This window comes from Eriocheir sinensis, chromosome 57 (assembly GCF_024679095.1).
Source record: "Eriocheir sinensis breed Jianghai 21 chromosome 57, ASM2467909v1, whole genome shotgun sequence".
NCBI lineage: Eukaryota > Metazoa > Arthropoda > Malacostraca > Decapoda > Varunidae > Eriocheir > Eriocheir sinensis.
Window position 1 is genome coordinate 5,788,799 of NC_066565.1, and position 124,262 is coordinate 5,913,060.

Below are 124,262 nucleotides of genomic sequence, written 5' to 3' on the forward strand. Positions count from 1 at the left end.
TGGCCCACTGATTGACTGACTGACTGGATGATTAACTGGCCTACTGATTGACTGACTGGCTGGATGATTAACTGGCCTACTGACTGAAGGAAGGGATTAAATGAGTGGGTACGGTAGATCCTCAGCAACACAGAACACCACAGCACCATGACACAGCTATATAGTTTGGAACATAACAAAACAATAACGGGTAAATTGAGCCCTAAAAAGAGTCTGATTTATCTGATATCTGTAACACTGAGGTCTGATTTATAAAGGGTTTACTGTACACACAACACTCAGTCAGGGCCCACCAGGTACAGCTTGCATAGGAGGAAAACAACAATATAAACAGAAGAAGGGTCAAACCACCACCAGGGTCACAAAACTACCCCTGGAAATGCCCAACACTCTTATGAAAGTCTTGAGATATGTGAGCTTGGGCGCCGAAATGTTAAAAAATATGGGTTTAATTAATCCTTTCCATCCGTGACGCAGACATCGGCGTCACAGTATGGAAAGGGTCAAGAGGAAATGGAAGAGGATTAATCCTCTTCTAAACCTCTCAATCCTCCTCTAAATTCCTCTTAATCCTCTTCTAAACCTCTCGCTCCTCCTCTAAATTCCTCTTAATCCTCTTCCATTTCCTCTTAAGAGGTTTACAAGAGGATTAAGAGGAAATGGAAGAGGATTAAGTGGTTTAGAAGAGGATTAAGAGGAAATGGAAGAGGATTAAGTGGTTTAGAAGAGGATTAAGAGGAAATGGAAGAGGATTAAGAAGTTTAGAAGAGGACCAACGGTGATGCCGTCGGACGCCCGTCGGATGCCAACGTCGGCATCACCGGAGTGAAAGGGTTAAGACTCACCAAGTACAGCTTGCGTAGGAGGATCCCCCATTCTCTCAGGACCGATGTGACCTCTTGCACGATGAACGGCTGCCTTGGGGTCACCTCCTCCGACAGGCCGTTCTTCTCCACCACACAGTCTCGGATCTATGGCGGAGAGTGATGGACTTTAGGATCTCTTTGGGTGGTGATGGTTGTGATGGTGAGGTGGTGTGGGATTGCCTTAGGAACTCGTGGTAAGACTTCAGATCTCTTGGGTGGTGAGGGGATGGTAGTGATGATGATAAGGGTGGTGATGGTGATGGTGGTGAGGTAGGATTGACATAGGAACTTTTGGTGATTTTTTTTTTTTTTTTTTTTACAGAAAAGGAGACAGTTCAAGGGCATGAAAAATAAATAAATAAATAATGAAAATAAAAAGCCTGCAACTTAATGCTCCTGAATAGAGTACAGAGGAGAAGTGACTGCAAAGACTTACTCCACTATGCACGTTGAACTTAACTAAAATGGATGTGATGGTGGTGATGGTGGTGGTGATGATGGTGGTGGTGGTGATGATGGTGGTGGTGGTGATGATGGTGGTGGTGAAACAATAAGAGGTGAGCGCAGGTTTCTGATGATGATTAAGAAAGAAAAAAAAAACACTAAAAAAGACCAAAATAAGCAAATAAATAAAATACAATTGCATACACACACAAACACATACATTTTTTTTTTTTTTTTTTTTTTACAGCAAAGGAGTCGGTTCAAGGGCATAAAAAAAAGGAAACATATGAAGAAGAAAAAAAAAGCCCGCTAGTCACTGCTCCGAAAAAGAGTTAGAGGAGTGGCCAAAAGATAGGTCAGTTTCGGGAGGAGAGGTGTCCTGATGGTACATGAAGAAAGGCAGGAAGGAAGGAAGATAAGAAAGATATACCGTACTCTCTCCTCCCTTATCTTCATCCTTCTCATATCCTCCTCCACACACCGTCTCAGGTCTTGTTCCATCTTCCGGCCGGTCTCCTCTCCCTCCCTTTTATTTACAGCAAGGGAGACAGCTCAAGGACAAAAAAACAAAAAACACAAAAAAACCTTGACCACTCCTCCGGCAAAAGAAAAAAGAACAAGAGGTCAATTTCCACCTCTGCAGCTCTTGAAAATACAGTCGTCCTCAAATAGTACGGTTTCCAATAATTCGGTTTTGGTTTTATACGGATTGTCATAGATCTTTTAAGGATTTTTAAATTTCCTGCTCGTTGGGAAATTTAAAAATCCTAAAAAAATCTATGAAAATCCACATTAAACTGAAACCAAACTATTTGAGGGACAACTGTAATGATAACGTCCAATAACAACAATAACACCCACATGTATGAAGGATTTGGGGAAGATGCCTCGCAGGGCCCTGTTCTGGAAGCTGTAGCCGAAGAACCATCCCTCTGTCTCCTCCTGGATGTGCACCGTGTCCCCAACGTAGAGCTTGATGCACAGCTCCCCCTCGCCGGAGTAGTTGCTGATGGCTGTGGGGAGCAGGAGAGGTGGTGGATAAGTGTGGGGGGGATGTGTAAGGTGTGGCATAACTATCATCATCAACAGCTATTACTAGTCTACTATATGAGGAAGGAGCTCACCAATGCTCTCCACCTGGTTCTCTGTCTAGTGTTCATGTATTTCACGGATTTTCACCCCCACTATCATTACCATTATCAGCGTCATTTATTACTAGTCTGCTACTCTATTACTACAAGACACTCTTCCCAATGCTCTCTACCTGGTTCTCCATCTGGTGTTAGTAAATTCCCTCACTGTCTTCATCATTAGTTTCATCCATTTCTAGCTCACTATAAGATGGAGTTTACCATGTCCTACGCCTGGTCCTCTGTCTGGTGTTAGTGTACTTCATCCTGCTCTGGCAAATGTTTTAACTTCATCTCTCTGCCTGGTTCTCTTACTGGTGTTAGTGTACTTCATCCTGCTCTGGCAAATGTTTTAACTTCATCTCTCCACCTGGTCCTGACTTCTACAATTCCCTACAATTTCTGGGCTGCCACTCTGTTACTTTGGTTGTTCATCTGTTATCCGTTCTATGCATAATATGACCTGCCCAAGTCCATGTCTTGTTCTTAGACTAAATCTATGACTTAATAAAGTCTGGTGGTTGTGCTTGTAAAAATGATACGAGGTTTAGTGAGGATCAGCCATGGTCTGAGGTGTGTGGTAGGTCCCTAAGCTGGGTCCAGACGTGTCAAGAATATCATTGAGGTTTGATATAAAAAAATATTGAGACTGTTGCAAACAGCTGTATTTTTAATCTATAAGATCGTTGAGTCTCATTATTAAACAGCCTTGGCGCTGTCCTCCACCAAGAAAAGTCATAGGCTGTAGATAAACAAAACAGCTGTCTGCAACAGTCCTAATATCTTTTTGACTCCTGATACTAATGACTGTTTCCTATGTGTAGGCTAGGTATCAAATATCATCCACGAACTCAGACATACTGAGACAGCAGGTTGCCAGAGAGCAATAATGCACACCTCAAACTTGGGCAACATGAATTAAGTTGCTGCACTGCACTCAGAGATATAAAATACAACACATGTCAATATTAACCTCGTGTGGTGGCTACCCTTATTTTCATATCAGCTTAATAACCAATAAATACCACCATTTCAGCAATCAAGAGCTATTTATTAACTAACAAAACCAAAACTTAACAGTTGTAACTGATCACAGCTAATATTGTAACCTAATGGAGCAAAAATTGCAACCAATCACAATATAATAACCTGCTACTTCATAGTTAAGATATATTCAAAACTAACAAAATATCACCTTAACCTAACAGTTATAATAACCTATCACAACTAAGGAGAGTATAAACTCATTGCTACTAAAATACTAGGAGCATAATAATTGGAAAACTGATGTGGCTCCCAATGAGTTATAACTATGATAAAAAAAAAGTATATATATTAGAAAAAGCCTCACATGTAACTAAAAGATAAAGTGTTTCTGAACTATATCGCTCAGGTCAACTAAAAATACCCCAGCCATGTTAAGTTCTCCTCAACTAAACACACCTATTAGCTTCCTTTCCGTGCCTGGCTATACCATCCCCTCCCGCAGCCTCACCCACTACCCACCAACACCATGGATGATTCAGGATTAACTAGCCAAAGAATCATCATTACTCATCACAATCTCCTCCTGGGGTGCAAGTCTATATAAATGAGTCACCCCTGTAAGCTGCCCTTCCCTGCCTGCCTGTGTCATCCACTCCCCTGACCACACCCACCAACCACCAACAGAATAGATAATACAAGACTATCAAGATCAAGGAATCATCATCATACTCATTATTTGTCATTTCACTCTAGGGTGCAAATCTATATAATTGTCACCCCTGATAGCTGCCCCTCCATGCCTGTCTGTGTCATCCACTCCCCCGGCCACATCCGTCACCCACCGTCACCCACCCAACAACATTATGGGTGAACCAGAGCAAACAAGGCAAAGAATCATCACAACTCGTCACTTAATCTCGTCCTGGGGTGCAAGAGTTTATAAATGTCATCCCTGTAAACTGCCCTTCCCTGCCTGTCATCCACCCACCCACCACCACCTTGGATGATACAGAGCAAACGGGGCAAGAAATCATCATTACTCATCATATAATCTTGTCCTGGGGTGCAAGAGTTTATAAATGAGTCACTCTTGTAAGCTGCCCTTCCCTGCCTGTCACCCACTTCCCCCGGCCACACCCACCCACCCACCAACACCATGGATAATACAGAGCAAATGGGTCAAGAAATCATCATTACTCATCATATAATCTTGTCCTGGGGTGCAAGAGTTTATAAATGAGTCACTCTTGTAAGCTGCCCTTCCCTCCCTGTCACCCATTTCCCCCGGCCACACCCACCCACCCACCAACACCATGGATGACACAAGGCAAGCAGGGCAAAGAATCATCACTACTGGTCACATAATCTCGTCCTCGGGTGCAAGTGTTTATAATTGGGCGTCATTTAATCCCTCCCGAGGCACTGAGACTTGAAACTCTACCCCGCGCGGCTGTCAGTTAGGAGGAAGACCACCCTATAGTCAATTCTCATCCTTATTTGCCCACATTTAAGCCCGTGATCATGAATAAAGACTGACAATAAGGTAAAATGAGCCTGTATCCATTAACATAACACCCATTGAGGAGCTACGGGAGTGCCACAAGGGAGAGTGCCAAAGGTGACGTCCGGTATCTTTTTAAGAGTGCCAGTTTCCATCTATTTCTCCTCCTCCTTCTCCTCTTATTTATTTCCTTTATTTCTCCACCTTTTCCATACTCATTGACGCCATAGCAAGTGACGATCTCCGGGAGTGCCACAAGGGAGAGTGCCAAAGGTGACGTCCGGTTGACTTTTTTGAGTGCCACTTCCCTCCCTGTCCTCTCCTCCACTTTATCTCCACCTCGAACACTTCCCTCCACTTCTCCTTTACTCACCGACGCCATATTTCTCCTTGTCCCTCGCCGGTTTCCAGGTCATGGCGGCGTCCAGGTCATTATCTAGCACAAATAAGCAGTTTCCGGGGCCCCAGCAGCATCCCGTGTTTGTAAATACTTCCTCCTCTTCTTCTTCTTCTTCCAATAGACGCTACAACATGGCACTCTAGGAGGATCGAACCCGCGTAGGAAAGCCCACCACCGCGAACAAAAGCCAATCGCCGTGAACTTTAATGGAGGTTAGAGTGCTTGGGTATAGACTCTCGGATCTCTCTAAAAGTTCCCGCTATCTCGGTTTCGGACTCTATTACAGGAGGGTCAGCTGGCTATCTTGTCATGCCGGAAATAAAGAATAATAGGGGGAATGCTGCGGGGTTGGGTCGTTTTGCGAGGGTGTGGGTGCTAAATGGGTGCGCTGGGAGGGAATGACGTGGTGCTAGGTCACGGGAGGTCAAGAGAGGTCAACAGGTGGCGGGTGTGCCGTTTATGGGGGGTCATTAATGAGGTTTTATCTCCCCAGGTTTCTTTTTGACACTTTGTGGGGGAATGACCTCATATTTTTATTTATTTTCCCCTCTCAAAGTTCAGTAATAATAATAGCAATAGTAGTAGTAGTAGTAGTAGTAGTAGTAGTAGTATAGAAATGAGAAAGGAAAAGAGTATATCGTATTTTTTTCCTCTCTATACATGCTAGTTTTCCTTATTTAGATAATACGGTAGCTACTATCAGACGCAGGGAAGCACGTTTTTCAATATTATTAGCACAGTATACTGATAAGAAAGCCACGTACAGCAATAATAATGATAAACTCCCATTCCTAATCTTCGCTGGATAGACTAAGACTTAACGAAACTGATAAAATAAAATAGTAAGGTCTTGCATAATGTGAGTGGTACTGTAAGCTACGTGGGTGATGGTTCAAATAAAATTAGATAATATATAAAGGTATGCTAGCTATGTTCTATCAAGGCATTTTATTAAGTAAAGGAAGCAACTCAATGGCAGAAATTAAGACAAAAAAAAAAAAAAAAAAAGCCAGCTAGCACTACTGTAAACGAAGATAGAGAAAAGATACTAAGACAGAGGTTAGTTTCAGATGTAGGAGTGTATTGATAATTGATATATAGTTTATTTAAGGCCTACAAGCTCCCCACTTTCGGCGTCCAAGTATGCACATATTTGACAAGGCTTTCGTAGGCGTTTCGGGTATTTCCAGGGGTAGTTTAAGACCCTGGTGGTAGTTTGATCATTCTTCTGTACCGTGAACCTAAAAGAACACTCATTAGAACCCAATCAAGGTCCTTTTCGGCCTCTGGAGATGGTTGATGTCAGAGGGGCAGCGGGGCGGGGCGGCAGGGCGGGGTGAAGGGCCGGAAGTAACCTCGCCCCCCGGACACTGCCAGGGAGGTTAATTGTGTGTTCCGGGCTGTGTGTCGCCCTGCCTCGGTGCTCGCCCTCACCAATACAATTTAGACATCATTACAAGTATTTTCCAGTGGATTATCGGTATTGTCGAGTACCGATCGAGACCGCCCGTATTCTTATATATCGGCGCCTCGGTTTGCCCAGATAAACTAGACCGTGGGTTCGCCCGTGTTAAAAGCCTCTCGTGGAAGTTGCCGGGGTTTTCACTGACTATTTTGTGATGCTACTGATAATTTTACACGACTTCTGCGCCTTGAACGGGAAAAAAAACGTGAAATCCCCGGTTAATCTTCTGTGGCCTTGCAAAATAGCCGCAATGGGATCGAGGCTCGGAAGCCCGATATATAGTACGTTTACAAATATAAGCACGAGTCCTCGGCTTCCAGTGGCGTTTTTTTTTTTTATGAATATGTTGCAGAGAAGTCTGGCACAATGGAACAATAATCATAATCTAAATTTTGGCAGATCTTTTAGGGGGGCTAGAGCGAGACCACCGAGACTCCAGGCCCCACACATCCCTCGTGACGTCATCAGGACTGGTGTTCAGATATCCCGCGCGCCTATTATGCTGTCTGCTCGCCTCCCCCTTCCTCTCTCTCTCTCTCTCTCTCTCTCTCTCTCTCTCAATTTTTTTTATATTTTTAATCAGAGAGAGAGAGAGTGAGAGAGAGAGAGAGAGAGAGAGAGAGAGAGAGAGAGAGAGAGAAAAAAAAATGGGCGGGAATCTCTCTCTCTCAATTTTATTATATATTTTTCCATCAGAGAGAGAGAGAGAGAGAGAGAGAGAGAGAGAGAGAGAGAGAGAGAATAACACGAAATGTATGGGAATCAATCTCTCTCTCTCTCTCTCTCTCTCTCTCTCTCTCTCTCTCTCTCTCAAAACGCGGCTCGACAAGGTGCTACCTGGATTGTAGATTTTATCTCACCTGGGCATGTCTTTCCAACTTATGTGTCTCACAGTACTCCCTTGTACGGGTCATAAAGCCTTCTGGAGTACTTATCTTCCTTGCAACTCTAACTCTCTCTCTCTCTCTCTCTCTCTCTCTCTCTCTCTCTGTTCACACACACACACGGAAACAAACAGAGAATTATTTGACCCCTTAGGGCTAGTTTATTGGACACCCTGATCACCATCCTGAGTCGGCAGAGTAATAATTAAAAAAAAAAAAAGTGGCAGGCATCCAAAAGGAAATGCCTCTTTCTTCCTTTGGCAATAGCTGTATAAGAAATTATTCCTTTTGTATCAATTATATATATATATATATATATATATATATATATATATATATATATATATATATATATATATATATATATATATATATATATATATATATATATATATAAACTTTATCATCTTTTATTGCATGAAACTGAAAGCTTAAATGTATCTCATTGATAATAGTTATAAACACATTTGCTATCCTGTTTACTTTTTTAAGAGATTAGTATGAAAGGAAGGAAAGAAAAGGCGGGCAGTCAAGATGATACATTATGTTTATAAGAGTTAGAAATAGTGTTGCATTACTAAAAATATATTTTGCAAGAGGTTGTACGGGAAAAGGGATGATTAGTATGGTTAGATGACATCAAACGTGGAAATCTGATCTGATGTATGAAAATCATTATAACTAATGATTAATCGGGGAAGTGCTGTGAGAGAGAGAGAGAGAGAGAGAGAGAGAGAGAGAGAGAGAGAGAGAGAGAGAGAGAGAGAGAGAGAGAGAGAGAGAGAGAGAGAGTGTCATTACCTATATCACCTTTAATAGTGAGTATAATTTTGGTCATGAGGATATCTAATTCTAACAGATACTGTTTCCAAGGTATAAAATCCTATTTCATGAGAACAAACAAAATATATTGCCTTTGGCATGAGCATTTAGAATGAAGCTTAGCTGTAAAATTTACAACACTGAGTATTTCCATCCTATCCCATGTTAATTTGCACTACTTTATGAGAACAAACATAATATATTACCTTTGGCATAAGCATTTAGAATGAAGCTTAGCTGTAATATTTACAACACTGAGTATTTCCATCCTATTCCATGTTAATTTGCACTACTGTACTTTATGAGAACAAACATAATATATTACCCTTGGCATAAGCATTTAGAATGAAGCTTAGCTGTAATATTTACAACACTGAGTATTTCCATCCTATTCCATGTTAATTTGCACTACTGTACTTTATGAGAACAAACATAATATATTACCCTTGGCATGAGCATTTAGAATGAAGCTTAGCTGTAATATTTACAACACTGAGTATTTCCATCCTATTCCATGTTAATTTGCACTACTGTACTTTATGAGAACAAACATAATATATTACCTTTGGCATGAGCATTTAGAATGAAGCTTAGCTGTAATATTTACAACACTGAGTATTTCCATCCTATTCCATGTTAATTTGCACTACTGTACTTTATGAGAACAAACATAATATATTACCCTTGGCATAAGCATTTAGAATGAAGCTTAGCTGTAATATTTACAACACTGAGTATTTCCATCCTATTCCATGTTAATTTGCACTACTGTACTTTATGAGAACAAACATAATATATTACCCTTGGCATGAGCATTTAGAATGAAGCTTAGCTGTAATATTTACAACACTGAGTATTTCCATCCTATTCCATGTTAATTTGCACTACTGTACTTTATGAGAACAAACATAATATATTACCTTTGGCATGAGCATTTAGAATGAAGCTTAGCTGTAATATTTACAACACTGAGTATTTCCATCCTATTCCATGTTAATTTGCACTACTGTACTTTATGAGAACAAACATAATATATTACCTTTGGCATAAGCATTTAGAATGAAGCTTAGCTGTAATATTTACAACACTGAGTATTTCCATCCTATTCCATGTTAATTTGCACTACTGTACTTTATGAGAACAAACATAATATATTACCTTTGGCATGAGCATTTAGAATGAAGCTTAGCTGTAATATTTACTACACTGAGTATTTCCATCCTATTCCATGTTAATTTGCACTACTGTACTTTATGAGAACAAACATAATATATTACCCTTGGCATGAGCATTTAGAATGAAGCTTAGCTGTAATATTTACTACACTGAGTTTTTCCATCTTATTCCATGTTCATTTCCCTCTACATACTACTTCATTAATGTCTTTAGTTTTCGATTCTTTTGCACATCCTTATTAGCTACAATACTGTTATTTTCTCTAGCACAGAAATTGTTTAGTAGTGCATTGGTAGATGCCCAGATTATCATCTTTCTACTTTTTCTGTACTATGGCCACCGCCACAGACATCACTGTGAAAAGAGCATCATCCTCTGCTAAAGCATTTAGGGTAAGCTCTGTTGCCAGATTGCGTTGGTTCATCGAGTGTATAAATAAAGGGTTCTTTGCTAGTTTGTTAATGATTATATAATTGTACATTACAATGTTTGTTGTGATATCATCTGGATATAAGAGAGAGCCTCTACTAAGTCCTTGAATGTAGCTATGGTTTTCAGGCAGTGTGTCAGCTAAATCAGTACAAGTTACTATATCTTTGCAGAAAAGGCATTTCATTTTTTGCAGACAGCATAACAGCAGTATCCAGCTAAGTATGTTATGACAGCAAGGACATCTTTACATTTTCAGTGTCTTCCCTTGTCACGTCTAAAAGCCCTAAGTCTTCTACACGCAGATTATCTTGATTTTCTAAGCCTTCCCAATTAGTTTCACCCAAATTCTTTAAATTAATGCTGCCTTGGTGTAAGACTGACATCATTCTTAATTTTTTCACATTCAAACATTTGTCTTACTGAAATATTATACTGTGCACCTGCAAGTTGACGGTATTTACCAAATCTGGCCTCCAAATTATCAGTTTGAAACTTGCCAGGTAAAAACATATTTCAATTTCAATTCATTTATACAGTAACTTGTTAGTTCCACCATTGCATGTGTAGTATGTTTTAAGGCTGCAAATGTTTCTTTTGTTAACTTGCCGTGGAGTTCTTCATACTATCCCACATTTCAAGCCAGTCACAGAAACTGTTCAGAAACACATACTTTTCATCATCAGCAGCATCAGTTAGGGGAGTGGCATATTCTTTCTTAAGTCTACAGCCTTTAAATGGGGTTTTAACATTCATGATGTCCCACCACTTGCAAAAGATTTTATATTCTGCAACATCATCAACTAAGGGTAAGCACTTTGTTTTACCAAATGTTATCAGTGCTTCAATAATATATTCATTAAATATTTGTAAAACTAAGTTTACATTTTGTCTTTCAAGGTTGGATGGAGACAAGGCTTTCAGTGTTAATTTATATGAATGCTTAAGAAGTGACTCAGCTTCAAGGGTGTAAAGTTTCTGCAAGGTGGCAAAGGGAGCATTGAGTATTTTTATTACACTTTTGCTATTGCTGAGGTTAAACTGTGGGAATGTCATACATCTGTCTGCATTTTTTATTTAACCAGTTATTCCTGATGCATTTCAATATATGTACAGAGTCAAATAAGAAAACAGAGGCCTTGAACTCTGTGCAGGATGTGGATATACTATGGATACAGTTGGTGGTGAGGCAAAAAATGATAAAGCTTTCTTGTTGATGGCATTGTTGTCTGTCACTACACATATTACTTTGAACCCAATCTCTTCTAAGCCAATGATCACTTGCTTTAAAAGAGAATGCAGTGTTTCTGCCTTTATCAGCTTTGTAGGAATGATGTGGACTACCTCCTTAAAGGTTGAACAAATGCTATTTATCATAAAGACAAATGCACTGGTTGCAGCTTCAGTACTGTTAAATGCTGATCCCACAACATTACCCCCTTTGTAATCAAAGTAAGGCTTCAAATGAATTTCATCCAACATCAGAGTTACAGTTTTGTCAAGTGTAGATAATAACTTAAATTTTTGTTTAATATACATAAGGAAATGGCTCTCATTTTGTTCTAGTGCAGGATTCAAGTGAACTGATAAAGTTAGCTTTCTGAGTGAGGTGTAGTTAGGTAAAATAAGTGTTCCTGTGTCCCTCAATAGCCTGTACCCTTGAGGAGAGCAGTGGTACAAGAGTGAAGCAAAAACCATGAGCTCAGATGAATAATTCAACTTTGTCAGAGTCATTAGGTATAACTGTTCACATACAAATTTTAGAGCACGGATGTGCTTGAAAGACTGATCTTGCAGAAGGGACAGAAATGACAGTACTAGTTGTATCACAGTAATTGCTGACGGTGGATTATCTTTTTGTTCACCAGTGTCAAGAGTACGCAATTTTCCCAGTAAGTGCTCAAGAACATTAATATCAGTAACAGATGAAGGAACTGCATAATCTCCTATCTTTTGAATTTGTACATCACCAGTAAATGCATGCACTTTGCAATCAGCTTTGACCAAGAGTGACTGTATAAGTTTAGGATGTGGAGCATATATGATGTGACAGATCAGAAGGTTTTCCTCTTGTTTGATCACTGACCAATAGCTTCTATCCAAAGAGTCTAACTTTCCAAGGAGTTCATCAATGGTACTAAATTTTTTTTCTTCCCAGTAGTTTTCATGATCTGCTGCACTTTGTGCAAATGCAGCCTGAAGTGCAGACTCCTCAATTCGTTTCCTTTTGGAGTCTGGGGACTCTCTTGACCGAGTTGTTTTAGACAAATATGATGGGCAGCCTGGTAAGAGTGAAGGAACTGCTCCATCATGAAGATAAGGCTTTTCCAACCTAACTGAAACCTTTCTACCAGTGTTCTGATCAAAGTAAGAAGTTTCCCACCTAATGTCCTCTGGCTTGAAATGTAACTCACAGACCTGCAAGGGTGATATTAGTGCATGAACGTTTTGCAAAGTGACAAGAAATTCCCAGAAAACACAGCACAGAGCAGGACAGAAAACTGCATCTCACAATTTTAAATGTAAGGCCAAACACACATTGAGACACAAAGCGGACACATATTGCAACACAGATAAATCAGGTGACACAGCACAGAGCATGACAGAAAACAGCATCTTGCATTTTTAAATGTAAGGCTGGATACACATTGTAACAACAGGTGACACAGCACAGAGCATGACAGAAAACAGCATCTTACAATTTCAAATGTAAGGCCAGACACACTGCAACACAGGTGACACAGCAGAGCAGGGCAGAACACTGTATCCATTGTATCTCACAATTTTAAATGTAAGGACAGACAGCAGACATACATTGTAACAGCACAGAGCAAGTCAGAAAACTGCATCCTACAATTTTAAGTGTAACGCAAGACACATTGCAACACAGGTGACACAGAACAGAGCAGGACGGAAAGCAGCATCTTACAATTTAAATGCAAGGCCGGACACTCATTGTGACACATTAAAGAGCAGGGAAAAAATGGTATCTCACAGTTTTAAATGTAAAGCCAGACACACATTGTAACACAGTGCAGAGCAGAACAGGAAAATGCATGATACAGTATGAATATAAGACAGGGCACACATTTAGAATAAAAAAAATCTATATAATTGGGATACTATGCCTTTATGTATGTAGAATACCTATAATTAATTTACAAAGCCTTGAAGACTCATAAGCATAAATGTATAGTGAGTTGTCAGCATAAGCAGCATAAGAAATGGTAGTTATTGATGATGTTTCAAAATCAGTAAGAAAATCTGACATGTCACTACCTAACAATACTGGGTAAAAACCAATATGAAGTACCTACCTACATACAAACACAGTAGGTAAGAATAATAAGTCGATAGGTTATGTAGAGATTAGGTGTGATAGTTCAGATACGTTAACCCCATGGGGTCGAGGCAAGCCCCTGTTAGTTGTTAGGTTATGTAGAGATTAGGTGTGATAGTTCAGATATGTTATTTAACCAAAAATGCCTTCAAGTGACTACATTTAGTGATGAGGATTTTTTGCAAAGACTGGGGGTGATCAAGGGAGTCTTTTTTAATGGTTTGCCCAGGAAAAGTCTCCAAAATGAAAACCACCTGTTTAAAGGAAAATTAATTATGGTCTGTCCAGAAAAACAGTGGCAGTCATGCACGGAAGTTTTACCTCATACAGAATTTGACATAATGCCGAGTTAAGCTTGTTTTGAAATGCTGGAACAAGTACTTACGGTAGGTAGGTAATATTGCTGATGAGGGCACACACCCTGTCTGCCAACTCATACATACAATTAATAAATTCACCAATAGCAAGAAATTTTATACAAGGGACCATCTCAAAACCAATTACCTTGCTATATTTGCTGGGAAAGAAGTTTTCCCTCCGAATAGCTCGTATCCACTTCTCTTTACAGTCACTGTCTGTTGGAAACCCAAACACATGCACTTTAGGACCTTTCTTATAGTTTCCCTTGCACCTTGGGACAACACAAGCACTGGGCATATTGAATATCCATGCACAAATAGACTGGCCGCCGCCGGAGTCGCTGGTCGCTGTGTTTGAACTTGGTATGTTTGCTGCGCTGCAACGGGGACTGAACACCAGTCCTGATGACGTCACGCCCCGGCTGGCGGGGATGTGTGGGGCCTGGAGTCTCGGTGGTATCGGCTAGAGGGCATCACAGGTTCATGGGGAGGAGCGCTAGGGTGGCGAGCGAAGCTAGCATGCGCAGGTGGGTGAATTTTTTGAAAAAAATAATTGACATATAGAAAACATTGGGGACCTGGGGGGCTATTACCTCCCAAGTCCCCGCAGAAATCACGGCCCCGGCCTGTCTAATCGAGTGCGCGCTTGCGCGCCCTCCTGGTGTAGCGGTTAGCTCGAATACACGTGCTCGCGGTCAATCTCACCGTGGGCTTATATGAACAGATGGCACATCACTGTAGCGGACACTAGTCGGTGCTACTTTAGCATGTGGTCTACTTACTGCTAGCTGCAGTACCCGTGTTCGACGCTAAGGACTGACTTGACCTGCACCGAGTCCGAGACCCCTCATGAGGTAGTCGAGTGGCTATAGCGAGCGGGTGTGGTGAGCCCGTCGACCTAGCGTGGTGGACTGTGTTCGAGTACCACCGAAACACGCTGATTTTTCAAACCATCGCCGAGTAGCGGAAGATTACCCACATTCTGCCGAGATCTTCTATCAACCCTAACTTCAGGGACTTCGGTCAAGAGGAGCACTGGGGGGCAGCATGGGCTGAGCAAGTCACATATCACGACAGCCTTAAATAAAATTCGCCTGCGCCGCTAACGGGCTGAGGTCCCCCAAGACAGCCTATCGACGCTCCAGGCAGCACCTTAAAAAAAAAAAAAAAAAAGTCAACTTTAATATCCTTTAGAGCCGAGCTATATGTGCTCCTGCCTGTCTATAAATGGGCCTACTTTTTTTACCCTTTTGACCTGAGTGCCTCCTTTTATTTAAGTTTGAACTTTTTGACAGGTGTCTTAATTAGAACTCTAGGATTGTTGGGGCGTTTGGATTATCCGTGTTGAAATAATTGGATTTTTACTGTATTCGCTCCTCTTATGGCTCCTTAGATCTTCACTCAACCTTCTGCTGCTGAGAATGATTCGGGTACATATTCTCAGATGCTTTTGACACACAATTATTTCCAAAGGCCACAAAGTAGCTTGGTCAGGTTCTCATGAGTGTTTTGCACATTCATGGAGCAGAAGCTTTATCAAACTATCAGTTGGCTCATAAAACAAACCATGGACATACCCACAAGCTCTGCAAAAGCCTTATCAAGTGTGGGTGTGTAAGCCCCGAAGTGTTTGAGAGTGTGGGCCTCGTTCAGTCTTTCAGGAGTCAGTATATGTACACTTTTCCTAGTAGTACTTATGGCTCCGAGGCTTGCTGAACTAAATTTGTCAATTTTTCCATTTTTTTTATGATGTATATTATCTACTTCAGAATTGTCATATAATTTTATTTGCTTTATCTCTGTATCTTTTTATGACTGAAATATACGTTGGAGCAGTGGTGGGCACCGCCAACTGAAAAGTTAGCTTCACTTACTGGTAATCCACTAAATAAAAAGTTAACTTCGCTAAACCGCTAAACTGATAAAAAAAAAAAAAAAAAAAAAAAGGTGAAAGCTAATGCTAACTGCCGACTTTTTATATGGATTTAGCCTCGGTTTAGTATTTTGGCTCTAAAACCCTTAGAAACACACCTGATTGATTGATTGATAGTTTATTGTTGCAAGTAAAACAACAAAGGAGAAGGTAGGAGCATGCCATCCCAACCCCCAGGCAGTACAGAGTGTGATTATACAACTAAGGATACATGTGTAAGTAGCACCAGGAAACTAAAAAGATGCAATGGTGGGGGACAAGTGCTAAAAAAAAATAAAGGCCTTGATTTAGTCAAGGGAGCAGACATAAGGGACTGTACATATGGACTACAATCTAGAGGCAAATGCAGGATACTCACTAAGCACAGCTGAAAGAACACACCTAGTGACATGAAATTGCAATATGTTGTAGCTTAGACATAGAGCTTTCCAGAAAGGTATAGCATGCCAAAATCAGATGAAGATAAGGTGTACACATATAAACAAATTAAATTCAACATACACTTTATTTATGCCTTTATATGAACTTGCAATAGCAGTGCAGAAAGAGAAGAACAAACTTGTATGAATTTTTTAGTGGACTTCACTAGCGGAGGAGGAACTACATTTAGCGGAAGCTAATTGGTCCGCTAGCTGTTTCTAACGCTAGGGAGAACGCTAATCAGCGGACGAAAAAGTCAGCTTTGCTAATTAGTGTTAGCGGATTAACGGAACCATGCCCACCACTGCACTGGAGTGCATCTTTGGTGTGTTTATCATTAATCCCTGTGTGTGTGTGTGTGTGTGTGTGTGTGTGTGTGTGTGTGTGTGTGTGTGTGTGTGAAAATAAATCATAATATAATATGGTAAGTAACAAAGAACTAAAATATACATAAATTCCTACAAGTGATAATAAGTACAAATAAATGAAAAAGTACCTTTTCAATGAAGAAACTTATTCCTTACATAAGCAAGGGAAAAGCGTCAATGACAACAACAACAATATAATAATAATAATAAAAATAATAATACCTAATAACAAAATAAAAAAATAATAAAACAGCAAGAACAATAAGCATCTTCCTTACGTCACAGTCCGTCACATCCCTGGTGTTGCCTCGTCACCTGCCGTGGCTGCCAGGTGAAGGTTGCAACCCCTTGCACAGCCTCACATCACCTTCTTGAGCTTGGTGAGGCAGGACACACACCTCACAGTCTGTCATATCCCCTGGTGCTCCCTCGTCACTTGGCGTGGCTGCCAGGTGAAGGCTGTCGCCCGGCCTGCACAGCCTCACATCACCTTCTTGAACTTGGTGAGGCAGGACACACACCTCACAGTCCATCACATCCCAGGTTTTGCCACGTCACTTGCCATGGCTGCCGCCCCTTGCACAGCTCATGTAACCTTCTTGAGCTTGGTGAGGCAGGACACACCACTTCCTGGCTGGCTAGAGATGACACGCAAACACCCGCTCACACCAGATTCAAATCTGACGGACAGGACCCATGGACACACTGTGAGAACAGTCCCACACAGCCCTATGTTCAGCAGCTTGCAGCAAGGACAACACATGAGACAGAGGTCTTTCATTTGAGGGCTACTCACCTGATGCTTTCACAGACAGCTGCAGGCAGTGTGGGGGGTGCCAGGGGCAGCACCTCTGCTGGTCGGCACTGCTTAACGTGTTCTACGATGGCCTCATTGTCCTCCACCTGTGTGGGCAGGTAGGTGAGGAGTAGAGGTGTAAGAGGAGGAGGAGGAGGAGGAGGAGAGAAATAAAAATAGATGAGAGAGAGAGAGAGAGAGAGAGAGAGAGAGAGAGAGAGAGAGAGAGAGAGAGAGAGAGAGAGAGAGAGAGAGAGAGAGAGAGAGAGAGAGAGAGAGAGAGAGAGAGAGAGAGAGAGAGAGAGAGAGAGAGAGAGAGAGAGAGAGAGAGAGAGAGAGAGAGATTTACATAGATTTACATAGAAAATCAGACCACACAGACCCCATGGTCCAGACTTGGTGGTCTGTCCTTAAACCTAAGTGATTTTACATTAATCAGAAGACTCCAAAACGTTGCATTTCTACTCTAGTTGATATTAAGTTGAAGGAAGTGACGGTCGAGCTTATTTTTGAAGGAGTCAATCGTGTTACACTGGACCACTGACGGTGGAAGCTTATTCCATTCTCGCACTACAACGTTGGTGAAGAAAAATTTGGTGCAGTCTGAATTTACTTGTCTACATCTGAGTTTACGCCATTGTTCCTCGTCGCAAAGTGTCATCGATCATAAACAATGTTGATCTGTCTACATTCGTGAAACCATTCAGTATTTTAAAACATTCGATCAGTTGTCCTCGGAGGCGACGTTTCTCAAGAGAACATGTTAAGGGTAGAAAGCCTTTCTTCGTAGGATTTGTTGCGCAAGGAAGGGATCATTTTCGTTGCCCGACGCTGAACACCTTCTAATTTAGCAATATCCTTTGCATGGTGGGGAGACCAAAACTGTACCGCATATTCCAAGTGGGGTCTGACTAAACTGTTGTAGAGCGGAGTATTACATCTTTATTCTTGAATACAAAGTTTCTTTAATGAAGCCCAACATTCTGTTCGCTTTATTTGCTGCATCGATGCATTGCTGAGAATTTGAGGTTTGACGCGATTTTGACCCCCAAGTCTTTGACGCATTGAACGCTTTTGAGTTTAACGCCGCGCATTTCGTATTCGAACTTCTTATTCCTCGTTACAACTTGAAGGACCTGGCACTTGTCTACGTTAAAGGGCATCTCCCATCTATCCGACCAAGCTGAAATTTTGTGCAAATCCTCTTGGAGGCTTTGCCTGTCTTCGTCAGTGAGAACCGAGTTGCCAATCTTTGTGTCGTCTGCAAATTTACTAATGCGGTTATTGAGTCCAACATCCACGTCGTTGATGTAAATAATGAAGAGCACTGGGCCAAGGACCGAGCCCTGATGGACGCCACTAGAGACAGGAGCACACTCTGAGTTAAATCCGTCAATCACTACTCTTTGTTGTCTGTTGCTCAACCAATTCGCGATCCATTGGTTTACTTGACCGTCAATACCTATTTGCTTTAATTTGTAAAGTAATTTATGATGCGGGACTTTATCAAACGCTTTCTGGAAATCAAGATAGACTACGTCCAGTGATTTGGTTACGTCATAAACAGTGAAGAGGTCGTTATAAAAGGTTAATAGGTTTGATAGGCAGGATCTTTTGTTTCGGAAGCCATGTTGTGAGTCCCCAATCAATGAGTGGCTTTCAAGGTAATTCACAATTTTGTCTCTAATTATGCCCTCAAGTAGCTTACCTACAACCGAAGTTAGACTAATGGGCCTGTAATTACCTGGTACTTTTTTGTCTCCTTTCTTGAAAATCGGTGTCACGTTAGAGAGAGAGAGAGAGAGAGGAAAAAACAAAACTAAGACGAATCACACCACCCACCCTGCCAGAAGCTGTGAGGTAGACCAGCACACCGCCAGGCCTCAGAGCATCCAGACCAGCCACTAAACATTGCTGAAGGAACCACACATGGCTGCCGGGAGTCACACCACCACAACCATCACGATCGTCACTTCCACCACAGGGAGCGTTGACGAGAACATGAGTGAAGGTGTCTCGTAGAACCTATGGGAAGAAAAAACTTTTATTATTAGTAGTATTGTTAGTATTATTATTAGTAGTAGTAGAGGTATGAGATTAAGCAGATAGAGGGAAGACTGCAAACACTATATGGCCTTTCTGTTCAGCTGATCCCAAACTCCTGAGATGCCAAGAAAGAAAAGATGAAAGATAAGTGATGAGAATGGGAAAGAGGACTAGATTATACAGAAGATGGCAGTTATCCTCCGTTCAGACTACCTAGGCAAATAAGCCCCTCCCCCTTCCTCATCAGTGCATATCATTGGCTGACTCATAACCACAGTAAGCCCTTCCTCCCTTCCTTCCTAACGCAGCGTACGAGAAGTGTAACTAGGGTGTGCGAAAGGTTGCGTCTCAGTGGTTGATGGGCTGATGGGGCTGAAGCTTGTTTGTGAGACCTGATAGAGTATAAGAATGGAAAGGCTGTACAATGAATGGGGGGGGATGGGGAGGAGAGAGAGAGAGAGAGAGAGAGAGAGAGAGAGAGAGAGAGAGAGAGAGAGAGAGAGAGAGAGAGAGAGAGAGAGAGAGAGAAATTAAACATGATAAAAACGAAGAAAATTATGAGAAAGGGAGTTGGAGAAAGAAGATGAGGAGGAGGAAAAGCAGACGACTAGACAAAAAGGAGGAAGAGGAGGAAAAGCGCAGATGAAGAAATGAAGAAAGAAACAGGAGGAGGAGAAGCACACACACACACACACACACACACACACACACACACACACACACACACACATACACACACACACACACACACACACACACACACACACACACACACACACACACCTGGGGCAGACGTAGGAGGTGCAGCCTGGTGACGAGCACACAGGTAAGGCCACACGTGCTAATGACCTCCTGCACACCTGGGAGACTTTGGCAGGTGAGGAGATTGCTCACTACCAACCCTCTGTCCTTCATGTGGAGTGCTGAGGGTGAGAGGCAAAGAGAAGGTGAGTAAGTGAGTGGGTGAGTGAGTGAGTGATTGACTGGCTGACTAACTGATCGAGTGAGTGACTGACTGACTTACTGATTGACTTACTGACTGACTGACTGATCGACTGGCTGACTTGAGCGAGTGAGTGAGTGACTGACTGACTGGCTGACTAACTGATTGAGTGATTGACTGACTAACTAATTGACTTACTGACTGACTGACTGATCGACTGGCTGACTTGAGCGAGTGAGTGAGTGACTGACTGACTGGCTGACTAACTGATTGAGTGATTGAGTGATTGACTGACTAACTAATTGACTTACTGACTGATTGACTTACTTACTGACTGACTGACCGACTGATTGGCTGCCTGACTGATTAACTAACTGACTGACTAACTGACCAACTAATAGACATACTGACTTACTGATTAACTGACTGACTGACTGATTGACTACTGATGCCTTACTGGTGAAGTCATGGCCCTGAAACACCAATGGAGATGGAGCGCTCAAAAGGTATATAAAAAAAAAGTCTTCCACATAACTTCAGTGACCTCTGGATCTCGAATGGCCTAGATGTGGAGAGATTGTTCAGCCCAAACCCTTATACGAATTTAAAGTTTGACCTATCGACACACTGTACATCATAACTAGGTAAAAACACACACACACACACACACACATTTTTACACACACCTGCCAGCAATGTATGATGTCCATTGGCAGCACACAAGTCCAGCAATGCATCCCCTGGGCCTAAGGAAAGGGACATCACAGCAAGGACACTGGCAACACCCTGAGAGAGAGAGAGAGAGAGAGAGAGAGAGAGAGAGAGAGAGAGAGAGAGAGAGAGAGAGAGAGAGAGAGAGAGAGAGAGAGAGAGAGAGAGAGAGAGAGAGAGAGAGAGAGAGAGCACACAGTGACAAAGAAACATGAGAAAATAAAGAAAAATATGAGAAAGGGAGTTAGAGAAGGAAGATGAGGAGGAGGCGGATGAGCAGATGAGTAGATAAAGAAAGGAGGAGGAAGAAAAGAGAGAGAAAAAAAGTATGAGTAAACAAAGTAAATCATACCAACACATTTTCAAGCATTATCGTCAACAACAACAACAAAAATAATATATGAACTACGGCAAGACGAAACTCAACATACAGCCGACCGAGTCCTTACCATTGAACCATAGGAGAGGAAGGGCTCGGTAGTGGGGGCCAACACTCCTGACGGTGGTGCTGACTTCGACACCAAGAATCCTGTCCACGGTGGTATTCTAGGGTCACTGTGCCTCTCTAGGTATTGGACGTACTTTTTCTGCTGGTGCCAAGCAAGCATCTCTCGCCACCTGCTGTTTGGCACTCCCTTATCCTGGTTCTTTTCTTCCTCTTTGTCGTCTTCTTCTACCTCCTCCTCCTCCTCCTCTTCCTCCTTCTCTGTTTCGTTCTTAGTTTCATCTTCATTTTGTCCCTTTTTGAACTCCTCCTCCTCGTTTTCCTGTTCTTTCTCTCCCTCCGTTTTCCTCTCTTTTTCTTTCTCTTCCTCTTTGTTGTCTTGTTCTGCCTCCTCCTCCTTCTCTTGTTTAGTTTCTTCTTTCTCTGTTTCATTCTTAGTTTCATCTTCATTTTGTCCCTTTTTGAACTTCTTATTTTGCTGTTCTTTCTCTCCCTCTGTTTTCCTCTCTCCTTCTTTCTCTTCCTTTTTGTTGTCTTGTTCTGCCTCCTCCTCCTCCTCCTTCTTCTCTTGTTTAGGTTCTTCTTTCTCCTTCTGGTCTGTAGTTTCATTCTCATTTTGTTCCTTTTTAAATTCTTTTGTCTCATGTTCCTGTTCTTTTTCTCCCTCTTGTTCAGCTTCCTCTATCTTCCTCTCTTCTTTCTCTTCAATTTCCTTATTTTCTTTTCCTTTCTCAGTTTTCTCCTCTTCCTCTTGTTCAGCTTTCTCTATTTCCTTCTCATTTTCTTTCTTTTCCTCATTCTTCTCATCAAGTTGTTTCTCTCCCTCTATTTTCTCATGTTCTTTCTCTTCTTCAGTTTTCTCCTCCTCTTCGTGTTCTTTCTCATCCTCTTCTTCAGCCTGCCCTTTTTTCTTCAGCTCCTCTTCCTTCTCCTCTCTCTCTTGCTCGGTACATCTCACAGGTCCATCATCATCGCCACTACTGGTACTTGGCTTTCTCGAGGGCAAGGCATTACTCTTAAACTTGGCGTGAAGAAAGGGTAGGAGATGAGGTATGTCTGATGAAGGTACTGGTGAGGACTTGGTGATGGTTTGCCTTGGTGTTGCTTGGTCCTGATGGTAGTGGTGATCCTGTTGCTTGAGGTTCGTTATGTTGGTGGCAATTACCTGACTTCTATCAAGCTGGTCTTTTTGTATATTTGGTAGTTTGATTCTGGTTGTTCTCCTTTGCCATGTTCCTGTAGCCGTATTTTCATTCTTGTTTGGTTTGGTGAGCAGTCGTGGTGCTTGAGTTACTGTTATTCCTTCATCAACCTCATCTAAGTCTACCTGTTTGGCAAGTCCCTTTATCTTTTGTGATTTTGCCTTGATCTCACTTTCCTTCATTACCTGTGCTTTGGTGAACAGTCCCGGTGCTTGCCTTGATCCTATTCCATCACTAAACTCTTGTGGGTCTTGCTGGCTGGTGGTTCTCCCTATCTTGGTATTCCTTCCTTTCACCAGGTTTTCATTATCTTCCTTTACTTGTTTACCTAACCCAGTGATATCCTTTGGTGTGACTAATCTTCCCTCACCAAGGTCATCACCCTCTTTCTTGTTTGACATCACTGACTTTTCATCACCAAACTCTCCCTTCCTGTCCGGCGTAATGTCTTCCACAATCTTCTCACTTCCATTTTCAATCACAGCACTCCCATATGTCTTCCTCCTCTTCTTGGTGGCCTGGAGAGGTGAGTGGTGTGTGAGGAGTGCCTCCTGCTCCTTCTCTGGCACCAAGCAGTCCACCACCTCACTCACCAGCAGTCCGCACAGTGATGTTTTCTGCCAGTGAGGGTGATGGGGTTAAGGACTGAGGCTCGGTAATATTTTTCAAACATCGCCTATGCGTGTTAGGTCTTACCAAGTACTCATAGTTACCAATAAGGTAGAATAAAACAAAACCAAAATAATAAATCAACAAGAAGTAAATTGCAATCACCAGAAGAAAATTTAATTAAGCATCCATCAATTTACCACAGGAAACAGGCGTCCATGCCAAGCACGACACAAATCTTCTATAGCGCAGCTGTCTGGCGGTGGTGGTGGTGGTTGGGGCGGCGTGGCGTGGTGTGTGTGTGGCAGGCAGCGAGGAGTCAGCATCATCACACACCTGCACCAAGGGATGTCCTCAACACACACAAGTGAAGGAGAACCACCACCACCCAGCCACTCACACATCTGCTGCTTGTTTACCTGTGTGTTAGAGCAGAGATGGTTAACCTGGTAGCAGCAACAGGCCAAATTGGTGGCTTTACCATGTAGCAGCAATGGGCCAAATTTGTGGCTTTACCATGTAGCAACAACAGGCCAAATTTGCGGCTTTACCATGTAGCAGCGACGGGCCAAATTTGTGGCTTTACCGTGTAGCAGCGACGAGCCAAATTGGTGGCTTTACCATGTAGCAGCAACGTGCCAAATTTGTGGCTTTGCCATGTAGCAGCAACGGGCCAAATTTGTGGCTTTACCATGCAGCAGCGATGGGCCAAATTTGTGGCTTTATCGTGTAGCAGCGATGGGCCAAATTTGTGGCTTTGCCGTGTAGCAGCGACGGGCCAAATTGGTGGCTTTACCATGCAGCAGCGACGGGCCAAATTTGTGGCTTTACTGTGTAGCAGCGACGGGTCAAATTTGAGGCTTTACCGTGCAGCAGCGACGGGCCAAATTTGTGGCTTTACCATGTAGAAGCGAGGGGCCAAATTTGTCATGATAGAAACCACCCAAAATAGATGATACATAAACTGATCACAAATGCTTTGATATATATTATGAAATGGTTTGTGTGAGGGGTGATTTTTTTCTCATTTTTCTCGCTTAGAGGGACCATTAAGAAACATGATCCCCGCTGCTACCGGGTTAAACTTATCTTTATTACTATTACTCCTCATCATGTACAGATGATGTGCCATAACAGGTGTACAGGGCAGGATACGATAGGATGTATCTAAAAGAGGTAATATGTTTGTGTAAGCAAAGAAACAGAAGACAACAGCAATGCTAGAGAAGAATAATAAATAGTATTCAGTAGAGCACGAGGCATCAAGTGATAAGCACCAATTAAGCTGAGAACACTCAAGTTTGTGAGTAACTTCCCTCCCTGCTGGCTTTATGGGATGTTGATGCTCAAGGTGATAAAACCCATTTCATCTGCTTTCAGTTCTTCCAGAAGTAAACCATCATAAAGTTTTCCTTTTTTTAAATGATTCTTACCCCAATTTTTTTTTCCCTTCTTTTGCTTTTCACAGTTAATTTTTAACTAAAATGCAGACTGATACAGTAGCCTTGCCACCTACAACATCCTGAACATTACTGAGGGATCAACAAGAAATTGTTTGTTTGGTGAAAAGATTCCCAAATAAATTTTGTAGACTGTATGTGGATTGCAAATAATTAAATCTCCTGGTGTGGACTGCCATGTAGGCACAGGCTGTGTGTAAGCATACTTCAAGCACAAAGGATTAATACTGACGGGCAAAGGCAAGAGATTTTGACCAGGACGGAAGCACAGTTTTTAATAATAAGAGGACATCAGGTCCAAAAGCCCTCTAAGGATTTTGGCCAGAGAATGCAACACACAGAGAAGCAAACACACACACACACACACACACCACAGACATCCTCATCAAACATACCAAGACAATCACCTAAACACTTAATATACAACAAAACCCACCTTTAGAGTATTAATGATAACTGCGGTATATTCCTTAACCTTCTTTTCCCTTTCCTTCTCCTCCTCTTCCTTCTCTGCAGGATCATGCTGAGGACTGTACTGCTGAGGAGGTGAAGGTGGTGAGGGGAGTGGTGAAGGTGATGAGTGGGGCTGAGGCTTGATGTTCCTTATGGGAGATTCTAACACTGACCACCAACTCCCACAGTCTCCCACCCAGTCAGCCCAGTCCCTTTCCAATGCTCCTCCTCCTCTTATGGTATGTTCTTCTTCCATGGTGTGCATATCTGTGTTGCTGTAGAGTAGAATAGAGCACAGAGGTGACAAAGAATGAGTGAGTGTGATGGGGTCACAGTTTCTTTGGGCAAGTGTATCTGATACCCACATTCTTAAATATTCTGAGGCTTACACACCCAATATTTTTTTCACAGCAGAGGCAGAAAAAAAAAAGCCTAATAGGAGCTGCTTCAACAAAAGAAAAAAAAAATGGGAGGCCAGAAGAGGTCAATTTCAGGACTCTATAATTGATACTCTCCTAATGAGAGTTCAAGTTGAAGGTATATATAAAGACTTTAAATGAATCTAGAAAGATCAATGGGATGAAAATCAGACTGCCTATATGCTTCTGGAGGATAGTTTCCTTGAAGCAGAATATAGTCCAAAACATGAGAAACAAGTGTTAAATTTAAGTTAGAGCTTAATAAATACCTTGAAAATATAAACCTAAGCTACATAAATCTCAACCAACAACTACTAATCCTGAGGCTCAAAAACTGAAACTTGAGTTACCCGCAAGCCAGTGAGCCATACTGACTGGGTCTTCAGCCGTGCTGTTCAAAGAACATTATTATGGGACCAATAATACCAAAGATATCATAAAATTTATTTCACTTGTCAAGAAATACAAGGCTTAATGAACGCTTGTAAACATATGCAGAGATCTAATACTAAACCCTTTCAAAAAGAAGTAAAGGACAATAATCAAAAGGGGCAAACCAGTGTAAAAGTGAAATCAAAGGGTGGCCACACTGAAAACCCAAAGATAGGAAACATAGGTCCTCCTATATTGCTGCAAAATCCTCTAGGACAAATAAACTAATTCAGCCAAGGCAAATCAGTCTGATCCTCAAGTAAGACCCTAAGAGGTTTCCTAACAAATAAAGCCCACTCATTCAATGTAGCCTACTACAGACCCCTCATCCAACTGGGGACGTACAGTCGCGGATAGAAGTGAAGACAGATTTCAGTAACTTTCGTTCACAGGCACTATCTATAGTTTTCCTTTTTAATTTGATGCACAAGCACATGTAGGTACATGTAATACATCAAGTCAAAAGATAAGTGAGAAATGCCTTCTACCCAGCCCCACGAGTCCCTGGCCTCGACTGCACCCACATTTCCAGAACCATAAATTATCATTCTAGGAATGTGAGGTTCGGCCCGAGTACTACTCGGTTCTTGGATTTGAGTGAGTACTCTCAATTTACTCGGTTCTTGCACTTCATTTCTTTGATTGTTTCAATCCCGCCAAAATATGGGAGATTTAATTAATCAATCGATCAATGATGGACTAATAAAGCAAGGATGATAAACTTGGCAAGTCACATTATAGCTTGGGAAATGAAACTTATAACTGCAGTTATATATATATATATCTATATCTATCTATCTATATATATATATATATATATATATATATATATATATATATATATATATATATATATATATATATATATATATATATATATATATATATATATATATATATATATATATGATGTGTATCAGTGTAAGTAGTTTCACAATTATATTTAGATTATATCATAAAGGAATGAATGTACGTTAAAATAAGCTGACATAAGTAACGTGGCAAAGCTGTACAGTGTACTCCAGCTTTCTCCTCATAGGGCACAGACACAGCCGCACTTTATGATGTGGATTAGGAAGGGGGATGCGCGAACGCAATCCCCTGCTATCAAAAATTTCGCACTCGAGTTAACCACATTTGGGTTAATCGCAGGGGTCAGCACCACCGGAGTGCAATGGCGGGCCTCGCCCTGGGAAAACCGCCTTCATGATCACGGTATCTCCTGTGCCAGGTAAGTATGCTTACTGCAGTTAGTTAGTTAAAGGTTTATTGCACATAAATCACATACATAACATAAAAAAAAAAAATAATAATAAAATAAAAAAAACATATACAATATTATATGCAAAGCGGGCACCAGCCCGCCGGTGAGGGAATCAGAGTGTCGATGTGGACGCTGTGCTGCTCACAGACTTCTTCCTGTGGTGGTGAGCGTGTTGCGGACAGGTCAGGTCAGCGGGGCAGGGGTGCCGCCCTGAGCACCCGCAGCATCACCTCCCTGGGCATGTGGCGGACGAGATAGGCCGCCCTGGCCTCGTGTCTGCTAAGGAGGACGCCGCCCGCAGGCTGGGCGAGTGCTGGCGACTGTGTTCTGAGGGCGGCGGTGGCCGGGCAGGACAGGAGGTAGTGCAGCAGAGGCTGCCGGCTGTTTCTCCCGCAGTGGTCGCACTCCTGCCCCTGGAAGCCGTCGTGCAGCTCCTCCCTGACCCAGAAACCCAGCCTGACGCGCTGCAGAAGCACACAGCACACAGGCTCCACACGCGCGCTCCACAAAATCTTCCTTATGAAAAAGTAAGTTATTCTTCAATCACTAAGCCGCACGCTACTACCCTCCGAATAATAGCAAAATTCAGATTTGTATAACTGTCAAAAACTTTAAAAAGCTCTGCAAGTGAGTACATGAATCAAGAATGTAAAAAGAGTTCCACGGGCCAAGTGAGGCCCGCTGCCTGCCTGCACGACCTCTACCGCCAGAACAAACCAACACAGGTTTATCATTCAGACATTTAATTCGCGTCTCAAACAAGATTCCCGAGAATATACTCCTTAAACAACCATCAAGTGAAACTGTTAATTGGAAAAGCATATATTTAAGTCTAAACTTACCATAGGCCAACTTTACTCGTGATGAAAAATATCAAAACATTTAGTTGAGAACACCATCAAGTTCATGACGTGACAAAACGTGTGGTATGTCTACACATACGTCTTCGCGGTGAAGTGAAGCTACTGCATATATATATATATATATATATATATATATATATATATATATATATATATATATATATATATATATATATATACACATATAAATATATATATATATATATATATATATATATATATATATATATATATATATGTATATATATATATATATATATATATATATATATATATATATATTCTCTCTTCCTCCTTTCTCTCATCTCCCTCTCTCTTCATCCCTCGCTCCTACCTGTTCCTCCTCGTCTTCCTCCTTCCTCTCTTGCTAATCCCCAGGTCAGACACAGGTGTTCACTCGCGGTCTACCGCGCGGTCGACCGGCGACATTTTTCGACACCACCGGTCGACCGGGAGCATCGCCAATATCTTTGAAAAATTTAAAGTTGACCGGCGGTGGTCGGCCGCATCTACGGACCCTCAGGGTCGACCGGCGGTAGACCGGCGGTCTGCCGCCGACAATCTCCGATCTTACAGCCGGTCGACCGGCGACCGGCTTATCGGGAGTCGTCGGGGACGGTCGCGACAGGGACCGGGAATGTGTGAGAGCCCTTAACTCATGAAGAAAAGAGAACAAAACATTTTATTTGAGCATACCCTGAAGTTACTGATGGGACAAAACTATTGAGGAGTGTCTTAGACATGTTAGCATTTCCAAAGGTATTTCTTGATCAAGAAAAGATGACACTTGAAAAATGAAGCTAAATATAAGGTGACGAATCAGTATGAACACCGAAAACACTTGTGGTATGAGCGAAGCGCAGGGAAGGAATCAGCACTTAAAGAAAAAAATACCAGCTAGATGTTCTGTCTCTAAACACTCACACCCACACATCTAGCGATACCCAGATTAACTATGCTGAGTTTGCTCTAATCGGGAGGGTGGTAGCGACAAGTCCAGCTCGTGATCAGGCCGTGGTGAACAACACACGATGGACAAATACCCATATTCATCTTGTTTCTTCCACCCCTGGGGAAGTGAAAATGATCCCGGAGTTGCGAGACGACCGGGCTGATTCGTGACAAAGGTGAAGCAACCCCACAGCCTCGATGGCCCTCATCTTAGCATAATATATGTCATGTTTCTGGCTACCCCAGAGACACGAAATTACAGAGCTGATCCGTGCAAAGCAAAGCCCAAGCACTAACGCATGAATCATGCCTCCTTCATTCACCTTATAACATTATCATGAGTTTATTCCTCCCGTGGGGAAGTGGACCGATCCCGGAGGTACTGCAATACCGGTCCGATCCGCAGGAAAGGTAAAGCAAGCCCCTAGCACTTCGCCAGTCCAACAATCAGATTAATATCGTAGATCCCACCAACCGCGGCGCCGCCAGCTACACACACGCTTACCACGAAATACTCCTCATGCTCTAATCTGACTGTTACACTGCCGACACCAGGCCGTGCGCTGCCACCCTCCGCCTTAAGTCAAAATTCAGATTTGGGTTAAGCCCCGCACGAGTGCTTGAAAGTCGAAACAACCAAATCCGTCTAGAGATGGCTCGGGGGACCGTAGATATTAGGTATTATTTCCTCCCATGCGGGAGGAGTATCAACATGTATTTAGTTTCATTTTTCAAAGGTTAGCGGAGTACTAAAAAAATGAATGACTGACAGGCTGTATGCCTCTAATCTAACTAGCTACCGGCACAAGGGAGATTTGGGGAATACACATAATGCTTAGCTCTGGTTGCTGGAGGAGGAGAAGCATTATGTGTATTCCCCAAATCTCCCTTGTGCCGGTAGCTAGTTAGATTAGAGGCATACAGCCTGTCAGCCATTCATTTTTTTAGTACTCCGCTAACCTTTGAAAAATGAAACTAAATACATGTTTATATACAACCTTACTGTGAGTGTTATCATTTGGAGCCTGTTTTGCTGCTCATTTGAGATTACTGAACCCTTACATACACATCCCCCCCCCATAGTACATTATCACCATCCAGTTTCTTAACGCTGTCTCAAAAGTGGTTCACACGGAAATCCTCCCACCTTCCATAATTAATCACACAAGTAACGCCATTCTGGTCACAAACCTTGGAACGAGTGTTCACTTGTCCAGAGGCCTTACCATCCGGGACCAGCGCTCGGGAATGTAGACGACTACCACGCTACCACATACCATCACAACCATAGTGGTCTCAAAAAAGGGATGTAGCGACACCACCCCCGCTACATACGGTGGCAGCGGTGGGATTCGAACCCACGCCTCCGAAGAGACTGGTGCCTCAAATCTAACTAGCTACCGGCAAAAGGGAGATTTGGGGAATACACATAATGCTAAGCTCTGGTTGCTGGAGGAGGAGAAGCAGGAGCTGGCCTGGTTGTCACCAATAGTTCTGGTCAGTAAACCGTCCGGTGAGAAAAGAATGCGCCTAGATTACCGCAAGGTTAACACTCATTTAGCAGAGGACATACACCCCCTACCAAAACTTGAGGAACTAGTAGAGAGAGTGTCGGGACAGCAATACTATGCCACCTTAGATATAAAAGATGCATACTATCAAGTGCTTTTAGATGAACCAAGCCGGGATTTAACCACATTTACTGAGGGGATTAATCTATACCGCTTTAAAAGGTTACCCTTTGGCTTGTCTTGTTCCCCAGCTATTTTTAGTAGACAGTTACAAACCGCCCTTGCACCCCTCTTAAAGGCGGAATGGATAAAGACTTACTTAGACAACGTGATCATAAGTGCACCTGACTTTAATACCCTTCTCAGTAGACTCCATGAGACCTTCGAGCACATGGGAGGGGTAGGAATCAAGTTGAACCTATCAAAATGTAACACTGGGCAAAAGGAAGTCAAATTCTTAGGACATGTAGTCTCTCGGGAAGGATATCGACCGGACCCTAAAAACATCGAAGCAATTGAGAAAATGAAAGCCCCAACAACCGTTAAAGAAACCCGCAGATTCCTGGGAATGTGTTCATTTTACAGACGACACATTGGGCAATTCTCGAAACTAGCCGCCCCCTTAACTAACTTAACCCAAAAGGGATTACAATTCGAATGGTCAACAGAGTGTCTGCAGGCTTTCGAGACCCTCAAAGGGAAATTAATAGCAGCCCCCATCCTAGGACGGGCAGATATGTCAAGAAGCTTCATCCTAGAAACAGATGCCAGCCTCACCCATGTGGGTGCTGTGCTAATGCAAATCGATGATAATAATTTACCCAGGGTCATCGGTTATTTTTCCAAAAAACTTCGTCCGGCAGAAATGAGGTATTCAACCACCGACAGGGAAGCTTTAGCTATAGTATTGGCATGTCGCCAGTTTCACCATTTCCTGTGGGGCACGAAAGTATTTGTGCGGACAGATCACCAACCGCTAGTCTCCATCTTTAGGCAAAAAACTAAATCACCCCGCATGAATCGGTGGATTTTAGAAATGAGGGATTACCATTTTTCAATTGATTACAAATCAGGGAAAAAGAACGTGGTGGCTGACCAATTAAGTCGCCCAGTAAGACCCATAAGACCTTGGGGCGGCCAAAGTGAGTTATTTCTGGGGAAAACAAGAGAAGAGTTTAGCCAGCTGCAAATGCAGGAACCAAGGTGGAGGGAGATGAGACAGTATTTAGAGGGAGGATGTATCCCACGCTCAAAATACCCTAGGGCAACCCTCGCACAATTTAACATCGAGGATGAAATATTATACTCCACTCGCAGGAAGAAAGACAACAACATATTGTACACCCTGGTAATACCAAATGAATTAAGGCGGCAAGCTCTAAGTTTTGCACATGAGAGAGAGTCGGGTCATTTAGGTTTTCTCAAATCTGCCCTCAAGGCAGAAGACTATTTTTACTGGCCCAACTTGAGAGCAGATATGAGAAAACATATTAAAGAATGTATAACTTGTCAGCAACTCAAAACTGCTAGGGGCCTTCAAATGCAATGGCAAGAGCTTCCACCATGTAATAAACCCCTTGAGAGAATTAGTATGGACATCACAGATATGCACACGAGCAACAGCGGACATCGACATGTCCTGACGCTTATAGATCACTACTCTAGGTATGTAAAATTTATAAAGATGAGATCAAGGTTAGCGGAGGAGGTAGTGAAGGGTTTGCAAACGTACATGGGAGATTTTGGGGCACCGAAAGTGCTCTTAACGGACAATGCACGCGAGTTCCACGCAACCATTGTCAAAGACCTATGTACCAGAATGGGCACCCAGTTGGTATTCAGCACTCCTTACCATCCCCAAGGCAACTCTATCTCAGAACGGATGCACAGAACAATGAAATCAGTCCTAGCTACGTTGTGGGGAGGACACCCCCACCGGTGGCCAAATTATCTCGGGCAGTGCCAGACAGTCTTAAACGCGGCAGTGCACGAAACCACCGGGGAGCAACCGTTCTACCTAATGTTCTCTCGTTACGCGCCACGAAGTGTAAGTGCGCCCTTACCACAAGAGGATGATGACGCGGACATAAAAATCGCGCATGAGGTGGTTAAAGAAACTAATAGGGAGAGAGCACAAAAGTGGCGAGACAAGGCTAATCGAGGGAGAACTAATCAGAGGGTAGAACTTAACAGTTTGGTGTGGGTGAAAAAGGAACAAGGTGAGTCCTCGGTACAGCGGAAGTTGGGAGTGATGTGGTTAGGTCCGCACAAAGTTAAAGAAATACTTAGGGATGGAAGTGCATATGTGCTAGAGAATGTTTTCAATGGAACACAAATACAACGTGCGGCCGAAAAAATCAAACCATACGTAGGAAAAGAACAAATGCTCATCGAACAGGAGGAAGTACTCGTACCACCGGTGGACGATAGTGATGAGGACGAAGTTGAACAACGTCCCACGAGGGAAAGAAGGTCGCCCCGAAGGCTAATAGAGGAAGTTTAGGTAGGCTCCTGGGACAGAGTTGTGCGGTGCAGGACAGTAATGAACCCTCTTTGTTGCAGTGCAGAGCGGCACTGGGAAATCTCTCCCGCATCCAGGGTCAGCGAAACCCGAGGAAGCATGGGGACCCAGAAGAACCTCGTCAACCCCACCAGGAATATCTGGGACGACCTGGGCTCCCTGCAGGTGTGGAGAAGGGGCTGGAAAGGCCCTACCACGCAACCCCGGATGCCAGGAGGAGGTGGGAGGTACACACCTGACAGCCTACCAGGATGCCGGGTCCTGATGAGACCCCAAGGCACTCGTGCCTATATTATGGAATAATGTAGTACTATATGGTTGGCCGCGATTGAAAACAATTTTTTTGTGACCCTTAAATAATCTAGTAATGTATTTTTTTTTATGTTTAGTAGGATGTTTTATATATGATGTAACAATGTTTTATTTGGAGTGAGTAGAAATGTGATTGTTTTTAGACATGTTACCCATGGGTTTAAAACTTTGAGAAAGGGATTTCGATCTCAGGAAGGAGGGAGCCGTGTAACGGTCCGAATGTGAGTGAACGAGAATGTGAGTAAGTCAGTGAGTAACAGAGTGAGTAAGTGTAAGCGAGTGCATGAATGAACGAGAGAATGTGAGTAAGTCGGTGAGTGACAGAGTGAGTAAGTGTGAGCGAGTGGGAGCGTGAATGAGTGAGAGTGAATGAGTGAAAGAGTGAATGGGTGGCTGAGGAATGTAAGTGCGTAAAAGGTTATGAGAAGATAACACGGCGAGCGAATGAGCGAATATATGAACGCGAGTTACTGAAATCCCTCATCTCAAAGCCTCGAACCCCTCCAAGAAACCAATAACTAGTTAGTTAGATAGGTAGGGGTTTGATTGTAAAAGAATGTTCCGGAAGGGAGAGAGAGTCAGTAATGCGGGGTTAAAAGATCACGTGATGGAGGGGAGAAGCTGATGAGTAAGCGAGGAGGAGGAGGGAAGAGCAGGAGAGCGGCACAAGCTTGGGAGACGCGAGGAGACGAACACCCCTACAGCAAGGCAGCAGCGAAAACAGAGAAGCAGGCTGGTCAGAGGTGTCCATCTCCACTCAGCCCCGACCTCGAAGAGAAGGACATCCGTGTACTGCCCGTATTGTAGGTCAGGGGCTGAGTGGAAGATGGACACCTCCTGACACAGTATGACCAACCATTGTTATGCACTACGTTACCAAGGTAAATGAGACTTTTGGTGAACTCAATGTCCTCACCATATGCATGGACAGACGGAACTGTGTCATCCATAGCGGAGAAATCCACCAGGGGGTGGGGGGGAGGGGTGAAGTTTGATTAACTTAGCAGGGAATATGGAGATGAGCGCAGCCTTCTCTGCCACTATTGGACACGGAAATGCGCGAAGCGTATGACAAATAAAACAAAACTAAATCTAACCTAATATTCCCTAACTATAACTTACCTAAAACAATCTGGCCTGATCACCCCCTGCCAAAATACAATGTGATAGACTGCACTCAAACTTTATACATCAATATTTTGAGATTTGTATTGTGGAAGGCATGTGTTACTGCACTGCATTCAGAGAAAAAACAACAACAATGCATATTGTCAGTATTTCTTGTATGCTTCTGGGAGGCTCCTAGCTGACAGCTGCCTCACCAGGGGCTGCATGGCCACTTCACCTTGTAGCTAGACGAGTCCTTCCCTCACCTTCAATGATCACCGTGTCACCATCGAGTAGTCTGGTCTGTTAGGGGGATTTTAAGGACGGATTGTGCAAAGTCTTCTACAAGCATGGAATTCGGCACACATGTAGTTTTTGACATGCTGAATTCAAATCTGCCGGGAGCCAAAGCCAATTCTCAATAGGGTCGCCATATTGGACAATTCAAAATGGCGGGCACTCAAAAACTGACTTTTCCGTTACTAGCCAACCAAAAGTCACATAATTACAATTAAAGGCACTTTCCTGGGGTTTTAGACCTCGCTGATTCTAAAGCTGATGTCTGTTTGGCGGTAGCATTGACAGGAGACGCTTTCCAATATAGCCGCCGCTAAAAAAAAAATTTTTTGCATAACTTTGACACTTTTAGCCATAGAACCACAAGTAAAACCTATTTTGATAGCTTATGAATGTCTGTATTTCACTCTCTTTTCAACACATAAGCCTTATATCCGAGATCAAGGTATCATTTACTGATCAACAAAATCGGCTAATAACCATCAAGACAAACACTATCCAATCAATAAGGAAGTAAATTAAATCAATCAACCAACCAGTTTATCAATCAGACCACTTCCTGTGACTGTATAACACCGATTCATGAATCCTCATTGTTCACACATCCACCTTCGTATTTGCAGACCTGTGCAACGAACCCCAGCTCTGCAGCATTTGCAGTTCCCTGTGCATGACTTCGCACAGCCACACTGCAAAAGGATGGAACAGGCCTTACTGCTGTCCTCAAGGGTTGTCCAGAAGGGCAACCATCCACCACGCTGTCCTTGTGCCACCCCAGTCATGGAAGTCAGGAATGTCCTGGTGGACAGACGTTGCCTGAATCCAAAAGAAGCTGGGCTGCAGCATTGCTCTGCGGATGTGTTAATACAAAGCAGCTTGTCTTGGTGGTAAGGCCTAGTGTCTTTTTCCCACTTGTGAAGAGTCGAAGCCTAGCCTCATTGACTCGTTCCATACCACAGCTCTTGCTGTACATGACTACAACGAAGCGCTCTAGAGTGCGCATGTGCCGAGACTGTGGGCTGAGCTCTTGGAGTTCGCTGGTGAGGGCAACAAGGGTGTCCGTCAGTCCTGGTGTGCTCTGCCAGTGCCAGGCTGACCAGGCTGACTTCTTGCCACATCCCAGAAAGTGTGACACGGTGTCACAGCCAGTGACCGCGTGGAATAGTGGCAGTGCCAGGCACCTTGATGGTCCCAGCTGGGCAGAGATAATGTGGGTAGGAATGTCACGCTTCTTTTTCCCACTGCCGAAACACACCCACAACTCGGACAGCCCAAGTGATGAAAAGAAGTGAATGGCCAGGATGACCACATCACTGTCGACTGTGCGAACCAAGACAACCTGGTGGGGCTGCTGTGCTGCATGGGCGAGATGGAGCAGTATCCTGGTATCAGCCTCGGTGTGGTTACATGGCTGGAGATCAGACACGTCATGTTGTTTGTTCGATGGGAAACTCTCCTTGTTGGTGCTGAGGAGAAGCCTTCCACCCAGATCCTGCTTCACAAGCTGTGTACTCCATGCAGCTTCAAACAGCCAAAAACTAGCGCTACGAAATTATTCACGTGGAACAAGCATCAACGAAGAAAGAAGAACGCCAAGAAGTAACGCTACGAAATTATTCAAATCCGTGGCTGAGTAACAAGACAATACATCCTAATAAGTTATCCAAATGCAGACACTAAGTACTTGAATGTCCATGGGGAACCTAGATGTAGCTAAGAGGCTCTACTAATAGCGCAGGAGATTCACCACAAATCGTGTTCTGAATGAAACTCAAAATCGTATCAGCAAAATACAATAATTTATTTTTTCCAAACGAACATTTGATTATTAGAGGAAAAATATAATTTAGCTTGCGAAATGCACTCTCCTTATATCAAAACTGGCATATTTCAATATCAAAGGACAATTAGACAAGAGTTTGTAAAATGCAAGGCCACTTAAAGCAAAACTATCACATTTAAACATCAAAGGAAAACTTGACAAGTGTTTCTTATCGCTGTACACCTATATTCCTACCTAGTATATAACTGATGTGGATTAGGAAGGGGGATGCGCGAACGCAATTCCCCGCTATCAAAAATATCGCACTTGAGTTAACCACATTTGGGTTAATCGCAGGGGTCAGCACCGCCGGAGTGCAATGGCGGGCCTCGCCCTGGGAAAACCGCCTTCATGATCACGGTATCTCCTGTGCCAGGTAAGTATGCTTTCCGCATTTTTTTTTTTTTTTTTTTTTTTTTTTTTTTTTGTAGAGGATGAATCAATAATGTAAAAAGTTCCATGGGCCAAGTGTGGCCCGCTGCCTGCCTGCACGTCCTCTACCGCCAGAACAAACCAACACAGGTTTATCATCCCGACATTTAATTCGCGTCTCAAACAAGATTCCCGAGAATCTACTATCATAAAATAACAAAACATTCAGTTGAGAACACCATCAAGTTCATGACTTGACAGAAAACGGTTGAGAAGAGACTTAACTACAGGTAAATATTTCCAAAGAAACTTGCTGATAAAGAAAAAATCATATTTGAAAATTTGAGCTAAATGCAATGTACGTGAGCCAGTGTGAACACCGAAATCACTCTTGTGTACGGTATGATTGAAACGCACGGAGGAATTACCACTCGAAAGAGGACACCCATTTTTTTTTTTTTTTTTATGCACTGTTTGCTGGTTGGTGTATGTAATAAGTTCGCAGACTGGCAGCACAGCGTCTGACTCGCTGAGTTGCCACAGATAGTCCAGATTGATACAGGCTTTACAGATTTTTTTCTCTACTATCCTATTGCAAATGGGATTTTATGAGTACAGTGGTGCGACGTCTTCCGGAGTCATCAAGGTATTTTTCAATGAAAAGTGTTCATGAATACTTTCAAGAAGTATTCGTATTTCTATATGATTTAAAACCTTTTCAGTGTATTAGAATTCGATTCGTATTCGTTGGAATTTGAAGTATTCGAATACACAATTTTGTATTCACTCCACCCTTGATTACACGAGCCGTGATTGATTAAAGAGCCGATTCGTGCAAGGCGAAGACACTCACACGGATCATATACCTACCCGATCCACAGTATAGCATTGCAACGAGTGTTTATTCTTCCCCTGGGGGTGGGGACCGACCTTGAAGGTACTGTAATACCGGGGCGATCCCCGGCAAAGGTGAACTGATCCACGGCAGATGGAGCATGGACCCAACTTTAAGGCAAGGGTAATCAATACCGGGCCGATCTTCGGCAAACTTTCTTCTTTATTTTACATCTTGCATAGTGCAAATAATTTACAATTATGTTGATGAGCGGGCAGTGGCCCGCCGCTGGGGGAGTGTCAGGGGGCCACCCTAGTGTCCGGTCAGGTCACACCACACGCTCCGCTCCCTGCAGAAGGGTGTGCTGCAGCGTGTGGTCAGCAATAAGGAGGAGCGGTCTGCATCATCTTCAGGAGCCGTGACATGGCCTTCTGAGCCCGCCAGAGCACGAGGGCGGTACCTAAGAACATAGCCTTAGGCAACTATCATGATCGAGTTTATTCCTCCCCTGGGGGAGTGGACCGATCCCGGAGGTACTGCAATACCGGGCCGATCCGCGGCAAAGGTGGAGCAAGCCCCTAGCACTTCGCCATAGTCCAAAAATCAGATTAATATCGTAGATCCCACATGGGGATCGTATCAGATATTAAGCTGATAAGAACAGATACTACACTTTGATCTTAGCCAAAAGGCCGAGAAGCGATGCCGCCCACCAACCAAACGGCCCCTTTAGCGCCGCCAGCTACACACGCTCACCACAAAATATTCCTCATGCTCTAGACTGTTACACTGCAGACACCGGCCTGAGCGCTGCTACCCTACGCTTAGACTCGAAATTCAGATTTGGGGTATTGTCAGAAAAATTTAAACAAACCCCGCATGAGTGCTCAAGACACCCAAAACCATCTAAAGACGGCTCCGTCGGCCACCAGAGACCTGTCACCAACAAGCACGCCCTTTACGCCCCAGAAGCGGCAAACACAGGCTTGCACCTCCTACACAAAGATAGCAGCTCAAACAAGAATTTATCGGGAATCTACCCATTACTCGAGAACTACATAGCACAATCAATAGGTAAATAATATACATGTTTGTGAGTAATACCCACTTAAATCATGACGAAAAATGAAGAAAACTTTTTAGTTGAGAATACCATAAAGTTATTTAATAAACAGAAAACTTTTGAAAGAGTAACTGAACATTTAGGGGGATTAAATCGATCGATCGACGATGGTGTACGTAATAAAGCAAGAGTAATTAATTTGGTAAGTCACATTGTAGTTCTGAAGTCTACGTAAATGTTATCTGTTCTCAGACGAATATGAACAATTTTAATCTCTGGCAACACTCTAACCCCCTCCCCCCCTCTCCCTCGAGATCTAGCCAGGTGATATGACTGCGCCATCCCTCTTCTATTTACAAGGACCCGTCTTAGATCACTGATCTGGCTGGAGAACCCGCGTTCTATTCACCATCGAGATCTGGATCCTCGTGATCTGGGTGATTGTTGATATCCTAGTTATATACATAAATGCTCATCATTTGCTTTTATAATAAAATAAATAAACTTGGGTGGGATACATCTCGACAAGCAGTCGACGACAGACACGGTACTGTGTCGAAATTCATGTATGTATTCAGGATGGGATGTCTCACGGTACCCAGATGTCTCATATGACACCACACCGGGCCAGTGATCTATATAGAGAGCTGATCAGTGTTCTAAATAGAAGACGCTTAATTAGCTTGTCGACAGAGCAAAGTAATCATTCAGTACTCGGTTTTGAAGAGTAATCACACCCGAAGTACTCGATTTGCAGGAAGTACTCGGTTCCCCCTTCCCTACCACAGACTATTTAGTATTTGACTGCAGACTATTTGAAACTGGGAAGGATATCAGAAATTATTAGACTTTGGAACCTAGTACACTAAATCTCTACAAAAAGACTAATTAACACGTACGATCGAGGCTATACAAGGGATACAATTTACAGTCTGGCATCTTCCAATTGTGTGTTGAAGAATTAAACCTCACACGGACAGGGTTGGCATTGTTTTATATACTATTGATAAATAAGGTCCATATATGTGCATGAAATAAAAAAAAGTAAAATCCATAAAGACCTTCCAAAAAAAATATAAATAACATTAGTTTTTTTCTTCATCTTATTTGCTTGTGTTCTAGTTTTTGCTTTGACACACCTGACACATCATCACACAACCACCACGCTACGACACGGTTTAACCAAGCCAAACCAAACTCGGATACTCCACACAACACCCAGCCATATCACACAGACGCACCACAAATCACACTTAAAATTAAGGCCATCTGACTGTCTTACATCGTGACTATACATCGCCGCTATAGTAAATCGTTTCGCACAACACATCTTCGTACACATGAAAAACTAGTGTTTTCTATTTCATCAACCTTTCCATTAAGAATAAGTCAGAGCTAAATCTTATACTTGCCAATGCCACACAGTTTGCGATAATCATGTTACTGAAATCGACACAGCATTCCGAAATTAATATATCAGTAAAGACAATTAATAGCCACAAAGGGACCAACCTGCCAAAATGCAGCAACACCAATCTCCAGTTCACCGTTTACGACTGTCAAGTGGTGCGTGCCCGACCACACCTCGCACCTCTCTCCCCGTCCAGTACGCGTACCTACAGTACAAGTCGGTGTGCGGCCAGGCCTCTAACCCTAGCGACCCATGGGGAGAGCATACCCCCTGACAGACCCTTGGCGTACCCCAGGTCGAAAACCCCTGGTCTAAATGATAACACACACACACACAGGGAACAACACTATTTTTCTTTTCTCTGACTCACAACTATAATTTGTACTAAATATATATTAGGGTAACTACTAACCACACCAGGGTGCCCCGCTAAGCACAACAATTAAACAGTGTGATCCTCTCACTCACGACAAAGAGAAACTGAGGAACTGCGGAGTGCTGAGTGACGGATAGTCAAGCCTCACCCATTCGTTTCCTGTACAAGTTAACAACCTGTATCAACAGCACCTAAACAAGTGTCTATCCTTTAGATCAGGGGTGCTCAACCAAGGCTCAACCTACTGTTTGAGGGCCGCATGCGACCCTCAATAAAGTTTAATGCGGCCCTCGGCAAGTAACCAAAAAATAACCTACTTATCACTATCATAATACGTATACTATTAGTTCATTTAATTTTAATGATACGCAGCAGTAGAAACTATATTATAATTGATATTAATGAATATCCTATTATATGTGAACTTTATAATGTTAAAGTATTATAATGATAAAAAGGCTATTGCTCATCTGGCAGCCTGAATGCTGGCTAGCCTCCCTGATTTTGTTGACTGAGTCCAGCGTTGCCACTCCTTGGCATTTTTTACTAGATCTTGGCTTTTGGGCTGGGACCTTCGGCCGTAGTATTAATCTTCCCCATTCCCTTTCCGTCCCCATCCCCATACGCGGGTCTGGGGTATGTGTAAACCGCCCCATCCCCTCCCCGTCCCCGGCGGGCCAGACAAGACCAACCCGCAGGTCATAATAATGTTGGCGGCACTTTCAAACCAATAATTACAGAAAACGAGATAAATAATGCATTTTTCACACACCATTGTATTCATATACATTATATATCATAAAACAAAACAATAGGGTAATTGATCTACATGTAAATAACAGGTAACGCGGGTAAGTTAATTTATGAGACAGGTTGGTATCCATGAATGGTCACACACCCGGCCAGCCATGGGGCAGCCACATAGGGGTTGTCAGGTCGTGTCATTGGTGGCATTTTTGTCTAAAATCAATGGTCACCAAGAAATGCTCTTTTTTATAGTATATGTTAAGTATTCCCATAATAATGCCATATTTAGTCATCTATCTGCCGTCTTTTGCCATTTTTGGGGCAATTATAAAGGAATCTTCAGGAATAACTGTATGTTTACAATCAAATGGAAACACAAGAGTCTTTACAAACTAAAAGAAATATATTAACTTCAGCAAAGTTTGCGATACAATATCAGTCATAGAAATATTCTGATACTTTTCAATATATTTTCTTCTATAACAACAAACAGAACACTATTTATTCGTGAAATATACGAAGGGGAACCTAAAGATGTCCTGCCTCGCACCCCGCGGAGTCAACACTTTTTCCACCCCACCCGCTCTCCCTCCAGGTAGTGTTAATCAACCCCAACCGCCCGGGGACGCTTAAACTGCGGGTCACAGCCAAGGAAAAGGGATGGGATGGGAACGGGAATGGGGGAGATTAATACTACGGCCCCTTGGCTTTTTCCCCATGAAAACAGGCGAATATGGGCTTTTTTTGAAAATTCCCTCCTGCTTGGCTATTCCCTTCGCTCATGTCCCTGCCCTCTCATCCTCTCGATCAGTCTGGTCTCTGGCTTCGTACCCCTCTCCTGCTCAACCACTCCCTTCCGGGCCTTTCCCACCATTACCCATCCACTCTTACAGCCCTCTCCCCTTACCCGTCGTCTACCACACCACCTCCCCTGGACCCCTACCCAATAAAGTTCCCCCAACCTCCCTGCACACGGGTATAGTTTCGACTCCACAGCGATAGGCAGGTCTGAGTGTGAAAGGGATTTGGGAGCGTTAGTGAACTCTGACCTAAAACTAAGGAAGCAATGTATTAGTGCGAGGAGTAGGGCTAACAGGGTATTAGGCTTTATTAACAGGACGGTAACCAACAGGAGTGCAGACGTTTTTTTTTTTTTTTTGTAGAGGTTTATTGTGCAACTATACAATATATGTGATGCCCGTGATTTGCATCCATTACATGCACATGCTCGGATACATAATAGATACACGTAAACAATATTATATAGTTGGACAAAGCGGGCATCGGCCCGCCGCTGTCGGGGGTCTTCGGCATCCTCAGACTCTATTTAGCGTTAGTTACGACACACTTAGATTATGTTGTCCAGTTTTGGTGCCCACACTACAGAATGGACATCAGCTTGCTAGAATCAGTTCAGAGGAGGATGACCAAGATGATGCAGGGGCTGAGGAACCTCCCATATCAAAATAGTCTGAAACATCTAAACTTACATGCACTAAAAAGACGAAGCGTGCGGGGAGATCTGGTAGAAGTATTCAAATGGGTCAAGGGTTACAACAAAGGCGATATAAGTAAAGTACTGAGAATTAGCCAGCAGGATAGAACTCGCAGTAATGGATTTAAATTAGAAAAGTAGAGATTTAGGAGAGATATAGGCAAGCATTGGTTTAGTAATAGGGTGGTGGGGGAATGGAATAGACTCAGCAATCACATAGTGCAGGGACGATAGCTTGTTTTAAAGAGTAGACTGGATAGCTACATGGACGAGGACGACAGGTGGCAGTGAGGTGTGGGTGCAGTAAGGTGACAGGGTACTGGTGCGTGCATAGTACCGCCTGTAAAACGAGGATCAAGCCTCTACCTGTAACCCCTGAAACTACACCTCACCCATCGTGAGTAGTGGGGGGGATTCTGGAGCAGCCCTGTGTAGGCCACCCGGCCTCTTGCAGTTTCCCCATGTTCTTATGTTCACACCGCAGCCGCTCCCCGTTTCCCCTCTCCCTGCCCAACAGCAAAATGTTGTCGCTCGTATATAGGTCTTCACTTTATTGTAGCTTATAATAGCCCATTTCCCCATGACCTGCAATTTATATGAAAAGTGTTTTGATTACGACCGTATCAGGCAAGTTACAATATGTACACAACATAATCAGTGTTATAAGTGTGTAAAATATATCAATTACTATGCGTATTCACATTGCAGGCAATATAAGGCCCTTATCACACGTTGCCCATCTAATGTGGCCCTGCCACCCAAAAAGGTTGAGCACCACTGCTTTAGATAACACTTCAAACCTTTTATTTTACCCTTGGCTACTTTTCAATTGTTTATTTAAATTGATTTACATATAAATACGAAGAATAAACAAAAAATAATAAAACCTCAAAAATTACCCCCCCCCCCAAAAAAAAAAGGGGGGGTTGGGTGAAAAAAGTTTTTTTTCCAACCCTGCACACGGAGGATAATTCGTATATAATCATGGCGTAATATTAGGCCCACAAGGTGGGCCAAGAAAAAATTATGTAAGACTCATTGAGTTGTTCCCCTCCACGGAAATCTTTAGTAAAAGGCGAAAGATTTATGCGTTTTGAAGGGAAACCAGAGTTGCCACAACGCAGCAGAATCTCCGCCAAACTGTCTCGCGCTGAACACCAACAGCCGGGTCACATCCGAGCTAGAAGGCCGCGGCGCCTACTGCACATGCTGGCCTGTTGTCCAGGGGCGCCCTGTCCCCTTGGCAGGCTGCTGCTTAACGCGGCGCATAGTGGCACTGTTTACTGTTGGACGTCATTTCCCGACACACTGACGGAAGCGGCTAATTCGTCATCAAGACAACAGGGGCGCCCTTCATGCCCGCAAACCCGCCGCCACTCCAGCCGCCCGCTGCTATACACAACTACGGTCTCAACATGCAGGCCATACTTCGGGTGGAGGGTTTTATTGTTGTTGTTTCATTAGTAGTTATCTATTATAAGACGGTCTATCAGAAAAAAATAATAATACACGAGACTGGGGGTTCCAGAGAAAATTAGACACTCGTACTATCAAGAACATATAATTAAATCTGGATCTGGATCTGGATAATAATGCGCAGGGCACCTGTATGGTGCATAACACGCATATTTGTTGGCTGTTGGGGGGACGGGGGAGCCGAGTGTGCAGGGGAGGGAAGTGAATCAAGTGTAATTGTTAGTGTTGGTGTGTTGTGGTGACAAGTGAGTATGTATTTGTTTTTTGAATGAGTCTATTGTATCGCAGTCTAAAATCTGTTGAGGGAGGCTGTTCCAGTCACGTATGGTGCGTGGAAAGTATGAGTGCTTGTATGCGTCAGTGTTAGTATGATATGTTTGGTATTTATGGTTGTGTGTGTTACGAGTACGTTGACTGTTTGCCTTGTGTAGGTATGTTTGTGGGTCAATGTCAATGTGAGTGTTTGTGATCTTGTACATAAGTGTAAGTTTGTGTGCTTGTCTGCGTATGTGAAGAGGGTCCATGTTTATCTGTTGTTTGATCCGTGTTGTGATTCCAGGCGTTCGAGTGTAATTGTTTGTAATGAACCTAGCCGCCTTGGTGTTGATTTGTTCTAACCTATCAATGTTTCTGTGTGTGTAAGGATCCCACACCGTGGAGCAGTATTCCAGTGTTGGTCTCACAAGTGTGTCATAAACTATGGGTTTAATGTCAGGTGTGCAGTTATGTAAATTCCTCCTCAGGAACCCCAGTGTTCTGTTGGCTGTGGCACTGATATGGTCTATGTGAGTGTTGAAAATCACAACTACATCCTGAAGCTCATCCCCCAAAATGATATAAGCGCTCCGTGAAACTACTGAGCTTCGTGTAGCAAAACATGCCGGTTGAATCCAAGAAGCCGTAAATAAGAAAACGATATTGATTGCCATAATGAGATGATTGACATAATGAGAGACTGTTGGTGGAGACTGTCGCGAGGCAAATTCAATTTGTGCGTGCGCTCATCGACATGATTGTACATGTACTATGTAAGATGAAAAAAAAAAATAATAATAATAATAATGTGTGTGTGTTAAACTTTCTGAAATTGTCTTTGGCGAACCATTTCAATAGTAATTCTCTATTTCTTCCTATCTTACTCTCTTCCTCTTTTTATTTCTTCTTTCCTTTCTCTTTCTCCTTTTTCTCTTTCAATCTTCTTCTCTTTCTCCTTCATTCGTGTTTCTTTTTCTTTCTTTTTTCTTCCTCTTTTTTTCTTTTTATCTTTCTTTCTCTCTCTTTACTTTCTTTGTTTCTTTCTCCCTTTTCTCTTTCTTTCATTCTTCTTCCTTCTTTCTCTCTTTCATTCTTCTTCTATCTTTCAACCTTTTCTCTCTTTCATTTTTACTTTTTCTTCCTTTCTCTTTCTTTTCTCTATTTCTCCTTTATTTATTTATTTATCTTTCATTTTTTCTTTATCTTTCTTTCTCTCTTTATTTTGCTTTCTTTATTTCCGTTTTCTTCCCTCTTTCTTCCTTTCTTTCTCGCATTCTTCTTCTCTTTTTTCTTTTTCTCTTTCTCCTTCCTTCTCTCTTTGTTTGTTTCTTTCTCTCTTTATGTCATTCTTGACATCCCTTTTCTTTCTCTTTCATTCTTCTTCTCTTTATTTCCTTATTTCTTGCTTTTTCCCTTTCTCCTTTCTTTCTTCCTTTCATTCTTCACATACGCAGGATATTTTGAGGAGGGAGGGAGGAGAGGAGGATGGGGATAGATGGGGGAGGAGGAGGGGAGATCATAAGGAAAGGAACGCGCTCTCTCCCAACATTCTGCCAAATCAACCTTCGTACATGCGTCTCTCTCTTATTTCCCATCCATGTGCTATTTGAAAGTGATATTTTATATATTCTGTATATAGTAAAGGAAGCTACATAGTACAATGAGTGTCGATGTTTAGGATTATATATAACAACGATTTGTATAAATTCTGACATGTGGCAGCGAATTTTTCCCATGTTGCCAAGTTGTGGTGGCTGTGAGACATCGACTCGGTGACTTCAATAAGCGCGACGATGCTGTTGGAACTAGACAAGGGGATAAGAATAAATTTACTACTACTACCCCAACTTTACCCTGCTTTCTGACATGGTGGCATGATACATCAGTAGGTTCAGGCGAATTTATCCTATTATCTCCTGGAGATGCTGAGTAGACTGCATCTGCCCGCCGACATATGCTTCCATACAACGTATCATCATGGGGTTATTAGGGGGATGCGCGAACGCAATCCCCCGCTATCAAAAATTTCGCACTCGAGTTAACCACATTTGGGTTAATCGCAGGGGTCAGCACCGCCGGAGTGCAATGGCGGGCCTCGCCCTGGGAAAACCGCCTTTATGATCACGGTATCTCCTGTGCCAGGTAAGTATGCTTTCCGCAGCAACCCCGCCACCCACATCACCACAGGCTCCACACGCGCGCTCCACAAACTCTTTCTTATGAACAAGTAAGTTATTTTTTAATCACTAAGCCGCACGCTAATATCCTTAGAATAATAGCAAAATTCAGATTTTTATAACTTTCACAAACATTAAAAACCTCTGCAAGTGAGTACATGAATTAATAATGTAAAAAGAGTTCCAAGGGCCAAGTGAGGCCCGCTGCCTGCCTGCACGCCCTCTACCGCCAGAACAAACCAACACAAGTTTATCATCCCGACATTTAATTCGCGTCTCAAACAAGATTCCCGATAATATACTCCTTAAACGACCATCAAGTGAAACTGTTAATTGGAAAATCATATATATGAGTAAATCTACCATAGGCGAACTTTACTCGTGATGAAAAATAACAAAGCATTTAGTTGAGAATACCATGAAGTTCATGACAGGACAGAAAACCTTTGAGGAGAGACTTAACTACTGGTAAATATTTCCAAAGGAACTTAACTGCTGATAAAGAAAAGATCATATCTGAACATTTGAGCTAAATGTAGTATGATGGGAGTCAGTGTGAACACCGAAATCATTCTTGTATCCAGTATGAGTGAAACAGACGGAGGAATCACCACTCGAAAAAGGAAAAGCCCTTTTTCTTTTTTTTATGCACTGTTTGTTGGTTGGTGTAACAAGTTCGCAGACTGGCATCGCAGCGTCTGACTCACAAAGTTACCACAGGCCAGCGTGGACGGTGACTGATAGTCCAGATTGATACATGCTTATTGTAGAATTTTTCTCTACCATCCTAGCTATTGCCCACAGGATATAAAGAGTGCAGTGGTGAGGCGTCTTTCGGAGTCATGAAAGTATTTTTCATCAATCAATGAAAAGTATTCATGAATACTTTTGAAGTAATCAAAATCGAATTACTCGGTTTGCAGAAAGTATACTCGGTTCCCCCATCCCTACTAGTCATATCACACAACACGCTATAGCTCCCTGCAGAAGGGTGTGTTGCGGCATGTGGTCAGTGTGGAGGAGGAGCGGTCTGCATCACCTCCAGGAGCCGTGACGGAGCCTTCAGAGCCCGTCAGAGCACGATGGCGGCCGATACCCAAGAACACTGCCTCACAGTATAGCAACTATCATGAGAGTTTATTCCTCCCCTGAGGGAGTGGACCGATCCCGGAGGTACTGCAATACCGGGCCGATCCGCGGCAAAGGTGGAGCAAGCCCCTAGCACTTCGCCATAGTCCAAAAATCAGATTAATATCGTAGATCCCACATGGGGATCGTATCAGATATTAAGCTGATAAGAACAGATACTACACTTTGATCTTAGCCAAAAGGCCGAGAAGCGATGCCACCCACCAACCGAACGCCCCCTTTACCGCCGCCAGCTACACACACGCTCACCACAAAATATTCCTCATGTTCTAGACTGATACATTGCAGCCTGAGCGCTGCTACCCTACGCCTAAAATCAAAATTCATATTTGGGGTATTGTCAGAAAAAGTTAAACAAACCCCACATGAGTGCTTAAGACACCCAATACCGTCTAAAGACCCGTTACACGAGCACTACATAGCACAATCGATAGACAAATAATATATATGTTTGTGAGTAAAACCCGCTTTAATCGTGACGAAAAATGAAGAAAACTTTTATGTTGAGAAAACCATTGAGTTACTTATTAGACAGAAATTTTTTGAAAGAGTAACTGAACATTTAGGGGGATTCAGTCGATCGATCGACGATGGTCTAATAGAGCAGGAGTATTTAATTTGGTAAGTCACATTATAGTTCATCAGTCCGCGAAAAGAAACTCGTCACAGTTGAAAACCATGAATTCTGTGCAACACTGCATGGTGGAGCGGAATATATTTATGTGTATTCTATAGCTAGCTGCCTCGATCATGTACGTACCAGCAAATGTCTTATCATCTGTGAACCTTGCCCCTTCTGCTTTATCTCGAGCAGGTACTATGGCTATTAGAAAATAAGAAAAATATGAATTTCATAAATTCACATGGCATGAACAATTTTCAACTCTGGCAACATCAAATGAAAACTTGACAGGTGTTTCTTAACACTACATCTAATCTATGTTCCTACCTACTATGAAAATCAGAGCCAGCGTTACACTGTTTTTCGTTAATATTTTTGTTAACAAAGCGTCGCATGGAGATGACGTTTTACCAGGGTATGTTTTATACACCTACCTAATTATTGCCAATATGCTTTTGTACTGAATGTTGATCATTCAGGTCGATTATTCATAGGTGTAAAATAAGTAGGCGATTCCACAGCCGCTACACTAACCGTGATGGGTACCAGGGTTGTTTTGATTTAAATCAAGCGATTTAAATCGATTTTAATCAGAGTATAAAAAAAATCATGATTTAAATCAAAATTAAATATACCGTATTTAAAATGATTTAAATGTTATATCAAGAGTAATATATTTAATGATTTAAATTATATCTAAATATGTGCTCCCTGCCTTATTGTATTGCTGAGACATGGACACACAGTGACTTTCAAGAAGCGCGACGATGCTTTTAGCATTATACACCCCTGAGTGAAGGAGACCAAGGGGATAAAAATAAATTTACTACGACTACCCCAACTTTACCTTGCTTTCTGGCATGATACTTCGGTAGGTTCCAGTCCGGTTTAACCTTTTATCTCCTGGAGGGATGCTGAGTACACTGTACCCACCCACCCATACTACCTATAATAATGTAACATAATGAGGTTATTAGGGGGATACGCGAACGCAATCCCCCGCTATCAAAAATTTCGCACTGGAGTTTTAACCACATTTGGGTTAATCACAGGGGTCAGCACCCCCGGAGTGCAATGGTCAAAATTTAATGAAGAGATTTTCTATTCTCTTTTTCTATTACTCTCTCTTGGTCCCACACGTCCTCTGGGTGTATCGAAACACACGAGAAATTAATCACAACAAGGAGAGGGTATTCCCCGGATTCCTGGGATTGAATCCGCGACCAGCATGACGGGAGAGCCACTCCTTACCGAGTCGGCCAAAGAGGTACCCCATTCGCTGAATGGGTTATGGGAGGCTCGCTCATCAAGCCGTCGCCGCACTACAAAAAAACATTGAAAAAGCTCCGCAGGAGTGCCTACGGGACCCAATACCTGTCTGCACACCCTCTACCGCCAGAGCCAACCAACAAAGGTATATTTATATAATTCGCCTCTTAAACAAGATTTCCCAGAGTCTACTCGCTAAACGAGCATTAAGTGGGGCTGTAAAAAGAATATATTTGTGTCTGAACCAACAATATTTTAACTTTACTCATGAAGAAATAAAAACAAAACATTTTAGTTGAGCATACACTGAAGTTGCTGATGGAACAAAACTTTTGAGGAGTATCTTAGACATGTGAACATTTCCAAAGGTATTACTTGAACAAGAAAAGATGGCACTTGAAAAATGAAGCTAAATATAAAGTGATGAATCAGTAGGAACACGAAGAACACTTGTAGTATGAGCGAAGCGCAGGGAAGGAATCAGCACTTAAAGAAAAAAAATCCGTGATGCAGCTTCAAGGTTACTCTGTCTCTAGACACTCACACCTACACATCTAGCAATACCCAGAGATTAACTATACTGAGTTTGCTCTAATCGGTCAGAGACACGCCAGTCCTCGTCGACAGACCAACTTGGACGGCTAGATTTCGATCGCCGATAGAGTCGGTCTGTCGGCACCCTTGCCTTTGGCAATGGCCCGTGCAAGGGCCTGTTTCCCCTAGTGATAATAAGGGTAAATCTTTGAAGATGCTCTAATCGGGAGGGTGATAGCGATAAGTCTAGTTCGTGATCAGGCCGTGGTGAAAAACACACTATGGACTAATACCCGTATTGATCTTGTTTCTTCCACCCCTGGGGAAGTGAAAATGATCCCGGATTGCGAGAAGATCGGGCTGATTCCTGACAAAGGTGAAGCAACCTCACAGCATATGGCCCTCATCTTAGCATAATATATGTCAAGTTTCTGGCTACTCCAGAGACACGAAATTACAGAGCTGATCCGTGAAAGGCAAAGCTCAAGCACTAACGCATGAATCATGCCTCCTTCACCCACCTTATAACATTATCATTATCGTTTATTGATTCCTCCCCTGGGGGAGTAGACCGATCCCGGAGTTACTGCAATACCGGGCCGATCCGCGGCAAAGGTAGAGCAGGCCCTTAGTCCAAAAATCAGATTAATATCGTAGATCCTACATGGGTATCGTATCAGATATTAAGCTGATAAGAACTTTTACTACACTTTGATCTTAGCCAAAAGGCCGAGAAGCGCTGTGCCCGCCAACCGAACGCCTCCCTTACCGACGCCAGCTCATAACACCCAAATCGGGAAGTCGCAGATATTAGGTATTATTTCCTCCCAAACGGGAGGAGTATCAAAAAAAGGAAGATCCTCTATAGTCCTCCACCACTCAGCCTGTGCTCGGCCCGCCACGCCCCGCGAACGGGTGGTGGACGGTCCTCAAGCCCCTGGCCAGGCCACGGGGCAGCTTCCCGCTCAGGGCCGGACACTTAGCCTCGTCATCGTGGCGTGAGGTCACTCCAAGTTTCAGTCAGGGAACTTGGCTGTCATACTATAGAAGTGATCCTATGAAGTATGATCATACCTTCCCCGGGCCGCGGCGGCCCCCAATACGCTACGGCGCAACAGGTGGCAGGTGAAAATAATTACCTGTGTGCATTATAACCCCAAGCCGGTGTTGAAGCGGACTTGTGGGGATAAATTATGGAACTAAAGTGGACTTGCTGTATTATCATAAGCAAATTTTGGAATCTTGAGAATCTTGAGCACTGATTTGCAAATAAATCAATATTTTTCGCAAAACATATTATTTAAAAGACTTAGTTACCCTGAGAAGCGCAGGTTTTCTGCCATGGTTGTTCGCTACAACAAAGAACTTTCCACCGCAGTCTGTGCTGTTGTGCAGGTCCGCCGTTCTCAACGCCTAAATCATGAATAACTTTCAATCTGAATTGTATAATGTATTTCTATTGGTTAAAATTATGATATAACAAGTGTGTATGTGTGTGCTGACGCCGCCAGCTCCACACACGCTCATCACAAAATATTCCTCATTCTCCTGACATTCACTTTTCATTCAACGGGTCGCGCGGCGCAACTAGCCGCCAGAGATATAATTCGGCTCAGTGTGTCTGAGAGGAAAAGGTAAAGAAGCCCAGCAGGAGTGTTCGCAGCATCCCAAAGCTCCGGAAGGACGGCTCCACGGGCCAGCCGAGAGCCTTTGCGCCCGCTGTATACGCGCTGAGACGAGGATGACTTTTCACCCCAACCTTCCTTGTCACTCAAAGAAAGTTTTCATAGGAACCTACTCGCTGAACGCTGAACTCGCTGAACTGAGGTACAGGGAACACCTCTTTTTGCTTATCTGCATAATTGTATTTGTTTGTTTGCACTATGTAAGTTGAAAAGAAATTTACTACTTTTGTAAATGCAGTAAATAAATTCACTACTACTACCTACCCAAACCTGGAAAATATAGTCTCAACCAGCCTAACCTGCCCTGGCCACGCTGGCCTATACCCAATGATTAGTATACCAAAATCTCCCTGGGTGAATATAAATACCAGAGCTGGGCACTTCCGTACCTCTGTCAGCACCTCCGCTCCTCCGGACCTGCGGACCTTTAAACGAGGTGCGGAGGTCCGAAGTGCGGAAAGTTTTTCAAAAGTGCGGAAGTAACAGGTGCGGAACGGCAGTATTTTAAGTCCGTACCTCCGCACCTGAGGTTTTCAAGGATAAAAAAAATGAAAACGACAAACAGTCCGCGCTCTGCAGTAATACTTCCGGTCGTTTACGCGGTCTGTGCTGCAGGGCATGTTTTCCCGCCACTTGAGTGACGTCACTCTTTCAGATTTACGGCCCGGTTCAAAATATACCGTTTGTCGTCCGTCTTAAAGGAAGTGCGTCATCAATGACAACACCACGTGCACGGATAGCAAGAACCCAAGGTGTTGGTTTCCTTACGTCGAGACACACGTGTCCTGTTACCATATTGTACAAAACTGGGAATGAAAGAAACGGTCACATTATTAAAACAATGTCGCTTAGATTACCACTTTTAATTACTGCGTATCATTTGTGAAAGATACATATAGTAAACTGAATCAGCAACATATCTTTCCTTATTCCCATATCTTCTCTTCCTCTTTTGAATGATATTAACCGGAATTTTCTGTGTTGCATGTGTACTGAGGTATGATAATTATGATGAGTGTAAAAGTAGTTACTTTACTTCAGGTGGTGGAGATTCTATGCGTTAAAATGACAATAATGATAACAAAAATAATGGTAATAATAATAATAATAATAATAATAATAATGCTGCAGTATTGCCTTGTATTTCTTTTTTTTAAGGTACGGACTAGATTTTTCAGGCGCGCTTTAATAGTTTTGGGTACGGTACCGGAGGTGCGGAGGTGCGGTACCGGAACGAGTGAAAATTTTTTAGGCGCGGAAGTACAGGTACGGACTATATGTGTTTCGAGGTGCGGAGGAGCGGTACCGGACTACCCGATATCCAGTAACGCGCCCAGCTCTGATAAATACATACAATTGATATAATAAGAGAATGGTATTAAAGCTTACAGGAAACTAATACTGATTATTTTTTTTTTAAAGTGTCTGCTTCCTACACTGTAGTATTTAGTGTTCTATAATTATTTTAATAATTTTTTTCCTTTATTCCTGTCTCCATTTTTCTTTCCTTCCTTTTACTATTTCTTTCTTCCCTCCTCTTCATTTATCTTTCCTTATTACCTTTTTCTTCTCTATTCCTCTCTTCCTTTATCCTTCCTTCTATCAATTCCTCCTTCCTTCCTTCCTTCCTCTATATTTATCTTTTCTTACCATCTTTATTTTCCATTATTCCTTTTTTTTCTTCCTTCCTCTTCATTTATCTTTTTCTCTATTCCTCTCTTCCTTTATCCTTCGTCTCTCCCTTCGTTTATCCTTATTTATATTATTTCTTCCTTCTCTTAATTCCTTCCTCTTCATTTATTTCCTTACTATCAAGGTTAACTTATGCATTTCTCACACAGAGTCCACCTTACGTCACTCTCCCTTCCATAGCGTTTCACCTACAATTACAAAACCCAGGGAAACCAAACACCCACGTGCCTCGTCTGGTATGGCTTCGAGTATACCAAGTCATAAGCATACCAAATACTTTAATAGCCTATACATACGAGATAATACAATTCCTATAGGTACGGAAAACAGTCTGCCTTGCCCTTATAAAAAAAAAAAACACCTCCGTTGACTTAGTGTGTGTAAAGATGTCTATATAGTTCTCTAGCATGGGGTTGAGGTTCCATTTCCTATACGATTCTTGAGCCACCTTATAAGCTGCCTATATATGGATTATTATCATTATTATTCCTATTATTATCCTTATGAGAGAGAGAGAGAGAGAGAGAGAGAGAGAGAGAGAGAGAGAGAGAGAGAGAGAGAGAGAGAGAGAGAGAGAGAGAGAGAGAGTTTTAATGAAATTGACAAAGAAAAGCAAATTTTTATGGACCATATGAGAGAGAGAGAGAGAGAGAGAGAGAGAGTAATTCATATCTATATACATGTGCACCATATTTTTTTTTTTTAAGATTTTTTCGATCTGCTATATGAACACGCACGCATTCACTTCTGTCTGGAAACGGACACACACACACACACACACATACACACACAATGCGCTCACACGAGGTATTGTCACTTTTATATTGCTATGTTAAGAAATACTTTACATATATATATTGTACCTTTCACTTAGGACAGATGTCTCACACACACCACACACCACACACACACACACACACAGACATGCACACACACAGATAGACAGACAGAATCGTAACGCAGGTAATTACGACAAGACGGACACATTTATCTATGTTTTTTTTATCTTCGGCGATATATTTTACGCACACAGAACTCGACAACAACATTGAAAGGTATCAAACTGTTTATTACGAAGCTTACACGCGTACGTCAATAAAAGAGTGAATGCTTACGTACTTAATTCCGCTACACAGACTCGACTACTGATGAAATTTCCTTGTTTTTGAGCATCAGCGTTCCCAAGGATATATTTTTTTATACGTTTTATGTGTTGAAGTATTTACAGTGAACATTATATTACGCGCCCTCTTCGTTCTGGGTTTTCCGTCTCCATTCTGGCGCATTACGTACCCAAAACAACCTCCTTCGGCATATGGCTACGCAGGGAGGCTCTTGAACAACCGAAAACCGGCTCATTGGGGGAACATTCACAGCGACCTTTCGTAAATCAGCTCTTAAGGGGACATTCACAGCGACCAATCGTAAATCAGCTCTTGAGGGGACATTCACAGCGACCAATCGTAGACCAGCTCTTAAGAGGACATTCACAGCGACCAATCGTAGACCAGCTCTTGAGGGGACATTCACAGCGACCAATCGTAAACCAGCTCTTAAGAGGACATTCACAGCGACCAATTGTAAACCAGCTCTTAAGAGGACATTCACAGCGACCAATCGTAAACCTGCTCTTGAGGGGACATTCACAGCGACCAATCGTAAACCAGCTCTTAAGAGGACATTCACAGCGACCAATCGTAAACCTGCTCTTGAGGGGACATTCACAGCGACCAATCGTAAACCAGCTCTTGAGGGGACATTCACAGCGACCAATCGTAAGCCAGCTCTTAAGAGGACATTCACAGCGACCAATCGTAAACCAGCTCTTAAGAGGACATTCACAGCGACCAATCGTAAACCAGCTCTTAAGGGGACATTCACAGCGACCAATCGTAAACCAGCTCGAGGGGACATTCACAGCGACCAATCGTAAACCAGCTTGAGGGGACATTCACAGCGACCAATCGTAAACCAGCTCGAGGGGACATTCACAGCGACCAATCGTAAACCAGCTTGAGGGGACATTCACAGCGACCAATCGTAAACCAGCTCTTAAGAGGACATTCACAGCGACCAATCGTAAACCAGCTCTTAAGGGGACATTCACAGCGACCAATCGTAAACCAGCTCGAGGGGACATTCACAGCGACCAATCGTAGACCAGCTCGAGGGGACATTCACAGCGACCAATCGTAGACCAGCTCGAGGGGACATTCACAGTGACCAATCGTAAACCAGCTCGAGGGGACATTCACAGCGACCAATCGTAGACCAGCTCGAGGGGACATTCACAGCGACCAATCGTAAACCAGCTCGAGGGGACATTCACAGCGACCAATCGTAAACCAGCTTGAGGGGACATTCAAAGCGACCAATCGTAAACCAGCTTGAGGGGACATTCACAGCGACCAATCGTAAACCAGCTTGAGGGGACATTCACAGCGACCAATCGTAAACCAGCTTGAGGGGACATTCACAGCGACCAATCGTAAACCAGCTCGAGGGGACATTCACAGCGACCAATCGTAAACCAGCTTGAGGGGACATTCACAGCGACCAATCGTAAACCAGCTCTTAAGAGGACATTCACAGCGACCTATCATACACCAGCTCTTAAGGGGACATTCACAGCTTGTCTTTTTGGTTAACTTAGCGTCTCACACACACACACACACACACACACACACACACACACACACACACATAAAAAAACAGACAAAGATTGAAGAATGGAAGAATGAATGACAAGTAAGAGAGATCGAAAGACAAAGGCTGGGACAAAAGAATGGATGAATGAAGTAGAGAGACAGAGATAAAAAGCAAAGACAATGATAGAAGAATGGATGAATGAATGATGTAGTAAGAGAGATCGAAAGACAAGGACAACACAAGGACAACAAAACCAGGACAACACAAGACAGCCAGCACAACAATCCCTCAAGTGGTAGCAGCGGCATAAACATCACATCACTGCAGGCACTCTCCTCAAACAGTGTCTCAACTCAAAGGAGGCCAGAAGGGTGCCCAGAGCAGACCCAGGGTGAGCCAGAGCCATAAGGGGGTGGGGCGGGTCTGGGCGGGGCGGGGCTGTAGTAGGAGAAAACGGGGCAGTTTGGACATTGGTATGACCCGCAGATGCGTTAGCCTGGTGGAGGAGATGGAGGAGGAGGTGCAGATGGGTTAGGCTGGTGGAGAAGACTGGTGGAGGAGGTAAGGGTGGGTTGACTGGTGGCGGTGTGAGGAGAAGATGATGATGAAGAAGAAGAAGAAGAAGAAGAAGAAGAAGAAGAAGAAGAAGAAGAAAAGAAAAGTATTAGTAGAGGAAGAACAGGTACAAGAAAAAGAAGACGAAGAAGATGATGATGAAGAAAAGGAAAAAGAAGAAGAAAAAAGAAGAATGTATACCGAACAGTCGTCTGGAGGTTAGAACACTTCCTTGGCCTTCCGTACAAGAGCCACACCACCAAAGAAAAGAAGATGAGGAAAAAGAAGATGAAGAAAACGAAAAAGAAAAAGGAGAAGAAAGAAGTAGAATTTATCGCTAACAGTCATCTGGAGGTTACAACACTTGCTTGGTCTTCAGTACAGGAGCCACACCACAAAAAAAAAGGAAGAAGATGAAGGAGAAGAAAGAAGTGTATAGCTAACAGTCGTCTGGAGGTTACAACACTTACTTGGTCTTCAGTACAGGAGCCACACCATCAAAGAAAAAAGGAAGAAGATGAAGGAGAAGAAAGAAGTGTATAGCTAACAGTCGTCTGGAGGTTACAACACTTACTTGGCCTTCAGTACAGGAGCCACACCAAAAAAAAAAAGATGAGGGAGAAGAAAGAAGTTTATAGCTAACAGTCGTCTGGCGGTTACAACACTTGCTTGGCCTTCAGTACAGGAGCCACACCACCAAAGAAAAAAAGAAAGAAGATGAAGAAGGAGAAGAAAGAAGTGTATAGCTAACAGTCGTCTGGTGGTTACAACACTTGCTTGGCCTTCAGTACAGGAGCCACACCACCAAAGAAAAATAAGAAGAAAAAGAAAAGGAATTTGAAGAAAAGGAAAAAGTAAAAGGAGAAAGAATAATAATTTATAGCAAGCAGTCGTCTGGAGGTTAGAATACTTGCTTGGCCTTTAGTACAGGAGCCACACCACCAAAGAAAAAGAAAAAAAAAATTTGAGGAAAAGGAAATAGGAAAAGGAGAAAGAATAATAATTTATAGCAAGCAGTCGTCTGGAGGTCAGAATACTTGCTTGGCCTTCCATACAAGAGCCACAACACCAAGAGAGAGGAAGACACACCCAACGAGGCTCACCTGGGGAGTAGTATTCCGACTGTATTCGTACACCTTGACGGGTTGGCGGCGGGGAACCAGCGCTCCACCGAGAACTCCACACACGTCTTGCTGCCAGTCAGCTGTGGAGGTGGCAGAGGGGAAACATTGAATGATTATTTGTGGAGGAGAACCTATTCTTTTTAACAGCAAAGTAAACAAAAAAGGAGCTTGAGTCATTACTGGAGGAAATGAAAGAAAATGGGGAATAAAAAAAATAAAAAAAAAGCCTCAAACACACTATAAAATCAGAGAATTATGAAAAAAATTATCAGCAAAGGAGTGCCCTGTAATGCAGTCTTTGAAATACGAGAAATAAAGAATAAGAAGCAGACAAGACTGGCAAAGTGATCCTCCACATACGCATATGCTTTTCAACTGAAAAATTGAAGAAGGAAAAATAAATAAATAAATAAATAAAAAAATAATGGGCCTCACACACTACTAGAAATCAGAAGTGGGGAATAAAAACCAGCAACATTAGTAGGCCAATCACACTTTGCAGTCAGGAAAAATAAGAAAAAAAAAAAAAACTAATGGCCTAAACACACTAACTGAGATTGGTGAGTAAATACAAACACACATACTTTTCCTACAAGATTGGTTGATTGAAAGTTTATTGTTGCAGGTACACAACAAGGGCGAAGGGAGGAACATGCCATCCCAACCCCCAGGCAGGGCAGAATGTGATTATACAACTAGTAATACATGTGTAGGTAGCACCTTGAAACTAAAAAGATACAATGGTAGGAATGAATGCACAACAAGGGAAGGGGGCGGTACCTGCCGGCCTCCCCCTAGACAATAAGAAAATAAACTGTGGGGACGGAGAAATACATTGCCCAAGCACTAAATGGGAATGAATACAGAGCTGGAGTAAATAGGCCTTAAAGTAGAATACATATGCCAATACCAAAACCAAGGCACACAACAAGATCTTTTATCCTCTTCTTTATTTCATCCTGACCACATGCTCTTCCTGGTAAAAAAAAAAAAAAAAAAAAAAAGGAAAGGAAAAAATGCGGTCAGTTCTTCCCTCCCTCAAACTCCACCTTTTCAAAGAACGTAATCCTCCGCTCCGTTAAGTCCGCCCGGCGCAGGTTCGGCGCTTTCCCCTCCACCACCAGCCTCCGCAGCGCCTCCGCCGGCGTGCCGTAGCCCGTGGGCACCGTCACCTCCAGCACCGCCACCCCAGAGTTGTCGCCGCCCTCCCGGAACATCAACCACACACAGGTCGCGAAGGTCACGGTCGAGCCGTTGTGTCCATGCCAGGTTGCTCGGTTCATGAGGCGGAAGGCGGGCATTGGCGGTGAGGTCAGATGATGGAGGTCACGTCACCTACGTGGTACTTGGAGGTCAGGTGGAGGACTGCCGACCCGCGACTTTTGCCCTGAACGCGGACGCTGCCCCAGTGCCTATCCACCAAAGGGAGTGTTGGGGTCAGGGTGTGCTGGAGTCGTTTTATTCATTAGTTTTTTTATGTCACGAGAAAGGGAAGAACAAGGAATGAATGACTATATATTAAGGAAGGCTAGGTCAAGGTGTGCAACTGTCATCTTATTCATCTATTCTTTATTTTTTGTGATACGAAAAGGCAAAGAATGAAAATGAATAGCTATATATTTAACCCCTTGACTGCGGATTTCCTACAAGACGACATCACCAAGCTACAGGAGCGGAACAAAAAGTGGCTACTACAAGTCAATGAAGAAAAGTGTAAAGTCCTGCACCTTGAGAGGGGAGAAGGCAAAAAGAACGAGGAATAAATGACTACATTTAAGGAAGGCTAGGTCAGAATGTGCTACTGTTCTTTTTAACATGGTAGCTGCGGGGATCATGCTTTTTAAAGGTCCCTCTAAGCGAAAATAATGAGAAAAAATCATCACTCACGCAAACCATTTCATAATATATATCAACGCATTTGTGATCAGTTTATGTATCATCTATTTTGGGGGGTTTGTATCATGGCAAAAATTTCACCCGTCGCTGCTACACGGTAAAGCCACAAATTTGGCCCGTCGCTGCTACACGGTAAAGCCACAAATTTGGCCCGTCGCTGGTACACGGTAAAGCCACAAATCTGGCCCGTCGCTGGTACACGGTACACGGAGAGAGAGAGAGAGAGAGAGAGAGAGAGAGAGAGAGAGAGAGAGAGAGAGAGAGAGAGAGAGAGAGAGAGAGAGAGAGAGAGAGAGAGAGAGAGAGAGAGAGAGAGAGAGAGGAGGAAATGAAGGGAGGCTAATGGTGGTCCAATGAACACCTTGACTCAATCCCACAACTGGAGACAGAGATACAGGATGGTACGGAAGGAGACCCCCGCAGAACCCCCCAAATCCGACAGTTTCTCCTGGATTGACTATATGAGCCCCTACCCATAGCAAAGGAAATTCACAACAAATCGTGTTCTGAATGAAAGTCAAAATCATAGCTTGCGAAATACACTCCCCTTTTATCAAAACTAGCATATTTGAATATCAAAGGAAAATTAGACATTAGCTTGTGAAATACATTCCCGTTTTATCAAAACTGGCTTGTTTGAATATCAAAGGAAAATTAGACATTACCAAGTGATATGCAAACCCTCTTTATATCACAACTGTAACATTAAAACACCAAAGACAAACGTGACAGGTGTTGCATATAACCGTACACCTATACTCCTACCTAGTATATAATTGTGGTGTGTATTAGGAAGGGGGATGCGCGAACGCAATCCCCCGCTATCAAAAATTTCGCACTCGAGTTAACCACATTTGGGTTAATCGCAGGGGTCAGCACCGCCGGAGTGCAATGGCGGGCCTCGCCCTGGGAAAACCGCCTTCATGATCACGGTATCTCCTGTGCCAGGTAAGTATGCTTTCCGCAGCAACCCGGCCACCCACATCTCTGCAGGCTCCACACGCGCACTCCAAAAAATTATCCTTATGTACAAATAAGTTATTCTTCAATCACTAGGCCGCACGCTACTGCCCTTAGAATAATAGCAAAATTCAGATTTTTATTACTCTCAAAATCATCATAAAGCTCTGCAAGTGAGTACATGAATCAATAATGTAAAAAGTTCCACGGGCCAAGTGAGGCCCGCTGCCTGCCTGCACGCCCTCTACCGCCAGAACAAACCAACACAGGTTTATCATCCCGACATTTAATTCGCGTCTCAAACAAGATTCCCGAGAATATACTCCTTAAACGACCATCAAGTGAAACTGTTAATTGGAAAAGCATATATTTGAGTCTAAACCTACCATAGGCGAACTTTACTCGTGATGAAAAATACCAAAGCATTTAGTTGAGGACACAATGAAGTACATGACAGGACAGAAAACTTTTGAGGAGAGACTTAACTACAGGTAAATATTTCCCAAGTAACTTGCTGATAAAGAAAAGTTCGTTTTTGTTTTTTTTAATTTGAGCTAAATGTTATGTGATGGGAGTCAATGTGAACACCGAAATCACTCTTGTATCCAGTATGAGTGAAACGTACGGAGGAATCACCACTCGAAAAAGGAAAAGCCCCTTTTCTTTTTTTTATGCAACGTATGCCGTATGTGTGAAGGGAGGTTGACGAGACAGTAGAACATATGCTACTAGAGTGTCCTAGGTATGATAGGGATAGGCAGAGTTTGGTAGAAATAATGACACAGGAATTAGGAACATAAGTATGCAATAGGATGCTAGAGGGGAATGTAGAAAGGGTGATAGAATTCTTGCTAGGTCTGAGTACACTGCAGACTCCTGTAGATGTCCCCATCTGTGCCTCTATACGGGCTCTTTCAAATGGTTATATTTTATTTTTGGATTTTCAGGGTATTGGCCCTGAGGGAGTAAGCCGTTACAAAGGCTGTAGTTGGATCCGAAAGGGAAAATTACCTCCCGAACCAAGAACAAGACTAAGTTTGCTGAAATGGAGGTGAAGTGAAGAGGGAAAGAAAGAAACGGAGGTTGAGGAATATCAGATGGGAAGATTTCCAGGTAGACCCGAGGGAATTAGACTGGATAAATGGGAGTGTGCATGACGTGGGTGGAGCCAATAGTGAGTTTGTAGGAAATGTAAGGAGAGCCGCAACTCGATGGATTGGGTATGTGAGTACGAATGGAAGGAAGAGAAAGTACAAGCCGTGGTGGAATGGGGAGATCAGGGATGCTAGGAAGGAGACTGAGGAAAGAGAGACATGAAAACATTGAGGCAGAGAATGAATATCAGAAAACATGGTCAGAGTATGTAAGGCAACAGAGGGTCACTAAACGAAAGATTAGGGAGGCCAAGGTCAGGTGTGAGAGGAGTGTGATTGAGGCTCTGAAAGAAAAAAGCCTAGAAGGTGGGCGTGAATGGTATAAATTCTTGAGGGGTGAGAGTGTGACTGATAGTGAAACCGTGGAATGCCTGAAAGTAAATGGTAAGGATATCAGGGACACATATAGGATGAACGAGTGTGTAAAAGGTTTCTGGGAAGAGATTAGAGGGTTGGGTGAAGTTTTTGAGGTGAGAGAGGGATGTGTAACGCTTGAGAGGAAGGATGCGGATGAGCTGAATGAGAGAATTAGCAGAGAGGAAGTCGAGGTATGTTTGAAGAAGCAGAAGAACTGCAAGGCAGCAGGGCTGGATGAGATCCCGTATGAATTGTATAAGAATGGAGGTGAGGTGGTAATAGACAGGATGACTGAGTTATTCAACTGTGTATGGGAGAATGAGAGGGTGCCTCGGGAATGGAACGAATGCAGAGTGACTCTGATACACAAGGGAGGACATAAGAGTAAGAAAGAGCTGAAGAATTATAGGCCGATAGCCCTGGCGAATACAGTGGGAAAGATTTTCTGTGCTGTGTTGAATGAAACGCTGTGTAAGTGGATTGAAAGAGAGAGTGCTGGGTGAGGAGCAGAATGGTTTTCGCACAGACAGGAGGGCAGAGGACAATATGTATGTGGTAAATGATATGATAGAGAGGAAAAAGAGGAATGGAAGTCCGTTGTATCTTGGGTTTCTTGATATTGAGAGAGCGTATGATAGAGTAAACAGGGAGGTGATGTGCAAGGTATTGGAGAAAGTAGGTTTGAGTGATAAGATAGTGCGAATCATTAGGAGTATGTATGTGGATACGAGAGCCAGGTATAGGTTAGGAGCATTAGAGACAGAGTGGGTGAGGAGTGAAAGAGGTGTTAGGCAGGGCTGCATCCTGTCTCCAACTCTCTTCAGTCTGTATACTGAGGAGTTGGCAGCCAGGATGAGGAGAAAGAATGCAGGAGTAAAAGTGGGAGAAGACAGGGTAAGTGTGCTTCTGTATGCAGATGATGTGGTAGTCATGAGTGAGTCAGCGGAGGAACTGCAGGAACTATTAGATGTGGTGAATGAGTATGAGAGAGATTTTGGAGTAAAATATAGTAGTGAAAAAAGTCAGATAATGGTTGTGAACGGGGCAGAAGATGAGAGAAATAGGACCTGGAGGCTAGGAGACACAGAGCTAGGGCAAACAGATGCATACAAGTACCTGGGTGTATGGATGAGTCCGAGCGGATGTGAAAGGACAAAGAATGAGAAGATTAGCCTAGTAGTCTGGGAAGTGCGGCAAAAATGAAAGCATGTAAGTATGATGTGCTGAGAGAGGTGTGGAAGAGTGTAGCAGTGCCGAGTATGATGTGTGGGATGGAGGTGATTACAAGGAGTTAATTGGAAATGGATAAATTGGAAGTAGGGCAAAATAGGATCGGTAGGTTAGCTTTGAATGCACCAAGGTATGCAGCGGTGGAAGCTTTGAGGGGTGATATGGGGTGGAGTACCTTTAGGGAAAGATTTAGGAAGGCTACCCTTAGATACAAAGTCAGATTGGAACGAATGGATGACGCGAGACTGGCACGGAAGGTTTACTTGTGGAGTGTGCATGAGGGCAAATGGATTAAGAACTGCATGAGAATGATTGGTGACAGTGGTATGCGAGTCAGGTGGGTGAGCAGAGAGAAAGGGAGGCGTTTCTTTGAATGGAAGGTGACTGACAGGAATAGTGAAGGTCTAGAATGGGATGTGAGAAAGTGAAAGAGAGAGATAGACAGTGCAGTGAAAGGTGACGGTCTGAGGAGGTGGAAGCATGCGATGGAACGAATGACTACTTTGGAGTGGTACAAGGAAAAGGAAGCCCCGCATTGTGTCAGCTGGTATGATGGAGGCCTGGGTGATGATCTTCTCTTCTAAGCTCGAGCGCAGTGTATGAATGTGAATGCAAGAAATTACAGGTGGTCTGAGTCCCGCAGCAAAGTGTGTCAGATGTGTGACAGGGGTATGGATGAAACTGTTGTGCATGTGATACTGGTGTGTGGGAGGTACCGGAGAGAAAGGACGGAGATGATGAGGGTGGCACTGAGTGAGATGGGCTGGGATGTGAATGGGAGGATTGCAGGAGCAGAGAGGGAATGGATGCTGCTGCTGCTGGGACTGAGTACTGAAGCAAATGATAGAATTATAGAAGCCATGAAGAGTTTTCTGGAAAAGATGTGGTGTGCAAGAAATAGGGAATTGGAAGATTTGTAATGGATACTGCTTGTTTTGTTTTTATTTTTACAGGTTGTGCCGACGCGAAGGCCTGACTCTCCAACGGGTCACCTGTACAGCAAGAGCAAGAGCTGGTTGATGTAACAAGTTCGCAGACTGGCATCGCAGCGTCTGGAGTCTGACTCATAAAGTTGCCACTGGCCAGCGTGGACGGTGACTGATAGTCCAGATTGATACATGCTTATTGTAGATTTTTTCTCTACCATCCTAGCTATTGCCCACGGGATATAAAGAGTAGAGTGGTGGGCCGTCTTTCGGAGTCATGAAGGTATTTTTTAATGAAAAGTATTCATGAATACTTTTGAAGAGTAATCAAAACCGAATTACTCCGTTTGCAGAAGTTTACTTGGCATGCGATCAGTGTGGAGGAGCGGTCTGCATCACCTCCAGGAGCCGTAACGGACCCTTCAGAGCATGATGGCGGCAGATACCCAAGAACACTGCCTCACTGCGTTAGACAGCATAGCAACTATCATGAGAGTTTACTCCTCCCCTGAGGGAGTGGACTGATCCCGGAGGTACTGCAATACCGGGCCGATCCGCGGCAAAGGTGGAGCAAGCCCCTAGCACTTCGCCATAGTCCAAAAATCAGATTAATATCGTAGATCCCACATGCGGATCGTATCAGATATTAAGCTGATAAGAACAGATACTACACTTTGATCTTAGCCAAAAGGCCGAGAAGCGATGCCGCCCACCTTCCTTTAAGATTAACCCCTAAGAAGGGGAACGGGCCTTTGTCGACTACGACGGCCCGTCGCAGTCATGGCTGGGGCTATATATGTGCATACACGGCACGCCGCGCGCACGTGTGCAGGTACAGAAATACATACACACGCGCACACACACGCCAATGTACGCACATATATAGATTGTTAAACACCCCTTCCCACTAAGTGGGTTGGGGCACAGGCGCACCAGGCGTCCTGTAGCTGACTTAAAAATTCATTCACGCACATACTCACACACAAACACCCACACATACATACACGCACTAACACGCCCATATATACAGAACAGAGAGCCTACCTGGGCGGCTCATATGCCCGCACTAGGGCAGTAAGCGCCCTGTCGTCCAAGGCCCCCACCAAGGCTGGCGCTGAGAGCCCCTCCCGGTTTGGAAGCAGGTTGCGCGTCGCACCGCACTCGAGGAGGTAGTGGAGGAGCGGCTGGAGGACCTCCTCCTCGCAGTACGGGCACTCGACAGGGACAGGGTCATCCGGGTGAAGGACCGACGCACATTTGTAGCCGAGACGGAGGCGGCGGATGTTGGATGCCTCCCGTCTCGGCAGATTTGGCGGCAGCTGGCGGGCGCCGGTGTTAGTGGCCGCCGAGTACCAAAACGCGGACGGCGAGCCCGCAGCCAGGGCCTCCTCCAGCTGTACATCTAATCTATGTTCCTACTTACTATGAAAATCAGAGCCAGCGTAACACTGTTTTTTGTTAATAACTTTTTAACAAAGCGTCGCATGGAAATGACGTTTAACCAGGGTATGTTTTATACACCTACCTAATTACTGCCAATATGCTTTTGTGCTGAATGTTGATCATTCAGGTCGATTATATATATATATATATATATATATATATATATATATATATATATATATATATATATATATATATATATATGTGTGTGTGTGTGTGTGTGCTCCCTACCTTATTGTATTGCCGAGACATGGACACACAGTGACTTCAAGAAGCGCGACGATGCTTTTAGCATTATACACCCCTGAGTGAAGGAGACCAAGGGGATAAAAATAAATTTACTACGACTACCCCAACTTTACCTTGCTTTCTGGCATGGTGGCATGATACTTCGGTAGGTTCCAGTCCGGTTTAACCTTTTATCTCCTGGAGGGATGCTGAGTACACTGTACCCACCCACCCATACTACCTAATAATGTAACATCATAAGGTTATTAGGGGGATGCGCGAACTCAATCCCCCGTTATCAAAAAATTCGCACTGGAGTTAACCACATTTGGGTTAATCACAGGGGTCAGCACCGCCGGAGTGCAATGGTCAAAAAACATTGAAAAAGCTCTGCAGGAGTGCCTACGGGCCCCAATAAGGTCAAAAGGTGGTTTCATGGGGCAAGTGAGGCCCATTACCTGTCTGGACACCCTCTACCGCCAGAGGCAACCAACAAAAGTATATTTATATAATTCGCCTCTTAAACAAGATTTCCCAGAATCTACTCGCTAAACGAGCATTAAGTGGGGCTGTAAAAAGGATATATTTGTGTCTGAACCTACAGTATTTTAACTTTACTCATGAAGAAATAAAAACAAAACATTTTAGTTGAGCATACCCTGAAGTTGCTGATGGGACAAAACTTTTGAGGAGTATCTTAGACATGTGAACATTTCCAAAGGTATTACTTGAACAAGAAAAGATGGCACTTGAAAAATGAAGCTAAATATAAAGTGATGAGTCAGTAGGAACACAAAGAACACTTGTAGTATGAGCGAAGCGCAGGGAAGGAATCAGCACTTAAAGAAAAAAAATCCGTGATGCAGCTTCAAGGTTACTCTGTCTCTAGACACTCACACCTACACATCTAGCAATACCCAGAGATTAACTATACTGAGTTTGCTCTAATCGGTCAGAGACACGCCAGTCCTCGTCGACAGACCAACTTGGACGGCTAGATTTCGATCGCCGATAGAGTCGGTCGGTCGGCACCCTTGCCTTTGGCAATGGCCCGTGCAAGGGCCTGTTTCCCCTAGTGATACTAGGGGTAAATCTTTGAAGATGCTCTAATCGGGAGGGTGATAGCGAAAAGTCTAGTTCGTGATCAGGCCGTGGTGAGCAACACACGATGGTCTAATACCCGTATTCATCTTGTTTTTTTTTCCACCCCCGGGGAAGTAAAAATGATCCCGGAATTGCAGGACCGGGCTGATTCGTGACAGAGGTTAAGCAACCCCACAGGAAATGGCCCTCATCGTAGTATATGTCAAGTTTATGGCTACTCCAGAGACACGAAATTACAGAGCTGATCCGTACAAAGCAAAGCCCAAGCATTAACGCATGAATCATGTCTCCTTCATCCACCTTATAACATTATCATTATCGTTTACTGATTCCTCCCCTGGGGGAGTAGACCGATCCCGGAGTTACTGCAATACCGGGCCGATCCGCGGCAAAGGTGGAGCAAGCCCTTAGTCCAAAAATCAGATTAATATCGTAGATCCTACATGGGTATCGTATCAGATATTAAGCTGATAAGAACTTTTACTACACTTTGAACTTAGCCAAAAGGCCGAGAAGCCCTGTGCCCGCCAACCGAACGCCTCCCTTACCGCCGCCAGCCCAACACAGCCTCACCACAAAATATTCTTCATGCTCGAGTGCTCATAACACCCAAATTGGGAAGTCGCAGATATTAGGTATTATTTCCTCCCAAACGGAAGGAGTATCAAAAAAAGGAAGATCCTCTATAGTCCTCCACCACTCAGCCTGTGCTCGGCCCGCCACGCCCCGCGAACGGGTGGTGGACGGTCCTCAAGCCCCTGGCCAGGCCACGGGGCAGCTTCCCGCTCAGGGCCGGACACTTAGCCTCGTCATCGTGGCGTGAGGTCACTCCAAGTTTCGGTCAGGGAACTTGGCTGTCATACTATAGAAGTGATCCTATGAAGTATGATCATACCTTCCCCGGGCCGCGGCGGCCCCCAATACGCTACGGCGCAACAGGTGGCAGGTGAAAATAATTACCTGTGTGCATTATAACCCCAAGCCGGTGTTGAAGCGGACTTGTGGGGATAAATTATGGAACTTAAGTGGACTTGCTGTATTATCATAAGCAAATTTTGGAATCTTGAGCACTGATTTGCAAACAAATCAATATTTTTCGCAAAACATCTTATTTAAAAGGCTTAGTTACCCTGAGAAGCGCAGGTTTTCTGCCATGGTTGTTAGCTACAACAAAGAACTTTCCACCGCAGTCTCTGCTGTTGTGCAGGTCCGCCGTTCTCAACGCCTAAATCATGAATAACTTTCAATCTGAATTGTATAATGTATTTCTATTGCTGTTAAAATTATGATATAACAAGTGTGTATGTGTGTGCTGACGCCGCCAGCTCCACACACGCTCATCACAAAATATTCCTCATTCTCCTGACATTCACTCTTCATTCAACGGGTCGCGCGGCGTAACCAGCCGCCAGAGATATAATTCGGCTCAGTGTCTCTGAGAGGAAAAGGTAAAGAAGCCCAGCAGGAGTGTTCGCAGCATCCCAAAGATCCGGAAGGACGGCTCCACGGGCCAGCCAAGCCTCTGCGCCCGTTGTACACGCGTTGAGACGAGGATGACTTTTCACCCCAACCTCGCTTGTCACTCAAAGAAAGTTTTCATAGGAACCTACTCGCTGAACGCTGAACTCGCTGAACTGAGGTACAGGGAACACCTCTTTTTGCTCATCTGCATAATTGTATTTGTTTGTTTGCACTATGTAAGTTGAAAAGAAATTTACTACTTTTGTAAATGCAGTAAATAAATTCACTACTACTACCTACCCAAACCTGGAAAATAGTCTCAACCAGCCTAACCTGCCCTGGCCACGCTGGCCTATACCCAATGATTAGTATACCAAAATCTCCCTGGGTGAATATAAATACATACAACTGATATAATAGAGAATGGAATTAAAGCTTAAAGGAAACTAATACTGATTATTCTTTTTTTAAAGTGTCTGCTTCCTACACTGTAGTATTTAGTGTTCTATAATTATTAGTCTTTAAATTATGATTTTATTTGTCATTATTAGTGAATAATCTTTGCTAAATATATAGCACAATGTATATTTTGCAGAATGCAATATTGAATGCTACCTTCCCTGTAAATAGAAAACCAATTGTTGTAACAATACTAAATAAATCAAACAAATCAACATTCCTTAATGAACTAAACAAAAAACAAAAAAAAAAAAAAATCCAATGAAAGGTAGGTTAAGTTGGCCTAAGTGTTCATCTCTGTCACACTGGCCTTTGACCCTGTAACTAACTAACTAACAAGGAGCATATGCCAGGCTGCGCGCTGTTTCACTCACCCTCCGGCTGCTGCTTTCACTCCCGACAGTCCCTCTGAGTGGGCCTCCAAGCAACACTAACCCTTCAGTTAAAACCCCCACTTGGCAGGATCGATCAACTTGTCGAACCATGAGCTATGTGGGCCCCAGACCCTTGGTTTCCTCCACTCAGTGTTGTCTTGTACGTACAAAAACTACCTTACTGGAAAGAATGACGTCCTGGAAGTGTGCCACATGCCCATAATGCCGGACTAAACAGTGAGAGGCCTTGATTCAGTTTCATCAAATAGTCTCTGGTTCGGCATATCATTTTAGAGGTACCCCATGATCCTGTGAAGGCACTTCATACCATCAACACACCTCTTCACGTCATAATTCGCAGTGCTCATGTCTCACAGCGATAAAGAAAGAGGGGGAGCACAAGCGACTTGAAAATTCGGATTTTTGTCCTATATACTTGTGTTGAGTGATTCCACAACACTGTGGGCCAGGTCAATCCATGGAGTGACTCCCTGGTAAGACCAACTATTGTTATGCACTATGTTACCAAGGTAAGTGAAACTTTTGGTGAACTCAATGTCCTCACCACATGCATGGACAGACTGAACTGTGTCATCCATAGCAGAGAAATCCACCAGGGGGGGAGGGGTGAAGTTTGACTAACTTAACAGGGAATATGGAGATGAGCGCAGCCTTCTCTGCCACAACTGGATACGGAAATGCGCGAAGCGTATGACAAACCTAACAAAACTAAATCTAACCTAATATTCCCTAACTATAACTAACCAAAAACAATCTGGCCTGATCACCCCCTGCCAAAATACAATGTGATAGACTGCACTCAAACTTTATACATCAATATTTTGAGATTTGTATTGTGGAAGGCATGTGTTACTGCACTGCATTCAGAGAAAAAACAACAACAATGCATATTGTCAGTATTTCTTGTAAGCTTCTGGGAGGCTCCTAGCTGACAGCTGCCTCATCAGGGGCTGCATGGCCACTTCACCTTGTAGCTAGACGAGTCCTTCCCTCACCTTCAATGATCACCGTGTCACCATCGAGTAGTCTAGTCTGGTCTGTTAGGGGGATTTTAAGGACGGATTGTGAAAATTCTTCTACAAGCATGAAATTCGGCACACTTGTAGTTTTTGACATGCTGAATTCAAATCTGCCGGGAGTCAAAGCCAATTCTCAACAGGGTCGCCATATTCGACAATTCAAAATGGCGGGCACTCAAAAACTGACTTTTTCGTTACTAGCCAACCAAAAGTCACATAATTACTATTAAAGGCACTTTTCTGGGGTTTTAGACCTCGCTGATTCAAAATCTGATGTCTATTTGGCGATAGCATTGACAAGGGACGCTTTCCAATAGGGCGGCCGCTAAAAAAAAAAAAAAAAATCCATAACTTTGACACTTTTAGCCATAGAACCACAAGTAAAACCTATTTTCATAGCTTATGTTTGTATTTCATTCTCTTTTCAACACATAAGCCTTATATCCGAGATCAAGGTATCATTTACTGATCAACAAAATCGGCTAATAACCATCAAGACAAACATTATCCAATCAATAAGGCAGTAAATTAAATTAATCAACCAACCAGTGTATCAATCAGACCACTTCCTGTGACTGTATGACACCGATTCATGAATCCTCATTGTTCACACATCCACATTCGCATTTACACAGACCTGTGCAACGAACGCCAGCTCTGCAGCATTTGCAGTTCCCTGTACATGACTTTGCACAGCCACACTGCAAAAGGATGGAACAGGCCTTACTGCTGTCCTCAAGGGTTGTCCAAAAGGGCAACCATCCACCACTGCTGTCCTTGTGCCACCCCAGTCATGGAAGTCAGGAATGTCCTGGTGGACAGACGTTGCCTGAATCCAAAAGAAGCTGGGCTGCAGCATTGCTTTGCGGATGTGTTAATACAAAGCAGCTTGTCTTGGTGGTAAGGCCTCTAATGTCTTTTTCCCACTTGTGAAGAGTCGAAGCCTAGCCTCACTGACTCGTTCCATACCACAGCTCTTGCTGTACATGACTACAACGAAGCGCTCTAGAGTGCGCATGTGCCGAGACTGTGGGCTGAGCTCTTGGGGTTCACTGGTGAGGGCAACAAGGGTGTCCGTCAGTCCTGGTGTGCTCTGCCAGTGCCAGGCTGACTTCTTGCCACATCCCAGAAACTGTGACACGGTGTCACAGCCAGTGACCGCGTGGAATAGTGGCAGTGCCAGGCACCTTGATGGTCCCAGCTGGGCAGAGATAATGTGGATAGGAATGTCACGCATCTTTTTCCCACTGCCGAAACACACCCACAACTCGGACAGCCCAAGTGATGAAAAGAAGTGAATGGCCAGGATGACCACATCACTGTCGACTGTGCGAACCAAGACAACCTGGTGGCGCTGCTGTGCTGCATGGGCGAGATGGAGCAGTATCCTAGTATCAGCCTCGGTGTGGTTACATGGCTGAAGATCAGACACGTCATGTTGTTTGTTCGAGAGGAAACTCTCCTTGTTGGTGCTGAGGAGAAGTCTTACACCCAGATCCTGCTTCACAAGCTGTACCCATGCAAACTAGCCAAAAACTAGCGCTACGAAATTATTCACGTGGAACAAGCATCAACGAAGAAAGAACACCAAAATGTAACGCTACGAAATTATTCAAATCCGTGGCTGAGTAACAAGACAATAAGTTATCCAAATGCAGACACTAAGTACCTGAATGTCCATGGGGAACCTAGATGTAGCTAAGAGGCTCTACTAATAGCGCAGGAGATTCACCACAAATCGTGTTCTGAATGAAACTCAAAATCGTATCAGCAAAATACAATAATTTATTTTTCCAAACGAACATTTGATTATCAGAGGAAAAATATAATTTAGCTTGCGAAATGCATTCTCCTTATATCAAAACTGGCATATTTCAATATCAAAGGACAATTAGACAAGAGCTTGTAAAATGCAAAGCCACTTAAAGCAAAACTATCACATTTAAACATCAAAGGAAAACTTGACAAGTGTTTCTTATCGCTGTACACCTATATTCCTACCTACTATGCATTTCAGCGGTGGACAAACGGTGTTTTTTGCAGATATCTCCTAAACGAATCGTTGGATGAGTATGATATTTCAACACACTACCTTGAACATCCGTTCGTAATTTTTGGTTAACATACCACATTGCTATATGTGTTATGTGAGGAGTTTACTCGTGAAAAATAACACAAAGCCGACGAGTCATGTTCACGCATTCGAATGAAAGTGTGCCCCCCCCCACACACCCACCCAAACCATTCCTAACCACTACTACGTCTCCCCCGTCTCGGAAGTCCCCCGCCTCTTTATCCCTCCCCTCCTCTCTTCCTTGCTTCGCCTCCCTCACTCCTGTGCCCCTCCCTACTTCTCCCACTACTGTATTTATACATTATAATGTTCTGTAAGTGTGTATGTATAGATATGATTATTTCCTAAGAGTATGGTACAATTTCATGAAGGCAAGAAGTGGTTCACGTTGATAATTACTGTACAACAGCACGTTTACGTAGTATATAGGAGAGCCATGTTTGCAGTCGTTATGGTCAACCACGTGAACATGATGTGCTGGAATTACCTGTGACTTGGACCTTCTACTGTTAGGAAAAGTTGATACTCTTATTGCGTACTGTCTGCCTATTGATCATAAAAAGTGGTCCAGTTTATATATAATATTATTTTGTTGACTTGTTTGTTGTATATTCATGTTATCAAAAAATTATAAACTGCATATATTTTTCTTAATCTATACATATGTGTATAATGCGTAAAAGTCAGAGAGAGAGAGAGAGAGAGAGAGAGATTAACAGCGGAATTAGCTATTGCTTTAACGGTCGTTTGACCCAGTCTGGTTTTCATGTCCACATATACCAGCAATTGTATTAGATAATATTATTAATGTATGATATGTATGTACATACTGACGTATGTAACTATTATACCTATACGTATGTAATTACAATAGGGAAAAAAATCACAGGTGGAAGGCTGATGGTGTGAGTAGGGGGAAGAGGGTCATGATACTGGGGTAGAGAAGGAGTGGTCTGGGGGTTCTTCAGGGTGGTGGTGGTGGTGGTGGAGGGGTTAGACGAGTACCCCACACTCGTCCGATTCTGTGTAACACCTTTGATATGATGACTGGATTAGGCGTAATATCACTCAGTAAACTCCTCACATAACACATATAGCAATATGGTATGTTAACCAAAAATTACGAACGGATGTTCAAGATAGTGTGCTGAAATATCATACTCATCCAACGATTAGTTTAGGAGATATCTGCAAAAAACACTGTTTGTCTGCCGCTGAAATGCATAGTAGTATATAACTAATGTGGATTAGGAAGGGGGATGCGCGAACGCAATTCCCCGCTATCAAAAATATCGCACTCGAGTTAACCACATTTGGGTTAATCGCAGGGGTCAGCACCGCCGGAGTGCAATGGCGGGCCTCGCCCTGGGAAAACCGCCTTCATGATCACGGTATCTCCTGTGCCAGGTAAGTATGCTTTCCGCAGCAACCCGGCCACCCACATCTCTGCAGGCTCCACACGCGCACTCCACAAAATTATCCTTATGAACAAATAAGTTATTCCTCAATCACTAGGCCGCACGCTACTACCCTTCGAATAATAGCAAAGTTCAGAGTTTTATTACTGTCAAAATCATCATAAAGCTCTGCAGGTGAGTACATGAATCAATAATGTAAAAAGTTCCACGGGCCAAGTGTGGCCCGCTGCCTGCCTGTACGACCTCTACCGCCAGAACAAACCAACACAGGTTTATCATCCCGACATTTAATTCGCGTCTCAAACAAGATTCCCGAGAATATACTCCTTACACGACCATCAAGTGAAACTGTTAATTGGAAAAGCATATATTTGAGTCGAAACCTACCATAGGGGAACTTTACTCGTGATGGAAAATAACAAAACATTTAGTTGAGAACGCCATCAAGTTCATGACTTGACAGAAAACGATTGAGGAGAGACTTAACTACAAGTAAATATTTCCAAAGAAACTTGCTGATAAAGTTCGTTTTTTTTTTTTTTTTATTTGAGCTAAATGTAATGTGATGGGAGCAGGGTTGGCAATGATTAAATCAAATTGATTTAATCAAATGATTAAATCATTGATTTTTTTACTAAAAAAATCATGATTTTTTTTATTTTTTTTTATTTTTTTACTAAAAAGTATTCCATAAGTTAAATGATGTGCTCCAAGGATGGTAAAAATCAGCCTCCTTTAGTCTTTACTAACTTGGGATTCAATGTATCATAATAATAACCAAGGTTAGCAACCAAACCGTAACAGAATAAAATTCGATATTCTTCTGTGTGGTAATAATATAAAATGCTGTCATGAAAATAACTTCAGGCAACTCTGTCTGTCCTAAACCTGGTCCTGTACCAACTACAAACAAGTATTGAACACGTATGTATCAGGATCCTTGACTGTGCTCACACTTACACGCCCTAAACTCAAACTTAAAGTAACCTATGGAGATTTTCAAATCACTCAGTAGGATATATATATATATATATATATATATATATATATATATATATATATATATATATATATATATATATATATATATATTTTTTTTTTTTTATAAAAATAAATAAAATAAAAAAAATCAAATAAATCAAATAAATCAAAAAAATCAATGATTTTTTGATTTTTTTGATTTTTTTAAAAAAATCAAAAAAATCACCAACCCTGGATGGGAGTCAGTGTGAACACCGAAATCACTCTTGTATCCAGTATGAGTGAAACGCACGGAGGAATTACCACTCGAAAGAGTAAACGCATTTTTCTCTTTTTTTTTATGCACTGTTTGCTGGTTGGTGTGTAATGCCCCGCGAGCTTATTTTTCCATCCTTCCTATTTCCCAACACGGCCTCTGCGTGTATCGAAATAACACGAGAAATTAATCACAACAAGGAGAGGGTATTCCCCGGCTGCCTGGGATTGAACCCGCGACCAGCGTGACGGAAGAGCCACTCCTTACCGAGTCGGCCAAAGAGGTACCCCACTGGCTAAGTGGGTTATGGGAGGCTCGTTCATCAGGCCGTCGCCGCACTACACGGCTTTCCCCCCTATGTAGATTAATTTCTGTGTGTTGACAATGTCCCTTTGAGACATAACTCCACAATGTCCCTTTGAGACATACCTCCAACTCTTCCCATTTTCTATTACCCTCGGAGCATGGGCCATCCTACCTGTTACCCCTTCGGGGAAACTCAACAGAACTGCAGAAGAGGATGCCCACCGCTATGCCACCACTGTAATGCCCCGCGAGCTTATTTTTCCATCCTTCCTATTTCCCAACACGGCCTCTGCGTGTATCGAAATAACACGAGAAATTAATCACAACAAGGAGAGGGTATTCCCCGGCTGCTTGGGATTGAACTCGCGACGGGAGAGCCACTCCTTACCGAGTCGGCCAGAGGTACCCCACTGGCTAAGTGGGTTATGGGAGGCTCGTTCATCAGGCCGTCGCCGCACTACAGGTGTATGTAATAAGTTCGCAGACTGGCAGCACAGCGTCTGGAGTCTGACTCGCTGAGTTGCCACTGATAGTCCAGATTGATACAGGCTTTGTGGATTTTTGTCTCTACTATCCTATTGCTTATGGGATATTGTGAGTACAGTGGTGCGGCGTCTTCTGGAGTCATAAAGGTATTTTTCAGTAAAAAGTATTCATGAATACTTTCAAGAAGTATTTGTATTTCTATTTGATTTAAAACCTTTTCAGTGTATTAGAATTCAATTCGTATTCGTTGGAATTTGAAGTATTAGAATACATACCTTTGTATTCACTCCACCCTTGATTACACGAGCCGTGATTGTTTATAGAGCCGATTCGTGCAAGACGAAGACACTCACACGAATCATATACCTACCCGATCCACAGTATAGCATTGCAACAAGTGTTTATTCTTCCCCTGTAGTCCATCTTCCAAGGGGTCTGTTGGTATACATTCGGGTGGCAAATTCTCATATGAATTTTTAGTAACTTTAGAGTCCATAGATGAAAAAAAATTATGATAACAGTGCGGCTCAGGTAGCTTTTTGTGTGTTATCACGTGACCTTTTATACTGTGTGCGAAGACGATAAATTTAGGGGGTAGGGAAGATAAGGTGCACAGTGTAGCTTAAGTATCAGCAATAACTCATAAATCTTTCATTGTAGTTTTAGCTGGAGACCTGTCTGCCTTCTGGATGACCTACGTGGACATCGTTCAAGATGTTCTCCTTGGGCTGATAAGGGCTGCTCGTGAGGGAAACTGGGACCTTCACCTTCACGCTATTCGCCAGATGATCCCTTGGTGCTTTGCATATGACAGACTTAACTATGCAAGGCACCTTCCAGCGTATTACGCTCAAATGACCAATCTTGCTGTTGATTACCCAGAGATCTACCAAGCATTCCAAGATGGAAACTTTGCTGTTCAACTCACTGACCAAAATCCTTTTGGGCGCATTCCCGTGGACCAGACCACTGAGGTAACTGTGAACAGAGATACACAAACAGTTGGTGGCACCACCAAGTTCAGCCTGAAACCTGGAGCTGTGAGCCGGTACTACCTTACGGCCGAACAAAGGAGTGGCTTTCTGACAAAGCTCAGGAACATTGTACAACTGAACAAACATGGCTCAGACCATCCTGATCTCCTGGACTCAAGGCGGCAAAAGACGAAGAGTCTGTAGCAGCAGTGGAAGAAACCCTTGAGAGCTGGACCAATCCCTTTGAAGAGAACCTTGAGTTGATGAGCATATCAACAGGGACTGCTGCACCAAAGGATGTTGCTCAGGATATCAAAATTGCGCAGACAAAAGGAGAAAATGTATATGCGGCATTCAAGACTGAGAGACTGGCAACAGATCCACCTGCAAAGAAGTTTCATGACCCTTTGAAAAAAAGCTCTTTGAAGACTTTTGGATCAGCTGCAAAGAAGCAGCAGACAAAATGTGGGGATGGCAGGTCGCTGATCCTAAGAGCAGACAGATGGCTTTTTGGGCGGATGATCGTCATGGGACAGAGCAGAAATCTTAACATGAAAGACCTCATGTGTTACCCCCTGGGTCCACTTCCCTGGTCACTTGCTGCACCTGATGGTAGTCTCAGAAAAACCAATAAAGCTGCCCTGGCTAACAGCATCAAGAAGAACGCTCCACTAGCTGACTCTCTTCCAGACCATTCAGTTACAATTATTGATGGAATGGGTCTTGTCCAGCGAGCAAAATTTGATGGCCAGCAGCCCACCTTTGCTGAAGTTGCTGAACGCATTTTCTATGGCTGTCAATGAAGGGTCAGCAAGTGATCGAATTGATGTTGTTTTTGACTGTTACAAGAAACTCTCCATCAAATGCAATGAAAGGGCCAACAGAAGCAGAACACCCGGACTGAGTGTCCAGAACATAACACCAGGGCAAAGATCAAACAATGGCGCAAGTTCTTGCAACAGGAAGACAACAAAACCAACTTGGTACAGTTTCTTGTCAACGAGTGGAACAGTGAGAAGTATCTGAAAAAGCTTGGCCAACTCCACAAGATCCTCTACGTCACCTGTGAGGAGAAATGCTATCGTTTCTCTGCTGTCAGACGTCGGGATGTGGCAGAGCTTCAGTCCTTCCAAGAAGAAGCTGATGGCCGGCTGCTGCTGCATGCTGATCCTGCTGCTCAGGAGGGCTTTGCAGCTGTGATGATCCGCTCCACCGACACTGATGTCATGGTCTTGAACCTGGCTTTCTGTGGTGTCATCAAAACACCGATGCACCAGAAGTTTGGATCAGGCACCCGCACGCAGCTTGTAGACATCACCAAAGCAGCAGAAGCTCTTGGACCAACCGTCTGCAGTGCTCTTCCTGGCATGCATTCATTCACCGGGTGCGACTCTGTGAGCTCTTTTGCAGGAAAAGGCAAGCTTGCAGCAATGAAGATGCTCAGATCTGACAAAGAAGCACAGGAGACATTTTCGGATCTGGGTAAGAACTGGGAGCTGTCTGATGAACTGTTTGACAAACTGGAGAGTTTCACCTGTCGGATGTATGCCCCAAAGCAACCAGCGTCGGGGGTAAATGAACTGAGATATCAGTTGTTCTGTGCTAAAAGCGGTGATACAGAGTCTCATCAGCTACCTCCCTGTCAGGACTGCTTGCAGAAATACGCCCAGCGAGCCAACTACCAAACTGACCTGTGTCAACGCTGCTGCCTGTCTGGTGACTCTGAGATTGCAGACCCAACTAAGAGTGGATGGAAAGAGGAAACGCAGGATGGGGAAGAAATCCTTGCGGTGGATTGGATGTCTGTCAAGCCAGCACCTGATGCTGTATTGGAGCTGTTGGCCTGCCAGTGCCCGAGGTCATGTACCTTGCCTAACTGCATCTGCCTTCAGAATGATCTCAAGTGCACAGACATGTGCAGGGCGAAAGACTGTGAGAATCAGCCTGGAGAAGATGACACTGAAGTCTTGAGAGGAGATGTTGTCATGGATGAAGACGAAGAAGATGAGAACTAGTTCTGACCAGAAAGCATAGACCTAGACTCAAGATTCAGAGACAGTGCTGCAATTCTTTACCTGTGACTGTCTGAGATGACAACTTCCTTTTCCCCAGACACAATAATACACACATGTAAGACATTATCACTGTTGTGCTTGCATCCTGAAATCTATGTGTGTTGGTTGGTCTTATCATTGGCTTTACTGTTTATTTCTTTTATCATCTATTTTGATGTTTGTATCTTTTTGTTTGTTTGTTTGTTTGTTTGTTTGTTTTCTGTTGGTATATTTGCTGGTTTTTTTTTTTTTTTTCTTAAAAATTATTTCTTTGGTTATATTACATCATTCAGGAACATGCTTAACGTCAGTTGAACAGTCTCTTGGAAAAGAAACCAACATGGTGATGGTCAAAGTTATTCATTTTCAAAAGACACTTTTTGTGTGAAAAGTAAATTCGTATGCACTGTGCATTAGTGTTTGCAAGTTAGTGCACCTGCAAAAAATGAATGTCATCAAAGCAATAAATGCTTGGCTGTTGTCATTAAGTTTTCTTTGAAAATGCAAAAGGAAGATAAAACTGAATGAATTAATATTCTTTTGGAAACACTCAATTGTGTAATTATGGTTTATTTACTTCAATCTATGCCTAATATCAACAAATGTCTGAAATAAATGCCAATTTAATTACGAATTCCATCAAAATGAATCATTAGTCTTCCCTACCCTCGAAAATGATCGTCGGACGGTAGCGTTATAGATCGTATGATAACAGACAGAAAGCTACCTGATCCAGACTGTTATCATAATTTTATGGCATCTACAGACATTGTACTTATCAAAAATCTATATGAGCAATTGCCACTAGAGGGTATACCAATGACCCTGAATTAAGGAATTGGAAGAAAGACTACTGGGGGAGGGGACCGACCTTGAAGGTACTGCAATACCAGTGCGATCCCCGGCAAAGGTAAACTGATCCATGGCAGAAGGAGCATGGACCCAACATGAAGGCAAGGGTTATAAATACCGGGCCGATCTCCGGCAAACTTTCTTCTTCAGTTTACATCTTGCATAGTGCAAATAATTTACAATTATGTAGATGAGCGGGCAGTGGCCCTCCGCTGGGGGAGTGTCATGGGACCACCCAAGTGTCTGATCAGGTCACACCACCCGCTCCGCTCCCTGCAGAAGGGTGTGTTGAGACGTGTGGTCAGCATGGAAGAGGAGCTGAGCTGTCTATCACCTCCAGGAGCCGTGACACGGCGTCTGAATCCGTTACACCACGAGGGCGGCTGATACCTAAGAGCATAGCCTTAGGCACCATAATTATATCGAGTTATTTTCTCCCCTGGGGGAGTGGACCGATCCCGGAGGCACTGCAATACCGGGCCGATCCGCGGCAAAGGTGGAGCAAGCCCCTAGCACTTCGCCATAGTCCAAAAATCAGATTAATATCGTAGATCCCACATGGGGATCGTATCAGATATTAAGCTGATAAGAACAGATACTACACTTTGATCTTAGCCAAAAGGCCGAGAAGCGATGCCGCTCACTAACCGAACGCCTCTCTTATCGCCGCCAGCAACACACACGCTCACCACAAAATATTCTTCATGCTCTAAACTGTTACACTGCAGACACCGGGCTGAGCGCTACAACCCTCCGTCTTGAATCAAAATTCAAATTTGGGGTATTGTCAGAAATAGTTAAACAAACCCCGCATGAGTCCTCAAGACATTCAAATCCGTCTAAAGACGGCTCCATCGGCCGCCAGATATATGTCACCTACAAACGGCAACCTACAAGCGGTAAATACAGGCTTGCACCTCCAACACTCAGATCGCAGCTCAAACAAGAATTTATCGGGAATTTACCTGTTACACGAGCACTACATAGCACATTCAATAGGTAGCCTAAATAATATGTATGTTTGTCAGTAATATCCACTTTAATCGTGGCGAAAAATGAAGAAAGCTTTTTAGTTGAGAATACCATTGAGTTACTTATTAGACAGAAAACTTTTGAAAGAGTAACTGAAGTTTTGGGGGATTTAATCGATCGATCGACGATGGACTAATAAAGCAGGAGTAATTAGCTTGGTAAGTCACATTATAGTTCAGCAGTCTGCGACATGAAACTCATCATCGCAGCTGAAAACCATGAATTCTGCGCAACACTGGTGGCGCGGAATATGTTTATGTGCATTCTATAGCAAGCTGCCTCACCTACCGACAGATGTCCTAATATCATCTGTAGACCTTGACCCTTCTACTTTTTCTCGAGCAGGTATTAAGTACTGTGGCTCTTTGAAAATAAGAAGAAAATTTAATATTATTTGAATTTCACATGGCTTGTTAGACATTATCTTTTCTCACACGAATATGAACAATTTATCATCTCAGGCAATCCTTTGACCCCCCCCCCCCCGACCCCCTCTCTCCCTCTAGCCAGGTGATATGACTGCCATCCCTATGATCTGCAAAGTAATCATTCAGTACTCGGTTTCGAAGAGTAATCAAAACCGAACTACTCGGTTTGCAGGAACTACTCGGTTCCCCCTTCCCTTAGTTCCCTACCACTGACTATTTAAGCATTTGACCACAGACTATTTGAAACCAACAAGGATATCAGAAATTATTGGATTTTAGAACCTAGTCCACTAAATCACTAAATCTCTACATCTTCATACAAGACTAACATAAGGTTACACAAGAGATACAATTTACATAGTCTGGCCACCTCTTATTTTTTGTTGAAGGATTAACCTTTCCTTACGGAGGTTAATACGATATATTCATCACGTTATATTAGGCCCACTAGGTGGGCCAAGAAAAAATTATATAAGACTCGTTGAGTTGTTCCCCTCCACGGAAATCTTTAGTAAAAGGCGAAAGATTTATGCGTTTTGAAGGGAAACCAGAGTTGCCACAACGCAGCAGAATCTCCGCCAAACTGTCTCGCGCTGAACACCAACAGCCGGGTCACATCCGAGCTAGAAGGCCGCGGCGCCTACTGCACATGCTGGTCTGTTGTCCAGGGGCGCCCTGCCCCCTAGGCAGGCTGCTGCTCTACGCAGCGCATAGTGGAACTGATTACTGTTGGACGTCATTTCCCGACACACTGACGGAAGCGGCTAATTTTGTCATCAAGACAACAAGCGCGCCCTTCCTGCCCGCAAACCTGCCGCCACTCCAGCCTCCCGTTGCAATACTACCACCATGGACACAAATCATTTGCGTCGTACGCTTACATACATGCACAAGTCAATCTGATAATATGTAGGAAACTGTACGGGAAAGCGGTTTTCACGATGCACTTTTGTAAATCTGAAATTTCGCAAGGCAAATTACAAATACACTCTGTAGGGTACTTATATTTTGATTGCTCACACTTCTTATACCTCTCAAATCGTGTAAACCCCGCAGAGACACGCCAGTCCTCGTCGACAGACCGACTTGGTCGGCTAGATTTCGATCGCCGATAGAGTCAGTCTGTCGGCATCCTGCTACGGGCCGCCATTTGGCTTAGCCCGTGCTCCCCCACGCAGGGACGGAGCATTTTTGCACTCTTAGGACAAGGGCCAGTTTCCCCTAGTGATACTAGGGGATAAATCTTTGAGGAGGAGGAGGTAAACCCCGCCCCCCTCCCCCACCAAAAAATAATGATAATAATAATAATAATAATAATAATAATAATAATAATAATAATAATAATAATAATAATAATAATATAGGCATTTTCATGCAAATAAGATACTCTTTAAACGTTGACTAATCCTCTGGAGCGAATCCTTGGTTTGGGCATTTTGGAGCTTACTACGTCGTGTGGTAATGAAGGCGTGTGTAGGTATTGGTGGATAGTCTGGTAAGGATGAGTGTTTTAACCTTGTGTGTCATCATTGTAGTGGTCATATTGTTGAATTTATAGTTTTGACAGGGTCCAAAGTGCGATTGTTCTTCTTGTGTCCCGAGCATCCTGTTTTGGATATGCAAAGGCCTAAGATTTTGCCTATGTTTTATGCATAATTTGCTATTATTTGTTCAATATTACTTGCACCGAGTCTGATGATAGTAAATTTCCCTGTTTGATTTTAATTGTCCACATTTTCTCGTAGGCGTTGTCTTGTTTTGTGTTTTCGTTGCTACTCATGAGTTAACCACATGTGATGTTCTTCTGGGGGACCGGCACGAGGCAGCTGTCGTAATGATGTCTTATTCGTTCACTACTTGTTAACTAAGATTTCCCTTGGGCGGCTCATAGATGTCTCTTAAAAATAATGGATGAAAAAGCATCACACATTCAACGCTAAGTGAAGCTCAGCAAAACATTCAACATTATATAGGATGGCAAAAGTAACATGCGTGGTGCGAGCGGTACTTGCCTCGAAGAAGAATGGAACATATTTCTCCTTATCGCAGTTTCCTTTTACTCGGCAGCCCCTAAAAGGACCCTCCTAGAATGATAAGAAAACAACGTACTTAAACAGGCAAGCAAATATATTCACAAGGTTGTACACACCATCAGATGGAATAACAAATCACGTGCTATACATACCTCAACGAAGAAAGGAAGAACGCTGGCCGGCGGTGTCCCATGCCATCCAGGCAGCTGCAGACAGCCAAAAACTCGCGCTACGAAATTACTCACGTGGTACAAGCATCAACGAAGAAAGAAGAACGCCAAAATGTTACGCTACGAAATTATTCAAATCCGTGGCTGAGTAACAAGACAATACGAATCCTAAGAAGTTATCCAAATGCGAATGTCCATGGGGAACCTAAATGTAACTAAGAGCCCCTACCCATAACAAAGGAAATTCACTACAAATCGTGTTCTGAATGACACTCAAAATCATAGCTTGCGAAATACACTCCCATTTTATCAGAACTAGCATATTTGACTAGCAAAGGAAAATTAGACATTAGCTTGCGAAATATACTCCACTTTTGTCAAAACTAGAATATTTGAATATCAAAGGAAAATTAGACATTAGCTTGCGAAATACACTCCCCTTTTATCAAAACTGGCTTGTTTGAATATCAAAGGAAAATTAGACATTAGCTAGTGATATGCAAACCCTCTTGGGCCTCTTTATATCACAACTGTAACATTTAAACATCAAAGAAAAACGTGAAAGGTGTTACATATAACCGTAGACCTATATTCATGCCTACAATATAATTAAGATGTGTATTAGGAAGGGGGATGCGCGAACGCAATCCCCCGCTATCAAAAATTTCGCACTCGAGTTAACCACATTTGGGTTAATCGCAGGGGTCAGCACCGCCGGAGTGCAATGGCGGGCCTCGCCCTGGGAAAACCGCCTTCATGATCACGGTATCTCCTGTGCCAGGTAAGTATGCGTGACGCAACAACCCCGCCACTCTAGTGCAGCCTGGCACAACACCTTACGTAACTGATATTTTTCTTATGGAACATCTCTTTATAATGTAATTGATCAATCCATATTTTCTATTATTCCTTTAAAATTAAAAAAATAAATCATATATACTACTGAACAATTCCTTGAATGTGTACCAATCTTCCTTATTGGTCCGAAATAACATCTGACCTAACCCTTAACTAACATGCTACTTTCTCATTTTACTGTTATCTCTTGAATATAGATTCTTTCTGGACTTTTCAACCTAACTTTACATGCAACTCAAAGAAGACTTTCACAGGAACCTACTCACTGAACAGGAACTTAGTGGACTTCTTTATAAGCTTTTTTCTAATGACAACTGCAACAAATCTCTTTAGTTCAGTCTACAGTGAAGAGATGATGAACGTAGCAGAAAACTTTGGAGGACTGACTCAGCTGCAGGAACTCATTATTTCCCGATAAACTGCCAAGATGTGAAATACGTCCGCCAGCCCAAAACACTGAGAACAATTATGTCAGTGACAACACGCAGACCACCAGAAGAAAGGGCAGAGTGCACTGCTGGACACTGGAGAAAAGAAAAGTGAAGGAAACAACGAAACCAAACCAAGCACCAACATTATCAACTCATACATGACGAAAACATCAATGTGACTTACTATAACATCATTATGAGGAATGAATCCAGCTTTATTCAACCTACCTATGCATATTTTACCCTGCTTCCTTGCGTCTAGCCTTGTAAGGAAATAATGCTATCCTAACCAAACGAAGAATACAGCCTTGTCCACCCTAACCTGCCCTGGTCAGGCTGACACACAAAACGATTAGTATGACCAAAACCCCCAAGTAAATTTTAATACCATTTAAAAACGGTATACAATACTTAAATAAACTAAATGATGGTGACTTTTCTTATAGTATCTGCATGCTTCCCATATTGCAATATTTAGGTTTATCTTTTGTTTGTTTTTGTTTTGTATTTCGTGGGGGATATACCCCAAGGGAGGAAGGCGGTGCATGCCGCGCAACCACCCAGGCGGCAGGTAGAGAGGTAGAGGAGGCCCATCTGGCAAGTACCGAACTCGTGATAAGATATTTAAAAGGCCGAAACCTGCATGCTGGCGAAAAGAGCCGCTGAGCGGCTGAACTCACCCTGACCGAGACCAACCAAAACAAAGTCTCCGTGACGGGCAGCGACTGCAAGCAACCTAGCCTCCTCTCAAAATACAGACCTCGCACACACCACACACTATGCTTCAACATCCACTCACTCCCGGCACAGCTGACCTCCGGAGGCAGAAGGGTCCACCTTCAGTAGGTGCCGTCACACTGCAGCTCTACGAAGCTAACTCCCCTCTCTGGACGTGGTCACCTTTGACCTGCCCACGGTGCTGGCGGCGGCAGGTGTCCACCCCTCACGACAAGAAGCTGTCATCCGCCTCACCTGGGCCTTCCTCAGAAAGACAGGGTACCTGACGCGGCTGTGAGGCCCTCACTGGACGACACCAGGGCTCATGTGAGCGACTAACTCGCCGCGACCCATAACAACAACAAACACAACAGTGACTTACTGAAACACCTTAGACAGATTTCCAACAGACACTGGGGCGCCAGACTGACAGCCAGCTCAAAATCACAATCCTGGAGGCAGTGCACTTTGCCATCAAGGAGGGCCCCAACACTGCCACAACACCCCCAAACACTTGCCTGTCTTTCATCACAACAAACCCGTAACCGTGATCCCGCAAGTACCACCACCTCTATTACCAAGCCTCTAGATAACTTAAAAATCCTTAGTTTCAATGCGCGTAGCCTAAGAAACAAATTTGATGAACTGAGATGTCTTGCTTTAACAGAAAATTTTGACATAATTGCTATAACTGAAACATTTATCGACACCACAAATATTGATTTAAGTTCCGAATACAACATAGATGGCTACAGACTCTTCAACAAAGATCGTGTAAACCGTAGAGGCGGTGGCGTCGCCCTTTATGTCAAAAGCTATTTGCAACCCACTGACAAAACACCGGGAAACAGTAACGTTGAACATTTGTGCGTGCGAGTAAACATTGCAAAAGTCAACTTAAATATATCTGTCACCTACAGACCTCCCGGGCAATCACTCGATGACGACCTTGAAATGTACAGCGTCTTAAGGCAGTCACTTAATAACAGCGACTCACTGACTGATATTAGGACTTTAACCTCCCCATATCGACTGGGCGACACTGTCAGGTACAGAAGGCGAGTCACATAGAATGATCGAATTTCTAGAAGAAAATTATCTAAGCCAAATGGTTTCTGAGCCAACTCGACAAAATAATATACTCGACCTTGTTATAACGACCCAAGATAACCTAGTCAGTAGTGTCACGGTAGGAGAACACCTCGGTTCTTGCGATCATAAATTAGTGCGCGTCGACATTAAAGCTCAATCATCAGTGACTGAAAATAAAGTAAAGGTGCCCAATTTCAAAAGAGCTAACTTCGTAGAAATCCGACAAAAACTAACAGAAATACAACTATCAGATGACGGCAACGTAGAGGAAGCCTGGCTAAGCCTTAAAAATCACTTACTCACTCAGCAGAACACATTCGTCCCCTTGTGCGAGAAGCGAATTAACACTAATAAAAGCCCACCGTGGTTTAATACCGAAATGAAACAATCAGTCAATGAGAGAAAATTGTTTTACAGGTTAAAGAAAGAACAAAGCACGCCCGAAAACATTAGACTTTATAATGATGCCAGGCGACGAGTAAAAAGACTAGTAGGTCAGGCAAAGCGTAGATACGAAGAAAATATTGCAGCCAACTGTAAAAATAATCCGAAATCTTTCTTCAGTTACATAAACAACAGAAAGGCGATCAAAAGTGGTATTGGACCTTTAACAAACAGCGACGGTGCACTAGTGACTGACAGCCAACACATTGCAAACCTCTTAAACAATTACTTTTCCTCGGTGTTTAATACTAACAGTCTTCCTCTCGCTACCACCAACACCAGTACTATTGTAAATCTCGAGCATGCATTGCCTAATTTTGAAATAACAACCGATGAAGTCCTTAAAGCCCTCAAATCACTTAAAACAAATAAAAGTCCTGGACCTGACAAAGTATATCCAACTCTGCTGAAAGAAACAAAGAGCGAAATACTCTCCTCCCTCACAACCGTATTCAATATGTCCTTGCGACAAGGCATCGTCCCTTCAGATTGGAAAAAGGCTAACGTGACACCGATTTTCAAGAAAGGAGACAAAAAAGTACCAGGTAATTACAGGCCCATTAGTCTAACTTCGGTTGTAGGTAAGCTACTTGAGGGCATAATTAGAGACAAAATTGTGAATTACCTTGAAAGCCACTCATTGATTGGGGACTCACAACATGGCTTCCGAAACAAAAGATCCTGCCTATCAAACCTATTAACCTTTTATAACGACCTCTTCACTGTTTATGACGTAACCAAATCACTGGACGTAGTCTATCTTGATTTCGAGAAAGCGTTTGATAAAGTCCCGCATCAAAAATTACTTTACAAATTAAAGCAAATAGGTATTGACGGTCAAGTAAACCAATGGATCGCGAATTGGTTGAGCAACAGACAACAAAGAGTAGTGATTGACGGATTTAACTCAGAGTGGGCGCCTGTCACTAGTGGCGTCCCTCAGGGCTCGGTCCTTGGCCCAGTGCTCTTCATTATTTACATCAACGACGTGGATGTTGGACTCAATAACCGCATTAGTAAATTTGCAGACGACACAAAGATTGGTAACTCGGTTCTCACTGACGAAGACAGGCAAAGCCTCCAAGAGGATTTGCACAAAATTTCAGCTTGGTCGGATAGATGGGAGATGCCCTTTAACGTAGACAAGTGCCAGATCCTTCAAGTTGGAACGAGGAATAAGAAGTTCGAATACGAAATGCGCGGCGTTAAACTCAAAAGCGTTCAATGCATCAAAGACTTGGGGGTCAAAATCGCGTCAAACCTCAAATTCTCACAGCAATGCATCGATGCAGCAAATAAAGCGAACAGAATGTTGGGCTTCATTAAAAGAAACTTTGTATTCAAGAATAAAGATGTAATACTCCCGCTCTACAACAGTTTAGTCAGACCCCACTTGGAATATGCGGTACAGTTTTGGTCTCCCCACCATGCAAAGGATATTGCTAAATTAGAAGGTGTTCAGCGTCGGGCAACGAAAATTATCCCTTCCTTGCGCAACAAATCCTACGAAGAAAGGCTTTCTACCCTTAACATGTTCTCTCTTGAGAAACGTCGCCTCCGAGGAAAACTGATCGAATGTTTTAAAATACTTAATGGTTTCACGAATGTAGACAGATCAACATTGTTTATGATCGCTGACACTTTGCGCACGAGGAACAATGGCGTAAAACTCAGATGTAGACAAGTAAATTCAGACTGCACCAAATTTTTCTTCACCAACGTTGTAGTGCGAGAATGGAATAAGCTTCCACCGTCAGTGGCCCAGTGTAACACGATTGACTCCTTCAAAAATAAGCTCGACCGTCACTTCCTTCAACTTAATATCAACTAGAGTAGAAATGCAACGTTTTGGAGTCTTCTGATTAATGTAAAATCACTTAGGTTTAAGGACAGACCACCAAGTCTGGACCATGGGGTCTGTGTGGTCTGATTTTCTATGTAAATCTATGTAAATCACATTCTCCGTCACTGCCCTCAGATTCCTCTCTGTATTTATTTCTATTTCATATTAGTTCATTTGAGTTTTGAGGCATCATTATGGTCAGAATTAATAGTAACCATAACCATGTGAATGTTATCCCCCCCCCATTAGATTACATATACTAAGTAAATATTGAATTTATGTTTCAGAACAGGTTAAGTTAGGTTTGATATAGTTGGGTTAGATTGAGGACTTACTTTTTTACACGTAAAATAATCGGGAAAAGTAATATCACTCACAGATTGTTAGGTAGGGCTGTCACAGTTTATGTGTAGGGGCCATCATGGTAAGTGTGGGGCTGTCATGGCTTGGGACCGTCTTGACTATATTTCATTCATTTGTGCAAAAAATGATATCCCCAAACTCTCAAATAAACCTAAAGACTATCAAATGAGAAAAAAAAAGAAAAAGCACTATGAAAAGTATTTATACCTTCCTCTTAACCTGTGGGCTTCGGCTATGGGAAAGCCGAGAAGTGCCCGATAAACGACAAAATTACTCTGCATTTTGAGACTAAGAAAAGAGCATGGAACGTACATCAGAGTACTCCTCTCATGACCATAAAGCCGTTAAAAATATTTACTTTTATTCAAACTCCATTCTTTTTGGGTGGTGTTTGTTACAAAATAAACAGTCTCGTGACGCGTGGCATCTAGCCATGAGTCGCTTGTTGTGTACTATAGAGAATTTAACAAGTGATTACTGTACGGATAGCTGATTCAGTGTGCCATGACCTTACAGCACCACCTATGACAAAAAAAGCCCACCTCAAGATCATTCACCCACCACATTGACCTAGGGCATTCATGGTGGGTTGCGCTATGCCACCACCACCTACAATTAGCTCGAATTAGGCGTTTTATGGCGAGCCCTTTTTAGGGTCCATTGTACCACAGCCATGACTAGTGAAAGCCCAAAAAAGGGTCTGCCAACGTTCTCGGGTTAATGCACACCACATGCTGTGCTTCACAAGCACACACTCCTGGCATGGCTGTCCTCGGGGGTAGACAACCTGACCCACTCTCATCCCCAGCCAACAGAGGCCTCCAGACCACAGTGTGTGTGTGTGTGTGTGTGTGTGTGTGTGTGTGTGTGTGTGTGTGTGTGTGTGTATTTACCTAGTTGTATTTACCTAGTTGTGAAATACAGGAAAAGAGCCATATTAGGCTCGTGCTGTCCTGACTCCATAACGCTTATTATCCAGTTTGGCTTTAAAGTCATGAATCGTTTTTGCACACACAGTCTCCTCGTCAAGTCCATTCCATGTTGTTATGCTTCTACATGGAAAATTATATTTCTTGATGTCTCTCCTACAGTCACTCTTCAATTTCTTATCATTGCCTCTTGTCACACTTCTGTTACGTACCACTAGGTCTTCCCTGTCCAATTTCTCCAATCCCTCTTGTATCCTGTACAATGCTATTAGGTCCCCTCTCTCTCTTTTTGTCTCCAGTGTTGTTAGTCCCAATTTCTCCAGTCTTTCTTCATAAGTGCGTTCTCTCAGAGTTTCCAGTAATTTAGTAGCTGCTCTTTGTATTCTTTCCAACTTTCTAATTTCTTTCTCCAATCTAGGTGACCACACTAATGCTGCATATTCCAGTCTTGGACATATCATCGATGATATTAGTTTCTTCACCATTTCTTCATCTAAATATGTAAATGCTGCTTTTATGTTTTGAAGAAGATTGTATGTTTCCCCAGTTATCCGGTCTATATGTTTTCCAAAAGATAACTTGTCTGTTATGATCACTCCCAGATCTTTTTCTTCAGTTTTTTACATGATTCTTTCATTACTCAGAGTAGTTCCCCGATATTCGTCTACTGCTCCTACCAAACTCCATCACGCTACACTTCTCTGCAGTGAATGTCATTTCCCATTTTGCGTGACCATTCGCTTATTCTATCGAGATCTTGGCTCAGGGCTACACAGTCTTCTTCATTAGCCACCCTCCTCATTATTTTAGCCTCATCATTAAACATATTCATATAGCTTGTCATCCCTTCCTTCATGTCATTAATATATATTATAAACATAATCGGAGCCAGCACCGATCCTTGGGGGACTCCACTAGTCACTTCCATCCAACTTGATTTATCATTCCTAATTACTGTTTTCATTTCCCTCTTCATCAAAAAGTCCATAATCCAATCCAATATTGAACCACCCAGACCTCCAACATGATTAAAGCAGCCATTGTATTATTATAAACATTTTTAGCGACTCTCATGAAGCATAGAGCAAGATCTATATAGCAAAATAAGCCATATGCAGCGAACATGATCTCAACTCGGGGACGTATATTTTTTGTGAGAAAATCATTTTATTTTATTGACTTATTTATTCATCAAAATCATATAATGCATACGAAACTTCATAAATGTTTGGATATTTGAAGTACACAATGATGTTTTAATACAAAATGCTAGGACATTGGCGAAGATTGCCTGTTGTATGTAAACAAAACGCCTCACCTCCACCGCCTGGGCCTGTCCCCCAACCCCGCTGGACCGACGAGGTCCCTGGACATGACCACCTTCGACCTGCCCACACTGTTGGCAATGACAGGTGTCCACCACACACGAAAGACATCAGTCATCTGCCTCACCTGTGCCTTCCTCAATAAGTCGGCAAGGCTAACAAGTCTGTGAAGCCTGCACAGGACGACACCAGGGCTTCTATGATCGACTAGATTGCTGCAGCTCCTCTTACTACCTCCAGCATTACTTTTCAGTATAAGCAACAAATTGTTTGTTAGTGTTGATGGTTGGCATGCACTATCATACGAGTCTTATATTTTAAGTGATCTCTCTTAATGCTTATTTTTCTTTCCTTCTAACTGATAACTTGATAGCTACATGGACGAGGATGACAGGTGATAGTGGGGGGAAATCTAGAGCTGCCCTGTGTGGGCCATTCGGCCTCTTGCAGTCGCCCTATGTTTTTAAACACACAAAAACATTGATAGGTTAGAACAAATCAACACCAAGGCGGCTAGGTTCAACGCCTGGCATCACAACACGGATCAAACAACAGATAAACATGGAACCTCTTCACATACCCAGACAAGCACACAGACTTACATTTATGTACAAGATCACAAACACTCACATTGACATTGACCCACATACATACTTACACAACGCATACAGTCAACGTACTCGTAACACATACACATCCATAAATACCAAACATATCACAGGGGAGGCAGTGGCTTGAGTGGATAGCGTGACAGTGCAGCATTCAGGATGACGCGGGTTTGCGCCCAGCCCAGTGCCACCAAGCTTGGATTTTTCAGCCGCCGCCGAGTGGCTTAAGACTACCCACATGTTGTCCAGAAGACCACCTATCAACCCAGACTCTAGATTCTAGGATTAAAGATAAGCTCTGGGGGCCAGCATGAGCCAATGCAAGATGGCGCCACTATAAACACTTGCCTGCGCCACAACGGGCTGGGCCATGCCATCAGGCCCCTCCAAACAAACATACCGGCACCACGGGCGAAGACGTAAAAAAAAAAAAAAAAAAAAAAAAAAAAAAAGACATACAAGCACTCATACTTTCCACGCACCATACGTGACTGGAACAGCCTCCCTCATCAGATTTTAGACTGCGGTACAATAGACTCATTCAGAAAACAAATACATACTCAGTTGTCACCACAACACACCAACACTAACAATTAATCTTATTTCACTTCCCTCCCCTGCACACCTGGCTCCCCTGTCCCCCCAGCAGCCAACACAAGTATGCATGTTATGCACCTGTACAGGTGCCCTACACATTATCATCCAGATCCAGATCCATAGCATAAACCGTACAAGTTCATACAAATAGCTAGGAATCATAGTTGATGAGAATATCACTAAATAGAATATAGTTTTTAGGGCAGACCAGTGGGTAGGAAGGTTAGGAAGTGTAACTAGGTCTACATCTATCAGGTATGAGGTGGTTTGGGGGATATGGAAGGGCATTGCAGTACCAGGCCTCATGGATTAGAATGCATCAAGTGGACAGACAAAGAGCTAGATAAATTAGAGGTAGTACAGAACAGAGTAGGCAGGCTGGCTCTGGGTGCCAACAGGTATGCAATGCGAGAAGTAGGATGGAGCACTTTTGAGGAATGAATAGGTAAAGCAATTTCAGGGTACACTGTAATGTTAGCCTAAGAAAGATGAATAAGAATAGGTGTGCTTGTAACATATGAGTGGGCAGGTCTAGGGTCAAAGCAAGGTATCTTGTGTGTGAGAAGTGGGATTGATGAGACGATAACACATATTACTTAGTGCTTCACGTATAAGAAAAGGTTACTTTCTCCAGGAACTCATTTACCATCCCAAAAGGATGAAGACCTCGACGGGTTGCACACTGACTGCCCAGGCCGGGATTTTAACCCAGGCCCACAGATTTGTAGTCAGAGAAGCTAACCACTGCACTGCAGAGGGGGATTTGTATGATCAAATCTTTTCTTTATCATGCTGTTAGCCAAATATTTTAACTTAGTTACTGTCAGGATGGGATTTAAGATTTTTTTTTTTTTTTAAAGCCAGAAGGTAAAACTAGTAAAGTATAATTATAAATTCTACTAGTATACTTTGATCCTTCAAAACAGAAATTGAAATTATTGGAGAAATAGAAATACCTTTATTGATCTTATTGTATACTATTTAAACCTACAAAGTTTGTTGGGTACAGCTACAGCTGCTAGCAGCAATGGATTATATGGTAAGATACATATCACCTAACATAATCAACACTACATAACACCATGTACCATGACATCCCTTGCAATGTTTCAAAGGTGCATGATATAGTCTGAGGGGACAAAAAAGAAGCAGAACATAAGGCAGACCATCTTCATATCAGGCACTGAATATGTACAGATGTACTTAAGGTTTGCTTTCAAATTAGTTACAGTTGAAGTTCAAATTCACAACACCAATACACTTAATACATATTTGCTTTGCCACACTACCTAGCCTGCCTACTAACATTTTTATGAATGTTTCATATCGATGGGTCTTAATCAGTAGATGGTAGACTTTTTTTTCCTTCCTCTTCCCCATTGCCAACATACCCTAATCTACTTTTCCTATATATTCCAAGTCCCTGTTCCAATTGAAGTACTTAAGGCAGTATCACACACACATAGGTTTTCTTTTTTTTCTTCAATGATTTAGGGGGCTGGTTAGGCCATGGAACCACAGCCTCTAAACTAAAGCCTTAGCAGTGCAAGTTGCTTGTGGCTGTTGGTGAGGTGATTATGTGCCTCCAGGGTTATGGCTGAGGGAGTAAGTTAGTTAGTTCTTAGGTCAGCTGTCACTCTGCCATTCCAGGGCCAAATTCATCAGACCACTTACAAAATTTGTCATTGGTAATTCTTCTGCTAAATCTGCCCATTACGAATGCTCCTTGTGATTAGAGGACTCTGATGACAATTGTTGATGCCTAAAACCCAGGAGTATGTGTAGTGCATTATTAGAAGACTTAACAACAACAGAACTCGTAAGTGCACTAATGGACTGGAGCCGTCTATAAGGCCCCTCAAGAAAGCCTACCACTGCTACAGGCAGCACCTAAACACACACACACACACACACAGTATGTTAACACAGTATATTAACAAATAGCCAATTCGGATTCAGAGGAGGACGGTCTTGTGTAACTAATCTGATCAGCTTCTATTCAAGAGTAATTGATATAATACAGGAAAGGGACAGTTGGGCAGATTGTGTGTATCTGGACTTAAAGAAGGCGTTTGATAAAGTATCACACAAGCGATTAATATGGAAACTTTAGGGACATGTATTTAGTCCCTTAACCATAACATGGAGGTGTAATATCGTATTTTGGAGGCGTGGAGTGATTCTTCACAATTACCAGTTAGGTTTGGTTAGAGTCAATTTTGAAACTTGCTTGTTACCACCTTCCTCATGCCTGGTGGCAGCGTGTTGCGGCAGTGACTGAGATTTTACCATTCACGGACAGTGTCTTGGTACCTTTGATCAGGGTTTACACTACTGATAATTTCATCATCACGTTGATTTTGTTATTGCTTGCATTTTGAATCCTTGTTTGCCATACATAACTCATGTAAGTTGGTTAAGGTGGAATTTCTAAAGATTTAAGCAAGTTTTGGACTTGGGCGTGTGTGGCTGCATTCATGTACGACTGTAATGACTCGGTGAAAGCTGAGGGAGGGAAGCTGGGGTTTTTTATCAACTCAAAATTCTAAGGCACTGGATTTGGTAAATGAGTGGTTTGCAAAAGCAGAGCAACATGGCAGTTTTCTATGGACACAAAATACTTCACATAGCACCAAGGAGTTCTTTGCAGTGAGGCGGGTGATGTTATGGAAAAATACCCTGAATTAATCTCTGCACCATGATCAGTTCTACTCACTTTACCTCCACTGCGCAGCCTGTGACGTCAGCTGGCTGTGAGACAGTGAGGAAGACGGGGAACTATTCTATATTCCCCGTTCTCTCTCTCTCTCTCTCTCTCTCTCTCTCTCTCTCTCTCTCTCTCTCTCTCTCTCAAGAATACCCCATATTTGCCCCCAGATGTTGATGCTGTCATTATTATTAGTAGAAGTAGTATTGTGTGTGTGGTGTGTGTTCACTCACAAACGCAAATGTACGCATAACAGCTGTAATATTTTGTATATCTCCCTACTTCATATTTTTTCTATATGTAATTCTTATGATGTGCTTTGTCAATGACTATGAGTAGATACCCTCTACTCCATTCTTATTACTAGCTTACATGTGTGTGTGTGTGTGTGTGTGTGTGTGTGAGAGAGAGAGAGAGAAACTGGGAGCGACTGCCAGCTAGCTGTTACTACACGGAGGTTGGAAGAGCGACTGACCCCATCGGCCCCGCTGAACCTACCCTCGAACAGCCTGGTGACGTGAGTGCGCCAGCATCTGCGAAAATACGTCGGAAATGAGGAGACCTGGTACTGTAGATCTTGGATCTAAGTAGGTAAGGTCGACCGACGGGCGGCCAAAAATTCGTTCCATTCCGCCATGTTCTCCGCTCACTGTCTTGTTACTGCTCTCGCTCCCGCCACATTCTCTCTCTCTCTCTCTCTCTCTCTCTCTCTCTCTCTCTCTGCATGTGTGTATGCGCATGTGTGTGTGAGTGTGTGTGTACACACACACACACACACACACACACACTGACATATGAAGAGACTAAAGGAAATGGACTTTCCAACACTAGAACAAAGAAGAGAAATATGAGACCTAATACAAATATATAGGCTATTGAGTAAAATGGAAGAAGTAGATAACGAGAAATTGCTACTAAGAGAGGAACCTTCCAGCAGGAGTGCTAGAGGACATAGTAAAAAGTTGAGGAAGGGAAGATGCTCAAGAGACATAAAGAAAATTAGCTTCCCACAAAGAAATATAGAGGTTTGGAACAGATTAAGTGAAGAAATAGTATCGGCGAAGTGTGTGCAAAGTTTCAAGGAAAAGTTGGATAATTATAGATACGGAGACGGGACCACACGAGCGTAAGCCCAGGCCCTGTAAAATTACAACTAGGTAAATACACAGATACACTTGAAAATAACCTAGTAACCGCTGCATTGTGAAAGAGAATGGGAGAAGTACGGCGCCTGAGAGGCTCCCTTCTCGTGACGTCATCGACGGGCTGCGCATCAGTCGACCTTATCTCCTTAGACCATGCTCTGCACAACATTTGATGCTGTCGGCGTGCAGCTCACCCAGCTGTTCATCCTCCTTTTCGGGCTGGCTGATAAATGGGTACCTGGGGACACCTGGGGAAGGCACTCTGTGGTGACCCCCTGGCCCTGGCCCTGTGCCCCGCGGGGTGGTGCCTCCTTCCCACCACGGGCTCAAAGGCCAATGCGACGAAGATGAGCACCGAGGCCACGCGCAGCTATAACGTATGCCACAAACTTTACTTCATCTTTGCCACGAGGAAAAAGGACAACAGCAAAGGCCCGAGTGGAAGGTCAATGGACGCCGCGCGGCCGCCGCCACCACCACCTCCCGCCCCTCGTGTCTGCAGGCAATGCTTCCTCCACCTCGCACCCCGCGGACATTATTCACTCACAGCTTAAACTATGTCATCTAATAAGTATCCGGGCAGCGAGGCGTCCCTGGGGGTGCCCGAATATACGAGTAATGGGTGAAAACATGTATGGCTTACCCGCACGCGTCGCCCCCGTGTTGTCTCGAAGCAGCGAGTGTTGCGAGAATCAGCTCACCCGGAAAATAACTCTCAGAGAGGTTCAACGTGCCTACTTTTTTCTATCTTTCACTCACCGCTGTCGTGTATTTGTCCTGTTTCGGCTCCAATGCACGGAACAATTAAGCATCAGAGCAACACTTTCAGTCCGGAGATGGCTATAATAAAAATATGACACACGAATAGAGTAGATTTTATAAAGAATTGCCCCACGTTGATGTTCACTCAGTTTTTAATTGTTTGGTCTGTTGGTTTGGTGTTTTGTTTTCTTGCAGGCAATATAAATCAACATAAAGATAAAAAATGGACATATTAGATAAAAATAAGGCAAATTAATGTGTTTTCCTGTTGTGTATTTCCCAGTGCGCATGCGTAGCGGACAGTAGAGCCAGGAGGTATTTCTCGCCCCACCGTTCACGAGTCAATAGCAGAGATACCAAATTGTCGTACTCAGAACATTGCATTTCTGTTTCAGACCTAAAAATCGCATACTCTCAAAAATTACGATATTCAGTTGAAGTTATTGTTGAAATCTTAAATTACTGATGCCTTTTTGCGACAGTTGAGTCAAAAACCGCAAAATACAGTGTGCCGAGTGCGATAATCTGGTAACGCTGGCCCAAGGTGCGTCCAGCTTTTATTAGCCCATTCTAATATTTTTTTTTTTATTTACAGCTAAGGAGACAGCTCAAGGGCGCAAAAAAAAAAAAAAAAAAAGCCCGCTACTCACTGCTCCCGAACAGAGGTTAAAGGAGTGTCCAAAATCAGAGGTCAATTTCGGGAGAAGTGTCCTGATGAGGGTAGGAAACAGACAGGCGGCTCATTCTGGCGCCCGACGCATCTGATTGGCTGTTCAGCAGCGCGTCTGTGATTGGTTCACTTCGCCTCCCCTCTCCCCCTCTCGCTTTCGATGACGTCATTTGTAAACAAAACTCAGCTGACAAGCCTGACAGCGAAGGAGATGTACAGGGATGGGAGATGCCTGACATTATACGGCACCCTTTGCAGTCACCCTTGACGACATAGGGCATTATAATAATATAGATGGCTACATTAAACAAATAAGATGTGGCAAGTATAACAGGTGGGGGCACACCCAGATGATTCGTCACCCATGCTTCAAATAGTGCAACTTTCAGTATAAATGACTGCTTGTAGTGATATTAGCGAATATTTAGTTGCGTTAGTGACTATTTAGCGATGTTAGCAACTATTTAGGGGCGTTATCGACTGGTAAGGTCTTAAGGGATGCTTAGTGTAGCGAAACCTTTTTTTATCTTGGGCGAATCCCGAACAGTTTAAGGTGCGAATACCTACAGGTGGCGAAACCACTGGGAAGCCCTCTTTAAAGGTGTCCAGACCTTGAATACAAAGCATAAGCCGACTTACAATTGAAACCCATTTATTGCTAAGTAAACAGAGGTTTGGAGTTTTAAGTAAAAGTCGCCGTAGGGTTAGGTAAGTCAAGTCCATAAGGATATAAATTAATCAGCCCTGCAAAGTTAATTTCAGCTGGCTCACAAATTTAGATTAGCCATGCACTTCTCAAATAACTCGTTACCATAGCCCGCAACCTTGACTGCTGTGCAATATTCCATGAACATGTATCTGATCCATACGGTAATGTTGGCAAAATGATGCTATTCCTTACGTTCCTCTTCACCTCCATGAAACATTAAAATCCTACCCAGTGCTTCTAAAACATTCCTACATTTTACATCCCCTGTCCTTGTTCCACCATCCACTTCTACATGCTTACATAACACTGTCCCCAGGCATATACTAAAAATCTTTATCAACCTAACTTTCCTGTTCACCTATCACTACCCCACATTTTTCGGTATTCATTATGCACTTCACCACTTTCTTCTTGGTGTTTTTACCCACCTCATGAGATAGAGCTCCTCATTACGAGTAAATTGAACCCCATATTGACAAGGCGCACTCTGTTTATAATGGCTTACACAGAATTTTTTAAAATTTAATTGCATTTTTAGCGATCAGAAGTCGGCAGCGATACATCAACCCGCATCAAAGCCAGAGGGCACACTGGGTTAGGTTAGGTTAAGTTGGGTTAGATTAGGTTGGTTAGGTTAGGTTGGGTTGGGTTAGGTTGGTTAGGTTAGGTTTGGTTGTCTGTTCTGGACGAAACTAATTTTTTCTGGTAGATTTCGGCTTGTTTTAATTCATTTACTAGTTATTTTTGGTGTAAATCACATTAGTTTCTGGGGGGAATAAAAAAAATTTGGTTGATTTGTGCCAAAAACAAGTGGTGGATTAATTAAAAACAAGCCAAAATCTACCGTAAAAAAATTAGTTTCGTCCAGAAAAGAGGGTGTTGAAATACTTAATACTTACCTCTTTTCTGTGACTGGCACATTCTCCATTTCTCCCTATTTACATGCTGCACACATACACCTCTACCTAAACAGATGGAAGATACATTACCGAATGAACTAGGTGTATGAAATAGAAGATATAGTGGGGCTGGGAGAGGTAAGTTGTGCATAATAGGGGTAAATTATAACAAGGCCATCAATAATGATATATTTACAAACTCCTTATGTAACAAAACTTTTGCTAATTATGATGACAATCCTGACATGCTCATTTTTAATAGGTTGTTTTATCCTTTCCCTTTGGCCAGAGGCAAAGGCCACATATCAGACACATTCCAGAAGAACATGGTACATTCAAGTACAGTAGCCTTGGTTGAGATAATACCGAATCCTCAAAAATAAATTTAAGTAAGGAAACCACTCACTGACATGGGACTCAATACATAATACAAAAGCATCTACGACTTTTTCCTTGACACTATCCTTTCCCTTTGGCCAGTGCCAAAACCACATATAAGACAAATATCAGAATTACATACTACATACAAGTATACCCAGCTTTGGTTAATATAATAATCCTCAAACATTAAAGTAAACAGACCACTCAGTGGACATAGGATTCAATACATAAGACAAAAGCATCTACTTTTTTTTACCTTGATACACTAGCATTGCTTTTAATACAAAGGGTTACTGAAAAATTTGTGGACTATGGTAGAAAGACATGAGATAGGTACACCTTTAACTTGACACATTTTTCGATCACACCTTAGACTTAATACCTCAATAACTATGTTCATCGCTATTCTACCTTCTGATAGTACTGGAACACTTACATCAGACTCAGACTTTGCAAGACTCTCCCAATTATTAATCTTGCTTTTGAACTAGGCTTTTTTAAGCACATACCTATATTTTCTCGTTTTCTCTTCCTTGTCGAATACAACCGGTCTTGCTTAACACACTTTTTATTACCTGGCTCTGAAACAGTTGTCACATCCACAGGCCAGTTACTGTTGTTTGTGGATAACTCGTGCCAGCATCTAATGTTGCAATTAACTTACACAACAAGCTATTAGCAGTTTTCAAAACTTGAAGGTCCTTACTTTCACTACATTTTGGGAGAAGCTGTAACATAATTTTGTTTTTCAATTGTTCCTGGTATTTCACAACTTGTCTATCATAGGTTTCCTCATTACTTACATCATGAATCATATTAATTTCTTCTGTTGACACCTTAGGTTTGGCTATTTCCTCATTACTTACAACATCATGGATCTTTTCAATTTCTTCTGTTGGCAACTTTGGTTTAGCTATCTGTGACTTATTTCTTAAAAATTCTGCAACTGCATGTATATGCTTACATATGTTCTTCATACCTTTAGCATTGTCATCACATGTGCACACATACATGCATTTACAGACATGACAGTCTGGACACCTTTCCCTACATACTTCACAAGTAGGATTATTTGTCTGTATCTCATAAAGCTTATTTTCAAAAGATTCAGAGGACACAGTGAAAAGGCCATGATCCTCCTGAGTAACTTCGAGCTTCATGCCTTTTTCATGTCTCTCTCTGAAAGGTTTTCCAGTTCTTTTCTTCATCAAGTCTACCATTCTCTTAAAAAGTTTCTCCTTCACAATTAATCGTACACTTGTGCTGTCATCAGAGTGTCTGCTGTGGGTTTTATTCAATCCATACCTAACACAAATATTATCTATATCCTTCTTTTCTAAGAAAGACATTCGATTACTGCCTGCTGACTCCCGCACTCTGTCCAAAATTATGTCATGTTCGATCCCTTGTGTAATCATACCTGGAAAGAAATATCTTACTTAGTAAAGAAAAATAAGTTATAAAAATGTAAAACATACTGGCATTAGTTAAACTCAATCACTGTCTCTGATCATGCGTACAAGAAGTGTAGCTACATAGATTTAGAGGCAGTTATGATAATTAGATACTGAAAACAGGCCAGCTACCGCCTTGACTCATTCCTGCAAACTTAACTGCAATAGAAATGGAAATTATTATAGTAATTGTAATAAATTGGTATCTATATGGATGATGTTGTAAGTAGGGGCGTTTCTAGGATTCAAAAACATTCAGAGTCCCTGGTACCAGAAGATCAAGGAGAGGTGTGCTCTATAGCCCAAAGTTACAACAGCAGCAAGGTAAATAATCTAGCATGCAGAAATTACTGTAAATACTAATAAACAGACATGGGGCAATTACCTATGTTATGCAATTGATGACTATTATAATTACTTTATTTTCACAATTACGATTAAGAATACAATAAAATTAGATGTAATTGATTATGATTACAATTACTTGCTGTATTAATCATAATTACAGTCGTGATTATAGGAAGAGCTAAAAGGTGAACTTGCACATTTCATACTGTTTACCATATTTACTAAATATGATATGAATAATATCAATTTATACTGTACCACAACATTTTGAAAGAAAGTGCCGAAATGCATGTGCAGTATTTATTAGTAATGTAGTACAATATTAATAGTTCATAAGGTACATACTCATACAATAGATTTCTAACTCTTGGCAAGTTGGAGGTCCACTGTCAGCACAGATAATGATTACCCCATGTCTGCTAATAAATGCACTATAATCATCATAAGCATAACAATGTACTGGGGCTTATGAGTTTGAGTGGTAGGTAAGGAAATACATGTTGAGATAAAAGAAAATTTACACTTACGCTTTTGCAGATATGATGATTTCATCACAAGCTAAAACATAAGGCATTGTTAATATCTTCATATATACAGGAGTGAAGGGTTAAGCTATGACCAAAAAGGTGTCACTGTATATATATATATATATATATATATATATATATATATATATATATATATATATATATATATATATATATATATATATATATATATATATATATATATATATATATATATATATATATATATATATATATATATATATATATATATATATATATAGATATATATATACAGGTATCCCTCGATTACTGTGGTTTCTATTTACGCAATTTCACGTCAGCGTGGTGTCCAAAATCCCAACAAATGTTTCATTTACACTTTTTTTCCCCACTTTTACGTATTGGTCATAACCGGATTCCACAAGAAACCATCTCACCTCAAGTATAATATGACCTTTTTTGCAAATGAAGCAAAAAGATCAAATGAGCATACATAAATTGCTTTTGTCATGGAATAACCTGAATTACAGGTTGATTTTCCAATACCTGCACGCCTGGTCCCAGCCATGCCGAGTTTGGGAGATCCAACTTGTAACATATCTTGATAAAGCAAGAAAGTAAGCATGTGTCTTAACTCATGGGACAACCTATATATATATGTTATTTTCTAGCTAGATAATTAATGTGCATTACATACCTGCAATCTTATCCTGTTCACTCTTGGGAAGTGTCATGTGAACCTGGCTGTTAAAATCAAGGTTGTGATCACGATGGTCAGAGTAAAAGGTCACACAAATCTTTCATCCTTCTTCACAACTTCAATTGATGAGGTGCAGTAAACCCCATCTTACAGGTACCTGTTAGAATTAAAATGAAAAAAATAAAATAATTAGGTGTGTGAGGAAGAACAAGGACTTAATTTTCTAGCCCATTACTGGTAACCCCACATTTTAGCACCTATAAAAAATAGTGTAAGGTTTATTACTGAGATTAATTAATCCATTTACATATACAAGATTATTTACCTTGGCTCTTTTCTGCACGACTCTTACTGGAAATCTTCGTTGACTGAACACCTGATCTTCGACAGTAGAATATCTGTTTGGTGCCATCACATGATTTCTTTGGTCCAGAATGAGCCGTGTAATTGACTCCAATGTCCAGTTCCATACAGTCTTTCCATCTCAAGAAATCTGTGGAGAATTAATTGTTTTGGTATTTTTTTTTACTACTGTCACCTACATAGACTTGCTCCTATATTCCCCCACTCTGGCTTTCATTTCCCTCATACAACGATCCAAATACACATTAAACAGCCATGGTGACATCACACATCCCTGCTTTACTTCCAGTCTTATGTCGAATCTCTGACTAAGCTTTCCATCCACCCTCAAACATGAACATGTCCTTCTATAAAATGTCTTAATTGCCTCCAAAAACTATCCTCCTATATCATATATTCTTAGAACATTCCATAGACTCAGATCAGACTCGATCAGTAATCTCCCAAAAACTTTCCCAGGTACACTGAACTTTATAGTCCCTCTATAGCTATTGCACTCACTCACTACCTTTACCCTTGTAGAAATGCACAATTATTGCCTTCCTTCATTCCCACGGAACTTTTTTCTGCCTCCACACAAGTTTACACATATATGATGTCCACCCTACCACTACATCTCCATAGAAAAATTTATGGGGCTAATCCATACATACCTGCAGTTTTACCACATTTCTAACCTAGATATTGTTTTCTCTACTAATGCTCTATCAACTTCTTTCTGCACACAAGCGGGCTTTCCACCTGCTCCCATACCCATATTTGATACAGTAGCTTCCCCAATTGTCTTCTTCCTCATTAGACGTTTAAAATTAATTATCTGTACTGCAGTCACATCTATTTTACCACCTACAAGCCTACCATCCACTATCATACTTTACTGTTCCACAAAGGATCTGCTGAGAGAGGAGTGTTGAAGCCGGGGCCGCCTAAACTACCCCTGGATGTGTCCCTGTTTAATATTAACATGACTAATATTATCATAAAAACTTGGTAGAGGGCCATAGGCCTACAAAATATACCAATTGATGTTTTTACGTGTGACACTCTGCCCAGCAACAATCATCAGATAAGGGACATGTCATGTTTTGTGGAGGACAGGGCAACTTAACTTGGATTTTCATAGGACTAGACAAGTAAAGACGATATCAAGTCAATTTTGTGACTGCACAAAATTTGCCTATTATAAAACTAATATAAAAAACGTATTTTAATATGTATTTGAAAAAAGTATACCAAATACCTTTACAAAATTTATTTAAATACTGTAAAATTTTTGTATTTGAAAATAAAATTTTCAAATACAAAATGTATTTAAATGCTTTTAAAATACAATACTGCCCATCTCTGGTCATAACTCATATGAGGATAATGCCAACTCAGTTTGTCAGTTTTCTTAAATTATGAATAGCTACTTTAACTAACCACATTTCCTTAACCAATGCAGCTTACCTTCCTCAGAAGTAAACTCATGCTGAGCTTTGTGAATCTCAATGTCATGGACTAAAGAAAGGTGTTCCCTGTAAGCAGTAAGGGTAGCAAAAGTCACATTGCATTCTGTACATTGCACAATAGTTGGGCCATCTGAATGGGATACAGGGCCAGGGTTCACACCATGCTGTCGACGTTCATGAGCTCGTTTGTTACAGGAGGTGGAAAAAACTTTATCGCAGTTAGTGCACACTTTTGAAGCATCAGGAACTGTTATCTCTGCCACTTCATAGTTGTCTGTGGTGTTTACACCATGAACTTTCTTTTCATGTCTTTTCCTGCTCCAGTCTTTGGTGAAGTCTTTGTTGCAGAAATTACACTTCACGAATACATGAGCGTGAGGATTCATAACAGTACTACTTTGACTGTGATTATCCAGTCCTGCCATTGTTAAGTCAATGTTCTTCTTCTTCTTGGAGTTTTGGTGTGGCTGTGCAGGCTGTGACACCACAGCCTCTAGAGCCCAAAGATGGAGTAAGCGGGTACAGCTTCAGGTTACATGTGGACCTTTGTTGTAGATGGCTGGACTTTGTAAGAAGGTCCTGGTAAGGTTGACTGCTTTGGAAGCCAGGCTGGGAGCAGTAGAACCATCCAACAGGTCAGCTAATGTGGATCTGTTGGGGTGAAAACAGACACTGAGTGGAAGACCAATAGGATCTGCATGACTGGGAAGGGGGAGGGGGAACTGTTAGGAAAGAAGTCACAACAGGAAGATGGTCACTATCCATGAACAGGCTTGTTGTAACATTAGCGAGGAGGATAGGGCCATTCCCCAGGCAGAGGTCAAGGGTGGAGGGGTTCCCTAAAACTGGGTTAAACCTGGTAGGGAGGCCAGATGGAGTGAGGAGGGAGAAAGAATTGCTGTCTGCCAGGAAACCCGATAGCAACAGACCTCCAGTTCCTGGGAGTGAACCAGAACAGGTTGCAGAGGTTTCGCCACTTTCTGGTTCAGCTGTTTGCTAATCTCGGTCTGGTTACACCTCTGCATGCAGACACCTGTCTGCTCCTTACCTATGAATGCTCACCAATGAAAAGATATTTGGGATATATGTATCAAGTGGGGTGTTGGTTTACATACATCAGGAAAAGGACTGGTCCTCATGTTGAGTAGTCGCTATTTGAATGTGTTAAATTAAAAAAAGACATGTAAATGTGTTTTGTATAATTCTACCTAAGGACAACAGTATAGGGCTACCTATGAATAAAATTATTATTTTTCTTACTTGTTTTAATTATAGAACACGGCCTAAATGACTCTCGGTCTAATGGGATCACAGCCTAAACGACTCTCAGCTTAAAGAGATCACGGCCCAAATAACTCTCGGCCTAAAGGGACCACAGCCTAAATGACTCTCGGCCTAATGGGATCATGGCCTAAACGACTCTCAGCCTAAAGGGATCATGGCCTAAATGATTCTCGGCCTAAAGAGATCATGGCCTAAACGACTCTTGGCATAAAGGATCACAGACTAAATGACTCTCAGCCTAAAGGTATCATAGCCTAAATGACTCTCGGCCTAAACAACTCGGCCTAAAAGGATCATGGCCTAAACGACTCTCAGCCTAAAGGGATCACGGCCTAAATGACTTGAACCCAGTTATAATACGACAAAATATTTAAGCAAAACTACCCTTAAATTTTTAGAGGGTTGGTTAGCTAGAAAGAGATACAGGAAGTTAGGTGGATTTATTTATTATTTACTTATACCTATTTTTACTGTTACATTATTCTAGGTCATATCCATTGTCTCTACTTAGCTTTGGGGTGCTCCATGACATAATGGTAGCGTGTTTGCTTCACAACTGAGCAATCCCATGTCAATTCCTGGGTGGAGCAAAAATTTCTTAGGTGTTTTTTCAGTACCCTAAGCCTGTGCCCACCCAGCAGTGATGGGTACCATGTGTAAATCGGGGTTTCTGGCCCATATCATGGGACTAGGTATCTTGGTGCTCTACACCTATGTCCCACCGCGTGACAATGGACATGCCTAGAGACCCAGGGTCATCCTGACCCAGCAATACCAAAGTACTACTATATGGCCTAAGTTGCCTAGCACATCAAGTCACACAAGAAAGCGGAAGAGTTATGGTAAGATCAGTCTAAACATTCCATTATCGAAACATCTATAAAGAGCGAAACGCAGGTATCAAACCACACTGTATTAAACCAAATCCCTGTTAGGTAGCAAAACCTCTTGTGCAAATGCTACGGGTGGCTAAACCTCTGTAAAGGTAGGTATAGGTAATAGGACTGTATACTACACATTTAATTGCACTACCATAGGGAGGTCATATAGTGTGAGGGACTTGGGACTTCAAGTGAGTAGTGACCTACGCCCCAAGGAATAGTGTATTATAGCTAAAAATAAGGCCAAGATACTGGGTAAAAGGAATTAATAAAGGAAACACTGATAAAAAAAAAGGTAATAAGAATTAGTAGCCAGGACAGGACTAGTGGTACCTAATGGGTATAAGCTGGAAAAACTTAGATGCAGGACACACATAGGTAGATAGTGGTTCACAGAAAGTGGTGAACGACTGGAATTTGTTAAGTAAACATGTACAGTGCTGAGTCACTAGGTAGGTACCTTCCTTTAAAAGTCATGTAATTGTTTATAATAAGTCAGAGTCCCCATTCTATACCAACACCCCCCCAATCCCTCCAGCAAACTTGGGGAACTGTGGGTATTAGGGGTTTTGGGGGGGGGAGTCATTTATGAGTGATTACCTAACCTAACCGGGGGGCTGCGCCCCACTGGACCCCCCCCGACAGGTTGCTAACCTAACCTAACCTAACCTAACTTGGGGCTGCGCCCCTGGACCCCCGACAGGTTGCTAACCTAACCTAACCTAACCTAACGGGCTGCGCCTGGACCCCCAACAGGTTGCTAACCTAACCTAACCTAACCTAACCGGGGGCTGCGCCCCCCTGGACCCCCCCGACAGGTTGCTAACCTAACCTAAGCTAACCTAACGTCACAGTACATTTTTTTAGCGCTGTACGACAAACTGAAAATACCCAATAAGAAAATCGTGTATTGTTTACATTCATTTACGACAGAGCTCTCTCTCGACTTAGTAAAACGTGATAGACGCAGCACATTACCGGAGATATTACAGCCATACTAAACACGTCCCCCTAAAAATGTTTGCATCTACGACATGGCCTCAGTGTGCTGTAATGATTATATAAGTTTTATTGTTGTAAGTAACGCGGACTTGTTATATAGTATAACCAAAGTCGCTTGTATGAGAGTACAGATAGTGATGACAGGTGGGATTAATAATTATAGGCTAGAGCGAGGGACGGGGCGGAAGGCTATCCAGAGGTTTCACACCAGCTGGTGTTCGCACTCCAACCAGTTAAACTAAGGCTATCCTCAACCAGTTAAATCTGACATTCTCCTGCGTGTGGGGGGCTGCACCCACTACCCCCGCCTGATTCAAGATAAATTAATCTTCATGAAGTCGGGATTAGCATATTCAAATGAGATGATTAGGCACCGAAACTAATGCGCGATCGAACACCTATAGGTGGCGAAACCTCTGGCGAAGTACCTACAGCAGCAAAGTTTCATGCACAAGTGTCAGCCTTGCTATTTTATTCCTACCTAATTTGCTTCGGCGGTACATATACTAAAATTGCGGTGGTAATAAGTAAAGAAAACGCATATAGCAAGGCGGTCAGCCAGTCATGTTATAAGTTTTACTACATACATTCTTAACTGATTTTATATTCCACTAATTCTTTCATACCCTGTCTATCCCCACTTGAAACAAAATGATATCATTCTTACCAGGTGTGGGTGAAGATGAACAGCCACTGTTACAGGCTGTGGTGGAGGTATACCATGTCGGGATAGCGGCATCAGGTCATCCCTCTCTACCGTTGTGGCGGTGCCGCGGTGGTATTACTACTGTAGAACGTGTAGGCACTGCATCACACTATGTGGAGTAATGTAAATGTCTAAGGAGACAATGATATTAGCCGGGAAATGAATGAGTCTATGTTGAGCAGTCTCTGCTATGATATCCCGCCAGGTTTTGTTTACAAATGACGTCATCGAGAGCTAGAGAGAGATGGGAGGCGAAGTGAACCAATCACAGACGCGCTGCTGAACAGCCAATCAGATGCGTCGGGCGCCAGAATGAGGCGCCTGTCTCCAGGAGCTTCCCCCTCCTCTTGAAAGAGTTCAAGTCGTAGGCAGGAGGAAATACAGATGAAAGAAGATTGTTCCAGAGTTTACCAGCGTGAGGGATGAAAGAGTGAAGATGCTGGTTAACTCTTGCATAAGGGGTTTGGACAGTATAGGGATGAGCATGAGTAGAAAGTCGTGTGCAGCGGGGCCGCGGGAGGGGGGAGGCATGCAGTTAGCAAGTTCAGAAGAGCAGTCAGCATGAAAATATCGATAGAAGATAGAAAGAGAGGCAACATGGCGGCGGAGTTTGAGAGGTAGAAGACTATCAGTATGAGGAGGAGAGCTGATGAGACGAAGAGCCTTTGATTCCACTCTGTCAAGGAGAGCTGTGTGAGTGGACCCCCCCCCCCCCCACACACACATGAGATGCATACTCCATACGAGGGCGGACAAGGCCCCTGTAAATGGACAGCAACTGTGCGGGGGAGAAAAACTGGCGGAGACGGTACAGAACGCCCAGCCTCGAGGAGGCTGATTTAGTAAGAGATGAGATATGAAGTTCCCAGTTGAGATTTTGAGTTAATGATAGACCGAGGATGTTTAATGTTGAGGAAGGTGATAGCTGAGTGTTGTCAAAGAATAGGGAATAGTTGTTTGGAAGATTGTGTCGAGCGGATAGGTGGAAAAACTGTGTTTATGAGGCGTTGAAGGACACCAGGTTCCTCTTGCCCCAATCGGAAATAATAGTAAGGTCTGCGACTAAGCGTTCTGTTGCCTCCAGCCTTGAATCGTTAAGTTCCTGTAGGGTGGGTCTTCTATTAAAAGAAGTTGAGTAATGCAGAGTGGAATCATCGGCGTAGGAATGGATAAGACAGTTCGTTTTTTAAAGAAGATCATCAATGAACAACAGAAAGAGAGTGGGAGATAGGACAGAATCCTGTGGGACACCACTGTTAATAGGTTTAGGGGAAGAACAGTGACCGTCCACCACAGCAGAAATAGAACGGTCAGAAAGGAAACTGGAGATAAAGGTACAGAGAGAAGGATAGAAACCGTAGGAGGGTAGTTTGGAAAGCAAAGATTTGTGCCAGACCCTATCAAAAGCTTTTGATATGTCCAGCGCAATAGCAAAGGTTTCACCGAAACGGCTAAGAGAGGATGACTAAGAGTCAGTTAGGAAGGCAAGGAGATCACCAGTAGAACGCCCCTTGCGGAACCCATACTGGCGATCAGATAGAAGGTCAGAAGTGGAAAGGTGCTTTTGAATCTTCCGGTTAAGGATTGATTCAAAAGCTTTAGATAGACAAGAAAGTAAAGCTATAGGACGGTAGTTTGAGGGATTGGAACGGTCACCCTTCTTAGGTACAGGCTGTATGAAGGCATATTTCCAGCAGGAAGGAAAGGTAGATGTTGACAGGCAGAGGCGAAAGAGTTTGACCAGGCAGGGTGACAGCACGGAGGCACAGTTTTTAAGGACAATAGGAGGCACTCCATCAGGTCCATAAGCCTTCTGAGGATTGAGGCCAGAGAGGGCATAGAAAACATCATTTTGAAGAATCTTTATAACAGGCATAAAAGAGTCAGAGGGGGGTTGAGTAGGAGGAATATGCCCAGAATCGTCCAGAGTGGAGTTTTTAGAAAAAGTTTGAGAGAAGAGTTCAGCCTTAGAGATAGATGAGACGGCAGTGTTGCCGTCAGGACTGAGGAGTGGAGGGAAAGATGAAGAAGTGAAGTTGGAGGAGATGTTTTTGGCTAGATGCCAGAAGTCACGGGAAGAGTAGGAGAAAGCAAGGTTTTGGCATTTTCTATTAATGAAAGAGTTTTTGGTTAATCGGAGAATAGATGTGGCACGATTCCGGGCAGAAATGTAAAGTTCATAATTAGCATTAGTTTGAAGGCTCTGGTACCTTTTGTGAGCTGCCTCTCTGTCATTGACAGCACGAGAACAAGCGTGATTAAACCAAAGCTTTTTAGCGTGAGGAGTAGAGAAAGAACGTGGAATGTATGCCTCCATTCCAGAGACAATCACCTCTGTGATGCGCTGGGCACACACAGAGGGGTCTCTATCCTGGAAGCAATAATCATTCCACGGAAAATCGGAAAAGCACATCCTCAGATCGTCCCACCGAGCTGAAGCAAAATGCCAGAAGCATCGCCTCTTCGGTGGGTCCAGAGGGTGTACAGGAGCGATAGGACAGGATGCAGAAATAAGATTGTGATCAGAGGAGCCCAACGGAGAAAACAGTTTGACAGAATAAGCAGAAGAGTTTGAGGTAAGGAAGAGGTCTAGAATGTTGGGCCGGTCTCCAAGACGGTCGGGAATACGTGTAGGGTGCTGGACCAACTGCTCTAGGTCGTTGAGGAGAGCAAAGTTGTAGGCTTGTTCACCAGGCTGGTCAGTGAAAGAGGATGAAAGCCAAAGCACATCCGCGCACACCCACGGATGGGAACTTAATTATTTGTCAAAGTTGTTCAGCGCACAATGCTTTACTTTCTGCCTCTGAAAGAACAATTACTAGATAAACTACGTTCTTACCAAATCTCTCTCTCTCTCTCTCTCTCTCTCTCTCTCTCTCTCTCTCTCTCTCTCTCTCTCTCTCATAAGAACATAAGAACATAAGAACGCAGGAGTCTGCAAGAGGCCGGTAGGCCTGTACGAGGCAGCTCCTTTGACCCTAAGCTCCCGTGTATCTAATCCCACCTAATATCGCTGTCCATGAATTTATCTAGTCTATTTTTGAATGTGACAATTGTATTGGCACTCACCACATGACTGCTAAGCCTATTCCACTCATCCACCACCCTGTTAGTAAACCAATTTTTGCCTATGCCTATGCCTATTGCCTATGCCTATCTCTCTCTCTCTCTCTCTCTCTCACTGATCTGCCTCGAGAGTTACCATACATACTTCCTGAGAGAGAGAGAGAGAGAGAGAGAGAGAGAGAGAGAGGGGGGGGGGGGTAATGGTGGATTAAATGTTAAAGGGGAGGATGATGTAACTGGAAAGGAGGAGGAGGAGGAGGAGGAGGAGGAGGAGGAGGAGAAGGAGCAAGAGGAGGAGGAGGAGAATTAAGTGAAAAATGAAGGTAGGGAAGATTAGAATAGGTATCAACTGCGTAGTAGTAGTAGCGGTAGCAGTAGTAGTAGTAATAGTAGTAGTAGTAATCATAGCTGGGCGTTATCACGATAAGTTATCGCGATACTCTATCGCTGATAACAAAATCGGGTTATCGGCCATCCGCTACTTATTTAAATATATATCGGTATCTCCGTTACTTTTGTAACCAAACTTGCGATAATCGCTACTTTTTTCCGCCTCTCAGAAAAAAAACGTTGTCTCCTCCCTACTGCGCATGCGTGGCCTGGGCGCCCGGTGTTGTATGAAAAACTTCGTGGTATGAAATATCTTCGGTGAAGAGATTTCATACTTACATCATTAACATTAAAACACTAGGTTGTTTTTTTATGTTACTCAAAAATCAATATATCAAAGAGAAAAATCATTTAACTTTGCCCCCCAAAAGATTATTCACTGCCTCAAATTTGATATTCCATATTCGTTTGTGACCATGCCATGGTATTGAAGGTGTTTGTTATTTGGTGTCCCATCGTCAAAAGCTGGCGCTTTTGTTTACAAACACTGGTCTATCGTGAACTACGCATGTTCAGACCAGTAAGCATAGCCCTGTACAGTCTCACAAAGCTTTTTAATACATTAAGTGTTGCTGGAAGGCTGAATCAGACATACAGTACCACCATCCTCGCTGTTTCTAGAATGACACTCTGTATACATATAAATACAACTCGTACAAAGTGTCGTTCTAGAAACAACGGGGATGGTGGCAGTGGTACTGTATGTCTGATTCAGCCTTCCAGCAAATCTTAATAACGGTTAAAAAGCTTTGTGAGACTGTGCAGTTTACGCTTGCTGGTCTGAGCATGCGCAGTTCACGAGAGACCAGTGTTTGTAAACAAAAGCGCCAGCTTTTGACGGTGGGGACGCCAAATAACACAAAACCGGTTCAGGCGTTTATAGTATTAACGTCCATATGTACGTGTCAACGTGTGGTTTTCAGGTTTTATAAGTTTTCTAAAATACAGATAATGAAAAGTTGAATGCATCTATGTTTTTTTATTTGAAATATTAATATAGTATCGTTTTCACCTATCGGACTTATCGCTAGCTAGTATCGGAATTGTGGATTTATATCGGGTATCGGTTATCGGTTATCGCCTATATTTGTGTCTCCAATTAACGAATATCGGTTATCACGGATAAGGTTTTCCATTATCAGTTATCGGTTATCGGGAATAAGGTTTTCTGGGGGGGGAGGGGAGGGGAGGTTAGGTTAGGTTAAGTTAGGGGAGGTTAGGTTAGGTTAAGTTAGGGGAGGTAAGGTTAGGCAAGGTTAGGTTAGGCAAGGTTAGGTTAAGGGAGATTAAGTTAGGTTAGGGGAGGTTATGTAGTTTTATCTTTTAGGGTTCAAGGGCAATAAAACAAAAAAGGCATAAAAAACACTGGGTCCTGCCCCTGACCAGAGAGAAGGAAAAATGACAACGGGGCATAATTACCAGTGAGGGGGCGAGTCTCTCAAACTTGTCGCCCACCATCCAGTGATTGTACCTGGCGAACAGCATCATGAGGACCGATGTAATGTGTATATTATAATGTACATGTGTATGTATGACTGTACGTGTGGCGACACCCGGTCGGTGTCGCACAACAGGATGTTTAACAACACGTGCTTTTGGCCGTGGGAAGCTGTGATGAACTGACACTAGGATCAGCAAATGATGACTTTCATCAACAGTCATCAACCGGAACCCACACCCTTCCGGACGATCTAACAAGCAAATAAAACGAGCGAACAAAGCGAAGACGGGGGAGAAGACGAGAGAAGACAGCGGGCAGCGGGCGGGTGAGTGGTGCTCGCCGGCCCTAGGCACCTTGGTGTGGCTGTCTCTGATTTCGTGCGTCTCGCTCAAGTAAACTGTAAACCTTATGTAGTACAACTGTTAATATAGTTAAAATACATTTGGTATTTGTATTAACCTGAGAGAGAACTAAAGTGAACTAAAGTGAACTTATAACGGCTACCGCTCAGCCACACATCACTTAACTAAAAGGCTATTGTGTTGTCTCAACCACTTCAATCAACTGGAGAACGCAGGCAACGGTACACCGGACCTGACGTGAGATAACAGTTCGCGCCTTAAACTTAATATTAAAAGTAACACTTAACATTCGCCACCTTAAAAAAACAACGCTTAAAAATCACTAACACCAGGACCAGGTTGGCAAACTGCTTCACACGCTCTGAAAGACACAAAAACTGCTCAGCAAGGACTGTAGGCAGGCATCCTCAACACTTCCCCTCACATCAACTCTTTCCAAAGGCCAAGAAAAGGTATCAATTGCATTCTAATGACGTGAGGTAATCCAGCTTTCCAGACAGAGCAGCAGATCGAAAACAGAGAAATAACGAAGAGAAAGGATTAACTTAAGAAGGCTATAAGAAAATCCAGCTTTCCAGACAGAGTAAATTGATCTATGGAATATGCTACAAGACGTGTATGCCAAAAACACTCCGCTTTAAAGAAAAAATCTAAAAAGTTTCAAAAGATGGAACACTGACTATGAGTTAATGATGCAGAGATAAAAATAGGTAAGACTTAAAACTGCAAGATATCATTAGCAAGGGACAGGAATACAACTTAACTATAGAGAATTACTAATGAGGGAGGGACAGGGAAAACAAAGTGACCATTAACCAGTGAAAAGAAAGGCAACAGGTGACAAATACAAGTTAACGAGCACACAGGTAACTCACTGGAAGGCATAATTATTAAGCAGCGAAAAGGTAACTAAATAGAGGAAATTATTAACGAGGGAACAGAAAAGGAAAACAAACAACAAAGAGACAACCAGGTAAAATACAGGTGACAAAATACAAGTTAAAGAGCACACAGGTAACTCACTAGAGGGCATAATTAACAAGCAGGATGGTTCACAGAGGAGGGGACTCGGACACAGGGACTTGGCCTCGGCTTACTATTATATATTACATGGAGGGTAGTAGTGTGTCCTTGAGCCATTATTAGTGACTAGCAACAAGGCATATGCGTCCCCAATGACCCAAAGTGACGTCAAGGGAACAAAAAACACCTGCCATATTAACGTGATATTATTATCATCAGTAGTAGTATTTACGTAGATTTACATAGATCTTCAGACTGCGCAGACCCTGTGGAAGGAGGATAGAGATCGGAAGTAGGCGAGGGAGTTGAAGAAGGAAAGGAAGGAAGGAAGGAAGGAAAGAAATAAATGCTGAATGAATGAAGAACAAAGATGAAATAAAGTAGTAGAGTATAATGAGATGAGAAGTGGAAGAATGAGTTGAGTAGTGGAAGAATGAGATGAGTAGTGGAAAAATGAGATGATTAGTGGAAGAATGAGATGATTAGTGGAAGAATGAGATGATTAGTGGAAGAATGAGATGATTAGTGGAAGAATGAGATGATCAGTGGAAGAATGAGATGAGTAGTGGAAGAATGAAATGATTAGTGGAAGAATGAGATGATTAGTGGAAGAATGAAATGATTAGCGGAAGAATGAGATGAGAAGTGGAAGAATGAGATGAGAAGTGGAGGAATGAGATGAGTAGTGGAAGAATGAGATGCGTAGTGGAAGAATGAGTAGTGGAAGAATGAGATGAGTAGTGGAAGAATGAAATGAGAAGTGGAAGAATGAGATGAGTAGTGGAAGAATGAGATGAGTAGTGGAAAAATGAGATGAGTAGTGGAAGAATGAAATGAGAAGTGGAAGAATGAGATGAGTAGTGGAAGAATGAGATGAGTAGTGGAAGAATGAAATGAGAAGTGGAAGAATGAGATGAGTAGTGGAAGAATGAGATGAGTAGTGGAAGAATGAGATGAAAAGTGGAAGAATGAGAAGAGTAGTGGAAGAATGAGATGAGTAGTGGAAGAATGAGATGAGTAGTGGAAGAATGAGTTGAGTAGTGGAAGAATGAGATGAGTAGTAGAAGAATGAGATGGGTAGTGGAAGAATGAGATGAGTAGTGGAAGAATGAGATGAGTAGTGGAAGAATGAGATGAGAAGTGGAAGAATGAGAAGAGTAGTGGAAGAATGAGATGAGTAGTGGAAGAATGAGAAGAGTAGTGGAAGAATGAGATGAGAAGTGGAAGAATGAGAAGAGTAGTGGAAAAATGAGATGAGTGGAAGAATGAGAAGAGTAGTGGAAGAATGAGATGAGTAGTGGAAGAATGAGATGAGTAGTGGAAGAATGAGATGAATAGTAGAAGAATGAGATGGGTAGTGGAAGAATGAGATGAGTGGTGGAAGAATGAGATGAGTAGTGGAAGAATGAGATGAGTAGTGGAAGAATGAGATGAGTAGTGGAAGAATGAGATGAGTAGTGGAAGAATGAGATGAGTAGTAGAAGAATGAGATGGGTAGTGGAAGAATGAGATGAGTAGTAGAAGAATGAGATGGGTAGTGGAAGAATGAGATGAGAAGTGGAAGAATGAGATGAGTAGTGGAAGAATGAGATTAGTGGAAGAATGAGAAGAGTAGTGGAAGAATGAGATGAGTAGTGGGAGAATGAGATGAGTAGTGAAAGAATGAGATGAGTAGTGGAAGAATGAGATGAGAAGTGGAGTAGAGATGAGGAGGAGACTAATGAAACCTTTACCCAGACATGACATGACAGCGACATAATCCAAACCTTTGGATTACATTGAGTAGACGTGAGAACATGGTCATAATTATCACTTGCATCAGTGGTACTCTTGGGTGAAGCACACCACTGTAAGGCATTGATTCTTTTGCTGCAGCAATGGTTTATAAGTACATGTTCCAGCTATTTTAGTGTTAGGTGACATTCTCTTGCTCCTCACCTCACAGAGGAGTAAGTAATTCACTGTAGCTGTGAGACTCAACCAGGCTCCAGGCCCAGGTGCAGCTGCCACAGCTGTGGAAAGTCAGCCATCAGTATTTCCCTTCCTCTTCTTGCTGTGGCTCCTCTCCTTTTATCACTTCACAGGCAAGCCTTCTTTCTTCCTTGTCTTACAAGATCACTTTTACCTCTCCTTCACTTCCCTTTCCCTATCAGGCTCAGCTGCTGCTATCACCCTGGTCACTATAACTACTGTAGGCAGACACACTTCAGAAGTGGATCTTCATGTGCCTGGCAATGTCTGCCTTTGTCTTAAAGAGCTTTCCACAAACATCACACTCGAACTCTCTAAGGCCATAGTGCCTGAAGACGTGTCGATTGAGTGCCTGCTTCACACTGAACCTCTTCCCACACTTTTCACACTCATGACTTTTTACACCAGTGTGTGTAAAGGTGTGTGTATCAAGGTGACTCTTCCGGATGAACTTTTTCTCACATTCTTTACATTCATAGTTCTTCACACCATTGTGTGTTAGGGTGTGTTCATCAAGGTGACTCTTCCGGACGAACTTTTTCCCACATTCCTTACATTCATAGTTCTTCACACCAGTGTGTGTAAGAGTGTGTTCATCAAGGTGACTCTTCCGGATGAACTTTTTCTCACATTCTTTGCATTCATAGTTCTTCGCACCAGTGTGTGTAAGGGTGTGTCTATCAAGGTGACTCTTCTGGATGAACTTTTTCCCACATTCCTTACATTCATAGTTCTTCACACCAGTGTGTGTAAGGGTGTGTCTATCAAGGTGACTCTTCCGGCTGAGTTGTTTCCCACATTCCTTACATTCATAGTTCTTCACACCAGTGTGTGTAAGGGTGTGTGTATCAAGGGTACACTTCTGGATGAATTTTTTCCCACATTCCTTACATTCATAGTTCTTTACACCAGTGTGTGTATGGGTGTGATATCTGAGGCCTCCCCTTGAGGGGAATTCTTTTCCACACTCCAGACACACAAACTTCCTCTCTCCTTTGTTGCTGGAGTTGCCAGCAGCAAGTTGCTTCATCTGCTGACCACTGACCCTCCTGCCCCCTGCAGCAGTCTGCTCCTGCTTGTCCGGGGTACTCATGCCTCTTCTTGTTCTGGGGTGTTCTAGGGGGCTGTTAGGCAGTGGACTTTCTTCTTGTTCTGGGGTGTTCTAGGGGGATGTTAGGCAGTGGACTTTCTTCTTGTTCTGGGGTGTTCTACTGGGCTGTTAGGCAGTGGACTTTCTTCTTGTTCTGGGGTGTTCTAGAGGGCTGTTAGGCAGTGGACTTTCTTCTTGTTCTGGGGTGTTCTAGAGGGCTGTTAGGCAGTGGACTTTCTTCTTCTTCTGGGGTGTTCTAGGGGGCTGTTAGGCAGTGTTGTTGTTATGGGCCGCGGCCACTAGTCGCTCACATGAGCCCTGGTGTCGTCCTGTGAGGGCCTCACAGGCTGCCACGTCTTCCTGAGGAAGGCGCAGGTGGGGCGGGTGGCTGCTGTTTCCTGCTGTGAGGGGTGGACGCCTGCCGCCGCCAGGTCCAAGGTGGCCGCCACGTCCAGGGAGGGAGGGAGTTGGTGTCGTGGCTGGGAGTGGAGGCGGGGCAGTGCAGCAGCAGCAGCAGCAGCAGGAGGTGCCCATTGGTCTCCTTGACGGTCCTGCAGCAGCAGCAGCAGCAGCAGCAGGAGGTGCTCAATGGTCTCCTCAACAGTCCTGCAGCAGCAGCAGCAGCAGGGGGTGCTCAATGGTCTCCTTGACGGTCCTGCAGCAGCAGCAGCAGGGGGTGCTCAATGGTCTCCTTGACAGTCCTGCAGCAGCAGCAGCAGGAGGTGTTCAATGGTCTCCTTGACGGTCCTGCAGCAGCAGCAGCAGCAGGGGGTGCTCAATGGTCTCCTTGACGGTCCTGCAGCAGCAGCAGCAGGAGGTGCTCAATGGTCTCCTTGACGGTCCTGCAGCAGCAGCAGCAGGAGGTGTTCAATGGTCTCCTTGACGGTCCTGCAGCAGCAGCAGCAGCAGGGGGTGTTCAATGGTCTCCTTGACGGTCCTGCAGCAGCAGCAGCAGCAGGGGGTGCTCAATGGTCTCCTCAACGGTCCTGCAGCAGCAGCAGCAGGAGGAGGTGCTCAATGGTCTCCTCAACGGTCCTGCAGCAGCAGCAGCAGCAGGAGGTGCTCAATGGTCTCCTCAACGGTCCTGCAGCAGCAGCAGCAGCAGGAGGTGCTCAATGGTATCCTCAACGGTCCTGCAGCAGCAGCAGCAGCAGGAGGTGCTCAATGGTCTCCTCAACGGTCCTGCAGCAGCAGGAGGTGCTCAATGGTCTCCTCAACGGTCCTGCAGCAGCAGCAGCAGCAGGAGGTGCTCAATGGTCTCCTCAACGGTCCTGCAGCAGCAGCAGGAGGTGCTCAATGGTCTCCTCAACGGTCCTGCAGCAGCAGCAGGAGGTGCTCAATGGTCTCCTCAACGGTCCTGCAGCAGCAGCAGCAGCAGGAGGTGCTCAATGGCCTCCTCAACGGTCCTGCAGCAGCAGCAGCAGCAGGAGGTGCTCAATGGTCTCCTCAACGGTCCTGCAGCAGCAGCAGGAGGTGCTCAATGGTCTCCTCAACGGTCCTGCAGCAGCAGCAGGAGGTGCTCAATGGTCTCCTCAACGGTCCTGCAGCAGCAGCAGCAGCAGGAGGTGCTCAATGGTCTCCTCAACGGTCCTGCAGCAGCAGCAGGAGGTGCTCAATGGTCTCCTCAACGGTCCTGCAGCAGCAGCAGCAGCAGGAGGTGCTCAATGGCCTCCTCAACGGTCCTGCAGCAGCAGCAGCAGGAGGTGCTCAATGGTCTCCTCAATGGTCCTGCAGCAGCAGCAGCAACAGGAGGTGCTCAATGGTCTCTTCAACGGTCCTGCAGCAGCAGCAGGAGGTGCTCAATGGTCTCCTCGATGGTCCTGCAGCAGCAGCAGGGGCAGTGAGGATCGGGGTGGGGAGTCTCCTTGGTCGGGGACCTGCCAGGCCTGTTCTCTTGCTCTTGCTGTACAGGTGACCCGTTGGAGAGTCAGGCCTTCGTATCGGCAGAACCTGTAAAAATAAAAACAAAACAAGCAGTATCCATTACAAATCTTTCAATTCCCTATTTCTTGCACACCACATCTTTTACAGAAAACTCTTCATTGCTTCTATAATTCTATCATTTGCTTCAGCACTCAATCCAAGCAGCAGCATCCATTCCCTCTGCTCCTGCAATCCTCCCATTCACATCCCAGCCCATCTCACTCAGTGCCACCCTCATCATCTCCGTCCTTTCTCCGGTACCTCCACACACCAGTATCACATGCACGACAGTTTCATCCACACCCCTGTCACACATCTGACACACTTTGCTGCGACTCAGACCACCTGTAATTTCTTGCATTCACATTCATACACTGCTCGAGCTTGGAGAGAAGATCACCACCCAGGCTTCCATCATACCCGCTGAAACACTGCGAGGCTTCCTTTTCTACCCCTGTACCACTCCTAAGTCCTCTTTCGCTCCAGCGCATGCTTCCACCTCCTCAGACCGTCACCTTTCACTGCACTGTCTGTCTCTCTCTTCCACTTTCTCACATTCCATTCTAGGCCCTCACTATTCCTGTCAGTCACCCTCCATTCAAAGGAACGCCTCCCTTCCTCTTTGCTCATCCACCTGACTCGCATACCACTGTCACCAACCATTCTCATGCAGTTCTTAATCCATTTGCTCTCATGCACTGTTCTCTCCGTCGGGCTCCTCCGATCATAACCTTATTTCTGTATCCTGTCCTAAAGCTGCTGTACACCCTCTGGACCCACTGGAGAGGTGATGCTTCTGGCATTTTTCAGCTCGGTGGGATGACCTGAGGATGTACTTTTCCATTCCAGTGGAATGATTACTGCTTCCAGGAGAGAGACCCCTCTGTGTGTGCTCAGCGCATCACAGAGGTTATTGTCTCTGGCATGGAGGCATACATTCCACGTACTTTCTCTACTCCTCATGCTAAAAAGCCTTGGTTTAATCATGCTTGTTCTCGTGCTATTAAAGATAGAGAGGCAGCTCACAAAAGGTTCCAGAGCCTTCGAACTCCCGCTAACTATGACCTTTACATTTCAGCCCGGAATCGTGCCAAATCTATTCACCAACTTACCAAAACTTCTTTCATTAATAGAAAATGTCAACACCTTGCTTCTTCTAATTCTTCCCGTGACTTCTGGCATCTAACCAAAAATATCTCCTCCAATTTCACTTCTTCCTCTTTCCCTCCTCTCCTTAACCCTGACGGCAGCACTGCCGTCTCATCTGTCTCTAAAGCTGAACTCTTTGCTCAAACTTTCTGTAAGAACCCCACCCTGGACGATTCTGGGCATATTCCTCCTACTCATCCCCCCTCTGACTCCTTTATGCCTGTTATTAAGATTCTTCCAAATGATGTTTTCTATGCCCTCTCTGGCCTCAACTCTCAGAAGGCTTATGGACCTGATGGAGTGCCTCCTATTGTCCTTAAAAACTGTGCTTCTGTGCTGACATCCTGCCTGGTCAAACTCTTTCGTCTCTGCCTATCAACATCTACCTTTCCTTCCTGCTGGAAATATGCCTTGTACAGCCTAAGAAGGGTGCCGTAGAAGGTGATTCCAATCCCTCAAACTACCGCCGTATAGCTTTACTTTCTGTCTATCTAAAGCTTTTGAATCAATCCTTAACCAGAAGATTCAAAAGCACCTTTCCACTTCTAACCTTCTATTTGATCGCCAGTATCGATTCCGCAAGGGGCATTCTACTGGCGATCTTCTTGCTCTCTTAACTGACTTTTGGTCATCCTCTCTTAGCCATTTCGGTGAAACTTTCTCTGTTGCGCTAGACATATCGAAAGCCTTCGATAGAGTCTGGCACCAGTCTTTGCTTTCTAAACTGCCCTCTTTCGGATTCTATCCCTCTCTCTGTTCCTTTATCTCCAGTTTCCTTTCCGGCCGTTCTATCTCTGTGGTGGTAGACGGTCACTGCTCTTCCCCTAAACCTATCAACAGTGGCGTTCCACAGGGCTCTGTCCTATCACCCACTCTCTTCCTGTTATTCATCAATGATCTTCTTTCCATAACAAACTGTCCTGTCCACTCATATGCCGACGACTCCACTCTGCATTATTCAGCTTCTTTCAATAGAAGACCCTCTCATCAGGAAGTACACGACTCCAGACTGGAGGCTGCAGAACGCTTAACCTCAGACCTTGCTATCATTTCCGATTGGGGCAGAAGGAACCTTGTGTCCTTCAATGCCTCAAAAACTCAATTTCTCCACCTATCAACTCGACACAATCTTCCAAACACCTATCCCCTATTCTTCGACAATACTCAGCTGTCACCTTCTTCAACACTAAACATCCTCGGTCTATCCTTAACTCAAAATCTCAACTGGAAACTTCATATCTCCTCTCTCGCTAAATCAGCTTCCTCGAGGTTGGGCGTTCTGTACCGTCTCCGCCAGTTCTTCTCCCCCGCGCAGTTGCTATCCATATACAGGGGCCTTGTCCACCCTCGTACGGAGTATGCATCTCACATGTGGGGAGGCTCCACTCACACAGCTCTTCTGGACAGAGTGGAGTCTAAGGCTTTTCGTCTCATCAGCTCTCCTCCTCATACTGATAGTCTTCTACCTCTTAAATTCCGCAGCGATGTTGCCTCTCTTTCTATCTTCTATCGATATTTCCACGCTGACTGCTCTTCTGAACTTGCTAACTGCATGCCTCCCCCTCCCAGCCCCCGCTGCACACGACTTTCTACTCATGCTCATCCCTATACTGTCCAAACCTCTTATGCAAGAGTTAACCAGCATCTTCACTCTTTCATCCCTCACACTGGTAAACTCTGGAACAATCTTCCTTCATCTGTATTTCCTCCAGCCTACGACTTGAACTCTTTCAAAAGGAGGGTATCAGGACACCTCTCCTCCCGAAATTGACCTTTCTTTCGGCCACCTCTTTTAATTCTTTTTTGGGAGCAGCGAGTAGCGGGCTTTTTTTTTATTATTGTTTTTTTTTGTGCCCTTGAGCTGTCTCCTTTGTTGTAAAAAAAAAAAAAAAATTGCACACTCCACAAGTAAACCTTCCGTGCCAGTCTTGTGTCATCCATTCGTTTCAATCTGACTTTGTATCTAAAGGTACCCTTCCTAAATCTTTCCCTAAAGGTACTCCATCCCATATCACCCCTTAATGCTTCCACTGCTGCATACCTTGGTGCATTAAAAGCTAACCTACCGATCCTATTTTGCCCTACTTCTAATTTATCCATTTCCGACTCACTCCATGTAATCACCTCCATCCCATACATCACACTCGGCACTGCTACACTCTTCCACACCTCTCTCAGCACATCATACTTACATGCTCTCATTCTTGCCGCACTTCCCAGACGGCCCACCCATTGATTCACTAGAATAATCTTCTCATTCTTTGTCCTTTCACATCCGCTCGGACTCATCCATACACCCAGGTACTTGTATGCATCTGTTTGCCCGGTAATACTTTATAAGAAGTCTGCCTCCCCCTCTGCCACTCCAGCCCCCCCCCCCAAGACAAGCCTGGGGATCTGTGGGGAACCGGGGTTTGGGGGGGAAGCCAAAATCCCTGAAAAATGGGCTTCCAAAATTTCCCTAGAAAAATCCCTAAATTAAGGAAAATTCCCTAGTCTCAAAAGTAAGGAAAGTCCCTAACTTTATAACCTAACAGCTAACAGGGGGGCTTCGCCCCTCTAGCCCCCCTGCTAACCAAGGGGGGCTGCGCCCTTCCTGGACCCCCCCACATGTATGATACGCCGAAAAATCATGTTTTTTTTGGTGGGGGAGCATATTTAAACTACTCCAACCAAACTTTACGACCTGCTAACGAGGCTGCGCCTCCCCTGGACCCCCCCACATGTATGATGCGCAGGTAAAACTAGAGAAGTGCAACAGCATGTGTGACCTTGGAAAGGTCATTATTCTCGTGGGGG

General features: G+C 43.2%; 3 protein-coding genes, 1 long non-coding RNA gene, 14 other non-coding genes and 2 pseudogenes across 28 annotated transcripts in view; 1 reads left to right on the plus strand and 19 right to left on the minus strand.

The window, feature by feature from the left end:
• LOC126984723 (dedicator of cytokinesis protein 1-like) overlaps positions 1 to 5,439 on the minus strand; it is a 64,342-nt gene extending 58,903 nt beyond the window's left edge. For both annotated transcript variants that reach the window (XM_050838727.1, XM_050838726.1), the window contains exons 1-3: positions 5,302 to 5,439; positions 2,172 to 2,323; positions 846 to 971 (exon numbers count right to left, since the gene is read on the minus strand). In XM_050838727.1, the coding sequence (XP_050694684.1) occupies positions 846 to 971; positions 2,172 to 2,323; positions 5,302 to 5,344 (321 nt within the window). In that variant the 5' untranslated portion in view covers positions 5,345 to 5,439. The remainder of the gene's footprint in view (positions 1 to 845; positions 972 to 2,171; positions 2,324 to 5,301) is intronic.
• Positions 5,440 to 8,412: 2,973 nt separating this feature from the next.
• Positions 8,413 to 9,985, minus strand: LOC126984315 (uncharacterized). The gene is made up of 3 exons (XR_007736572.1): positions 9,777 to 9,985; positions 8,944 to 9,657; positions 8,413 to 8,705 (listed from the first exon to the last, which is right to left on the minus strand). It is a non-coding gene; the product is annotated as an uncharacterized LOC126984315 (long non-coding RNA).
• A 5,863-nt stretch (positions 9,986 to 15,848) lies between these two features.
• On the minus strand, positions 15,849 to 97,594 carry LOC126984726 (uncharacterized). The gene is made up of 10 exons (XM_050838732.1): positions 97,573 to 97,594; positions 58,154 to 58,254; positions 25,173 to 25,464; positions 23,477 to 23,695; positions 21,470 to 23,284; positions 20,996 to 21,095; positions 20,150 to 20,289; positions 19,163 to 19,345; positions 17,321 to 17,427; positions 15,849 to 17,204 (listed from the first exon to the last, which is right to left on the minus strand). The coding sequence occupies exons 3-10, from the start codon at positions 25,452 to 25,454 to the stop codon at positions 17,111 to 17,113; spliced, it is 2,940 nt and encodes a 979-aa protein (XP_050694689.1). The 5' UTR covers positions 25,455 to 25,464; positions 58,154 to 58,254; positions 97,573 to 97,594; the 3' UTR covers positions 15,849 to 17,110.
• Positions 27,117 to 27,279, minus strand: LOC126984917 (U1 spliceosomal RNA). Its single transcript, XR_007738218.1, has one exon. It is a non-coding gene; the product is annotated as a U1 spliceosomal RNA (small nuclear RNA).
• LOC126984929 (U1 spliceosomal RNA) lies at positions 36,910 to 37,072 on the minus strand. The gene has a single exon (XR_007738229.1). It is a non-coding gene; the product is annotated as a U1 spliceosomal RNA (small nuclear RNA).
• LOC126984938 (U2 spliceosomal RNA) lies at positions 38,407 to 38,599 on the minus strand. Its single transcript, XR_007738238.1, has one exon. It is a non-coding gene; the product is annotated as a U2 spliceosomal RNA (small nuclear RNA).
• Positions 43,985 to 44,100, minus strand: LOC126984902 (U5 spliceosomal RNA). The gene has a single exon (XR_007738203.1). It is a non-coding gene; the product is annotated as a U5 spliceosomal RNA (small nuclear RNA).
• LOC126984920 (U1 spliceosomal RNA) lies at positions 46,706 to 46,868 on the minus strand. Its single transcript, XR_007738220.1, has one exon. It is a non-coding gene; the product is annotated as a U1 spliceosomal RNA (small nuclear RNA).
• LOC126984931 (U2 spliceosomal RNA) lies at positions 48,047 to 48,239 on the minus strand. Its single transcript, XR_007738231.1, has one exon. It is a non-coding gene; the product is annotated as a U2 spliceosomal RNA (small nuclear RNA).
• Positions 51,031 to 51,210, minus strand: LOC126984953 (U2 spliceosomal RNA; annotated as a pseudogene).
• LOC126984961 (small nucleolar RNA U3) lies at positions 51,344 to 51,541 on the minus strand. Its single transcript, XR_007738254.1, has one exon. It is a non-coding gene; the product is annotated as a small nucleolar RNA U3 (small nucleolar RNA).
• LOC126984958 (U1 spliceosomal RNA) lies at positions 60,864 to 61,026 on the minus strand. The gene has a single exon (XR_007738252.1). It is a non-coding gene; the product is annotated as a U1 spliceosomal RNA (small nuclear RNA).
• LOC126984950 (U2 spliceosomal RNA) lies at positions 65,209 to 65,401 on the minus strand. The gene has a single exon (XR_007738250.1). It is a non-coding gene; the product is annotated as a U2 spliceosomal RNA (small nuclear RNA).
• Positions 67,813 to 67,992, minus strand: LOC126984957 (U2 spliceosomal RNA; annotated as a pseudogene).
• LOC126984963 (small nucleolar RNA U3) lies at positions 68,168 to 68,365 on the minus strand. The gene has a single exon (XR_007738256.1). It is a non-coding gene; the product is annotated as a small nucleolar RNA U3 (small nucleolar RNA).
• Positions 74,133 to 74,295, minus strand: LOC126984926 (U1 spliceosomal RNA). The gene has a single exon (XR_007738226.1). It is a non-coding gene; the product is annotated as a U1 spliceosomal RNA (small nuclear RNA).
• Positions 80,650 to 80,842, minus strand: LOC126984947 (U2 spliceosomal RNA). The gene has a single exon (XR_007738247.1). It is a non-coding gene; the product is annotated as a U2 spliceosomal RNA (small nuclear RNA).
• On the minus strand, positions 82,108 to 82,223 carry LOC126984905 (U5 spliceosomal RNA). Its single transcript, XR_007738206.1, has one exon. It is a non-coding gene; the product is annotated as a U5 spliceosomal RNA (small nuclear RNA).
• LOC126984899 (U1 spliceosomal RNA) lies at positions 84,497 to 84,659 on the minus strand. The gene has a single exon (XR_007738200.1). It is a non-coding gene; the product is annotated as a U1 spliceosomal RNA (small nuclear RNA).
• A 19,315-nt stretch (positions 97,595 to 116,909) lies between the features above and the next one.
• On the plus strand, positions 116,910 to 120,359 carry LOC126984730 (uncharacterized). 10 transcript variants are annotated; one of them, XM_050838752.1, is made up of 4 exons: positions 116,910 to 119,499; positions 119,589 to 119,637; positions 119,724 to 119,772; positions 119,908 to 120,359. In XM_050838752.1, the coding sequence occupies exons 1-4, from the start codon at positions 119,262 to 119,264 to the stop codon at positions 120,304 to 120,306; spliced, it is 735 nt and encodes a 244-aa protein (XP_050694709.1). In that variant the 5' UTR covers positions 116,910 to 119,261; the 3' UTR covers positions 120,307 to 120,359. The 10 variants fall into 10 exon arrangements, with proteins under 10 accessions (XP_050694709.1, XP_050694707.1, XP_050694705.1 ...); XM_050838750.1 differs by having other exon boundaries at positions 119,724 to 119,999; positions 120,049 to 120,235; XM_050838748.1 differs by lacking the exon at positions 119,589 to 119,637 and having other exon boundaries at positions 119,724 to 119,999; positions 120,049 to 120,359.
• The last annotated feature ends 3,903 nt before the right edge of the window (positions 120,360 to 124,262 follow it).

Excerpts from the sequence above, each read along its gene's own strand:
- LOC126984730 (XM_050838745.1), top strand. The coding sequence starts at position 119,262 with ATGGTCTCCTTGACGGTCCTGCAGCAGCAGCAGCAGCAGGGGGTGTTC. Across the intron at positions 119,500-119,588 it reads AGCAGCAGCAGCAGCAGGAG|GTGCTCAATGGTCTCCTCAA; the intron begins GTGCTCAATGGT and ends CAGCAGCAGGAG.
- LOC126984726 (XM_050838732.1), bottom strand. The coding sequence starts at position 25,454 with ATGCACACCATGGAAGAAGAACATACCATAAGAGGAGGAGGAGCATTG. Across the intron at positions 23,285-23,476 it reads ATGGACGCCTGTTTCCTGTG|AAAACATCACTGTGCGGACT; the intron begins GTAAATTGATGG and ends CCTCACTGGCAG. Across the intron at positions 20,290-20,995 it reads ACATCATACATTGCTGGCAG|CACTCCACATGAAGGACAGA; the intron begins GTGTGTGTAAAA and ends TCTCACCCTCAG.